Genomic DNA, 144,179 nt, shown 5'->3' on the forward strand with positions numbered 1-144,179 from the left:
TAACATCGGGGAGAGACTACAACCCTGTCTCACTCCCTTCCCAACCACTGCTTCCCTTTCATGTCCCTCGACTCTCATTACTGCCATCTGGTTTCTGTACAAATTGTAAATAGCCTTTTGCTCCCTGTATTTTACCCCTGACACCTTCAGAATTTGAAAGAGAGAATTCCAGTCAACATTGTCAAAAGCTTTCTCTAAGTCTACAAATGCTAGAAACGTAGGTTTGCCCTTCCTTAATCTAGCTTCTAAGATATGTTGTAGCGTCAGTATTGCCTGACGTGTTCCAACATTTCTACGGAATCCAAACTGGTCTTCCCCGAGGTCGGCTTCTACTAGTTTTTCCATTCGTCTGTAAAGAATTCGCATTAGTATTTTGCAGCTGTTACTTATTACACTGATAGTTATATAATTTTCACATCTGTCAACACCTGCTTTCTTTGGGATTGGAATTATTATATTCTTCTTGTAGTCTGTCTCATACATCATGCTCACCAGATGGTAGAGTTTTGTCAGGACTGGCTCTCCCAAGGCCGTCGGTAGTTCCAATGGAATGTTGTCTACTCCAGGAGCCTTGTTTCGACTCAGGTCTTTCAGTGCTCTGTCAAACATTTCACGCAGTATCGTATCTACCACTTCATCTTCATCTACATCCCCTTCCATTTCCATAATATTGTCCTCAAGTACATCGCGCTTGTATAGACCTTCTATATACTCCTTCCACCTTTCTGCTTTCTCTTCTTTGCTTAGAACTGGGTTTCCATCTGAGCTCTTGATGTTCGTACAAGTGGTTCTCTTATCTCCAAAGGTCTCTTTAATTTTCCTGTAGGCAGTATCTATCTTACCCCTAGTGAGATAAGCCTCTACATCCTTACATTTGTCCGCTAGCCATCATAGCTTAGCCATTTTGCACTTCCTGTCGATCTCATTTTTGAGACGTCTGTATTCCTTTTTGCCTGATTCATTTACTGCATTTTTATATTTTATCCTTTCATCAATTAAATTTAATATTTCTTCTGTTACCCAAGGATTTCTACTAGCCCTCGTCTTTTTACCTACTTGATCCTCTGCTGCCTTCACTACTTCATCCGTCAAAGCTACCCATTCTTCTTCCACTGTATTTCTTTCCCTCATTCCTGTCAATTGTTCCCTTATGCTCTCCCTGAAACTCTGTACAACCTCTGGTTCTTTTAGTTTATCCAGGTCCCATTTCCTTAAAATCCCACCTTTTTGCAGTTTCTTCAGTTTTAATCCACAGCTCATATCCAATAGATTGTGGTCAGAGTCCACACCTGCCCCTGGAAATGTCTTACAATTTAAAACCTGGTTCCTAAATCTCTGTCTTACCATTATATAATCTATCTGAAACCTGTCGGTATCTCCAGGCTTCTTCCATGTGTGAAACCTTCTTTTATGATTCTTGAACCAAGTGTTAGCTATGATTAAGTTGTGCTCTGTGCAAAATTCTACCAAGCGGCTTCCTCTTTCATTTCTTAGCCCCAGTCCATATTCACCTACTACGTTTCCTTCTCTCCCTTTTCCTACTATCGAATTCCAGTCACCCATGACTATTAAATTTTCGTCACTCTTCACTATCTGAATAATTTCTTTTATTTCATCATACATTTCTTCACTTTCTTCGTCATCTGTAGAGCTAGTTGGCATATAAACTTGTACTACTGTAGTAGGTGTGGGCTTCGTATCTATCTTGGCCACAATAATGCGTTCACTATGCTGTTGGTAGTAGCTTACCGGCATCCTATTTTCCTATTCATTATTAAACCTACTTCTGCATTACCCCTATTTGATTTTGTGTTTATAACCCTGTAGTCACCTGACCAGAAGTCTTGTTCCTCCTGCCACCGAACTTCACTAATTCCCACTATATGTAAATTTAACCTATCCATTTCCCTTTTTAAATTTTCTAACCTACCTGCCCGATTCAGGGCAGATTAATTTTATAAGATTGAACCTTAAATTGCTGGTGCACCCATGTGCCTCTACAATAAAACAAAAACAGTGAATAGTGGAGGGAGTATAAATGAGAACATTGACATACTTAAGTTTACAGAATAATGAAAAGTTTTATTAATCCTTTTACAACTACAACTCGATGATAAATCTGACCAAAAAAGACAAACACAAATCACAGAAGGAATGGAGTTTGATTGGCAAAGCATAATTTGGGGTGGAAGGTATATAAATTCGTCCCTGACTCAATCCCTTTTGCCACGCAATTTGCCTTTGTTTATATGGATCCATTGTGAGGCCCAACTGTATCCAAATGGAATCAAGTATGACCAAGTATACCGTAGACTATGGTTCACCTGATTAGGGAGCTGTGAATATCATTTAACTGCCCTAGCAGTATTTTACCCTTTCACCTAGAATCAGGCGCCAGCAGAAAACGGCGCGCTCTGAGTGAGAAGCAGTACACTGTGGCAGCTGTAAGGTTTCTACGTCCATAAAAACTGCAGACTACTCGGTCTGACGTTCTGATTGTCAGAACGGGAAATCTTCCCTATCAGAGCCCTGAAATCCCTCAAGATTTCAGTGTGAGGAGCACCTGTTCGCTGGTCTGGCGAAACCAATTTGAGTCAAAGGCACGACGGTGCATGCTGGGATTGTCAAACGTCAGGCAGCCGACACAGGACGAATAAGTTCACCCTAGTGACACATGTTACGTCCGAGATGATATGCAGTTCCACTGTCCATACAGTTGGAAACTGCCACTGGCTCTTATTCCACCACAAGAAACAGACCACAATGTCATCCACTAGGGAAAGACCTGAAGCTCTCCACAAGGGGAGGACCAGGAAACGTAAGAGGCAAAGAGTCACCACCACTTTACACCAAGCCTTAGTACGGGAGCCAAATCAGCAAAAACTAAACCACCCTCACATTGCACAAACCAATTGAACTATACTCTAGCTGGTAGCTAGTACAGACTTAGGAGCAGAGTTCTCACGCTGGGGTTGCAGGCCTCCACTTCGCATATCCTGAGCGGAGCCAGTTAGCGACTGTAAATCTCTCTTGCCTGGAAAAAGAAGATTTTAGACTAGGGAGGCGTCGTTCTCACTGTAAGCACGGTCATGTTTTGGCAACAAACATCTGTCTAGATGGGACCAAAGTCCCTCATGTATGGAGGCCGAGAATTTTCAAAAAAATGGTTCAAATGGCTCTGAGCACTATCGGACTTAACTTCTGTGGACATCAGTCCCCTAGAACTTAGAACTACTTAAACCTAACTAACCTAAGGACTTCACAAACATCCATGCCTGAGGCAGGATTCGAACCTGCGACCGTAGCAGTCCCACGGTCGAGAATTTTCAGTTTCTGAAAGGAAGCTGTTACACTTCTCAGACAATTGTACCCTTGAAATACTGCAACCTGGCGACTTACTGGCGTGAGGGGTGGAGGGAGGGGGGGGGGGGGGGGGGGGGAGGGAGGGCTTACAGTCTGCCTCCACTTAACACATACAGCAGACGCTCCGTCCTTATCATCCCAGCTCCTAATATGAGAAGGCACGAAGTTTTATGATCTTTTCACCTTTTGCACAAAGGCTTAGTTTACAGCAGTCTCTCTTAAATGGCTTCCTCTAACCACTTTCCGGCAACTGGCCACTTTTGATATGGACTGCCGCCTGGCCTAGGTAAAATGTTTTGTGAACTGACATCCTTCTTCTGACGCTAAACGGGAAGGAGAAGAGGGCTTTGGTCAGATGTCCATTTGCAGCTATGATCCACTGAGCGCTACTTCTCAGAATCACTCACACAGCCACGTCACTGCACACGCTATTTATAGCCCCCAGTTCATTTCGCTCCTCTGTCTCCTTCAGTGACGCCCCTCAAGTACAAGTTCTCCACAGGCTTCACATACAGTTATAAGAACATTCCGTGCACAGTTTTCTCATGTAAAAATGTCATAAACCATACATATCGAATGTAGTACTGGGGAACACCGGGGTCATGACCTAAAATATTAATGTTAATCTGACTGACAATGTTGTTAAAGTAAGAGAGTGGCATTCCACCTTTCAACATCAATGGCAATCTCGGATTATAAACAATAAATGACATCTCATCAGACCTTAAGCGCGTGATTGGAGTTATGGAGCCGCGTGGGATTAGCCAAGCGGTCTAGGGTGCTGCAGTTATGGACTGAGCGGCTGGTCCCGGCGGAGGTTCGAGTCCTCCCTCGGGCATGGATCTGTGTGTTTGTCCTTAGGATAATTTAGGTTAAGTAGTGTGTAAGCCTAGGGACTGATGACCTTAGCAGTTAAGTCCCATAAGATTTCACACACATTTGAACATTTTTGGAGTTCTGGAGTGTGTATCTTTGTACCTACCCCCCCCCCCCCCCCCCCCCCCGACTCATGAGCACTATTTGACGAACAACATCAGGTCGACTATGGATGTCTCTACCAGGGCAGCCATTGACGACCCCACACGGACTGCCATAATAAAGAAGGCGAAAGCAAGAGAACAACAAAAGTGATGCAGCCACATTTTAACTTTGAAGCCACCCAGCCTTCAAGATACGAAGATACAATGGAAAAGAGCCCGATGATGTTTGATCTTGTTCCGACAATATTTGAAAGAATTCTATTCAAGAGAATTAGCCTGAGTCAACATAAGGTTATCCACACTGAACAACTTGGTTTCCACAGTCGCTCGTTAGCAGAACTCCCAACTCATACGCATTTATGGAGCCATGCAGGACAACTTTAATAATCGCAAGGTGATAATTGTGGAGTTTTTTAGATATGGAAAAAGCGTGTAATAAAATATGACGAGACCATATCCTCAAACTTCTCCAGGACACGCCGATACGGATTCTTATGTTACAACAATTGACAGTTTTGTCCAAGAGCTGCAGCTCTACTTTCGATATGCAGGTAAAAGCTCTGAGAAGAAATTGTTGGCGACTGGGATACGCCAGGGTTCCGTTATCTACCAGCTCTGTCCAGCATCTATATAAATGATATCCTGACTGTGTCTCATGTGTCAGTTAGTCTGTACGCCCACAACACGGTCTTCTTCTCTGTTCTGGCGTAACAACAAGCGCTGGAACAAAGATGCGGAATGCAAGAGCAGAGAAGGCGGTGAGGAAACGGCGGCAATGGTGCGCGGTATTGGACCGCGCCGCGCCAAGAGCAACACCTAGAAGAAGCGAATATAAGCGAAGCTCCTGCTTGCCTCGGCCGCGCAGGTCGGCACCGGATCCCAGACCTTAGTTACCAGTGATGTGTGTAAACTTGCCTGAACATTTCACATATCAAGGGCTCTAAATTATATTGCAAGTCGCCGCTAGTTTGCGACTACGACTTGTAAATCTCCAAAGTTAAGTACTGTCAATTTGATTTTTAGAAATGAAACCACTAATGTTATTGGTTTGAAAATGTTGTATATCATTCCGAGAACGGTGCATCTCGTAGGCACCCTATTAGCGACGAATGGGCAAGACCCCATATTCTACATTGGGGGAAATGTGGACCAACTCATCACACGGATGCAGTGTCAGATCGACCTGATGGAGCAGTGAGCCATGATGAATGAAATCACTATCAACCCGACGAAGGTGGTGTCTGTACTTTTCACAAAATAGAGGCCAATCTTGAATATCAGGTTCCCAGTCAACTCTCAACCTATCCCATGGTGCCAAGAGTGAAATACTTGGGGGTCTAATTGAATAAGAAACATCTCTTCACACATCTCAGGGCATAGAAAAGAAAGCAGGACTACGCGGGCTTAAACCACTGCTACCGGACACTGGCATGAAGATACCACTTCACAAGGCCCTTATACTTACAGTAATGTCACACAGATTATCACATGCAGACCCCTAACACTCGTCCGCGACTACCGGCAGCAAACGCTTCTCGCGACACGTGAGTATTACACCGTTCATCGCTCTATGTTGACAGGAAATGGCCGCAATGCACTAAATTTCTAGCGCTTCAACGGCCACAAAATTGTTAAAAATCTTCGTTATATATATATATATATCGGGACTCGAACCCTGGACATCGCAATGTTCAAAGTGTGGTACATTACGGGTTTAAAATGCTGTGGGCTGTCTCTCAAGGGATATACCAGTCATTCCGGATATAGCATGCAGAAAACAAGCTAACACGAACAGCAAAGCCAAGGTCTTTACCGCATTCCCAAACAAGAATGAACTAGAAAGAAGTAAGACTGTTCATTACAATTGTACAACTTTTCGGAAGCAATATTTCTATTTTCCACCAAACAGTGTAACGACTAGACCACGAGTTGTTTCTGGATGGGGAAAACCAAAGTCAATGGACAACTGATAAACATCAATATTTCACTAACTTTTAGCGGTATCCTCTCGAGACTGGCTCGCACATCAAATTTTAGTGCTAGCCAATCAGGGGTAAGTATCTCCTTCCACGCTATTATAGCATTCAGTATTATATTATAGAAACGGTGGTCGTCGAGATGACTTGGTTGGACACACTCTCTCTTTGCCTATATGTGTTCATTTTAGGAAGCATATTTTTTTACATTATACGAGACACAAACAGTTTAAACATAGGGCTCAGCTATTTTATTTTTTATTTTTTATTTTTGGTGCGCTTGGGGTCGGCTGTACTATTGACTCATACCCCAGGTCGATAAACGTTTTCATCTGGCGCTGTCCTGCCGGCGAAATCCGTTGGGTCACGTTTCACGTACCCATTCGGAAACGGCCTTTGTGTCTCTTGAAAGTGTGGCCGCCTTCCCATTCCTGCACCTGCCAACAAACTTGTTGTTTCCTTAGATATGTTCTCTTTTCCTATATGAAACTAAAGTTGAAAGGCTACACCCTATACTCGGTGCATCAAAAAGTTTTAGTGAAATCAGCTGTGTGATGTTTTTAGTACAATGTCTGTTCTCAAAAGCCATTCAATAATCAGAGGAGTAGGCAGTGTTTGCTTTTTCATTATACTTACGGCCAACAGAAAAGGACCTTGCACAACATTCCTTGCTAATATTATTTCTTCCATAAAGTTACATGCGCTGTTTCTTTTGCGTTGGTTATTCAGTTTGCGTCCTGAACACAAAGATATTAGATCGTTTCAGAATTGCTATAAGCTGTTTTGCAGTAGTAAATTCATTGCTTTATTGTTATTCTGTCCTATCTGAAGAGACACTTAACAAATTTCTGTCGCTGTTTCAGAGACAGCCACTGTGAATGTGTTGGCTGGGCCACCCTCTCCCCAAGGGAGTGGCGGGTTCAGCGGCGTTCGCGGCGCACGAGGCGGAGGGTAAATGTGGAGGCTGGCCGTGTGGCATCGCCCGCTCTGCCTGTGAGTGGACATGTGGCTGCTCCTTCAGCAAGGTCCGAGCAGGCACACGGGGGGAGGGGTTTATTAGTTATTGGGAGCTCCAGCGTTAGGCGGGTGATGGAGCCCCTTGGGGAAATAGTGGAAAGGTCGGGGAAGAAGGCTAGTGTTCACTCTGTCTGCTTGCCGGGGGGTCTCATCCGAGATGTGGAGGAGGCCCTACCGGCGGCGATAGAGAGCACTGGGTGCACCCGACTGCAAATTGTTGCTCATGTCGGCACCAATGACTCCTGCCTTCTGGGTTCAGAGGTCATCCTCAGTTCGTACAGGCGGTTGGCGGAATTGGTGAAGGCGGAAAGCCTCGCTCGCGGGGTGGAATCAGAGCTAACTGTTTGTAGTATCGTTCCCGGAACCGATCGCGGTCCTCTGGTTTGGAGCCGAGTGGAAGGCTTAAACCAGAGGCTCAGACGATTTTGCGGAGATCTGGGGTGCAAATGTCTTGACCTCCGCTATCGGGTGGAGAAATGTAGGGTCCCCTTGAATACGTCAGGCGTGCACTACAAGCCGGAAGCGGCTACAAGGGTAGCGGAGTACGTGTGGAGTGCACATGGGGTTTTTTTAGGTTAGAGAATTCCCTCCCTAGGCCCAACAAGACGCCTCCTAAGTTGCAGCAAGGTAGGAGTAGGCAAAATGCAACAGGGAATAACGATATTAATGTGCTAATAGTAAACTGCAGGAGCGTCTACAGAAAGGTCCTAGAACTGCTCTCATTAATAAACGGTCACAACGCCCATATAGTACTAGGGACAGAAAGTTGGCTGAAACCAGACGTAAACAGTAATGGAATCCTAAACTCAGACTGGAATGTATACCGCAGATACAGGCTGGACAGTGAAGGGGGAGGCGTGTTTATAGCGATAAGAAGTGCTATAGTATCGAAGGAAATTGACGGAGATCCGAAATGTGAAATGATTTGGGTGAAGGTCACGGTTAAAGCAGGCTCAGACATGGTAATTGGATGTCTCTATAGGCCCCTGGCTTAGCAGCTGTTGTGGCTGAGCACCTGAAGGATAATTTGGAAAATATTTCGAGTAGATTTCCCCACCATGTTATAGACAGGGAGACTCAAATGTTCATAACGGGTGGCAGGGACAAAGAATCTAGTGAAATTTTTTAAAGTGCTTTATCTGAAAACTACCTTGAGCAGTTAAACAGAGAACCGACTCGTGGCGATAACATATTATACCTTCTGGTGACAAACATACCCGAACTATTTGAAACAGTTAACGCAGAACAGGGAATCAGCGATCATAAAGCGGTTACTGCATCGATGATTTCAGCCGTGAATAGAAATATTAAAAAAGGTAGGAAGATTTTTCTGTTTAGCAAAAGTGACAAAAAGCAGATTACAGAGTACCTGACGGCTCAACACAAAAGTTTTGTCTCAAGTACAGATAGTGTTGAGGATCAGTGGACAAAGTTAAAAACCATGCGTTAGATGAGGATGTGCCAAGAAAGATCGTAAGAGATGGAAAAGAGTCACCGTGGTACAACAACCGAGTTAGAAAACTGCTGCGGAAGCAAAGGGAACTTCACAGCAAACATAAACATAGCCAAAGCCTTGCAGACAAACAAAAATTACGTGAATCGAAATGTAGTGTGAGGAGGGCTATGCGAGAGGCGTTCAATGAATTCGAAAGTAAAGTTCTATGTACTGATTAGGCAGAAAATCCTAAGAAATTTTGGTCTTATGTCAAAGCGGTAGGTGGATCAAAACAAAATGTCCAGACACTCTGTGACCAAAATGGTACTGAAACAGAGGATGACAGACTAAAGGCCGAAATACTAAATGTATTTTTTCAAAGCTGTTTCACAGAGGAAAACTGCACTGTAGTTCCTTCTCTAGACTGTCGCACAGATGACAAAATAGTAGATATCGAAATAGACGACAGAGGGATAGAGAAACAATTAAATACGCTCAGAAGAGGAAAGGCCGCTGGACCTGATGGGATACCAGTTCGATTTTACACAGAGTACGCGAAGGAATTTTCCCCCCTTCTTGCAGCGGTGTACCGTAGGTCTTTAGAAGAGCGTAGCGTTCCAAAGAATTGGAAAAGGACACAGGTCATCCCCGTTTTCAAGAAAGGACGTCGAACAGATGTGCAGAACTATAGACCTATATCTCTAACGTCGATCAGTTGTAGAATTTTGGAACACGTATTATGTTCGAGTATAATGACTTTTCTGGAGCCTAACAATCTACTCTGTAGGAATCAGCATGGGTTTCGAAAAAGACGGTCGTGTGAAACCCAGCTCGCGCTATTTGTCCATGAGACTCAGAGGGCCACAGACACGGGTTCACAGGTGATGCCGTGTTTCTTGACTTCCGCAAGGCGTTCGATACAGTTTCCCACAATCGTTTAATGAACAAAGTAAGAGCATATGGACTATCAGACCAATTGTGTGATTGGATTGAGGAGTTCCTAGATAACAGAACGCAGCATGTCATTCTCAATGGAGAGAAGTAAGAGTGATTTCAGGTGTGCCGCAGGGGAGTGTCATAGGACCGTTGCTATTCACAAGATATATAAATGACCTTGTGGACGACATCGCAAGTTAACTGAGGCTTTTTGCAGATGATGCTGTGGTGTATCGAGAGGTTGTAACAATGGAAAATTGTACTGAAATGTAGTAGGATCTGCAGCGAATTGACGCATGGTGCAGGGAATGGCGATTGAATCTCAATGTAGACAAGTGTAATGTGCTGCGAATACATAGAAAGATAGATCCCTTATCATTTAGCTACAAAATAGTAGGTCAGCAACTGGAAGCAGTTGCTGTTGTTGTTGTGGTCTTCAGTCCTGAGACTGGTTTGATGCAGCTCTCCATGCTACTCTATCCTGTGCAAGCTTCTTCATCTCCCAGTACCTACTGCAACCTACATCCTTCTGAATCTGCTTAGTGTATTCATCTCTTGGTCTCCCTCTACGATTTTTACCCTCCACGCTGCCCTCCAATACTAAATGGGTGATCCCTTGATGCCTCAGAACATGTCCTACCAACCGATCCCTTCTTCTGGTCAAGTTGTGCTACAAACTTCTCTTCTCCCCAATCCTATTCAATACTTCCTCATTAGTTATGTGATCTACCCATCTAATCTTCAGATTTCTTCTGTAGCACCACATTTCTCTTCTTGTCCAAACTATTTATCGTCCATGTTTCGCTTCCATACATGGCTACACTCCATACAGAAACTTTCAGAAATGACTTCCTGACATTTAAATCTATACTCAATGTTAACAAATTTCTCTTCTTCAGAAACGCTTTCCTTGTCATTGCCAGTCTACATTTTATATCCTCTCTACTTCGACCATCATCAGCTATTTTGCTCCCCAAATAGCAAAACTCCTTTACTACTTTAAGTGTCTCATTTCCTAATCTTATTCCCTCAGCATCACCCGACTTAATTCGCATTAGGAGTGATTTAAAATGTAATGATCATATAAAGTTGATCGTCGGTAAAGCAGATGCCAGACTGAGATTCATTGGAATAATCCTAACGAGGTGCAATCCGAAAACAAAGGAAGTAGGTTACAGTACGCTTGTTCGCCCACTGCTTGAATACTGCTCAACAGTGTGGGATCCGTACCAGATAGGGTTGATAGAAGAGGTAGATAAGATCCAACGGAGAGCAGCGCGCTTCGTTACAGGATCATTTAGTAATCTCGAAAGCGTTACGGAGATGATAGATAAACTCCAGTGGAAGACTCTGCAGGAGAGACGCTCAGTAGCTCGGTACGGGCTTTTGTTGAAGTTTCGAGAACATACCTTCACCGAAGAGTTAAGCAGTATATTGCTCCCTCCTACGTATATCTAGCGAAGAGACCATGAGGATAAAATCAGAGAGATTAGAGACCACACAGAAGCATACCGACAATTCTTCTTTCCACGAACAATACGAGACTGGAATAGAAGGGAGAACCGATAGAGGTACTGAGTGTACCCGCCGCCACACACCGTCAGGTGGCTTGCGGAGTATGGATGCAGATGTAGATGTAGAATCACTATTAGATAATCTTTAATAAAAATAGAAGAATATGCTGTTTTCAAATCCAATTAATTCGGCCTACATATCACTCTACATAAATTGCATGTCAGATATCGAAAATGTAAGAGACGACGAAATCATCAGTTTAGCCGTTTTCCAGAGCAACACTACATAACTGTTGCCTTTCCCCTGATAACGTTGAGTCGTTACAGACTTAGAAAAGGTACTTCAGAAGGCCATTGACTACCAAGTTTTGTGGCTCACAATCCTGTAACAGTCCTCTTTCGCAAAAGGTGACACATTGGCTCATGTCATTCACTATTGGTGAAAAAGTTCATGGGACCACATTCTTAACTGAACCGTCACCTGAATGATAGAAAAAAAAAAAAAAAAAAAAAAAAAAAACACGTCACCCTATGCTCGCAACACACTTTCGAAGAACGCGACCACATGAAAAACGGAATTTAAATTGTTATAAATCTTACGGAGGAGTAATGAATACTTAGTTGGTCCCGGTTCGTTCGATATTTGGCTTTTCCCAACTGCCACGTTTTCGACGTTCTCTCGGCGTACCGTTTAAAAATGTTCCTCACATTAGCGGAAAATGAAATTATTTTTCACCACCTCCACAGCCGTTCCTTTCGCTTTCTATTATCTGCCTTCTTTGGCTTGATTTCAGTGTTTGTGGAAGGGTGAAACATGTAACTCTTCTTGTAAGTTAGCTATAAGTATAGTTCTCTCCTAAAACAGTGTTGAGCCTTAGCCAATAAAAAAAATCTGTGCAATGCGATATTTGTGGCAAGGCAGTGAATAACGACAAAATTTTTGTTTCAAGTAGCAAATTTCTAGCGTTTAATAATTTGTGTTTTCCATCCACCAGAGATGTTGTTGCAGCAATTTCGTTATTTCTTACTAAATTATGTATCGTGTGAAAATCTGCTGTTACAACCAGCAGTGGATGTTCACAGCAAACTGATTACGTTTTGGTTTAGGCGGATGATGTTTGGTCTTGGAGTAGTGGCAAGTGGTGAAAATATGTTCATGGAATTGGGAGCAGGAGACAATTGTGAGCGAGTGAGACAGAAACAGAATTAATGTTTACCTGTCAGAGATCCTGGTATGTCTGTGAACGTGTAATGCAGTAGTGAGTGTTGTCTCGATTCGTTCCAGTGTTGTTTAATACTAATATTGTGCGTGATTTTGCTACAACATATTTTGATATTCATGTTATTGGTTAGGATAAATTTCTGTCTGTGTTATTTTCTATTTTGTTGTGTAGGTGAGAGGTGCTTGTGTGACCATTTATGATTGTGAAATGTGAAGATTACAGTACTAGGTTAAAGTGACGTAACATTAGTGCCTACAAATATTCGTGGACATGAGTTGAGTATTACTGTTATAACTGATAAGGATTATTGCAGATGCACAAATATTCTATACTCTTGTTTTTCTGTCTTTGGGTGTTTGACTTCGGCCTTGCCAATTTTGAAGAATGGAATATAACAGAACAAATGGTTGTTAATAGACAGAGCACAAAGAATTAAATAAATGTAAGTACAGAGACGTCTTTGAACTCTACATACATACACGAAGACTTACTATTGGTAACATATGAACCATCGTCCGAAGGGTCTCATTAGGTGAATAATTTTGGCTCTCGGTGTTGTATATTAACGTGGTTCTCCAGCGTCTGTAACATTTCTTTGCTTGGAACTGTTCATGGAAAATCTGACCTAGAATGCTAATGAAGTTCATTCGTTTTACTTCTCTAAAGAGTCTTAATTATAAATCGAAAACAGGATCAGTAATGGTTTGCTGAGGGGTTTGTTGTGAGGGTGACCCTCGTGCAATATGTTGTTACAAAAATCATTAAGGAGAGTATGAATGGCCTATCCCAGTAATGTTTAATTTATTAATTCGTGAGCGAATTTTCACAGTAACTGCTTCATACAACTTAATGAAACTTTTGTAAATTACTTGTACATGCTTCACCCAGCTAGGTGGAGCAGTTGTTAGCACACTGGGCTCACATTCGGGAGTACGACGTTTTCGTGATTTCCCTAAATCGTTTCAAGAAAATGCCAGGATGGTTCCTTTGAAAGAGCACTGCCGACTTCCTTCCCCGTCCTTCCCCTATCCGATGAGGCTGATGACCTCGCTGTTTGTTCCCTTCCCCTAAATCAACCATCCAACCAACAATGCTTCGTATACTTACTTCTCTAGTTTGGCTGAAGTATTTATTCTAGGAGTTAGAATAGAATTTTTTTCTATCGTATTTTTTATTACATATTCCTTAAATTTTTGTGCATTTTACTGAAAAGACACAAGCCATGTCTGCCATTATAGAGGCTGTTGTCATTAGGGTACTATGAATCAACTGTAAAAGCAAAGAGTCAATCTTCTGTCATTTCTCTGAGAATTTTGTTTTTAAAAATTGCAATTACATGTTAATTTAAAGTAAAACTCATATTTTAATAGAAACAACAGGTAAAACGCGTCAACACTGTAGTTTTTCTCTCTTCCACATTGTCTGAATGTGTGCTCATACTCCTTTTAACAGATTTTGCCTCCTTGGACACTTTTTGGGCTTGTAGGTCAGCCTTGTCGACTCTTCCTTGGCCAGTCCCTCCTGTATGGCTCACGTATTCGAACCAGTCTTCACTCCCAGCTCTTCCAAGTCTTTCAGTCTAGTAGTATTAGCATAATTAAAAGTGATAACATCATCACAAACATGAAGCTGCAATGTATGGAACCCCACAAACACGAGTGGCGTTCAGTAAGTAATACAACACTCCAGGACTTGTATGTCGGCATGATACCACTCTACCGGTCGACGTCGGAGCCAACGTCTTTCTGTATCAATAACTTCCCCACCGTCCACCCCCGGTAGCTGAGTGGTGCCGGCACGATAGCTCAGCGTGTTCGGTCAGAGGGTTAGCTTCCCTCTGTAATAAAAAAAAAAAACTGGGTTAATCGATCAACAACGAACTTAACCGGATGTCTTACGACGTCCGCCCCGAGCAGATGAAACGAACACAAGCAAACAAAATGAGATTTTCAAAAAAAGTGGTCAGCGCGACAGAATGTCAATCCTAATGGCCCGGGTTCGATTCCCGGCTGGGTCGGAGATTTTCTCCGCTCAGGGACTGGGTGTTGTGTTGTCCTAATCATCATCATTTCATCCCCATCCACGCGCAAGTCGCCGAAGTGGCGTCAACTCGAAAGACTTGCACCAGGTGAACGGTCTACCCGACGGGAGGCCGTCGTCACACGACATTATTATTATTATTACCTCCCCACCATCCTCGTATTGCGTCCCGTGGAGTGTATCCTTCACTGGGACAAACAGACGGAAATCAGTAGGTGCGAGTCTTGAAATATAAACCATTAATTGTGAGACTGGAAGACAGAAAGGAGAATGTCACGTATCAGTGAGATAACGCTAGCATGACTGAAGCACTTTTATGTTCATTCCGTGGCACGACATGTGCGGGACGTACATTGGGGCCTGGCCACCTTTACACCGTTCTCATCATCAAGCGTCAGACAAATGCTGCGTTTTTCAGAAAAGAGAACAGACGCAATTCTTCCAGGTTCCTTCCATCTTCTTCGCGGTGCCCAGTGATGAGGATGTTTTATCGTTCAAAATGGACACCTAGATATTGTTTATTAGCATAGTGCACGGGCTGAATAGCTGCAGCCTTCCGACGTTTCTACACAGCGTTCCAGTTTTGATGATGCATTCTGTTCGGGATACCTATAAGCCATAATTTGTAGGTAGAGACCATCCATAAACATTGTACATGTGGGTGCCACCACTGTTACACGCTTGAGTGTAGAAAGTTTATACTTTTCTTCTCCTTCAGTTGAATATTAAACTTACATTGCCACTGACTATCTTTAAAATAATGATATAACTGATTGATGTCGTTGAGTCTACCAGCAATTAAGAACTAAGTATGTTCGACATATGGTCGATATTCACGTTAGTTAAAATTGCAACAGAATCCTGAACGGTCATCATAAAGACGATTTTACCGAATATTATGACAGAGGGTTTTTTCTTATACTGACTTAATTTGAATGGAACGATACATCCTTATTCGACATTGCATTACTTGGAAACAGAATCCTAGGCGGTCAAACGATACTATCTCATGAAAATATTTATTTTTTGTGTACATTATAGTGAAGCTTACAGCGTAAACATTTCATCTCATGTCTCAGGAAGTTGTTAATACTCCCTATATTTTTCTAGGCGTCTGCAGGGTAAGGTTGAAGCGGAACGTTCTGGTGCCAGAAATCCATCCGCTCTGCGTCTTTGTTGTGAGCGAGGGAGAAGTTGGACTGCATCAGCATGTAGCTGCGAGTCACATTGTCGTACGGCTCCCAGATCACAGGATCCGCCTCCGGGGTTGGATTTCTGCGGAAACACAAGGGTGCTGTGAATATGCTGATCATTAGTAAGGTGTTAATCACAGCAAAAAATAAAAACTTATTTCTTCACTACTTTTAAGTTTGCGACAATGATCCACCAAGTAAAGATTTTGCATGTGCATTTACGTGGAGGTATTGAACAGAAAGAACAAACTTACGCACGGTCGCAGTGTGTGGTAACAAAAACATTCGTAAACAGGTAGCGAACTCAGTAATGCCACAATATATATAGAGAGGAGGATAACAATGTACGTAATTATGATGTTGTTAAAAGTACTTGCCTCTTTCTTGTTAGAACTAATGCTATAGGAGACGACGAAATAACTATGTAGGTGACGAGAACGTGGCATAACTGTGGTGTTCCATCATTTCTCGGCGTCTTAAATATTGCATAATCACACAAATACAGCGATGTCCGTAATACGACAATGTCATGGCGTTTGATCGGTACCTTTAGGTGTTTGTTAATGTTTCGTCTGCTAAGTTAGTGTCATTGCAATAGGTATTTCACTAAGATACTCTCAAGTTTTGCAACTTCCCAAAGAGTTAATTTGGAAATAGGCTGTGAAAGGTTAGCGTTTACTTATTTTATCTAACATTGTCAGAAAGGAGGAAGTGAACAAATATTGATATCTCAACATTTCTACAACTAAAAGAATTTTGTTTTTATGATTATCTGCCTTGCGTACATTATAAAATATTAAATCATAACAGTTGAATAAACAAGTATCTTCACATCACTCATGGTAAAATATATGTTAGCATTTAGCATACTGAAAATCCATAATCGTCGATATAGCTCCGTCTCTGACAGCAACCCCACTGAGCATGGCACTGAACTACTTGATTTTGCCTTATTGTTTTATTTAGTATTTTGCTGAAAGTGTTACTCATACGGACATGCTACCAGTTATGTAGACGACGCCGTCATCACACTTTTATTGAATTACGATGTACGTTGAATTACTTACAATTATAAAGAAAGTTAAGAAGTTGACATGTATGACAAACAGTAATTGCTGCAATTTTTAGCAAAGAGCCGGAGCAGTATTTAATGACCTACTGCACTTTGCTCAGCTAAAAAAAAGAGTGAAAAAATCTGAGAAATAATTATTTTAATCTGGTGATAGAAAAAGAGAGGACTAATTGTATAGCGACGTACCCATACTTAGCGAAGTTGGTCCAGTACCGAACCATATTCCTGCGCACTTGATCCTCCTCTGACTCTGGATCCAGGTTACATACGGTATCGTCTCTCACAAAGAGCACGAATATATCACCGGCGTGATTCACCCCTGAAAGACGGGAATTATGTAAAAACAGTCTTAGTATATTGTTAATTTCATGTTAAACATATGTGGGAAATTGTTGATCTGCTTCTGAGATGGTTTACGAGTTTAGATATTTTAATAAAGAAGTAAAATTATCATGGCATATTTCCATCTCTGATATAATCTTCTGTTACTGTAGCTCGGTAAACACGAATGTCCCTACTCGATGCCATTTGTACGGTAATTCATACAGAGTATTTACTGTTATCACTGTTGTCTTTTTTAAAGTAAGACAGCATACATTTGTGTTCATAATCATGATTAATACCAAAGAATAGTTCTCGATGCCAACAGGTCTTACGTTTTCCCTTTGAGGGTGAATTACTAGTCTAAGAGTTCTCAGGAAATACGTGAGAAATGGGCCCTAGGTTTTCAATTCACTTATTAATTTTTTATTGCTGTTTTTGACCAACGTGTAATTCTGGAATCTTCCTTAAGAATGATTAATTTATCGAAAAATGCCTGTTAATAGAGATCCATGAAAATATGCGAGTCTTAACGATAATGTATTCTCCAACAGATGCCTTGTGAAAAATACAATAGGTGACGCAGTGACACAGATAGAAGGTATATCGGGTAACGGACTTAGCAGTGTACTGTGTCCTTTGACCCTTCAAATAGAATGTAGCTCTCAAGTCGCATCAAGAATTACAGCATGGCTGGCCATAATGGTTCCCAATGCTTGACACATGCCCTGCAGACTATTCTGTAGTGTTTAGGGCAGTAGTTCTTCTGTCTAGATGACCCTGAAAAGTTTCTATCAGGTTTGGGTAGCGAAGCTGTTGATTCTTGAAGGTGTCGCACCTTCACGATGTAGGCACTTCTTCACCAGGTCAGCATTGTCGGATCTTTCCATCCACTGGACTGAAATATAGTACCAATAGCAGCACATACTGCTGTAGTATTTTGATCCTATGGACTTCAACCATGACTTTTTTACAGGAAGAACGTAATATGAGTATATATTCCTAAAATGATTACATACAAACTGAAACACTGATGGAGCCATATTTGTACCTATCCGCAGTACTGTCAAGATTCACGTGTCTCAGGGTCTGTCTGCTCAACAGATGGCTAGTCCAATCTTTAGTCTTAACACAGACGCATCAGTAAATAGAATTTTATTTCAGTGTTGCTAGGTTCACTCAAAGCTGACAAGATACCACATTCGCTCTCTCTGCGGGGCTGAAATGTATCAGACGGGTCGCCGACATATTAGAGCAATTGCCGAAATCAATGGTTGACAGTTCAGTGGCAGATATGCATTCAGGCTGCTGTTAGGTCTGCTGGTTGGGCTTCTTCCGACACGAAAAAAAAAAAAAAAAAAACAAAACTAACAATTCTGGTGTTGGAGTGTAGCACGCACACTTCCTCTGGGTATTTTTTCCTTGTTGAAATCTTCACCTCAGCCGTCTGCATTCAGCTCTCGGATCATCTCGCATTGACCAAGGAGACATATAATCAAAATAGTATAATACCGTATACCACTAACTGCTTCTCACTTTAAATTTCTGTGTCGATACTCGCAAAGTTCTCCCTCGATATTAACTCAACCGACATGAAACTACTATCTACTGACTTTGCATGCTTGATACACGATGCCCCAGGCACCAGAAAAGACAAGTAACAAAAATATAAAAAGAGTGGTAGAGGTCAATGCACACCGGCTGGCGCATGCTAAGCTCCAGAGTTAAAGTGTCAAAGACGCTATGCTGTCACAACTATCAAAGAATGAGAACCATCACTAACTGCGTCCGGGATTTGACTACTGTTGAATTCATCAAAACTAGACGACAAACAAACATTAAACTTAATTAGCCCCATTAGACATAGATGTGTATGTCCAATCAACCATCGCCGTTTCAAGTTGTTTCTTTCTTGAGCGTCTCTGGAGGATGGATATAAAACAGCACGTTGAATGTTGGGAATGTATTTCACCCCTCCTACGGAACAAAAGCCTGCAATTTTTTTTCTTAAAATGGCCAGGCAACGCACTAGGAAGAATATTCTGCAAGCTGACTACGATCTTGGGCGTTTGCTCCATGTATTGCCAAATACTTGGTTTATCTACAACGTTAGTAAATTAAAAAAAAAAAATAAGTTGTTACCAGATTTTTTAAAAAAGAAAGCAATGTATGAAGCTCTCTATCTAGTATGAGACTAGTGTATGAACATTGTGATTCAGAATTGTTTTGATAGTGCCATTAAGAGTTCTCTTAAATGAAATAAAATACATCATCTGCAACATACTCCGCAAGCCACCTAATGGTATGTGGCAGGGTACTTTCAGTACCACTATCTGATCCCTCCAACCCTGTTCCACTCGCGAATAGTGCGTGGGAAGAATGATTGTTGGTAAGCCTCTGTACTGGCTCTAATTTCTCGAATTTTCTCCTCGTGGTCAATAAGCGAGATGTATGTGGGGGGAGGTAATATGCTCTCCGATTCCTCCTGAAAATGCTGTCCCGAAATTTCAATAGCAAATCTCTCCGTGATGCACAACACCTCTCTTGCAACGTCTGCCAGTGGAGTTCGTTTAGCGTCTCCGTAACGCTCTCGTGTCAGCTAAACTATCCCGTGACGAAACGCACAGCTCTTCGTTGGATCAGTCCTACCTGATAGGGATCCCAGATAGGTGAATAGATGAACAATACTCAAGAATCGGGCGAACAAGCTCCTTATAAGCTACTTCTTTCGTGGATGAGTTCCGTTTCCTTGTTCCGATGAATCTGGTATCTGCTTTTCCCACTGTCTGTTTTATACGGTCATTCCACTTAAGGTCGCTCTGGACAGTTACGCGTAGATATTTTACGGCAGACGTTGTCTTCAGCTGTTTGTCTTCAATAGTGTAGTAGTGGATTTATTTTTCTATGTATGCACAGAATGTTACATTTATTAACGGTCAGGGTCAACTGCCAGAGCCTGCGTCATTCACCAGATCTGTGCAGGTCGTTCTGCAAATTCTTACTATTTTCTGGCGTTACTACTTTGGTATAGACATCATCTGCGAATAGTCTTAAAGAGCATCCGATGTTTTCTACTAGATCGTTTATATACATTGTAAACAGCAACGGTCCTTTCACACTTCCCTGAGGTACTCCGGATATTACCTTTACATCTGTCGATTTTGTTTTGTTAAGAGAGACGTGTTGAGTTCTATCTGCAAGAAAGTCTTGAATCCAATCGCAAGTATGCTCCGATACTCCGTAAGCTCGTATTTTTTTTTCACTAAACGACAGTTCGGGACGGTGTCAAACGCCTTACTGAAATCAAGGAACCCGGCATCAACCTGAGCGCCGTTGTCTACTGCGCTGTGGATCTCATGGAGGAAAAGAGAGAGCTGAGCTTCGCTGGATCTCTGTTTGCGGAAACCATGTCGATTTCTATGGAAGACATGTTCATTTTCCAAAACCCTTATAATTCTTGAGCATAAAACATGTTCCAAATTCTACAACAGATTGACGTTAACGATATACACTACGTGATCAAATGCATCCGGACACCCGCAAACATACGTTTTTCATATCAGGTGCTGCCACCTACTGCCAGGTACTCCATATCAGCGACCTCAGTAATCATTAGACATCGTGAGAGAGCAAAATGGGGCGCTCCGCGGTACTCACGCAGTAATCATTAGACATCGTGAGAGAGCAGAATGGGGCGCTCCGCGCTACTCACGGACTTCGAACGTGGTCAGGTTGTTGAATGCCACTTGCGCCATACGTCTGTACACGTAGATTTCCACACTCCTAAACATCCCTAGGTCCACTGTTGCCGATGTGGTATTGATGTAGAACGTGAAGGGACAGCACCTCGTCTGTTGACTGACAGAGACCGCCGACAGTTGAAGAGGGTCGTCATGTGTAATAGGCAGACATGTATACAGACCATCACACAGGGATTCCGAACTGCTTCAGGATCCACTGCAGGCACTATGACAGTAATGCGGGAGGTGAGAAAATTTGGGATTTTATGGTCAAGCGGCTGCTCATAAGCCACACATCACGCCGGTAAATGCCAAACGACACCTCGCTTGGTGTAAGGAGCGAGAACACTGGACGACTGAACAGTGGAGAAACGTTGTGTGGAGTGACGAATCACGGTACATAATGCAGCTATCCGATGGGTATGGCGAATGCCCGGTGAACGTCATCGGTCAGTGTGTGTAGTGCCAACAGTAAAATTGGGAGGCGATGGTGTTAAGGTGTGGTCGTGTTTTTCGTGGAGGGGGCTTGCATCCTTGATGCAAAGCCCTACATTGATGTTTAAAGCATCTTCTTGCTTCCCACTGTTGAAGAGCAATTCGGGGATGATCTTTCAACACGATCGAGCACCTGTTCATAATGTACAGCCTGTGGCGGAGTGGCTACACGACAATGACATCGCTTTAATGGACTGGCCTGCACAGAGTCTTGATCTGAATATTGTAGAACACGTTTGGGGGTATTTTGGAACGTCGACTTCGTGCCAGGCCTCACCGACAGACATCGATACGTCTCCTTAGTGCAGCACTCCGTGAAGAATGGATTGCCATTCCCCAAGAAACCTTCCAGTACGTGATTGAATATATGCCTGCGAGAGTAGAAGCTGTCATCATGGCTAAAGGTGGACCAACACTTGTAAGTCATTTTCAGCCAGGTGTTCAAATGGCTCTGAGCACTATGTGATTTAACTTCTGAGGTCATCAGTCCCCTAGAACTGAGAACTACTTAAATCTAACTAACATAAGGACATCACACACATCCATGCCCGAGGCAGGATTCGAACCTGCGACCGTAGCGGTCGCGCGGTTCCAGACTGTAGCGCCTAGAACCGCTCGGCCAACACGGCCGGCCAGCCAGGTGTCCGGATACTTTTGATCACATAGTGCAGGTCTGTAATTGTGTGGATGTGTCTTATGGCCTTTCTTAGAAACGGGAATGACCTGCTGTTTTTCCCAATCGTTAATTACCTTTCGTTGCTCAAGCGATCTACGATAAATTACTGATAGAGAGGGAGCAAATTGTTTTTCATAATCTTCATAGATTCTTACAGGTATTTCATCTGGTCCCGACTCCTTTCCACTACTAAGCGACTGTAGCTGCTTTTCAATATCACGATCGGTTATCTCAATATCTGCCATTTCGACGTTCGTACGACGATTGAAAGGAGAGACAGTGTTACGATCGTCCGCGGTGAAAAAACTTCGGAAGATCGAATTCAGTATTTCGGCCTTCTCTCTGTTATCTTCCGTTTCGGTGCCGTTGTGGTCACTGAGAGAATGAATAGGTGATTTTGACCCACTTACTTATTTTACATACAACCAAAATCTCTGGAACCTGGTTCCGTAGTACAGAGCAGATTAGGTTGTGGAAAGGGGCCCAAATCAGTTGCTGTTAGTTGCACAAACATACCGATTTTATTTTGCTAAAACACATAATCACACATGGCCTTTAGAATTCAGAAACAATACGGCTGAAGGCCGCAAAAATCCTTAAAATTGCCTTAAGGAATACACACGGCTGAAGGCCTTAGTTGCAAGATAGAAGAACTGAGGTCTTAAGGCCTGGATAAGAAGAATTTCAGTAAGAAAGTTTCAAATTTTAATTTAAGACGGCTGAAGGCCTTATCTTGAAACATTTCACGTAGAAGTTCGGCTGAAGGTCACATACTGAACATTAAAACAAACTAAATTAATACACGGGTGAAGGCCTCGCACAGTACTTGAGTGTAAAAGAAAATCACAATCCAAAACAACAGAACAGTGGTGCTCAGAAGTGTTCCAAGGGTCGGCCTGGGAAGGTAACTCTACGGTAAGCTTAGGTGAGACAGGCAGCCAAGCGTAATACTAAATAATCGGATGACAACCGGATTCAGGTAGGCTGAAGGACCGACCAACAATCTAATGAGCACGACATCGATAAATATCAGCCGAGGACGAAGATACCAGCGTCACTACGTCTTCAATATTGGCGTCTAAAAAGAACCAAGGTACAATAACCACTTAGAAATATGAACGACACCAAAGGCTGTCGAACTACAAGCGGTACGGACAGCATCAACACGGCGAGGGAAAACACACCGCAGAACACAACGCTAATGACCTCGTCGCGGAAGCTTCCCAACTGACCGACTGCCTACTCCAGTACGCAGACAGCATTAACATAACTGCTCAGTCGAAATTACACAAGCTAGACACAGTTCCACGAAAACACTTCCACAATAACTCGAACAATCTGTTAAAGCAATCACTGTGGAACAACAGGGCGAATAACACGTCGGCACATACAGAGAACCCAGAAGCGGTCGGCGACCAAATATACCAACCGAACGACCAACCAAGGCCGTCCCCATGGAAGTCATGTGTGCCGGAGACGGTCGGGCGAGTCACGGCTGTCCGGACCTCACTGCTGCTCCCGTCCCCACTCAACTCGATGTCCTTTCGGAACTCGGAGACACGATGACCTGGCCACACTGGCTCGGACCCAACCATCCAGAGAGAACAATTGCCCATTGGATACCCGACATCTCTGCCCAGGGAAGGAACCGACCCACGTCCGGCAAGATGACCAACTGACGAAGCCCAGAAACGGTCAAAAGACCAAATAAACGTCGCCCGATGAGACGACCGACCGAACGACCAACATATTATGTGTTGTGTGATTTGCGGCATCCTCGGTGCATTTCGCTTTCCTGAAACCGTTCTGCAGAGCATTCATACTAATTATCTGTCTGTGACCCCTCAGGCGGCGACACAGAGGCTTTCCAAATACTCTGTCTAGAGCTATCAAACAAATCGACCCTTAACATTCAGGTCTTCTTGGGTCTCAGTGTTCCCACATTTACGATATAGTGGTATTCGAGTTCTGGGTAACTATCCATGGAAAAGAGGTTCGTTTAATAACACTGTTATACAGGGTGTTCGGTAATTCTAGTTACAGACTTCTAAGACCTTTATAGGGGATTCCATGACCGGAAACGTACCGTTTCCGTGCTGCAACAATTTGCAAACATGTTGATAACGTGACTACTTTCTCAAGTGATTGATTAGGCGTGACCCAGTGCATCACTTGTTTTGCATTTACACTCATTAGTAAGCAAAAAAATTGCTCGTCTACTCGTTGACAGGTTGTCTTCAACGTGAGGCAGTACAGCCTCTTCCAATTCGGACGTGTGGCGTCTGCTTGGAACACCCCAGCCTGCTAACGTGACCCAGTACATCACTTGTTTTGCATTTACACTCATTAGTAAGCAAAAAAAGTGCTCGTCTACTCGTTGACAGGTTGTCTTCAATGTGAGGCGGTGCAGCCTCTTCCAATTCGGACGTGTGGCGTCTGCTTGGAACACCCCAGCCTGCTAACGGTGAAGGTAACCTTTCTCGAAGCCGTTGTCTAATTGTGGCGAAAAGAGTATGCGATGGAGCCGAACGTTGTGGAGAACGGTTTTGATAAAGGCGATGAGCAGCTCTTCCATTACAGTGAGCTTCGCGATTCAGAGGGATAAGTCGATGTACTCCGCAAACGTATACTCAATCGTGTTTCTCTGACACTCAAAGACACGTGAATGAAGCTCGAACGAGGCCAGAGAGGTAGGATAGATGTCAAATGACATTAGCTGCGCCAACATAACCATGTATAGGCACAATAAGTAAAATTTCGTTTGATGCTCGGCTTGGTTTTGTAATTGCCAGCAGAGTAGCGGTGTAACTAGGCCCAGTATGTATCTGAGGGTTTGAAATTGGCCAGTATGTATCAGAGGGTTTGAAACTAACAACTGAAACTACTTTGTCGACTTATAGTGTATCTAATGATCAGCCAGAACATTATGATTACCGATCTACTATCGATATAAATCCGTCCAGGCGATACCAGTCTCAGCTGGCGAGGAATGACTGATAGTCAGTGCATGCACTATCAGTAAGCGTGTTGGCCGTGCATAGAACGGGGAAGGCTCGCGATCTATCTGAGTTTGACCGAGGGCAGAGTGTGGAAGTCCGGAGGCTCGACACGAGCATTTCGGAAACTGAACGACTTCTCGGGTGTTCGAGGAATGCTGTGGTGAGTGTCTTCAACACGTGGCGAAACCTAGCTGAAAACACGTCCAACGTCATGGGATTGGGCAGCCACCCCTCGTTACAGATGTCGAAGGTCCCAGGCTGGGCAGACTGGTAAAACAAGACAGGCGGCGAACTGTGGCGAAACTAACATCAGACTTTAATGCTGAGCAGAGTGCGAGTGTGTCTGAACATAGTTCAGCGAACACTTGTAATAACGATGGAACTCCACAGTCGATGACCCATGCAGATGCAAATATTAACAGCACAACATAGGCAACTACGATTGAAATGTGCTCGTGGCCATCGGCACTGGACGTTGGCGCAGTGGCAGAGCGTTACATGGTCTAATGAATCCCGATATCTTCTTCATCATGCCGATGGGAGGGCGCGAATCCGTCGTCCTCCAGGGGAACAGCTCCTTGACGACTGTACTATGGGAAGGACCAACCCTCAATTACAAATCCATGAAGATACCCACGACAGCCAAGGAAACCGACTCCGCTCTAGGCATCCTCTACTGAAGACCGCACAGGTTCTGCACCAATCCAACTTTAAAATAAATGACCGATGGAAAGAGGAATGGGAGAGAAGGACAGCAGTAAACTGCCACAGTATGCCATGCATTTTTAGTAAACCAAAAGAATGTGATTTCCCTCGCACAGTTTGGTCAACTCTTAATCGCATCAGAACCAACTGTGGGAGATGCACCGACTCCTTACACAGATGGGGTAAACTTCCTTCGGCCGCTTGCGACTGTGGCGCTGAGAGACAGATAGTCAAACACATCGTGCAAGAATGCCCACTAAGGGCATATGAGGGTGACCTACAGGATTTCCTAATGGCGGCCCATGAGGCAATCGACTATATATTATCTAAGCTGGACGTCTGCTTGTGATTGCTCTTCTGTGAGTGTAAATTTACAATTGGTGGTGTCCTTATATACAAACTGTTCTTTATTGTTCTGTTTATACATATGTGATTTTTTTAAGTCGTATTGTTCCTGTAATTTTCACTGTGATGTTATGAGCCATACACTAAATAAATAAATAAATGTGGGAAGGAGACAAGCTGGCGGTGGCTCGAGGAACGTTTACCTGGGTATCTGTGGGTCCAGTGGAGCTCGTGCAAGGCACCATGACGGACAAGGAGTATCGTACACTGGTTGCAGTCCACGTACACCCCTTCGTGACCATCATGAGTTGGTTGGTTGTTTCGGGGAAGGAGACCAGACAGCGAGGTCATCGGTGTCATCGGATTAGGGAAGGACGGGGAAGGAAGTCGGCCGTGCCCTTTGAAAGGAACTATCCCGGCATTTGCCTGGAGCGATTTAGGGAAATCACGGAAAACCTAAATCAGGATGGCCGGACGCGGGATTGAACCGTCGTCCTGCCGAATGAGAGTCCAGTGTCTAACCACTGCGCCACCTCGCTCGGTACCATCATGAGTCCCGAAGGCAGTGGCATCTTTCAACCAACGCCAGGAGTTTGATGGTGTGGTTCAAGGAACACAGTGTGAGTTTCAATTGATGTTCTGGCCCCATAACTGACCTGATGTGAACACGATCGAACACATCTGGGATGTGGTTGAGTGTGCGTCTGAGCCCATCGCCCCCTCTCCCCGGAATTAGCGCGATTTAGGTGACTTGTGTGCAGATGTGCGAGCTCCCTTCAGCGACCTACCAAGGCCTCATTGCTTCCACGCCACGACACGTCGCCGTTGTTATGCGTGCCAAAGGTGGGCATGTCAGCTATTAGGCAGATGATCGCAATATTCCAGCTGATCAGTGTTGTTCCTTCTTGTGCGACTAAATAAATCAACACGCCCGTTAATGTGTATTCCCTACTGACTAGTAATATGTCGACTTCGGAATATTGTCGCGGCATCAGCTGCAGGCAGGACGTTGCAACCAACCAAGGGATGTGCGTGATTGCCACAGACGAGATGCTGGAGCTGGGTGCTAATGCAGTACTGGAGGAGAACTCTGGGACATAGCCGTCTACCGCGATTGTGGCCTGAATTATTCTATGCCGTGGCGCGACGCCGCATCTCCTCAGTTGCCATCTACGTGATGGGAAGCAGACTCCTGTCACAAGACACACAGGACCGCCACATACATGTGTCCCTCCCGCTCAGCCATTAGCAGCACTCGTTTTTGGGCTTTCGAATTGCACCATCGTCATGATAATCTTCACAACAGCGCTCAGTCCAACGTTTGGCGAAGCCTCTAAGATCTCACTGAGAAGTGTAATCAACTATGCAAAGTCGATGGTATTCGGGCTGCCAGCGAGACTTCGGATCTCGAACTGATGCCCTGATAAGAGGCCTTTCCGTGAGTGTCGTTTCATAGTCTGGCCGAGTGCAACGGCCTTGGGTACATCACGGAGTATCTGCACGGCCCTGTATGTCCCCCCAAGCCGCATGCAGTGAACGCCACTCAGCTGTCTCTCTACACCGCTACAAAACAGACAGCTGTCCAGCGTCAGCAAGGTCACTCACACTGTCAGTCATTTCATGCTGAGGCAGCACGCCGCCTGGTTCCTTGGCGCCAACATCGATTTATCTTTATGGAATGCGCTTAATAAACATTATTGTTACTGAGTGAGGGTTTCTCACTCCGCTCTCGCTGCGGTAGTGAAAGACCGCTACCCACAGATCCTACACAAGTCACTCAGGGGCAGAAATGACCATCCTGGCTGGTAATGGTGTTGGTGTTTACTGCCACTCTGCAGCGCTGTTATACTATGTAAGAAAACTGCTACTAGCCTTTGGACGGAATTCAAAGATGAGTGTGACTGCTCTCACTTTTAGCAAACATTAATTCTATGACACTGCTTTGACAGCATAGAGATACATTTATGTTAAGTGCGTTATTTTCTTTGTACTCACCCCACTGCGTAGATTCGACGATATCCCCACGGTAGTCAAATACATAATAGAACACTGGTGTGTCACTCAGATCGGCCACTGTCCTCACCAGCGTGTCTGTTGGCTCGAAAGACCTCATGTCGTTGTCGAACTATAAGAAAAAATATGATTTGGATATTGATTGTTACTGATGCTGCTGTAGTCTCATAATATATGGATCGAGCTGTGATATATCACACTAGTTTCAAAGACGACTGTACCAATCATTATATGAATCAAAAAGTAAGAAAAAATTACTATTATAAAGTATGGTTCTTTTTTGGGAAATTATGCAGTCCTATTCTTTCGGCACAATTTATCAATTTGATTTGTTCTGTAACAGCTTCCTGTACTGCTTCTTAGGTAACGATCCTCGCTTTGCTCTTCCAAAACGTAAATGGATAAACATATTTACCACTAACAGACTCCACCTCTTGCCAAGTTTATCGATCAAACATTTATTCAAGAACTGACTTCAATAATTATTTCCTACATTACCTTTTCACTCAGTCAATACATGTTTCTCCAGTGCTAGATATACCTTTCCCATTTTTTCCTCGTTTCATCGTAGCATTAATCTAAACATACTGTTACCCACACAACTTTAATCATAAAAATTTACATCAGTGAAGCTCCCATCATCAAACATTATGTGTGTAGGCCTTTAAAGTTTTGTTTGTTATCCTCTAAAGGAGATTGCTACACACAACTGCTTCCTTCTTTCTATGTTAAGCTTAACTTCCTTTTTTACATTTATTATTGATATTTAAATTATGTAAACCTTGTGTTAAAGATCTCTCCTATTGTATTCTCACACGATACTACAACGCAAACAAATTGCAGTTTCACTGTCAAGGGTTCTTCTAAATAACATTCAGATTGATTTTCCCAATTGTTTCTTCAGTAAGAGACAAAATTTGAATTCCGTCACGAGTGGTTTACTGTTTCGAAACATAATTGTCAAGCAATAATTTTATAACTTTTCTTTATTCTCTTTGATGTATTAAGGCTGCGAACATGTTCGGCAAAGAAGGTATTGAACAATAGTTCTCTCATTTAGTTCATCGGCCATAATATTATCTTTGGAATTTGACACAGTCTGAAAAGCCTTTGAAGTATTTTCCATGATATGAAAACCCTGACACCAGACTGAAATTCTTTCTAAAGAATTCTTCCTTAGACTACCACTTCATTCTATTGCGTCTCTGTTCCTGTATTTTTTATTTTAGTTTCCTATGTAACTTTATTTGGCTAACATCCAAATGTGTAACTGTGCTGGACATGGTTTATGGTGGCATAAGTGACCGTTTACGCACAGTACGTTAATTCGAATCTTCACATGTAGCTAAGTGTACCTTGGTCTGTTCAGAAGATAAGTTCTTGCAAGTTTAGAGGGATGTGTTTATTTCACTGTCTGAAATCCATGAAATTCATTGTAGTATTGTTGTTGTTGTGGTCTTCAGTCCTGAGACTGGTTTGATGCAGCTCTCCATGCTACTCTATCCTGTGCAAGCTTCTTCATCACCCAGTACCTACTGCAACCTACATCCTTCTGAATCTGCTTAGTGTATTCATCTCTTGGACTCCCTCTATGATTTTTACCCTCCACACTGCCCTCCAATGCTAAATTGGTGATCCCTTGATGCCTCAGAACATATCCTACCTACCGATCCCTTCTTCTAGTCAAGTTGTGCCACAAGCTCCTCTTCTCCTCAATCCTATTCAATACCTCCTCATTAGTTATGTGATCTACCCATCTAATCTTCAGCATTCTTCTGTAGCACCACATTTCGAAAGTTTCTATTCTCTTCTTGTCCAAACTATTTATCGTCCATGTTTCACTTCCATACATGGCTACACTCCATACAAATACTTTCAGAAATGACTTCCTGACACTTAAATCTATACTCGATGTTAACAAATTTCTCTTCTTCAGAAACGCTTTCCTTCCCATTGCTAGTCTACATTTTATATCCTCTTTACTTCGACCATCATCAGTTATTTTGTTCCCCAAATAGCAAAACTCTTTTCCTACTTTAAGTGTCTCATTTCCTAATCTAATTCCCACAGCATCACCCGACTTAATTCGACTACATTCCATTATCCTCGTTTTGCTTTTGTTAATGTTCATCTTATATCCTCCTTTCAATACACTATCCATTCCATTCAACTGCTCTTCCAAGTCCTTAGCTGTCTGTGACAGAATTACAATGTCATCGGCGAACCTCAAAGTTTTTATTTCTTCTCCATGGACTTTGATACCTACTGCGAAATTTTCTTTTGTTTCCTTTACTGCTTGCTCAATATACAGATTGAATAACATCGGGGAGAGGTTACAACCCTGTCTCACTCCCTTCCCAACCACTTCCTCTCTTTCATGTCCCTCGACTCTTATAACTGCCATCTGCTTTCTGTACAAATTGTAAATAGCCTTTCGCTCCTTGTATTTTACCCCTGCCACCTTTAGAATTTGAAAGAGAGTATTCCAGTCAACATTGTCAAAAGCTTTCTCTAAGTCTACAAATGCTAGAAACGTAGGTTTGCCTTTCCTTAATCTTTCTTCCAAGATAAGTCGTAAGGTCAGTATTGCCTCACGTGCTCCAGTGGATCTACGGAATCCAAACTGATCTTCCCCGAGGTCGGCTTCTACTAGTTTTTCCATTCGTCTGTAAAGAATTCACGTTAGTATATTGCAGCTGTGACTTATTAAACTGATTGTTCGGTAATTTTCACATCTGTCAACACCTGCATTCTTTGGGATTGGAATTATTATATTCTTGTTGAAGTCTGAGGGTATTTCGCCTGTTTCATGCTTCTTGCTCACCAGATGGTAGAGTTTTGTCAGGACTGGCTCTCCCAAGGCCGTCAGTAGTTCTAATGGAATGTTGTCTACTCCCGGGGCCTTGTTTCGACTCAGATCTCCCATTTCATCTCCATCTACATCCTCTTCCATTTCCATAATATTGTCCTCAAGTACATCGCCCTTGTATAGACCCTCTATACCTTTTCCTTCTTTGCTTAGAACTGGGTTTCCATCTGAGCTCTTGATGTTCATACAAGTGGTTCTCTTATCTCCAAAGGTCTCTTTAATTTTCCTGTAGGCAGTATCTATCTTACCCCTAGTGAGATAAGCCTCTATATCCTTACATTTGTCCTCTAGCCATCCCTGCTTAGCCATTTTGCACTTCCTGTCGATCTCATTTTTGAGACGTCTGTATTCGTTTTTGCGTGCTTCATTTACTGCATTTTTATATTTTCTCCTTTCATCAATTAAATTCAGTATTTCTTCTGTAACCCAAGGATTTCTACTACGTACTTGATCCTCTGCTGCCTTCACTACTTCATCCCTGAAAGCTACCCATTCTTCTTCTAATGTATTTCTTTCCCCCATTCCTGTCAATTGTTCCCTTATGCTCTCCCTGAAACTCTGTACAACCTCTGGTTCTTTCAGTTTAACCAGGTCCCATCTCCTTAATTTCCCACATTTTTGCAGTTTCTTCAGTTTTAATCTACAGGTCATAACCAATAGATTGTGGTCAGAGTCCACATCTGCCCCCGGGAATGTCTTACAATTTAAAACCTGGTTCCTAAATCTCTGTCTTAGCATTATATAATCTATCTGGTACCTTTTAATATCTCCAGGTTTCTTCCATGTATACAACCTTCTTTCATGATTCTTAAACCAAGTGTTAGCTATGATTAAGTTGTGCTCTCTGCAAAATTCTACCAGGCGGCTTCCTCTTTCATTTCTTAGTCCCAGTCCATATTCACCTACTCTGTTTCCTTCTCTCCCTTTTCCTACACTCGAATTCCAGTCACCCATTACTATTAAATTTTCGTCTCCCTTCACAATCTGAATAATTTCTTTTATTTTATCATACATTTCTTCAATTTCTTCGTCATCTGCAGAGCCAGTTGGCATATAAACTTGTACTGCTGTAGTAGGTGTGGGCTTCGTATATATCTTGGCCACAATAATGCGTTCTCTTTGCTGTTTGTAGTAGCTTACCCGCATTCCTATTTTTTCTATTCATTATTAAACCTACTCCTGCATTACCCCTATTTGATTTTGTGTTTATAACCCTGTAGTCACCTGACCAGAAGTCTTGTTCCTCCTGCCACCGAACTTCACTAATTCCCACTAAATTTAGCTTTAACCTATCCATTTCCCTTTTTAAATTTTCTAACCTACCTGCCCGATTAAGGGATCTGACATTCCACGCCCCGATCCGTAGAACGCCAGTTTTCTTTCTCCTGATAACGACATCCTCTTGAGTAGTCCCCGCCCGGAGATCCGAATGGGGGACTATTTTAGCTCCGGAATATTTTATCCAAGAGGACGCCATTATCATTTAATCATACAGTAAAGCTGCATGCCCTCGGGAAAAATTACGGCCGTAGTTTCCCCTTGCCTTCAGCCGTTCGCAGTACCAGCACAGCTAGGCCGTTTTGGTTATTGTTACAAGGCCAGATCAGTCAATCATTCAGACTGTTGCCCTTGGAACTACTGAAAAGGCTGCTGCCCATCTTCAGGAACCACACGTTTGTCTGGCCTCTCAACAGATATCCCTCCGTTGTGGTTGTACATACGGTACGGCTATCTGCATCGCTGAGGCACGCAAGCCTCCCCACCAACGGCAAGGTCCATGGTTCATGGGGGGGATTGTAGTATTATCCTTTTTAATTCTTCGCAATTCCAGTCTCGTCCCTAACTAAGTTTGATATCTGCGTCTTGGTATTAACCGGAGGGTTAAATAACAGACATGACACTTCGTCATCTCTGTTTGTACTGAGACTTGAGTTATCAATCATGATGCTGTAACAATAAATTTGTTCAAGAGACATCCAGGCAACGGATAAATGCTGAAAAAGTGAAGAGAACTAGTAAACTGCAGAAACACTGTGTACTGCGTACTACGTTTCAAAGATTGTGTGTATTGTGTATTAAACCGGGATCTAGAAACGACGGAGACGCTTTGTCCTACCATAGCCCTCAGTTGATCACAACACCACAACGGGCCACACCAGTCCATCTACCCCATCGCCGTCCCTCACCGAACCCAAGGTTATTGTGTGGTTCCGCCCTTAGTGCCCTCTCCCCCCCCCCCCCCCCCCCACCCACCACCCCCCGCCACGGGAATACCAGATGAGTGTAACCCCAGATGATTGCGTGGTAGAGTAATTATGGTGTACGTGTACGTGGAGACAGCGTTCGCGCAGCAATCGCCGAATCGCTGACGCAGCGTAACTGAGGCGGAGTATGGGGGAACCGGCCCGCATTCGCCGAGGTAGATGGAAAACCGCCTTAAAAACCATCCACAGGCTGGCCAGCAAGCCGGACTTCGACACTAATCCGCCGGGTGGATTCGTGTTGGCGATCAGCATGCCTTCACGCTCGGGAAATTGTTGTTGGAGCACCTAGTATGAGGAACACTGACAGAGGAATGGTCCAATGCGAAATGTCGAGAGCTACTAGGAAATTTTTCACTCAGGAGGAGTAGACTGAAAGAAAAGCACCGTCAAAATTTTAGCTACAATTATTTAAGAAATGTTAAAGATACTCACTTTTGTCTCACGAAGAACTATTCACAATGGCGATTTGTACGGCCCTACCTACCCAGCGCGCGGTCGCCGAATAAGCAGAGGCAGCCGTGACATGTGAACGTAGCGCCTTGTAGTGCGAAGTGCAAGCACGCAAATCGCAGATCGAAGCATTTAAACCCCACCGAACATGTCTCAAATCACTAATTTTTTGAATAACTTGCAGTTCATATCGACAGCTCGACTGTTGCAGAACGGAAAGAAGACCGAGGCAGTGTATAACGTAAAATTGCAGACGTCTTGCGGGACTTCAGTTTGTTGACGTTATTTTATAACTGTTCCTGTAGCACAGTTATTATAATTTTTGAATAATTTATCTTTTACTGACAGTGAAACGCTTTCTTTCTTATTCCCTGTAATCTTCGCAAAAATGTGACGTGTCTATTGGATGACAAAACAAACATTTTCCTACACTAGGCACCTCTGAAAAAACATTAATGCAGTCAGAGACTTCACAGTAATTACTAGCTTTATTTATACAGGACTGGAATGGGGTAAGAAATCGTCATGGCCGTTGTTCTGCAGATTGTGCTGCGTACAAAACAGACTTTATCAAATTCGACAAATGCGGTGATGCAAACTGACAATGCAGAAAGGACTAAAGTTTAACAATACTGTTCCTCTTATAAACGTGAAATGACAAAGGGCTATCGGAAATTATATTGTCTTAAAATTTTCTGAAAAATGCTTTATAATGTCGAAAAATTAATTTATTGGGAAACTGAATCTCTTCACCATCCATCTAAAGACCGATGTGATATTATGTCCAGGCCAAGAGCCAAACAAAAGCAATGCGCTACTTTCTGCAAATGGTAAGAAGACGTTCCGGATGTAACACTATTCTCTCCTTTTTTTCCAGATTTTTCCACGTACATTTTTGCAAGTAAACAGTCTTTTTCTCCATTTTTCTCCTAATTAACCTTGATGTTCCTGAAGATAGATATAAAACTACGAAACAGTAATCCATCGATACCACTGGCATTGTTGTATACGAATGTGTCATAGCATTCATGGACTGCACAGGCGACTGACCAATTTTTTTTTTCCTCTGCTCGAAATGATGAAGTGCTGTCTGTTCTCAGTTCTTGTGCGCAACGTGACTCATTGGTTTTGCACACAGCACTTTTGGGGATAAGAAGCTGCTTCGTTTTCCAAATAGCTACGAATTTTTCTGTAGTATTACCTATTAATGACATATCTTCATGCTTACTTATGGTAACAATCGTAATTTGGAATTTCCTTTTCGTATAATTTCCTGAATCTGTTTAACAAGGTCGAACTGGCCTGAAATGTTCATATCAACTGTGATTCAGAGCGCCCACTCTCGTAGATCTCCTTTGTAACAGTGCACTGGTGCTCACGAGCAGTTCTGTATCTTTCGAAAAGTTTTTCTTTCGTACGCTTGCGAGTTTCATTTTGTTGGATATTTGTAGTTTTTGTAAATATTTCTTCCATTTATAGAATTCATGTTCAGTTTTTACGAAATGTAGCTGGCTGTGGAAACTGGTTACGTTTAAACATTTCCTCCCCGCTCTGTTCAACAAAAGAATTACCTCCTTTATTTCGTCACTGGAAACTATTACTGCAAGTGCTTACTTTCGGCTTGCAAGGTAGTCTATTTTTGTTCTGGACTTCCATTGGCGCAGCAATCATAGTTCGGGCTACAATTAACAGAATCGTCTGAGTTATTTCCGTTTTTTCTAATATTCGTATTTCCACAATATCTATCGAAATATCGACAACATTCGAGAGTATGTTCAAGAAATTAACTAATAAATAACCAATATTTAGATCTTCAGGAGAAGCAGCAGATTTCGATTGCACACAAAGGTTTTCCTATTTCATCTTTGCAAGATTGGAAACATTAATTGGATTCCACGTTACTGCGAAGATCTGGAACCTCCTCAAAGACTGATGCTATTAGCGACCACTGCTAATTATTATGAATATTTAAATGAGTTATGATTTCTAGAGAATAGTAACTGTGTACAATTGTGCCAAACTATGAACAAAAACTGAAATTCGGTTTACAAATTACAATTGCGTTCACCGAGTGTGATGGTGCACTGGTTAACACACTGGACTCGCATTTGAGAGGACGATGATTCAAACCTGCGTCAGGCCATCCTGATTTAGGTTTTCCGTGATTTCCCTAAATCGCTTCAGGCGAATGCCGGTATGGTTCCTTTGAAAGGGCACTGTCAATTCCTTCTCCATCCTTCCCTAATCCTAGGGACCGATGGACCCGCTGTTTGGTCCCCTCCCCAAATCAACCAACCAACTAACGCTCCATCAATCAAATGTACGAGTTTGCCCACCGTGTTGCGCATGCGCTGTAAAACGAGGGTATACATTTCTCTAACTTGTAACAAATACTTGCAATGTCTCTTAGCTCCCAACATTTTGACAGTGTGTTTCTATTGGTGTATTCACCCTGTATATAAAATTTTAGGGCACGTTTCGACATGCCAGATAGGACCGTTTCCTTGTGAGTCATATGCGACTGATAAGACTAAAGGCATGACTATAGTATACACACGATTGACAACCAACACTCCAGTTTTGAACGAACCAGATAGAAACCAACAGTCCAGTTTTGAACGAATCTTAAAGAAAAGGACGATTCATTTGACGTCTGATCCTTCGAAATGCGTTTTCCTATATAAAATCCAAATCTTGACTTACATCTAATATATAAATATTAATACTCGTTTGTTTCTTTATTCGTCTTTCGTGCGCTCCGATACCATTCATTCGATAAGAAACTCTGATGAGTTGTAGTGCACATGCCTGCGGAAGTTTATGTAGGGGTAAGAACCACCTAGCCCCTGTACATATGAGGGTGAATAGATGTCATAGAAAATTAACTCAGAAACGTCTGGAACAAACGCAAAAAAGTATATAATCCTATTGTTTGTAAAATTATCTGTATAAAAATATTTTTGGGGACAATATACCGTAAGCAAGCTCAGAGGTGAGGTGGTAGTGAGAAGAGATGCTGATGGATACTGGTTTCAAATCCGCTAGACTTAGTGGTAAAATTCAAGATACCTCTAGCAGCCTGAAGCGTTTGGAATGGAAAGGTGTGACATAAAAGCGTAACTCAGAAACGACGGGAACAAAATTTGGTATACACATGTGGGAGTTAGATACCCCTCCTACTGCAAGGGATGCAGTTGACTATGAGATGGAGTGACATGCAGAAACGTCCGGAAACGGTCTTTCCTTTAACAAGCATGGTTAGAAGGAAATCCGCAACTGAGCTTATGCTCAGTCTCTAATGACATCCATGTCGACAGGGTGTTAAGCCCAGTCTTCCTTCCTTTTTTCCTTCAATATGGGCGTGTAACTGGCTAACTTCAATGCTAATTAACTCACATATGGAGCAACATATCGAATTTTTTTCTTGACGATTATCCCTCTGCACAAACTACCCTGCAACGCCCTTACAACCTTTTCAAGCTGTTCCTGACCATCCTGTATATAAGTGTGAAATGTATGTGACGTATGAATGCGCAAGCGAAGCCACGGATAAATAGCTAGTCATCAATGCATGCAATCTTGAAATTTACGCTATATGTAGAAGAATGTTTATAGATCATTAGTGTCCTCCCATTAACCCAACGTGAATTTACGTGACATCTCAATACAGAAACAGAAGTGAATGAATGTTATACCTTTCGACGACCTAAAACCGAAATGTGGATTGGAGAGCGATATCAATCGCGAAATTCATTGTAATTGCCTCTTTCTAAAACTGTTCCAGGTCATAACTTTTTATAACTGTTTAGTATTAGCTTTAACTTGTGGACACGGTATTAAAATGTCTCTCAAGAAATAGAACCTTACACAAAATCAAACAAATCGAGACAGCGTACTTGTAGAAGGAACCTTAACGCACTACGTAGAAAGTAGGCAAGGCACCCTTTATCAATGAACTAGTATTCGACTTGGGAGACTTCCATACAAACTGAGAAAATAGGTTCTGGATTACTTACGTTCACAAGAAATTCACCATCGTCCGCAGAGATAGTATCGTTGCCGAAGTAGAATTCCCTCAGCTTGAGAGCTGCTTCCTGTTGCTGCTCTACAGTCGAAAGATGCAAACAGGGTGCCACCGACTCGACGAATTGGCTGTTGAGTATCTCGATTTTGTCTGTGCTGTTTAGTATTTGGAAACCTGTCGGACAACGATAGATAAGTGTTACCAGTAAGACAACGGTACAGATTTAACTATACTAAAATTCTCCTTATGCATCCAAGTTGCTGAGAAGAACAATATATAGGAGAATGGAAAGGACAATTGAGGATGTTTTAGATGACGATCAGTTTGGCTTTAGGAAAGGTAAAGGCACGAGAGATGCAATTCTGACGTTGCTGTTGTCAATGGAAGAAAGAATAAAGAAAAATGAAGAACGTTCATAGGATTTTTCGACCTGGAAAAAGCGTTCCTTAATAGGCAAAGGAGACAGATGTTTAAAATTCTGAGAAAAATAGAGGAACGTCGTAACGAAAGAAGGGTGATACACAATAAGTACAAGTGCCAAGAGGGAAAAATAAGAGTGGAAGACAAAGAACGAAACGCTCGAATTGAGAAGCGGGTAAGACAGGGATGTAGTCTGGCCTGGGCAGCAGTCGAACATTTCCTGTATCCAGAAAGGCCCGTACAGGACCTGCAACATGCGGTCGTGCATTATCCTGCTGAAATGTAGGGTTGCACAGGGATCGAATGAAGGGTAGAGCCACGGGTTGTAACACATCTGAACTGTAACGTCCACTGTTCAAAGTGCTGTCAATGCGAACAAGAGGTGACCGAGACGTGTAACCAATGGCGCTCCATACCATCAAGCCGGGTGATACGCCAGTATGACGATGACGAATACACGCTTCCAACGTGCGTTCACCGTGATGTCGCCAAACACGGATGCGACCATCATGATGCTGTAAACAGAATCTGGATTCATCTGAAAAAAACGATGTTTTGCCATTAGTGTGACCAGGTTCGTCGTTGAGTACACCATCGCAGGCGCTCCTGTCAGTGATGCAGCGTCAAGGGTAACCGCAGCCATGGTCTCTGAGCTGATAGTCCATGCAGCCGCAAACGTCGTCGAACTGTTCGCGCAGATGGTTGTTGTCTTGCAAACGTCCCCATCTGTTGACTCAGGGATCGATACATGGCTGCTCGATCCGTTACAGCCATGTGGATAAGATGCCTGCCATCTCGACTGCTAGTGATTCGAGGCCTTTGGGATCCAGTACGGCGTTCCATATTATCCTCCTGAACCCACCGATTCCATATTCTGCTAACAGTCATTGGATCTCGACCAACGCGAGCAGCAATATGGCGATACGATAAACCGCAATCGCGATAGGCTACCAAAAAAAAAAAAAAAAATGGTTCAAATGACTCTGAGCACTATGGGACTCAACATCTGTGGTCATAAGTCCCATAGAACTTAGAACTACTTAAACCTAACTAACCTAAGGACATCACACACATCCATGCCCGAGGCAGGATTCGAACCTGCGACCGTAGCGGTAGCGCGGTTCCGGACTGAGCGCCTAGAACCGCTAGGCCACCGCGGCCGGCGATAGGCTACAGTTCGACCTTAATCAAAGTGGGAAACGTGATGGTACGCATTTCTCCTCCTTACACGAGGCATCACAACAACGTTTCGCCAGGCAACACCGGTCAACTGCTGTTTGTGTATGAGAAATCGGTAGAAACTTCCCTCAAATTAGCATGCTGTAGGTGTCGCCACCAGCGTCAACCTGGTGTGAATGCTCTGAAAAGCTAATCATTTGCATATCACAACATCTTCTTCTTGTCGGCTAAATTTCGCGTCTGTAGCACGTCATCTTCGTGGTGTAGCAATTTTAATGGCCATGGTGTATTAGAGACATCTCCTAAAAATTGTGGAAACAATTTGGTCAAATCAGAAAACCTTAGACCTCTCACCACGTCCGTTGGATCTTTAGTTAAAATAGAGGGCAGATCTGTGAGCAAATTTGCCGTTGCCCGCTGATCGTAAAGTATAACAATGTCAAATAAAATGTGGGGCATCGTGACGTGTAGCCACAAGCACCCCACCTAGGAGGGTCCTCTCATCGGAACAAGAAGCCATGCCTCGTTGGGATGTGGCCTACGAGAAGACAAGTAAGGAGAACGTCGTGCCACCTACGTGGCTGGAAGCGGGTACACAAAGGTAGCATTGTGGGCTTTACTGGACGGAGCTTGTCTGTCATTTCCAGCCACTCATCTTCCCATCGACGCATGATGACCCTGTACCTCAACAGCGAGACGAGAGCATGTAGGGGGATGGCACACTGAAGTAACCGAGAAACAGGAGACGCCCCCTTCACTGATACTGCTTTCGTTGGCACGTGCTTCCTTCCGAGGCACATGTAGCCGGAGGAGAGGTCCTCAATGTACCGGTCTACTTTTTCAGGTGGATACAAGCGTTGCAGAGTCTGAAGAGCATTTAGGAAGTCGGAACAGACGAGGAATATAGCAGGAATGGAACATCTGACCTGCTCCAGCGCCCTCTAGATAGCGGATAGCTCGGCATGGAATGCAGTGAACTCCAGAGCAATCGTATCTTGAGTGTACCATACATAAGGAACTGGTTGAATTGCCTGAGGAGCTCATCACATAATTTGGCACATACGCGGACTTTTCCATGACGTGATCAGTAGCTTTGTGAACGGATAAGAGCATTGTGGCACGTATGGTAAATACGATAGTGATCTTGTTTCGACGTGCCTTAAAGCGCTTCCGCAATGATTGTGTAGTGACTTATTTCCATCTGACAATCTGTCCCCCCATGAACCATGGACCTTGCCGTTGGTGGAGAGGCTTGCGTGCCTCAGCGATACAGATAGCCGTACCGTAGGTGCAACCACAACGGAGGGGTATCTGTTGAGAGGCCAGACAAACGTATGGTTCCTGAAGAGGGGCAGCAGCTTTTTCAGTAGTTGCAGGGGCAACGGTCTGGATGATTGACTGATCTGGCCTTCTAACAATAACCAAAACGGCCTTGCTGTGCTGGGACTGCGAACGGCTGAAAGCAAGGGGAAACTACGGCCGTAATTTTTCCCGAGGGCATGCAGCTTTACTGTATGATTAAATGATGATGGCGTCCTCTTGGGTAAAATATTCCGGAGGTAAAATAGTCCCCCATTCGGATCTCCGGGTGGGAACTACGCAAGAGGATGTCGTTATCAGGAGAAAGAAAACTGGCGTTCTACGGATCGGAGCGTGGAATGTCAGATCCCTTAATCGGGCAGGTAGGTTAGAAAATTTAAAAAGGGAAATGGATGGGTTAAAGTTAGATATAGTGGGAATTAGTGAAGTTCGGTGGCAGGAGGTACAAGATTTCTGATCAGGTGACTACAGGGTTATAAACAAAAAAACAAATAGGGGTAACGCAGGAGTAGGTTTAATAATGAATAGGAAAATAGGAACGCGGATAAGCTACTACAAACAGCATAGTGAACGCATTATTGTGGCCAAGATATATACGAAGCCCACACCTACTACAGTAGTACAAGTTTATATGCCAACTAGCTCTGCAGATGACGAAGAAATTGAAGAAATGTATGATGAATAAAGGAAATTATTCAGATAGTGAAGGGAGATGAAAATTTAATAGTCATGGGTGACTGGAATTCGAGTGTAGGAAAAGGGAGAGAAGGAAACGTAGTAGGTGGATATGGATTGGGGCTAAGAAATGAAAGAGGAAGCCGCCTGTTACAATTTTGCGCAGAACATGACTTAATCATAGCTAACACTTGGTTTAAGAATCATGAAAGAAGGTTGTATACATGGAAGAACCCTGGAGATACTAAAAGGTATCAGATAGATTATATAATGGTAAGACAGAGATTTAGGAACCAGGTTTTAAATTGTAAGACATTTCCAGGGGCAGATGTGGACTCTGACCACAATCTATTGGTTATGAACCGCAGATTAAAACTGAAGAAACTGCAAAAAGGTGGGAATTTAAGGAGATGGGACCTGGATAAACTGAAAGAACCAGAGATTGTACAGAGTTTCAGGGATACCATAAGGAAATAATTGACAGGAGTGGGGGAAAGAAATACAGTAGAAAAAGAATGGGTAGCTTTGAGGGATGAAGTAGTGAAGGCAGCAGAGGATCAAGTAGGTAAAAAGACGAGGGCTAGTAGAAATCCTTGGGTAACAGAAGAAATATTGAATTTAATTGATGAAAGGAGAAAATATAAAAATGCAATAAATTGTAGGGATGTAGATGCGTATATCACTAGGGGTAAGATAGATACTGCCTACAGGAAAATTATAGAGACCTTTGGAGAAAAGAGAACCACTTGTATGAGTATCAAGAGCTCAGATGGAAACCCAGTTCCAAGCAAAGAAGGGAAAGCAGAAAAGTGGGAGGAGTATATAGAGGGCCTATGCAAGGGCGATGTACTCGAGGACAATATTATAGAAATGGAAGAGGATGTAGATGAAGATGAAATGGGAGATACGATACTGGATGAAGAGTTTGACAGATCACTGAAAGACATGAGTCGAAACAAGGCCCCGGGAGTAGACAACATTCCATTAGAACTACTGACGGCCTTGGGAGAGACATTCCTGACAAAACTCTGCCATCTGGTGACAAGATGTATGAGACAGGCGAAATACCCTCAGACTTCAACAAGAATATAATAATTCCAATCCCAAAGAAAGCACGTGTTGACAGATGTGAAAATTACCGAACAATCAGTTTAATAAGCCACAGCTGCAAAATACTAACACGAATTCCTTACAGACGAGTGGAAAAACTGGTAGAAGCCGACCTCGGGGAAGATCAGTTTGGATTCCGTAGACATATTGGAACACGTGAGACAATACTGACCCTAAGACGTATCTTAGGAAACTGATTAAGGAAAGGCAAACCTTCGTTTCTAGCATTTGTACTTAGAGAAAGTTTTTGACAATGTTGACTTGAATACTCTCTTTCAAATTCTGAAGGTGGCACGGGTAAAATACAGGGAGCGAAAGGCTATTTACAATTTGTACAGAAAGCAGATGGCAGTTATAAGAGTCAAGGGACATGAAAGGAAAGCAGTGGTTGGGAAGGGAGTCAGACAGGATTGTAGCCTCTCCCCGATGTTATTCAATCTGTATATTAACCAAGCAGTGAAGGAAACGAAAAAAAAAAGTTCGTAGTAGGTATTAAAATCCATGGAAAAGAAATAAAAACTTTGAGGTCCGCCGATGACATTGTAATTTTGTCAGAGACAGCAAAGGACTTGGAAGAGCAGTTGAACGGAATGGACAGTGTCTTGAGAGGAGTATATAAGATGAACATCAACAAAAGCAAAACGAGGAATGGAATGTAGTCGAATTAAATCGCGTGATGCTGAGGGAATTACATTAGGAAATGAGATACTGAAAGTAGTAAATGAGTTTTGCTCTTTGGGGAGCAAAATAACGGATGATGGTCGAAGTAGAGAGGATATAAAATGTAGACTGGCAATGGGAAGGAAAGCGTTTCTGAAGAAGAGAAATTTGTTAACATCGAGTATAGATTTAAGTGTCAGGAAGTCATTTCTGAAAGTTTTTGTATGGAGTGTAGCCATGTATGGAAGTGAAACATAGACGATAAATAGTTTGGACAAGAAGAGAATAGAACCTTTAGAAATGTGGTGCTACAGAAGAATGCTGAAGATTAGATGGGTAGATCACATAACTATTGAGGAGGTATTGAACAGAATTGGGGAGGAGTTTGTGGTACAACTTGACTAGAAGAAGGGATCGGTTGGTAGGACATGTTGTGAGATATAAGGACCGACCAATTTAGTATTGGAGGGCAGCGTGGAGGGTGAAAAATCGTAGAGGTAGACGAAGAGATGAATACAGTTAGCAGATTCATAAGGATGTAGGTTGCAGTAGGTTCTAGGTGATGAAGAAGCTTGCACAGGATAGAGTAACATGAAGAGCTGCATCAAACCAGTCCCAGAACTGAAGACCACAACAACAACATCTTGATATGCGTTCATCTAAGTCACAATCCACTTCCCTTGTCTAGGTTTGCCAAGGCATTAGCTTAGTGTAATAAATCGTTTTTAATACATTCGTGTAATAAACTAAGTTAATTGATATACCACTGTAATTCTGAAATAGAATAAACTATTTTGTCATTGCTTTGGTGGGTAGTGATTTAATTATTTCAATACAGAGCTACGTTAATATATTCCATCAAACATTCAATATAAAAGCAGATCCCACTTCGAATCACAGACTGACACAGTGGGGGCTCAGTCATCTCATCAGGTATCTAGAACTTCCAATAAAATAAGGCAGAGGTTATGGTATCGCAGTTACAACTGTGAAAGCATCTGTATAACTCCGTGAAAGTTACAACATTTCACACTAAAAATAAAGAATTTGAGCATGTTTTAAAACACAGAAAAATTTCACACTGGGTGAAGGTGCAGTTAGTCTGATACAGGCAGTGAATATGAGGCATGTCCTGCTGAACGGCGACTGTTCATCGACGCATCGAAGAGAAATCTTCGAACACAAGTTTAATACCAGTACTTTTACATAACGGAAACGAGCTTCCTTCTATTCCTGTGAAGTAACACGAACAAATGTGAGAAACATAATGATAGGAGTAGACTACATACGATACAGTGTGGTCCACTAGGTCAGAATCATTTTGTGTAACTGTAGCTTCAATTTAACTACGATAAAGAGAAGCTATGGCACCTGGGAGATTGTTGTCATATTCATCGATAGGATTGTACTAAGTGACATATCTTTCGTTCTCTTGGAGGAATCTAACAGAACCCGAGTCATACATTTCAAACTTGCTGGCTCTTATGTATTTCTGCAATCTCAAACACAAGACAGATAAACTACCTTTAACTGTAGCACACTCGCTACCAATGTAAAACTCTATTGCACAATGTGGCTAAAAAGCTATCGAGTTATCAACTACTTCAGAAAATTCGGTCAAGAAAAATTAACTTTAACTGGTAAATATCCTCAGCAAATTTAAATAAGAAAAATGACCATAGAATTTATTAACAGTGCTTAAGCTCAAGGGCAGCTTTCAACTTCGTATTCTTACGCCTTTTACGACGGCAAGCTTTTGCCGTAATCGTGAAATTCTGAACATAACTACGTCTACATTATTTTACTGATCTAAAACTGTTACATCAGTCAGTTTCTTTTAAAAAATGAGGATTAATGATCAACTTAAATCTATTAACATTCATTGCATTACATGTCTTCATTAAGGTACGCTGCTTGATGTCGTTTCCCAGGTGTTGTGGCTTCTCCCGATATTAGAATACTGTTGGTATGAGATTTTTCTCACACAAGTCTTTTTCTATAAACTTTGAAAAATTCTGGACATAAATTTGGGTTCTTTCATGAAGTCTATTGTTACTGCATTTACTGCTGCGGCTTTGCGAAATCGTAGGTCATCTAAAGTTGTTGATCCATCGTTGTGGCTGTAAAGTAAACAAAAAACGCTTAGCACGTATCTGTTTGAATTGCAGCTGTTGAAACAGATTGCGCAAGACGGCTTTTCTTTGTTTGTTTTCGGCACCTTGTACGGTCGCACACTGTCTAATGAGCACGCTAACTGTACCAGAGCGAACACCAAAGAAAATAACATGGACCGGCCGTTTACACCTGGCACCGACGGAAATTTTTAGTTTCGCCCCAAGTTTCTATCTTCATTCGGTGTAGAAGGTGTAGTCTTGCGGAATCGACTAAAGCTTCCCAAACTGTTCTTTATTTAGTAAGCAGACAATCACTAAGTCAGCTTCGTTCTCCTGAGTCAGATCCCGTATACGTTTTTCGGCTGAGTCCAAGAATACGTATGTAGTAAACTAGCCATTCATTGCATCCATTGCCACAGGGTTCACTGGGATTAAATACCTAACAGCGTGAAGTTCGAAAAGCAATAGCTCGTTGATTCAAGATGGCCTATAGTTCCTTGGCAACACGACCAGACTTGTTGGTTTTCTTTCAGACACTGTATGGGCAGCGACCGTTCTAGCCGCACAATTAATTCTACAGCAACATATATGCATTAGATCCGCAACATGTAAAACCAATCCATTGTTCAATAATTCAGATAGGGGAGGTGGGTGAATGGCCGTCGTTTAAGCTGCTAGATACTAGTAGAGAAACCGATTCAATAACCTGTGCAGTTGTCTCACACTGAAGTAACGTAGTTTGACGTTGTAACATTGAAGTACGAACCAATCTCTCCAGAAGTAACTCCAGTCATGACGGGCACTCTATGGAAACGGCCGTCGATGAGCGTCTGGACTGAAGACTCTGTGAGGAAGGCGCCTTCGAGGTTTGGTTCGACGTGTGGTGACCATACTCCGTAGCTAAATAAAACTTTCAGCTGTAACCAAAAGTAGCCATTAACATAAAGTATTTTTTAATATCAGTATAAAAGTAAGTTTTGTTAGTTACGAGAAATACGTTTTATTTATAGGAAAGATGTTGTGGTCCGAAACATGTTTATTAACAAGGAACTTACATTGGCAGATTAACTTTCGAAAGGGACATGGGCTGTTACAACCTCACAATGAACAACTTTACTTTCATTTTGTTACGGTTTGGTGAAGATGTATTAAATGACATGAGAAAACAATAAGTCGCACGGCCTTTTTGACTCCGATATTCCAGGGATAGGGTCAGTCTGTAAGTGGGACGGTTTGTTATTCCACGTTGGCACACTTCCTTCACAAACTGTGAATATTATTTCAAGGATAACTATCTAATAAATGTCCTAGTGTATTTTCTTGGTACACTCGCCACGTTAATGCTGTGATAAAATCAGACCTTTAGAGAGTACCCACCACTCTCATTGTCAGGTAAGCAACTGAGAAGTAAGGGAACCATATAGGTGTAGCTGTACTGCCACGTCAATGTGGTTCACTTAGTTGTTCGACAGTTGTTTAAGTGATAATGACAATGTCGGCAAGAAGTGCACCCAGAACATTTAACAAAGGAAATCGGTCGCGAAAGACTTCGTAGCTAAATTATCTAACAAGTTTTGCTGATTAACCAACTATGTAATATGGCGTTGGTCACTAGATGTCACTGGAAGCAGATACGGTAGTATAGAAAGAGGGGGGAAGTATTGTAAAGACATAGCAGTTACAGCGGAGTAGGTCGGTCAGAAGATCTCAGTGACTTCGAACGTGGACTACCCATTGGATGTTACCTTAGTAACAAATCCATCAGGCACATCTGAAATATTCTAAAGCTGTCGAAGATGACTTGAGGTGATGTAACTGTAAAGTGGAAACGCAAAGGGACAACCACAGCTAAACCAAGGTAGGGGACACCTCATTTGAATAGGGACCGTCGAGCATTGAGGAGTGTGGTTGTAAAACGGTATGAAATCAGCGGAAGGAATCACTCTTGAGTTCTAAAGTGCAACCAGTAGCCCAGCTGGGAAGTTAAAAAGAATGGGGTGCACAGGTGGAGCAGTTCCACATAACCCAACATTTCTGTTGTCAATACTAAGTGACGTTCTAGGCGGTGTAGAGAGCGAGGCCAGTGGACAGTGGATGAGTTTAAACGAGTGATATGGATTATGTATCACGCTATACCCTGTTGTAGTCCGATGGCTAGGGATTGTCGAATATCTGGAGAACGTTACCTGTCATCGTGTGTAGTGTTAACAGCGAAGTCCAGAAGTGGTGTTACAGTTCTGGGATGTTTTCCGTGGTTATGGTGTGGCTGAGCGGTTGAGATACCGCTAAATTTGGAAGGGTATGAACGTATTTTGTAGCGTTACGTACTGTGAGCAGTAGAGGTACAGTTATGAGATGATGATTATATTAGCATGACAATGTACCGTCTCACAAAGCAGTGTCTGTGACGCAGTGGTTTGTGGACAGTACATTACCGAAGCAGATAAGTCGTCCCAGATTCCAGACGTGAATCCACTGGCACATCTTTGCGTTGAGTTAGAACCTCGACTTCGCTCTCGACCCCTGTGTCGAACATAAATAGTTCCTCTGGTTTCGTCTCCATAGGAAAAATGGGGTGCCACCCGTCCACAGACAGACATCTCATTGAAGTTGTCCCTATTAGAATTCAAGCAATCTTAAAGGCGAATGTTGGACACACCCCATATTGGCTCAACTGGCTCTGAGCACTATGCGACTTAACTGCTGAGGTCATCAGTCGCCTAGAACTTAGAACTAATTAAACCTAACCACCCTAAGGACATCACATACATCCTGGCACGAGGCAGGATTCAAACCTGCGACCGTAGCGGTCGCTCGGTTCCAGACTGTAGCGCCTAGAACCGCACGGCCACTCCGGCCAGCCACACCCCATATTAATGTCCACTAATGAGTGTCTGGATACTTTTGATCACAATATTTGTGTAGTGGATCTTTGTGCTGTTGTTGTTACCTTAGCTACCCAATCCCGTGTATGGACCACTATATATAATCTGAAGTGTCCTCACTTCGGCCGGCCGGGGTGGCCGAGCGGTTCTAGGCGCTTCACTCCGGAACCGTGCTGCTGCTACGGTCGCAGGTTTGAATCCTGCCTCGGGCATGGATGTGTGTAATGTCCTTAGGTTAGGTTTAAGTAGTTATAAGTTCTAGGGGACCGATGACCTCAGAAATTAAGTCGCATACTGCTCAGAACCATTTGTCCTGACTTCGACGCGGCACCGCGGAAGTGTTTAGGTTTCGAAAAACAGTATATCAGCTGGTAAAGAAATTTATTTGTCACCTGTACTCCATTTATAAGTGAAATAACGATGATTATAACATTTTTACCATTAGCATTCGAATCTGTTATCTTGAATCGAATGACCTCGTTGTCGGCGGGACGTTAAACACTAACCACCGCCACCACCGTCTTGAATCGAGTGCCAGTGTAGCACATGTGTGCAAAGATTATGTTAGCTACGAATGTGGATTAGGATATCACATTTTTGTTTTAGCCGATATGATTTTGATATAATTGCGTGATGCACTGAAAGAATGTGTAGATGGAGCCACGCATCGACAAGAAGTTTTCTTGCCATAGCAGTAATAATAGTCGTAATTATAATAGTAGTAATTTTATTGACTTGACCTTGGATCACTGATGCTGAACATGTCATGCTATTACAGAATGAGCAGAAAGAAAAACGTAATTCATACGTACAGGTGTTTAGATTCTCACACTTCAGTTTGACAAGTATGGGACAGGTAGCTGGCCGTGGCATTATGTTAGGAACTGTTTTGAAATCTGTCAGAGTTCATTTAAAGAAACTCTGGAAAACCAAAATGAGGATGGTAGGATGAAGATTGGATCTCCATCCTCCCTAATAAAAGGCCAGTTTGTTTAAAATAGCATATTTATTTACTGTCTGCCTGAGAAACGTGTGTATAACGGGGGACACACATGGCATCAGCGCATTTGATGACAGGAAAATGTTGGGTTGGCACCGTTTGGGACATGATATCTAAGAGACTGTGCAAACGTGAGGATCTACACATGCTGCTGTGACGAGAGGCTATCGTCGGGAACAATGTGCTGCTGACACATGTCGCCATTGACAAGTGTGGGTTTCAACAGTAGATAAGCAGGCTACAGTGAAACATATTACCATTCCATTCAATACTGAACAACAACAATCCACCGAGTAGCCGTACAATCCTCTTTCTACGATGCGGAAGCTGTTGTCATACAAGTGTATAATATTTCAGTATAATACATGTATCAGTTTTTTAACAATCTCCTCCCGGATTATAGGTATATAATTAAAACAAAGGGCATACAGAAAACTACGCCAGTCGACGAACTGCAGGCTTCACCCTTGAAACCTTTAATAGAGAATGTTTAAAGTCTGCTCATCGCATTGGTTCTGTTAAGTATTACCGATCTCAATACAGAATTTCAACTACATGTTGTGTCACTTTACATTGAGAAAAATTATCTTTCCTCCAGCTTTAACACAGTAGTTACGTATAATATGTGCGTCGTCTTTGTTAAGATCGTCTACCCTTCGCCTGCCATCCCCTCTCTTTTTAGTACAGTATTCTCCCAGTTCCATTATGTACAACTGTCAGTCACTCTCCTTTTTAGTTGAGCGCTTCTATGTGTGATACCAAATAGTCCTTTAAACCTACAGCCTTATACAGCATGTTCATCTCAAGTTTGAGCATCGTGATTATAAAATGTAATTCACTTATGATAAATGATCAGTACTGAAACACAGCAATGGAACCGGATTTATAATACAGATTTACACGTACTTTACAGGCAAATAATGAAAACTATAGACAAACAAAGCATAGTTTACAACCTTAGTTCAGTCCTGATTGTCTGGAAGGTATAGTGCTGTACAGGTCAACCTTTTTGTATTCTTATTGGCCCAGTAGACAAACTGCAGAATGATATATATATATATATATATATATATATATATATATATATATATATATATATATATATATATATATATATAATGCGTAAAAGGAGCTAACCCAGTTGGGTTAGATCCAAATTTTTGACAGCATTGTTCCTGGCAGTAGATCCACTACAACGTCCATTCGTCCCGTTCCAGTTTGTTGCAAGAGTGTATTTGCTTGTTTAAATAATGAACTGCAGTAACCGTCAAACTTTAAACCCTAGGACGCCAACGGGCACTCTCTGGCTGTTAGATGGCGTGTGCTGATTTGGAGAGCGGACATAGGAAGCCTGATATAGTTCACACTCATATAGCAACTGAAATAAAAGTCTTATTATGAAGAGATACGTTTCGATTATTTTAAACCATCTTCGGTGGTCAGATTTTGTTGTTGTTTATTTGAGTCTTCTTTGTCTTCCACGTGTATTAGTTGAGTATTTGCACACAGCACTTTCACTGCACTTTTAACACATGTACATTTCTTTGTGAGGAAGTAACACTGCCCTCTCGCCACTTTGTGTAGTTTGTTTTGTTTGTTTTGCTACAAAACAAAACACAAGGTGAAAGTGCTATGTGCACATGCTCAGCTGATACACATGGAAGACGAAACAAACAACAAAAATACTTGACCACTTAATATGCTTTAAAATAAAGCGAAACGCCTCTGGCAATAATAAGACTTTTATTGTAGTTGCTGAAGACGTCAGTTAACCTATGTTACTTGTATATGTGGAACTGCGGAATTGTTTGAAGATGAACAAATTAAGTTAAAAGAAGTAATTTTTATTTCAATGGAACATCACCACCTTCTATGATTAATGTGGTAGTAAGTAATTGCAACCACGCCAGGTACACTTTGGCAGTAGTTGAATGTTTTATGTAATTATGGCTGAAGTAAGTCTTCAACCCGTAGGCCGACAGCCAACCACTAGGATCACGGTCATCTCACCTACATTTACTAGATGAGAACTTACAAGTGGCATACCGTGACACGATGCAGTTTTCGGATTTAGTAATCTCGGAAAGGAACTGTACTGAACCATGCAAGGCAAGAACGTGGTACCTACCAAGTGCGGGAAATACAACGGGTTCAGATGCGAAACAGCGTACAGAATCAACGAGCAGGAAACAAAACGAATTCAGTTGTATGACACACCACAACACCTCGATGATGCCCACGTGGGATTAGCCGAACGGTCAGGGGCGCTGCAGTTATGCACTGTGTGGCTGGTCGCGGCGGAAGTTCGAGTCCTCTCTCGGGCATGAGTGTGTGTGTTTGTGCTTAAGACAATTTAGGTTAAGTAGTGTGTAAGCTTAGGGACTGATGACCTCAGCAGCTAAGTCCCATAAGATTTCACACACATGTTTGGTTCAAATGGTTCAAATGGCTCTGAGCTCTATGGGACTCAACTGCTGTGGTCATTAGTCCCCTAGAACTTAGAACGACTTAAACCTAACTAACCTAAGGACATCACACACATCCATTCCCGAGGCAGGATTCGAATCTGCGACCGTAGCAACACACGTGTTTCACACACACACCTCGACGATGGAGTGCAGCGAGCTACGTTGTCAAGCTGAAACGAGTGTAAGAGTTGCAAAAAGACTGATTGATCTAGAGGGTTGCATGCGAAATACTTGCTTTAGGTATGGCTGAGTAAAAGCGTATTTTTCGCGTATGTTTTGGCTAAACTAATGCGTTATTTCACAAAGTGAGAATCAGTGTAACGACGCTAAAGTAATGAAAATCATGGAGGAACACGCCGAAAAGGTTAGCGAACAGAATTTTCAGTTATACAAACTGGGAACACAAATAAAAAAGGCAGACACAGATTCAGAAGTCGCAGAAACGTGAGGAACTAATATAACAGCGACTTGTCTAGCGAACGTAACAGTTGATGTGGAATATAATAAGGCAGAACAGGCACTTACGCAGAAAATACTGGAGGCCAGTTGCGTTTAGAATATCTTAGCAACAATAATGGGGAAGATGGGGGAGACCTCGTTCTACTTGCAGGAAACAGAGAAAGGAGAAGAAAATCAAGCAGAAATGAGACAAGCAAAAACTGTGCAAGATGAATTCGTCACTGAGTGGAATCAGCGGATCGAAACATACGAGAAATGGAGTCCCAATCATGAACTAAGAATCCTGCAGGCTGAAGCAGCTGCGACGGGGTACGCAGAGAACTGCAGCTAGCTCAGCACACAGCTAATTATTGTAAAAGACGTGGCGGGAAACGTAGCAAAAAAGGTAACCGAAACTCGTGGTAGAACTGAGGTAGAAATCACCAGGTCAAGACGATATCGGCAAGGTCTGCTGGCACTGTGGCGACTAGCGGCAATAACTAGGATACCTTCTTGACGGCGAAAGAAGCGCCGAACCTCAATGAGCTGTGTCGGCTTAAGTCGAATCTTTGGGCCGTTCATTTTTCTGACTTACTGACATCGCGATAGGTGATGTGATTGCAGTGAGTGTCTCTGGAGCTATCGTTACCGCGGCCGTGAGGAAAACAAATCCTGCCCGCCCGACGGGACTCATTAAGGGACGAGTCCAGGACTACGATGCCGTCTGGCGGTGAGCTCTTTGAAAAACGTGGCCTGCACGCCGAAGTAGCCAGTGTGCGTCTTTGAGGAATCGTTGCAGTTACTGGTCGTCTCCGGTTGTAATTGCGGATTTGGCTGTCCGATCGCTGACAGAAATTTTAAGTGTTTGGTCTGCATAGCACTTCCCGTGTAATGATCGGTATTACGCACCTGTCTGCTCACTCGGTTCCTGCCTTGCATGGCTCTCCTAGATTTGTTGCAGTTTAATTTGATGGAACAGTTACCATACGGTTTATTCAGACTACGTTGGAGAATATTCAGTTTAACTTATGTGATTTTGGAAGTTATTGTTTTTTTTTGGGCCAAGTTGTAGCGTAAAATTGAAAGATTAATTAGTACTTAGCGATAGTTTCAAATTTTTTGCATCTCATTGATTATTTTCTAGAGTCATGTGTTTTTCTCAAAATGAAATTTTGTGATTTTAAAGGCGATTGTTAACATGTGTTTGAACTGTTTTACATTCTACTGTGCCAGATTAAGACTTTAATGTATTTCTTATTGACTAAAAGGTTCTTCTAAATACAATCAATTACAGAGGTAAGGCTTATGAATCCTTTATGACACCGATTGTGTTAACGGTCCTTTGCCGGCCCTGTATTGGTAGGGCATTACACTTAGTGTATGTTTTCTGGACTTTAATTAGCTCACTTCGCGTTGTCTGGTTCGAGTTAGCCTTGGTCTCTGAGATACATTGGCATGTGGTGCTGTAAATTTATCTTGCTTTAAACTTCCTATTATGTTAAAACGTTTAAAGGCATTTCTAGATTCTTAGGCGACTCAATAATTTTCTGGCTTCTTAGCATTAGATTCCAAACGCTCTCTTTGATGAGTAAAGTTAGAGGAGGCTTTAGTTATCTTGACCTGATTTATTTGTGCTTAGGGTAAGGTGTACCCGTGATCTAGGGGACAGCGGTATTCCCGGTTGGGGCGGAGAATTTCTCCTCTCAGGGACTGGGTGTTGTGTTGTCCTAATCATCATCATATCATCCCCATCGACGCGCAAGTCGCCGAAGTGGCGTCAAATCGAAAGACTTGCACCAGGCGAACGGTCTACCCGACGGGAGGCCCTCGTCACACGACATTTCATCAATACTTGCCGGCACGGTAGCTCAGCGTGTTCGGTCAGAGGGTTAGCAGCCCTCTGTAATAAAAAAACTGAGTTAACCAATCAAAGACGAAATTAACGGATGTCGTACGACGTCCGCCCCGAGCACATATAACGAACGACAACGAACAAAATGAGAAATAATAATAAAAAAAGGGGTAGCGTCTTTGATTCATAATCAAAACGTTTTCGGTCCCGGGTTCGATCCCCGCCACTGCCTAAATTTTGATAAATAATCAGCATTGACGGCCGAAGACTTCCGGCATAAGAAGTCAGCCTCATTCTGCCAACGGCCTTGTCAAAGAGGGCGGAGGAGCGGGTAAAGGTTCAGGGCTCTCTCTTGTCCTTGGGGTGGGAAATTGCCCCTAAAGGCGGAAGAATCAGCAATGATCAACGACATGAGGATGCAGAAAGCAATGGAAACCACTGCATTAAAGACACGTAACGTGTATCCACAGGACATGTGGCCTGTAGTTGAAGAAGTGTCATGATGATCTCTCCATTGGCAAAAGATTCCGGAATAGTCCCCCATTCGGATCTCCGGGAGGGGACTGCCAAGGGGGAGGTTACCATGAGAAAAAGATTGAATAATCAACGAAAGGATAATGTTCTACGAGTCGGGGCGTGGAATGTCAGAAGCTTGAACGTGGTAGGGAAACTAGAAAATCTGAAAAGGGAAATGCAAAGGCTCAATCTAGATATAGTAGGGGTCAGTGAAGTGAAGTGGAAGGAAGACAAGGATTTCTGGTCAGATGAGTATCGGGTAATATCAACACGAGCAGAAAATGGTATAACAGGTGTAGGATTCGTTATGAATAGGAAGATAGGGCAAAGGGTGTGTTACTGTGAACAGTTCAGTGACCGGGTTGTTCTTATCAGAATCGACAGCAGACCAACACCGACAACGATAGTTCAGGTATACATGCCGACGTCGCAAGCTGAAGATGAACAGATAGAGAAAGTGTATGAGGATATTGAAACGGTAATGCAGTATGTAAAGGGGGACGAAAATCTAATAGTCATGGGCGACTGGTATGCAGTTGTAGGGGAAGGAGTAGAAGAAAAGGTTACAGGAGAATATGGGCTTGGGACCAGGAATGAAAGAGGAGAAAGAGTAATTGAGTTCTGCAACAAGTTTCAGCTAGTAATAGCGAATACCCTGTTCAAGAATCACAAGAGGAGGAAGTATACTTGAAAAAGGCCGGGAGATACGGGAAGATTTCAATTAGATTACCTCATGGTCAGACAGAGATTCCGAAATCAGATACTGGATTGTAAGGTGTACCCAGGAGCAGATATAGACTCAGATCACAGTATAGTAGTGATGAAGAGTAGGCTGAAGTTCAAGACATTAGCCAGGAAGGATCAATATGCTAAGAAGTGGGATACGGAAGTTCTAAGGAATGACGAGATACGTTTGAAGTTCTCTAACGCTATAGATACAGCAATAAGGAATAGCGCAGTAGGCAGCACAGTTGAAGAGGAATGGACAACACTAAAAAGGGCCATCACAGAAGTTGGGAAGGAAAACATAGGTACAAAGAAGGTAGCTGCAAAGAAACCATGGCTAACAGAAGAAATACTTCAGTTGATTGATGAAAGGAGGAAGTACAAACATGTTCCGAGAAAATCAGGAATACAGAAATACAAGTCGCTGAGGAATGAAATAAATAGGAAGTGCAGGGAAGCTAAGACGGAGTGGCTGCAGGAAAAATGTGAAGACATCGAAAAAGATATGATTGTTGGAAGGACAGACTCAGCATACAGGAAAGTCAAAACAACCTTTCGTGACATTAGAAGCAACGGGGGTAACATTAAGAGTGCAACGGGAATTCCACTGTTAAATGCAGAGGAGAGAGCAGATAGGTGGAAAGAATACATTGAAAGCCTCTATGAGGGTGAAGATTTGTCTGATGTCATAGAAGAAGAAACAGGAGTCGATTTAGAAGAGATAGGGGATCCAGTATTAGAATCGGAATTTAAAAGAGCTTTGGAGGACTTACGGTCAAATAAGGCAGAAGGGATAGATAACATTCCATCAGAATTTCTAAAAATCATTAGGGGAAGTGGCAACAAAACGACTATTCACGTTGGTGTGTAGAATATATGAGTCTGGCGACATACCATCTGACTTTCGGAAAAGCATCATCCACACAATTCCGAAGACGGCAAGAGCTGACAAGTGCGAGAATTATCGCACAATCAGCTTAACAGCTCATGGATCGAAGCTGCTTACAAGAATAATATACACAAGAATGGAAAAGAAAATTGAGAATGCGCTAGGTGACGATCAGTTTGGCTTTAGGAAAAGTAAAGGCACGAGAGAGGCAATTCTGACGTTACGGCTAATAGTGGAAGCAAGGCTAAAGAAAAATCAAGACACGTTCATAGGATTTGTCAACCTGCAAAAAGCGTTCGACAATATAAAATGTTGCAAGCTGTTCGAGATTCTAAAAAAAGTAGGGATAAGCTATAGGGAGAGACGGGTCATATACAATATGTGCAACAACCAGGAGGGAATAATAATAGTGGACGATCCAGAACGAAGTGCTCGTATTAAGAAGGGCGTAATACAAGGCTGTAGCCTTTCGCTCCTACTCTTCAATCTGTACGTCGAGGAAGCAATGATGGAAATAAACGAAAGGTTCAGGAGTGGAATTAAAATACAAGGTAAAAGGATATCAAAGATACGATTCGCTGATGACATTGCTATACTGAGTGAAAGTGAAGAAGAATTAAACGATCTGCTGAACGGAATGAACAGTCTAATGAGTACACAGCATGGTTTGAGAGTAAATCGGAGAAAGACGAAGATAATGAGAAATAGTAGAAATGAGAACAGCGGGAAACTTAACATCAGGATTGATGGTCACGAAGTCAATGAAGTTAAGGAATTCTGCTACCTAGGCAGTAAAATAACCAATGACGGACGGAGGAAGGGGGACATCAAAAGCAGACTCGCTATGGCAAAAAAGGCATTTCTGGCCAAGAGAAGTCTACTAATATCAAATACTGGCCTTAACTTGAGGAAGAAATTTCTGAGGATGAACGTCTGGAGTACAGCATTGTATGGTAGAGAAACATGGACTGTGGGAAAACCGGAACAGAAGAGAATCGAAGCATTTGAGATGTTGAATATTAGGTGGACTGATAAGGTAAGGAATGAGGAGGTTCTACGCAGAATCGGAGAGGAAAGGAATATGTGGAAAACACTGATAAGGAGAAGGGACAGGATGATAGGACATCTGCTAAGACATGAGGGAATGACTTCCAAGGTACTAGAGGGAGCTGTAGAGGGCAAAAACTGTAGAGGAAGACAGAGATTGGACTACGTCAAACAAATAATTGAGGCATTCATTCTGACACCTTTTTCTGTTTGTGTTCGAGAAGTCTGGGCCCTCGCTTGGTAGTAGACGTGCTTGCAGCGACCGGGAGGCCTGCTGTTGTGGTACCGTGGTATTCGCGGTATCGGCTGGTATTTGTGACGGCATCGCACCGTGCTGCTCAAGTTTGTTTATGTCGGTTGTCTGCAGATTAAGTTGAGTTTTATCAGCCTTTCTCTTTACCACTTAAAGGTTATTGTTCAACGTCTTGGTAGGACATATTCTGAGCGATCAAGGGTCACCAGTTTAGTATTGGAGGGCAGCGCGGAGGGTAAAAATCGTAGAGGGAGACCAAGAGATGAATACACTAAACAGATTCAGAAGGATGTAGGTTGCAGTAGGTACTGGGAGATGAAGAAGCTTGCACATGATAGAGTAGCATGGAGAGCTGCAACAAACCAGTCTCAGGACTGAAGACCACAACAACAACAATACTTATTTCACTTCGATTGCTAGTGAGCCTTATTGTATAAGTCTCCTATGGCAGCGGTTTGCATACAAAACTTTACCTTATCTGAAAGTTACTTTGTGTTTAATATAACATCACTATGTGTCATGTTAATATTGTTTCAATTTTGAAGAAAATTTTTCTATTTCTGAACAAAATTTTTCTATTGTTCCACTTTTACAGATTTAGATCGTCTGTTAAGGCTATTTGTGTCTACCTATCTTAATGCCAAGATTGTCTATTGATAACATGGAGAATGTGTTTTACAGAAATCTTTCATTTAATGTAATTAAATATTAAATGTAAAGTTACAGACTAGGTCATAATCGTTTGATATTTTCTTTTTAAATTTTCAAAAAAAATTATTTTTTAAATTCCATTATGCAGCCACTAATTTTGATTATTGGTTAATCTTAAGCGGTGAATTCCAGAGCATATTTATATTGGCACGTATTGTTAATGCTCTTTGTTACAGTATTATGTTTACCAAAAATAGGTATGAATCTGTAAATACAAATGATAACAATTGTGGGACTGTCCTTCGAGTTCTTGTTTTCCTATCTCGTCCTACTTCCAACTGTTGAAACAAGTCCGTCGTAGTAGTGCCAAGTTGGCACTTTAAAGTTTTGCAGCGTTCAATGTATTTGAGTAATGAGGGAGTGTGCACATCTGTACATGTGTGTGTGTGTGTTATCGCTTGTGCTAATATGATACGTACCTCGTCCGTCAAGAGGACGGAGTTGTCAACGACCAGGTCCGTTGCGTCGCGAGAACGCAGAAATTCAACCAGCTCCTGTGAGTCATTCGTATCCAAGCCAAGTATGGAGCCCAGTCGGAAAGCGTTCCAGCGGGCCTGGTCCAAGCGATTTGGACGTCCGATGAAGTTGCCGCTCTGAATAATGATCCTTGAGAAGAGTCCTGTGCAAATTCAGATATATGTCAAACAACGTTCATGAAAATCTTAACATGAGACGTAGGAGATAACTAAAAAGTAAATGATTATTTTGGAAACTACACTGTCCGCACCTCATCATCATCATCGTCACCGTCATAATCATCATCATCACAACCGTCATTTAGGATTAGGCCTTTTGGGCTGTTGCGCGTCAGAAACGTTGACGCCACGTCTCTAAGGGACTGTTGCCCTTATAGTTCTATAGCTTTACTTATCCTGTTAATAGACATACTTCAAGCATGGTCTTTCCAAATCAATATATATGTTTCAACTGAAGTTGGAAAGGGTTCGACATTTAGTTCTTATCTGGCCCAGTAACGAGTAGCACACTCTGCAGCGCAGGAACTTCATCTCTAATGAAACGACTCCTCGTCATTGACCAGCTGTTAGAGCCCAACATTCGCTACCATACAGTAGCAAAGGTAAAGCTATTACTTCGTAAAGTTCAATTAATATTGTTTCAGTGCAATATGTTTGAATGCAAGTAGTGTGGTTAAAAATGTCTGACCAATTTTAGCTCTCCGAATTCTTACTTGGGACATTTAAAATTCCCTCTTAGTTATTTAAACTCTATTACCTGTTCAATTGTTTGTTCATCTATAATAATTTTAGCTCTAATGAGTTCCAGTCCTTGAAATTCCATCACCTTTGTCACATGTTTTTTATCTGTCAATATTCTCATTCCTTATTTAGCGTCTATTTCATTCAAATTATGCACTGTAATTTGAACCTTTTCTTCAGATTCTCCTATTATGAGTTGATCATAAGCAAGTAGCAGCATAAATTAAAATTATCACCTCTTAATGCGCCTCTTAAAATAATCAACCATTTACGAGTGATATTACCAATGCAAACATTGGAAAGGGTGTGGGCAGTTAGCGGCCTTTTGTAATTACTTAATTACCACTGGCAGATTCTGCCCTTGTCCTTACAGTAAGGACCCTCATTTTGGTATTCTTTTTATGGCTGTATTGCTGTAATCAGACGTGCGGAATTTCTAGTTGCCTTTAGCGACTCCGGTATCATTTAGACTTTAACCTTCTCAGACTCCTTTTTAGAATCGATAAAAACATAGTAAGTTGGTAACCTAATTCTCTTCTTTCTGCAGTTACTTGTGTCAAAGTGCATATACGGTACATGATCCTCCTTTCCTAAAACCGTGTTGTATCTCCAACATACGTGCTTCCGAGAAGGGTATTAATCTTTTTTTTATATAATTTCATCATACAGATTGTAACAGAAATTTAGCAAATTTATTCCTCGGTAAATGGCGGATTGTGATTTATCGCCTTTCTTATAAGTAGCGCATAATAAAGCTTCAGTTCTTTCATCTATGAGAAATTCGCTCTGCCAGCATAAAACTTTAAAGTCATTCCTTTAGTTGATCAGACGCATCTTCAATAGGTTTCATGTTTGTACTACCTGTGCAGAGCGATTTTTTGTTTTTTCAAGCACTTTTTGCAGTTATTCTATCGTTAACAGATCTAAACAGTCATTGGTATTGGCGTTTCTTTCTGTAACTTCTTCAGTATCAGTCCATAAGCATTTGATGAACTGCAAACACTCCTTTTTGGATATTATATTTAAGAAATCTCGTTCTTTTTTATTAAAGTTCTTCATAATGATGTATGCATTGTTTTGTCTTCCATGAATATCATGTTATACTTTACTCCCCTATCTGTTCCAAGTTCCCTGTTTAATTTTTCGTATTTCTTTCCTTTCTGAAATAGATATGTTTTTATAACTCTCTCTGCAGCTCATATTATTACATAATGACTAGGTTTTTTTATATACGCTTCTTTATTAATTAATTTCCTAACATGGTATTTCCAAAGCAATCATCTGCTTTTAGAATATTTATTTTTCCTCGTTCCTAATGCGTCAGCGGTTGGTTGTGTTATAATTTCTTTAATAGTGTCGCATTCTACATTTCTGCTGTTAGTTTCTGGTTTAATTGGACAGTTCTCGTTCAGTATCTTATCAATACCTACTATTTTAAGTACAGGATGCAGAATACAATGACAAGCGTTTGTTTAAATTGATTTTGTCTTGATTTTGAGATATGATATGTCTACAGTTTGCTTAATACAGCAACAAAGCTACCATAAAAGGTGGACAGATAGCCTATGTCTTTCACACTCACTAGGTGATAAATACGCTGTATATTCAATACAAGATAAAGATTATTATGTCATTGTGATGCATGCTTATGAGGATTTTGACCGAAAGCCGATAGTTCTTAATTCATGCCTTATTTATTTATCATACGATATAAATAAGATAATTATGACAGCACTTCTCCATAACTAATAATGTTTAGCAATTTCCGCTTCATATAACGGAGGTCTGAAGGAGGACGTGCGTAACTGCGATCAAAACTTCACTTTTCGATTTTGTTTGTAATTTACTGAGAAAAAAATCTACGTTGTTTGATGTTTTCTGGCCACTCTCTTTCGCAACTGTTTGTGGACTAAGAGTTTCTGACAGGCAAAAAATGGCTTCCTGAATGTGTAATGAATGCAATCAAACCCACATTTAGGTTCCTGATAAATCCTGGCCTTCTAAGGTAGTGTGTACAAGGCAAAACTCAAAATCCAAATGAATTTGTGAATGCATTTATCTTGCCCCTAGAAAACATTTTCATGATCTTAAGTTGTGATAATTGAAATATGTGACGCAGTAATTGTATTTAATCACGGAAACAGTGTTACAGCTTTTGAGTTTCAGGGCTGGCGCGTTCATTCACTGTTACAGTTCTTGAGAGAATTGACCTACGTCGTTTGTCTAGAGCTGAAATGTCTGTTCAGGATCTAGCAAAGGAAAGAAGTTACAAGTCAGATCTTGAGGACAAAGGAGATCCTGATCACAGTTATGGAGCATTATGAGAAGGTGTAATTGAATGAAATATAAGTTTAAGCTATAAATTAATTTCTCGGAAACTACGTTTTCTGACCTTTGTGTACCTTTTCCTCAGAACACCTATGATGTAACGCTTTAATATATGGCCCACGCGCCTCTCAATGGGCAACAAACAAAGTTGCAGATATAAATTTTCTAATGTTTTGTTTAAGAGAGATGTGTAAATAAACGTGATGAAATTCCTATACCGATTCCTACCAAAAACATGAACCACTTTATAAAATCTTTTTTCATCAAAGGTATTCAAAACTCCTTACGTATAATAGTTTATATCGATGTAGGCACAGTACAGATCAACTTTGTCAATTATTGGTTTAATAGGTTATGAGGAAAACTATTATTAATAAGCATAGATGTATAAAAATTGATATTTATATACCAGTTTTTAAAGTCAAAGGAAAATTTTGAAAACTGGATTTGAAGTTGCATATTACTGTTAACAAAAACCACATAAAATTTTAGTTGTTCATCTGTAATATCTTAGGCACACTGTTTGATAACAAGGGAGAATGAATTTAATGCATGTCCCCGTCTCAACCTCTCCGTACATTTGAAACGTTTCTCGGAGCTTGGAACGCCTCTTGCGAAGCCGCACTTGGTCGCGGATACTTCACGCACTCGCTGTGCGGCGCGCGAAACAAATTAGGCACCGATTCCAACAGAATCGTTTGTTGGTGGATCCTGTATAGTATCATCTCAATCTACATAGGGCCTCGCTAGACCTGCGTCATATAATTAAAATTATCACTACTCCTGTACCGCTAATACTTGTTCTGTACCATTTTAACTACGCTTAGAAAGACTCATAGGCTCTACAAAAACGCCCACAGGTGGTTTATAGTAACTCGCAATATTTCCTTGTGAGCAAAAAGTTTTCATTGGTTGAATTACAGCTCCCAAAAGCTGTTAATTTCATCATCCAACGCCACCTCCACTCTCCAATATCTCCTCACGATGGTACTAGACTTCCATGCACCGACTCGTGGCGATAACATATTAGACCTTCTGGTGACAAACATGCCCGAACTATTTGAAACAGTTAACGCAGAACAGGGAATCAACGATCATAAAGCGGTTACTGGATCGTTTATTTCAGCGGTAAACAGAAATATTAAAAAAGGTAGGAAGATTTTTCTGTTTGGCAAAAGTGACAAAAAGCATATCACAGAGTACCTGACGGCTCAACACAAAAGTTTTGTCCTAAGTACAGATAGTGTTGAGGATCAGTGGACAAAGTTCAAAACCATCGTACAATATGCGTTAGATGAGTATGTGCCAAGCAAGATCGTAAGAGGTGGAAAAGAGCCGCCGTGGTACAAGAACCGAGTTAGAAAACTGCTGCGGAAGCAAAGGGAACTTCACAGCAAACATAAACATAGCCAAAGCCTTGCAGACAAACAAAAATTACGCGAAGAGAAATGTACTGTGAGGAGGGCTATGCGAGAGGCGTTCAATGATTTCGAAAGTAAAGTTCTATGTACTGACCTGGCAGAAAATCCTAAGAAATTTTGGTCTTACGTCAAAGCGGTAGGTGGATCAAAACGAAATATGCAGACACTTTTTCTAAAGCTGTTTCACAGGGGAAGACTGCACTGTAGTTCCTTCTCTAGATTGTCGCACAGATGACAAAATGGTAGATATCGGAATAGACGACAGAGGGATAGAGAAACAATTAAAATCGCTCAAAAGACGAAAGGCCGCTGGACCTGATGGGATACCAGTTCGATTTTAGAGTACGCGAAGAAACTTCCCCCCCCCCCCCCCCCCTTCTTGCAGCGATGTACCGTTGGTCTCTAAAAGAGGGTAGCGTTCCAAAGGATTGGAAAAGGGCACAGGTCATCCTCGTTTTCAAGAAGGGACGTCGAACAGATGTGCAGAACTATAGACCTATAGCTCTAACGTCGATCAGTTGTAGAATTTTGGAACACGCACTATGTTCGAGTATAATGACTTTTCTGGAGACTAGAAATCTACTCTGTAGGAATCAGCATGGGTTTCGAAAAAGACGGTCCTGTGCAACTCAGCTCGCGCTATTCGTCCACGAGACTCAGAGGGCCATAGACACGGGTTCCCAGGTAGATGCCGTGTTTCTTGACTTCCGCAAGGCGTTCGACACAGTTCCCCACAGTCGTTTAATGAACAAAGTAAAAGCATATGGACTATCAGACCAATTGTGTGATTGGATTGAGGAGATCCTAGATAACAGAACGCAGCATGTCATTCTCAATGGAGAGAAGTCTTCCGAAGTAAGAGTGATTTCAGGTGTGCTGCAGGGGAGTGTCGTAGGACCGTTGCTATTCACAATATACATAAATGACCTGGTGGATGACATCGGAAGTTCACTGAGGCTTTTTGTGGATGATGCTGTGGTATATCGAGATGTTGTAACAATGGAAAATTGTACTGAAATGCCACAGGATCTGCAACGAATTGACGCATGGTGTAGGGAATGGCAATTGAATCTCAATGTACACAAGTGTAATGTGCTGTGAATACATAGAAAGATAGATCCATTATCATTTAGCTACAAAAAAGCAGGTCAGCAACTGGAAGCAGTTAATTCCATAAATTATCTGGGAGTAGGCTTTAGGAGTGATTCAAAATGGAATGATCATATAAAGTTGATCGTTAGTAAAGCAAATGCCAGACTGAGATTCATTGGAAGAATCATAAGGAAATGCAATCCGAAAACAAAGGAAATAGGTTACAGTACGCTTGTTCGCCCACTGCTTGAATACTGCTCAGCAGCGAGGGATCCGTACCAGATAGGGTTGCTAGAAGAGATAGAGAAGATCCAACGGAGAGCAGCGCGCCTCGTTACAGGATCATTTAGTAATCGCTAAAGCGTTACGGAGCTGATGGATAAACTCCAGTGGAAGACTCTGCAGAAGAGACGCTCAGTAGCTCGGTACGGGCTTTTATTAAAGTTTCGAGAACATACCTTCACCGAAGAGTCAAGCAGTATATTGCTGCCTCCTACGTGTATCTCGCGAAGAGACCATGAGGAGAAAATCAAAGAGATTAGAACCCACACAGAAGCATACCGACAATCCTTCTTTGCACGAACAATACGAGACTGGAATAGAAGGAAGAACCGATAGAGGTACTCAAGGTACCCTCCGCCACACACCTTCAGGTGGCTTGCGCAGTATGGACGTAGATGTAGATGTAGAGGCTTTAAAGTAATGCAACATATTTTTCCCTTAGTCAGTTTCGGTTAAAAAACAAAGTTGTTGTGGAATGTGGTGGAATATTCCAGCTTCAACATCATATATAGATTCATGGAATGCTGACGGGTGCTGGCGCTATAAGTAGCTTTCAAAACTGCGCCGGTAGCGGATGTTCGTTCCAAGCAGAGACCTGTCATTGAATTTATTTTGACCGGAAACCAGAACGTCGCAGACGTTCATAGGTACCTCCAGAATACCTACGGAGACCTGACAATGAACAAACCACGGTGAGTCGTTGGGTGAGACGACCGTTTTCATTGCAACAAGATCGCGGCAACCTGTCCTATCTCCTGCCGGCCAGCTGACCACACATAGCTGCGACTCCTGCAGTTTTGGAACGTGTGGCCATTCTTATTCGAGGATATCTACGGATCACAGACAAACATCTCGCTGCTCAGCTAGACGTCTCCGTTGGTAGTGCTGACACGCAAGACCACCACTTGAGTACTCAAAACTATGTGCCCGCTGTGATCCTCGCCGCCTAACGGAAGGCCAGGAAGAGCAAAGAGCAGTGAAGGCCATCTGTGCGGAGTTGCTTAAGCTTTACGAGCCGATCGCGACAATTGTTTGTGGACAATCGTCATAAGCGATGAAAGATGGGTTCATCATTTTGAACCAAACGACCGTCCATAGAGTGGCGCCATACCACCTCTCCTCCGAGGGAAAAGTTCAAAGCCCCACCTGCAGCCGGTAAAGTCATCAGGAAGATCATCTGGAACTCTCTACGGTCTATTCTGTTTGATGTCCTCCCTCATGAACAACTCTGGAATGTCCTGCCGTCCTTAGAAAAGTGAAGAAACGTTTTGTGGGTGTTGGTCGCCACAAAAACGCAAACGAGTATCTCATTCTGCATGACAACGCCTCACACAATTCTACACACCTAAGAGGAGCTCACAAAACTTCATTGGACTTGTCTTTTCTATCCACATTACAGCCCGAATCGCGTACCTTCCGATTTCGATCTGTTTGGCCAAATAAAGGATGCATTCTATGGGAAGCAGTACGTCTGTGATGCGGATGTTATTAATGCAGCAAGGCTTCGGCTCCGTCGTCGATCAGTGGAGTGGTACCATGTGGAGATACGGGCCGTCCCAATAACGTGGCGCAAGACTATCGCATTTAACGGAGATTTTGTTGAAAAGGAGTAGGGAGTAATATGGAGTATTCTAATCCCAAATAAAACCAAATTGCTTTAAGAAAAAAGTGTGTTGCATTGCTTATCGAACGCCCCTCGTAGCTAGCATATGTTCGCTCACTAAACCGTAACCCTCGCAGAGAACAGTGAAAATGACTTAAGCCGAAGTCCTCGTTCGTGCACGGGAACGTACGTTCGAAGTCCTGAAACCTTCTGTATCAACACATTAACTTTACGATTCACTGAAGGCCATTCACTCCCTACTTAATACATGCAATACTCAAAATGTCATCTCTCCTCCATAGTGCCCACTTCTTGGTACCTACAATCCCGAGAGTTTTCGATCGATTCCTGATACCTATAGCACTTTAAAACACGACCTCCTCATTAGAGAGAACGCAAATTATCTCTAACAATTGCGAGAGTAGCTGGGCACTTCCAGATTTTGCATGGTCCCAGCCAGCACACGAAATCATTTCAACCGTCATGCCATCGAAGCAACGACCTCAGGAGCTGTATGCAGGTGTTTTCGTTGGCCACGTCAAGGTTCCGCTTGTAGTCCTCAGCAAAGTACTTCAACCCGGAAGATGTTTATTTCCATCAGATTCTGGAAAACAGTTGCTATCAGGGAGAAGTTACTAGCCCTCAAGCCAAAATAGTAGTCTTCTACCACAACCCATTTATAAGGATTACAAAAGGACTATCTCATACTTTCCAGGTGGATAAAAGAATCCCATCCATGGAAGAATAACCAGTAGTCCAGCAGCGACTGAGTAGCGCTGCTTCATGGCGGAAGCAGACAGCGCACAGCAGGGCGGAGCACGAGTCAACGCTGGAGTAGTGCTTATTGTTAGTTTTTCGCTGCCCCTCTTAACTCAGATCGATAAAACGAATATCGCACTGGACTAATTTGGGACAGCTCTGTTGAATGAGCATGGGAAATTCCACTTGAATATGCTTCTGTTCGTAGCGTATCTGCGTTTCTGTCTGACACAGGGTGTGGCATAAGACAAGTAATCAATAGTATTTGTTTTGGCTGATTTGTTTTGGCCGGCCCCAGCAATGCATGGCAAAAACGAAACTGAGAATACCTTCCTAAACACTAGAGAAAATTAACCTGACGATTCTGCTCATATGAGAGCCACCCAGTATGTACACAGTGTTTTGGGGTGATCCAGAAAAGAGTGTAATAATAATATGTTGTCGTAATGTGGAAATTGAGCAATTTATCTTACGTCCAAAAGGACACAACCATTGGCATTTGAGGCAAGAATGAAAGCATTTACGAAATGGCTAACTTTATAAGCTTTCGCTTGCTGGCGTGATTAAAGTATAGCGTGCATGACAAAATGGTGCAATCCAAAGCTGGCAGCGAGGTAACGGTAGTGCACCATACATCATAGATGACAGGAGTGAATGACAGCTGTGGGGATGTGTTTGGGTCATTAGACGTGCAACTGTTGAGCAGCTTACCAGCCAGATGAACCAAGGGCCTACCAGCAGTATCTCCTCAATGTCCGTTCAACGAATGTGTGTGATTGGGTTACTGCAGCAAGCAGCTGGTTCAGCAACATTGCAGTTCACTGGAGATGAAGGCTGAGATTCACAAGCCAGTACTGCAGCTAGACGCCCACTGAGTGGCGACAGGTGGCCTTTTTAGATGAATCTTGCTTTATGCTCCACTGGACAAATGGCCACTAGCATGTACTGTGTGAAACATCTGGAAGCAAACACCTTGCTACAATCGCCATTCTGGAAGCCACAATGGATCAACACAAGTATGTATCTATCACTGAGGACTACGCCCATTCCTTTTTTTAGCATCTACCAGCAGGGAAATGCAATGTGTCACACAGCTCGCAGTGTTCATGCATGGCTCAAAGAGCCCCAATATGAGTCTCCCGTTTTGTACTGACCAGATATAAATACTATCGAGAAAATGTAGGACCACCTCGATGGGATTTTCCGCGCTGTGGGTCCGCAACAGGGGATGACTCCACATCCCTGTTTGTAACTTCCAGAAACTCACTGACTTTCTCCCTGGATGTTCTGCAGGGGACAGTGCTGTAAAATGTGGTTTTCCTGGATTTTGACAGGTGGTCTCATTAATGTGACTGGACAGAATATAAAAAACATGAATATGCACTGCTGGAAAGGAAATGCTACACTCTCAAGTGTTCAGTGTTCAGTGGCACCAGTCTAGAATATGTGCATACTCAGGGTTTTTAGCATTAGTGATATGTTTGTCACTGTCATCAGCAATCAGATGGCACTCCTGAGGCCTTGTCTGTACTTTCTGTTTTTACATTGCAGCCAGTAACTTCATTGAGTTTAGAGTGCCTGCAATATTCATTCTAGGGTAGAACCATGCCCCATGTATTGTACACATTCAGTAATTTGAATGGGGTCGCATTTTAGGCGTCTGGGAAGCTGGATAGAGATATTGACAGAATGCTGCACATGCTGGACATAACGTATCAGTAGTGATTAGCTGATCTGAACGGTGGACTGTGGTACATTTCCACATATGTAGACCATGCTACTGCTATTTATTCGATAGTAAGGTGATATAGCTTTTCAGCAGGACAATGCAGTTTCCCACATGGCTGTAACGTGTTTTTTGCGCTGTAAAATTACTACCATAGCTAGCAAGAGCACCAGATTTCTCTCCAGTTGAGGACGTTTGGGGCATGACGAAATGGGAATGTATTTGTTCTCTAGGTCTGCAAGAACCATTGCCGAATCACAACCAAAGGTGCACGATGCTTGGGACAATCTACCGCAGGCTTCTATTCAGCACCTTTATGTGCATGTGAGAACGCACACCAGCTTTGCCGTGTGATTGGTGTACACTTAGTAAGGATGCGACTACCTGGGACCCTATATTGTGACTTGTGTCTTTCATTTGCCTGAAATCGAATTAGTTCATGCCTTAAGATCGACAACCTACTGACAGGACTACGAAGGCTTTCCTGGCGTAATAATTGATAATATTCTTCTCGGGAATGCAGCCGGATCATAACGTCTTCATGAGACAATATTTCCGCGGTCCAACTGGCCGCCATCTTCAGGTGAGAGTGCTGGTGCATGATCTCGCCGGAGCTGACTTCCCAGCGCAAGCGGCGGCCCCTATATAGGCCGCAGAAGACCCACAACACGTGCGCGAGAAGGTGCCGTAACTGCCCTCTTGCGCAGTAAACATAGCGCGCCGCCAGTGGTGGAAATGAGATATCGCTGTCAAAAATTAAAAAAAATTAATTTATGCGCTACAGTAGCTAGAAGGGCAATTTCGTTTCCATTGCCAGTCGCTCCCGTTGTACGTCGACGTTTTGTGGGAGCCCAGCTTCCTGTTTCCGTGAGTGTCTTGTAGATGTTGCCAACTGTTCGATGTGACGGACACCGCCGATCTGGCTGGCATTTAGCATACAGCGTCACAGCTGCAGTTGCATTTCTGCGACATCCGTCATAAATTAAAGTAATATCTAGTTTTTCTTCATTACTGAAGGCCGGCATATCGACTAGATGACGGCAACATATATGTGAATTACGTTACAGTATGAGAGCAGTTCAGCAGACCATTGTACATTGAAGGTAGAGCGGGCCGTGGTGATACTGTTATGTTTACAGCAGGATACAGGTGCCAATCCAGGCACCCCCTGCTCTGAGCCGAGTAATACATGCGATGCATTATGTCAGAAACTGTGACACTGTTGCTATTCTTTACAAGCTACATATTTCAGAACTTGATCAGGTAGTCTATCAGGGTCAAGTCACAAGTTCAGCTTTTTCAAATAGTACGTTTATGCTGGTGAAAACCGTTTTTGAATATCTATTGTTATTCCAGGGATATTTGAGGTGGCAGAGTTAGGTGAGACAACCTGTATATGGTCATTTAGTATTATGAGAAGTAAGCTATAGATATTTGGTAAATAATTAAAGAATCGAACTCTCTATTTTACACACATTTGATATTCCTGTTGTGAAAAAATTATTGAATATTTAATGAACAAAAGCGACATAAAAGGAGAAGGTGGACTTTTTAACATTATTAGTAGCATTAGCACATCTAGAAACTGTTGGTTCAGTTGCTGGTGGATCTACAGCAATTGGAAATGCAGTTGTAAAGAATAAAACAGCTCATAAAGAATATGAAGAACAAGGAAAAACATAATAAAGCAAAGGTAAAGAAAGGAATTGGATGTAAATAACAAATTTCCAGAAAATAACAAAAAAATTAAATTCTTTACCTAGTTTTGATATAGAAGAATTAGTTGATCAATTAAAATTTTAGAATTTTCATCACGTTTTTATGATTGATGAATTACCTGATAAGCCAAATAATGTAGACTGTGGAATAGTAGTTGTAGATATATCTGAATATTTTGGTTTCAAAGCTACATTATACGATAAAGCAATAATTGAATTTATATTTCAGATTAGAAGCAAACAAAAAACATTTGGCTTTAAGCCAAAGATAATTATTTTCATAAGTAATCTTCAACACATTTTTATCGTCATATTTAAGTTTTTTATTTTTTAGACCTAAAAATGAATATTTATATATAATAACTACTTGAAAAAGCTAAACTTGTGACTTGACTCTGATAAACCACCTGATTAAAAAATCCAGAAGGGGAGCATGAAATGCAAAGATACTTCATGTTCTGAGGGGACATTTGATATTATTTCAGTGCTTTTCGAATCGAGTCGAATTTACAAAGCACTTAGCAGTATGAGACCACTTACCACGGTGACATTGCACCCAATCTGGCCGGAATCCCTGTACTGCCTCGGATGTGACAATTGTCGAAAAGTTATCGCATTCTCTCCAAAGGCAAGCTGGCTCACAACTGTTGTAACTGGTTCGTGATACCCTAGAGACTGGCACTGGGATAGAGTTGACACTGGAGCTGCTCCTACGCATATTCTATTGGGAACAGATCTGAGGCTTACTGAGCATAGGAAAGTCTCAAGATCACATACATTTCATAGATACATGTGCCACGGTGGTCAGTCATTATCCTTTTGAATATGGCAGCCTGATACCGTCGTATAAGGGGTAGCTCACTAGGATGAACGGTCTGTGATGTACTGTTTGCTGTCACAGTTCTCTCATTCGCTGCCAGCCTTGATGTGAGGTAATATCATATGGCTTCTCACACCATAAGGCCAAGAGTAACACCACTCTGCTTCTCCAAAACATTGTAACAATTGGACTCCTCACTAGGTTACCACCATTTTCGCTGAAAGAGGTTATCTGGTGTAATGCACAACTGTGATTCATCACTGAACACAACCCAACACCACATATAGACGATCTGTGGTTCTATAACATGGCACCACTCCAAATGTACTTGTTTGTATTGTGCTGTTAACGCCAGCCTATGGATAGTGTGGTAATTCGGTAGGCCTTCTGTTGATACTCTCCGATCAATGGTGAGGGATGACACAATAGTTGCAGGGAGTCCATTATTCTCCAATGGCACGCAGATTTGAAGGGGTTAAAATGTACTTGATGCATAGAAAATATTGATGGTTAGACATCATTGACGAAATATTTCTGCCCTCAGATTCCAATGCAGTTTAACATCGGGGGCTAGTTCCATCGAATGTCCCACAGATTTAGATATTATACGATTTGACAAACTATCCCAGTGAAGACCGACAATGAGCGCCCACTAAATTTTTTCAGGATCTGGAAACACTGTCTCAGCGAGTTACCGACATCGCTGTGGCCTTCACAGCGATCACGCAATTTGTGATGCTGTCCACACCCATTGTATAGCTAATCGGGTCTGGTAACAACACTAAAAATAAACAACACTAATTAAGTCTGGTGGCCATTCTGTCACACACAGCTGCAACTCTATGACCTCTATACCTGTCGATGGTGTGTATGGTAGGAAGTTACTGTGATATCTAACCTTATCTTCTGGGTTTTTGGCTTTTTTAAGGCAGTATATTTCTCCGGTGGTTTTTTAAACAATGCTGTCATCTGTCTGCGATCAATTTTGTATTGTTCAAACTTCCACTTGGTGAGCAAGTGGAAGTATGAACAATATAAAATGATCTAGTTCTTGTGCTCCTTTTGATCTGTTTGAAACATACATACTACTTTTCCACATAATATTCTGCTATATTCCCACTTTCGTTAGATGTGGTCCACGCCAATTAAAAGGTTTTGTTACAATTTAATAATATTTGTAGATTTACAAAGAGAATTTGTTTCCCTCGTTAATAACAACTGCTGCCTTAATTTTACTATCTGAGATTAATGGACCACTAAGAGCAGTCCCCATTTAATGTGTCTATCCCACACAACCACTCTGTTACTCCTTGGAAGTAAAGTACCTGCTGCTTTGGTAGCAGATGTCCTACATAGAGCAGGTCAGAGACATATTATCAGACTTGACTGAGCTTACAGTGGCTGAAAGGCGATATGCCACAGTCATTAACAGCCATTATTATTTATTATTATTATTATTGTGCTTTTACGGCCTCATTGGACCACTTCAGTCAATTTCTTTCCGGTCTTCCTAAGATTTCTCATTGTTTTTTCCTTCTTGGCTTTCCAGTATTTCTTCATTCTATCCGATCTTTGTTTTCGTTCCTCTTCTGAAAATACCCTTTTAGTTGTTTCTCTTTTATCAATTTTTGGCAAGAATCTAGTATTTCTATTTTTTAATTTATTTACTTGTTTTGATTTGGTTTTCAAGTCCTCCAGCGTTATGTCTAGTTCTTTCATGTCTTCTTTTATTTCCTTTACCCAGGCAGGTTGTTGTTTTTGTTTCCAGAGTTTCTCTAAAATTTTGCGTATTAATCTGTCTCCAGGTGTTCTAAATAGATGGCCAAAAATGATATTCTCTTCTTTCTCATGGTAACCGTTACTGGTTCTATCTCCTGATATACTACTGCATTTGGGACAATACGCCATTCTCCTGCATTTTGGTACTTTTTATTGATGCATGTCCTTATTATTTTTCTTTCTATTTTTAGAATTTTGTCTGTGTTGTTCCTTTGATTTAGCTTAAACAGGGTTTCACTTCCATAGGTTATTTCTGGTTGGACAACAGTCTTGTAATGTTTTAATTTTGTATTTATTGAAAAACAGTTTTTGTTGTATGTGTTTCTGGATACTTTTTGGGCTCTTGATAATTTATTAGTTCTCTCTGTCCAGGACATTTTTTCATTTAAGTTATAGGTTATATTTTCTCCGAGGTACTTAAATAGTTTTACAATTTCTATATCAGTCCCACACATCTGTACACTATTTATTACAAGGGGGACTGTTGCCATTATTTTTGTTTTTTCAAATGAAATTGTTAATCCTACTTTTCCTGCAATATTTTGGAGATTTGTGAGTTGATCCTTAGCCTCTTCAATGTTGTTGGCTAGTAGTGCCAGATCATCTGCAAATCCCAAACAATTTAGGCTAATTTTGTCTTTATTCTACCCAATTTTTATATTTTTTTTCTTTATACCATTCTCTCATTAAATATTCCAGAGTACAGTTAACAGAAGGGGTGATAATACATCACCTTGTCTTAGTCCTGTTTTAACTGTGAAGGGTTCAGACATTTCACTTCTGAACTTCACCTTTAATTTAGTATTTGTTAATTATTTTTATATTTAAACAACACTATTTTATTCATTATAGGACTACTTTGTATTATGTTTTAGTTATTACAGAAGACTTTCATTGCATTTGGGAGGACGACAGCTCAACTTCCTATCTGGCCATGCAGATTTAAGCTTGTCACGATTTCCCTAAATTGCTACAGGCAAATGCTAGGATGTTCCCTTTGAATTTTCATGACCGGTTTTTCCCCATCCTTGACACAGTCGTAGCTTGTGCTCTGTTCTCTAATAATATCTTACGACGGAAGTACACTTACCTGGAGACTTATTGAGTCTAAACTTTATCTCCGCTAGGAATAGAAGCTAAAGCTTAGAATTAAAATTCGTGCTAAGGCCGGGACTAGAATCCCTCGTCTCCTGTTTACTATGCCGATGTGCATCCAGTACGCCACCCTGGCACTGTGGCTGACATATCTACATGGACTAATGTAGCCCTCCGCCTCCATGAGGTGTTAATTGAAATTTATGCTATGGAGGGCGTTGGTTCATGAGCTGTGTCAGACCAAATGCCAGGGTGGTGTACTGGATACCCATCAACCTAGTAACCAGGAAACCTGGGTTCAAGTCCTGACTTTGCCGCAAATATTAATTTATTGACTCAGTTTCTATTCTTGTATAGTGGTAAATGAGACGTTAGGCCCTAATCTTCATTCCTTCCTTACCCCAGAAGAATTTTGGTGACTGAAAACATACCGTCATTTTATTTCATTCGACATTTTTTCATACTTTTGAGGGAAAATAACGCAAAAAATGTAGATGTAAAAAGTAAAATGCAAATTAAGAATGCATCATTAAAACAGATAATGAAAAACCAGCTGTAGGTGTTCAAAGCTCAATAGGCATCAACCTGGGTTGGATTAAAAGAAATTTTGTTCGATTTAATGCTTCAAACGAATAAATGTTCTTAGAGCAAACCTCTTTTTCTGTAGTCAGTGTCTTTTGTCCCCTGCGTATCCCTGTAGACATTTCATCATCCTGCTATGTTCGAATCGTCGTACATAACCTCTTATCTTTTTAGATAATAACGAATAAATGCTTCAGTTTCAATAAACTGATTTTCCTTACAGAATAGTTCCAAAAGAAACCTAGGACTACTTTCTATAGTAGCAGAATTGTAATTATTATTTTTCATGGCGTGTTAAAAACCCATGTAGAAACATGATTTACCAGTTTAAGGCACTTTCTTTAATTTCAATGACCATTATAATACGTGCAGTCAGTGGTGTAAGAGGCACAGCTGAGTGATAGTAATTGTGTACTGACCTGCAGACAGCGGCGACATCAAGTGGAAGGACGCACAAATGGCACCAGCACTCTCCCCAAACAGTGTGACCAGCTGAGGGTCGCCGCCGAAGCTGGCGATGTTCCTCTGCACCCAGGTTAGCGCTAGCTGCTGATCCTTGTTGCCTGCATTACCAGGAACCACTTCATCACCCGTACTCAGGAACCCTGTGAAACATACAGCTTTATGGCATGTCTTCTACTCGAACCTCTTGACAGACTGTAGTAGCTCGCGTGTGCACTATGTGGTAGTCGGGCGAACACGAGCACAGATGGGTAGGGGTGAACAGACAGCTGACATGCTGTCACTCCTGTCGCAGGGCTGTAACATTTGCGATCCTACAACGATTATCGAGCTTATGCGGGCAGGGGTGGCGAAGCAGCTAGTGCATAAGGCAGATCGCATGCAACAGAGCTATTTATCAGATAGCCTACTTCGCATGTGATCAATGAGAGGGGCAGGCAGGGCGCCACTGTTCCATAAGGTAGCATTGTAACAACCTACACATGTCGTCCACTTTAGAGATTGTAGTTCCTTGTTCTTACTCTGTAAAATATTACGAAGTCTTCAAGAAACAAGGAAATGACACACGTGAGCCATAAATTGTGTCTCCTTTCTTCATCGTCCCCTTTCTGCTGTAGGGACTCAAACTAAATTATTTTTGACTGCAACAAAATTTATATTTCCTCGGTATTCACCATACTTAGGAACAGGGGGGGGGGGCGGCGGTGGTTTACGCTCACCATTTGAAAATAGTGTAACATTATCAGTTACTTTATATTTGAAAATTCTGAAGAATATTTATTGTTTCTAATGAGTTCTTCTACCAAACTGGACAACTGTTTAAAATTTTCTGTTAAACTTAAACAAAAAATTCAAGTTCTCTAGTAGATCTTACTTTTTCCAATGAACGTCATATTCAGTATTTTCAGGTTCACAGCACTGGTTATGCTTCAGTGTCTCTTTAAAAAGTATTTTGCGATTAAACAACAACTGACGAGATGTGAATTTTTATAACTTTTTATGGTGGGCATTAAAGTGCCCTCCCAAATTCCTGGTACTACACGTTACAGAGAAGGTGTTGATATTGCTAAGACTATGTTAAATGACATTTTCAGATTCTGGACACTAACTACATATCAGTATCTCTTCTTAAAAGTATGTTGTTCACATAAGTCAACAACAATTAATTAATTTTAACTTTGATTCTTCTTTAACTTTTTAGGGCGGGAATGAAATATCCCCGCCCATCTGGCAATGCGTGTTATGGAAAATGCATTATTTTTGGTAGGGATGAAACAAAACCAAATTATCGAAAGTGAAAGAGTGCAGGATGTATCTTTCAGACTGGCAGAAAATTCCTAAACATGTGATTAACTTCTCATGGCTGGGCTGACAGTCAAGTAGAATTTCTTTGCCATCTCTGCCAGAGTTAGAATGTCATGGACAGACCTCAATTTTTTTTTATTTTTTCTCCTGAATTTTATTTCCTTTCCTAAATTTTAACTATATTTCCTTTGCTACTTGATCTTTCACAAACTGAGCAACATGAGGGACAGGCTACAACACTCACTATCTTCTCATTCATTGCCTTATTTCATTTCCTTCGGGTTTCGTGACATTCATACAAGAAATAACTATAATTCTGATTTGTGTCAAAAACGGTGAGTTGCAGAATTCAACGACAGTAACATATACGAGTACACACACATTTTTGTGGACATGGACTATTTCCAAGTTAAATATTTTATATTTTTCAAACTTTGATAAAGTAATCTGATCTCTTGTATGTGTTGTAGGTTCTGCTCTACCTCCTCCAGAAGTACATCTGGGCTTGATATGACTTACTACAGAGCCGCCGCGAGTGTCTCAAGCGTTTCTTCGTCCGGCACTACACTTTAGTGTGATTCCTCCCGTTGACTGCATGCGATTTTTTACAGCCAACCTTTGGAATGCTTGACGGCCCCAGTTTGTCAGTACATGAGGTCTGCCGCGCCTGCATTTAACAGTGGCTGTTTCTTCCCATTTACATTTCACAATCACTTCATCAACAGCGGACTTGGACAGCGTCCAAGGGTTGAGACGTCCTTGTTGCACTTGTTACCCAGGAGAAACCCAATGATTAGTAGACGTCAGTGAGCTCCCCTGGCCTCCCACATCTTCTATTACTGCTTCACAACTCAGACAAAATACACCCAGCCTGCTTTTACACTGCTGGTCTCCCTCCCTTGAAATGCAGCGGTCGATTCTGCGTTAAATAGGGGTTTACAGTTATTTTTGGTCAGATAATGTGATGATATATTCTATCACGATATGGTTGCGACTACATATGTATATCGTTAAGACTGAGACAAGGCACTGAAAATGTGACCTACCATCAGGACAACAGTACCTACCAAAAGCTCCCAGCCGGTAGTTTATGGTGACGAGTATGACACCGTAGGAGACGAGGAAGTCTGGTCCGTACTCTCGGTCCGAGCCCCCACCACGTACAAACCCCCCACCATGCACCCAGAACATGACGGGCAGGTTGGCGCCCTCTTCTGGCACTCCCGGCACGTACACGTTCAGGTAGAGGCAGTCCTCCGAGCCGCTGCCGTCCTCTTGGACGCAGTCGCTGCCGTACTGGGTGGCGTTCCGCACTCCATCCCAGCCTGCTGCCGGCTGCGGAGCCTGTGACAAAGGAATCAAAAATCGTACCGCGATAAACTATTGTACTAGGCGATTATGGAATCTGCGTTATAATCTTAGAGATTTCTTTGAAATAGGAAGAATTGTGAATATTTTGTGGAACTATATCAGATGATAATGATTTCTTAAACAGACATATCTTCGTTTTTTGAAATAAAATCATTTCATCTCACAGCATTATAAAAATAAAATCATTATCATGTTATGGCTTTTTCTTCAAGAAACCGTAAAACAACAGATATCTTGAGATTGACGAAAGACCAACCAGAATCACTACAAACTGTAGCAGTAAATAAATTAGGGGCCAGTATTACATGGGAGGCTGGTCGTGCAGTTAAAAGACGTTTAAAACAGCATCAACGACGTGTACTCCTCAATAACACAACAACCTCAATAACACAACAGTTAGCCTTAAAGGAATGTAGTGAAGTACCCAGTCAAGATACGGAGTTCGTTAATTTTCGCATTTCGGTTAAAGCATCGTATCAGTGGAAAGAGAAATTAGAGCGCTAGCAGAAACAGTTAGACGTGCGAATCGTTTCGGGTGTGACTACGTCTTTTGGTTCCTGGTGACTTGCCTGTCTGTCCTCAGTGCTACGACGACGCACGATATGTCCTCCTGCCTGTAGTGCACCGGTAAACTCTTCAGCCAGTCACAGCAATGTTGATAATTAGCCACTGATGAACGTTCGCGTGGTTAAACTTGGAAACAGTCTCCTTAAAAATCGAAAGATTGACAGTGCGCGGCAGCTAGAAGCCTGTTCCCGGAAGAAAGACTCAGCAAGAGGGCAAAAACGTCTGTCCTGTAGATTCTGCATATGACGGACCCGTACCAAGGCCCAAGGACTTTGATTATCATCTGATGTACTGCTTGTGTTCTATTATCTAACATGAGATACCTCTATTACTAGTTTAAGGGAGAGAAATTAACAGAAAAAAACTCTGAAATTTGGTGGATAAACGCATATGGAATGCAAAAATAACGGCTTTTCATCACAAAAATTAACAGAGAGGAATATTTTCAGAAGTGATCTGTCGATTAAACTATTGATCCAGTTGCATTGGTTGACTGTTCCGTAGACTCTTGCTAGAATATTTTATGCGTTAGGAATGAAACACACATGGCAATGATGTAATACTCTACAATATTTATTCAAAATATTGTTCAACATTTATTATCAATATTGTGGAATATTACACCAGAGTTATGTGAGCTTCATTCATAATGTATTGATACATACTACTGGTCATTAAAATAGCTACACCACGAAGATGACGTGCTACAGACGCGAAATTTAACCGACAGGAAGAAGATGCTGTGATATGCAAATGATTAGCTTTTCAGAGCATTCACATAAGGCTGGCGTCGGTGGCGACACCTACAACTTAATGACATGAGGAAAGTTTCCAATCGATTTCTCATACACAAACAGCAGTTGACCAGCGTTGCCTGGTGAAACGTTGTTGTGCTGCCTCGTGTGAGGAGGAGAAATGCGTACCATCACGATTCCGACTTTGATAAAGGTCGGATTGTAGGCTATCGCGATTGCGGTTTATCGTATCGCGACATTGCTGCTCGCGTTGGTCGAGATCCAATGACTGTTAGCAGAATATGGAATCAGTGGATTCAGGAGGGTAATACGGAACGCCGTGCTGGATCCCAACGGCCTCGTATCACTAGCAGTCGAGATGACAGGCATCTTATCCGCATGGCTGTAACGGATCGTGCAGCCACGTCTCGGTCCCTGAGTTAACAGATGGGGACGTTTGCAAGACAACAACCATCTACACGAACAGTTCGACGACGTTTGCAGCAGCGTGGACATCAGCTCGGAGATCATGGCTGCGGTTACCCTTCACGCTGCGTCACAGGCAGGAGCGCCTGCGTTGGTGTACTCAACGACAAACCTGAGTGCACGAATGGCAAGACGTCATTTTTTCGGATGAATCCAGGTTCTGTTTACAGGATCGTGATGGTCGCATCCGTGTTTGCCGACATCGCGGTGAACGCACATTGGAAGCGTGTATTCGTCATCGCCATACTGGCATATCAGCCGGCGTGATGGTATGGGGTACCATTGGTTACACGTTTCGGTCACCTGTTGTTCGCATTGACGGCACTTTGAACAGCGGACGTTACATTTCAGATATGTTACGACCCGTGGCTTTATCCTTCATTCGATCCCTGCGAAACCCTACATTTCAGCAGGAGAATCCACGACCGCATGTTGCAGGTCCTGTACAGGCCTTTCTGGATACAGAAAATGTTCGACTGCTGCCCTTGCCAGCACATTCTCCAGATCTCTCACCAATTGGAAACGTCTGGTCAATGGTGGCCGAGCAAATGGCTCGTCACAATAGGCAAGTCACTATTCTTGATGAACTGTGGTATCTTGTTGAAGCTGCATGGGCAGCTGTATCTGTACACGCCATCCAATCTCTGACTCAGTGCCCAGGCGTATCAAGGCCGTTATTATGGCCAGAGGTGGTTGTTCTAGGTACTCATTTCTCAGGATCTATGCACCCTAATTTCGTCAAAATGCAATCACATGTCAGTTCCAGTATAATATATTTGTATAATGAATACCCGTTTATCATCTGCATTTCTTCTTGGTGTAGCAATTTTAATGGCCAGCAGTGTAATATTAGAAATGACTGTTTTATTTATCACAAACAATGTTTGTTTTACTTTTAATCTCTTATTCGTACATCATATAACACGTAATAAGTAAACAGTGAGACACTGCATCAAAAATTTCGTTGAAAGAAAAATTGAGCGAAGAAACATTAATGTACGAAACATCGTCGAGAATATTTTATGCAAAGATGTCGTCACTCTTAAGGCAGATTAGTGTTTAACACTTTCTCGAAGTCGACGTCATTAGAGAGAGAGAGCACAAGTTCATGTTGGGGATGGGTGAGAAAGAAACTGGTCGTGCTTTTCAAAGGGAGCGTTTCAGTATTCGCCAGTATTTAGGAACAGCACAGGAAATCTCAATCTGGATGACGGGACGGGGTTTGAGCTGCCGTTCTCCAGAATACGAGTGCAGTATTTTACCTCTGCGCCACATCGCTCTGTGCTGAGAGGAAGGCAGCTCGAGTATTCTTACTTGCGCAGTGAAGTACGGTTATACTGTAACACGTTTTCTTGGTAAAAGTAAACACTCTCCAGGTTCAGCATAGTCATTTTTGACACACTCTATCCGTCCAACATCGCTATCGCAGATTAACAGCTTGGAGGTAGGAAGTTAGAAAAAATTTAAAGTTTTATTTTCGGTGTATGCTGGCCAGGAAGCGAGAAGAAGGGCTGAAGTACAATTTTTGATCATTAAGCTGTAAGGATCTCATTATTCTCTTCAATGTAATGTGAGCATACGACGTGGCTGGCTGTGATCGATTCTTCGGCTGGAGACATTCATCACGGAGGCTGCAGTGGTGGATTTCGAAGTGGTGATTGAACACAGTTGTTAATCAATGCTTCGGTTTCATTATTACAGTTATCCATACCGAAATGAATACACAAGCGCACCGTAAACGCTCTCATAACGATTATTTACCCAATACTAATATTTCTCATTCGTACCGTCACAGATATTCACAGACCCTACCACAGATATGCTGTATGCCCCAAAAACCATGAGAATAAGTCACAACGTTGGGTTGGAACAAATAACTAAGCAGATCATGTAAAAACTGAAATATGTTTACTTCCCTGCATTGGCCAGCACGATGAATTACGAACAGTATTGTAATAACTTCTTTTATGAAGATTGTCAAAGTGTGAAAATATTTCTTGGCTTACTATAATAAAAATGCAGCCCCCGCTGCAAAAATGGTTTACTGCCTCGATAAATTCAGATTTAATTTCCTCATAGGATATTATAACTAGCTGAAAGATCGCATATAGCGCCTACATTCATGTTGTAATTTTAGACCTGTCTAACTACGATAACAAATTTACAAATTGCTGGAAAGACTTACCCCTTACTTATAACACGCAATCAGGATTTGGACCTGGTAGAAGGTGTAAAGACAGCTACTAAACACCACATAGTTTATAGAACACGGAATTGAACCTCTTAAAGTGACAGGAGCAGTATGTGTCGATTTATCAGCAGTGTATAGCGCTGTCAGTCACCACCTACTACTAGCCGTGTCCTACATCCTGACCAAGAATTTTAGCCTCACTAATCTCATCACCACTCTTTTAAAGAATCTAAAGTTCTTCTTCGACATCCAAAAACAGTGTAGCGGACGGAAACTACCGAAAAACTATCTTCTGCAGTGAAAACTGTGCTGGCTCCAGTTCAGATTAATATACGCACGAATGAGCAACTCATAGCACCCAAAAGGAGGAGGTACTTGGAAGCTTCCGACCTTTCTCTAGCCACCCAGAGCACAGATTTTGAATTAGTGGAGAACACCCTCAAGTATGGCATTATAAAACTTTCCAGATGCTGCAGCACAAACCAACTTAATCCAAAACCCACGAAGACCTAAGTCCAACGTTTTTTTTTTTTTTTTTTTTTTTTTTTTTTTTTTTTTTTTTTTTAGGATCAGGGAATCTCGTCACAAATTAAAGATAGAATGTCAGGTGTCGAACTGGAAGACTGACAGACCCCAAAATACCAACTGTATGAACTGCAAGTAAATATTTCCCCTAGAAGCAATCTCCTACAGAGTCTCGCCGGATCAAACTGGTTAGTCAATCTGAAACTCTATGAACCTCTGCAGTAACAATATGCCATACTGTGGCAGAGTGCGAATGCCTTTTTTGTTATTCAACAGATAATAAATAGACTGACATGTCCATTACACCAGCGTAATCGTAACAGATTGCTTGAAGTCCACTGAAATCGAATGACTTTACCACCTCGCAGGAATAGCACAACATCCTGTTTAAAGCGAAATAGCTGCAAATTAAGAAAGGAAGGAACTGAAGCAGGAGAGGACGCATACTTGGTATGGGCACGAACTGCCTCCTCAACGCCTGGAGTCAAGGAGTTTCCTTAGAACATCGGCGGCACTTAGAACGACTGCTGTAAAAGCGAGATTGCAACTATGGAGAGCTTCGACCTACCGCCCCCCTGGTTGGAAAAAAGTTTCTGAAACGCTGCTGCCTGGCTATCGGATGGTCATGAACAGACTGAAGTCTGGAGTTGGCAGACAGAGGGTTAATATGACATTCAGTATGACTGTGGAGAAGACCAGAATGTTCATCACACGCTTCAATGCCTACTGCATCCAGCCTCCAACAAGAAGATGAACTTGATCAATGAACAGAAAATGCATTGGAAGTGGCCAAGTTTTGGCCAATAATAATACAGTCGTAAATGTGTGTAATATGCAAGATTTTGGTGCGAGAATAAACAGTTCGTGTTGTGAAGGGTTTCCAATTCAGCCTGTTCTCAGATAAATTTGGTTACGCGTCCACCATAACAAATTTCGTAAAGTATATTTTCACTGTCCACGGAGCACCTCTCAGTTTGTGAATGGTTTCTCAATAAAAGGTTAACGTGCTGGGTCTCAGCGAGGTGGATTAAAGGAAGAAATGAAGCAGTGTAGTGCTGCACTGCTAGATGTATTAGCGGTTGTTCGATCAATACGAGAGTGTTACGGAATTGCTTTGTGAATTCAAATAGGAATCCATGGAGAAACGAGGACGTTCTTTTCACCCAAATGCTGTCGAAATAGTTTAGAGAAATAGCATTTGCGATAGACTGCAGAACGATTCCACTGCCAATAATGGATATCTCGCGTAACGACAGCAAGGACAAAAGAAGATATTTTTTTCCTTGCTCCATCTACGAGTGGAATAGGAACAGGAAAGGTAACGTCTTACAGTGGTACAAGATACCTTTAGCCAAGCACCATACGGTGGCCTGCGTCATATGTACATAGATGTAGGTTTTCCGTTTTTCTCCCGAATTCATTTAGATGCTCCTTTGAAAACAAAGCGCCATATCTCCTTATAATTCTTATCTTACCGAGCCTGTGCTCCATAACTAATGACTCACACGAAGCCCCTTGTGTATGAGGTCGCAAGTTCAACTTTTAGTAAGGCCCATTTGAAAGTGGTGTGTTAACAATTATGACAGGAAAATTATTAGCTGCTAATGACTCACCATGTGCATCAGGATGGCGACAGAAAATGAGTGTCTGGGAGGTGCAGAGATCAACTTTCTATAGGATGTATGTATTACACTTTACAGCATGAACATCGTCGATATTCAAAAAATGTTCATAGGAAACCATTAACTTGCATCATGAATAACGAATGAACAAACAAAGGTCCGTATAATCAAGATCGGAGGCATAGTTACAAACTATGCAGGACATTGAGCTAGTTATCCACTCTTAGAGAATGCATATACAAGCATATTGGTGTAACATGGCGTTGAGAACTGAATGTGATGGCGTGCAACAGAATGCGAAACAGTCTATTGTGGATCTTGTCGTGAAGCTGGAAATTCTATAAGGTATAGTGTAAATAGTATGACAATATGTATTACAGGTACGGAAAAAACAAACATCCAGGGGCTGAATTTGTCCAGTGGTTTCAGATGTTACGAACACGCACTTTCTGGGAGGGTTTATTTGCTCTAAAGGAGTATGAGTTTTACACTCAGACAAGGAATGGAGAACAATCAAGTCAATAATATCAGGCATGGACGGTGGAAACCTACTTCAAAGATTTATTCCAGGAAAAATGGTCTAAATTTTCACATAAATGAGAGGTGAGGATGCAACCGGATGAATTATGGCGTTTGGATATAAAAGTTTCTCAACATGACGTGAGGAGCTGGAAGATAAAGAAGGCACCAGGCTATGGATCAGTATGTCCAGAACTGGTAAAGTTTGGTCCGCCTAAATTATTTGAGATGCTAAGGAGGTTATTTAAAACAGTATTTAATGGAGAAGGTGTTCCATGGAATGGAAAAAAAAGTTACACAAGACCGGTGAATAATATAGAGTCAGTACTGACCCGAATAATTATAGGGGATTGGCAGTGATCTCTTTCGTTGGAACACTGCACTCGAAGATACTGAAAGATCTGGTAGAGAAAGAAACAAGTCACAAGCAGCAAGTAGGATTCCGAGCTGGAAGATAGGTGATGGACAACATCGTCACAATGAAATTAATACATATGTGAAAAAACGTGCAAAGGCTGGACTGGAGACACATGTTGCACTGAGTGATCTATGATAGTGTACCCACTAACAAACTGTGGGAAAAGATGAAAGAGATAGCTCAAAGGATGCAAAAGGGTGTTGAGAAATTGCATGAAAATAACACAGTGAGAGTAAGGATTGGGAATAGTTGGACAGGGATGTGGGCTGTCATCGACTGTGTTTAAGCTGCATTTAAGAGCAATCCCGCACCGCAGACTTGGTATAGAGAATGCCAGGTTACGCGTATGACAGTAGAGGACAGCAAGATGTTTAGTCTTTATTTTTCACGTGTACTAGTAGAAGATAAGGATGACCTGAGGTGTATGATAAGAAAGCTTTAACATGAATACTGTAAGACTGGTCTGAGTATGAACGCGAAGAAGTGTGAATACTTGGCTCTTAGAACGGAAAAAATAAATAATTTCGAGGTAGATGCAGAAGTAATTGCATGTGTGTAAAAGGCAAAGTAATTTAGAGTATTATTTAATAAACAGGGCCCAAGCAATGATGATATCACCAGTATTATTAATAAAGGACGAGCTGTAACAAGGGCAATAAACACTGTTCAGTGGAACCAAAAGATAGAGCTCTGTTCTGTGGAACAAAAAGATAAGAAGAACATTAAAGAATAGAACGTATACGACTACAGTCTAGATTCTAGACTCCAGAGTGTAGTATTGTACGGATCAGAAGCCTCGGACGTTAGGAAAAAAAATGTCCTAGCCGTTGAGACGTATCTCAAGCTGTGCTATGATGGATAGGATGAGAAATTACGTAATCCGACAAAAGATGAAAGTGGTAGTGATATCTGTGACAACATTGGACATAAACAGCTGATGTGGTTTGGCCATGTGAATAGGATGAATTAAAATAGGATACCAAATAGGATATTCCTGTGGATAACACCCCAGCGGAAGAAAAGGTGTCACCCATGACGCAACTGGCAATGATGTGAACGAGGCAATGCACGCAACGAATATGAGCTTTGAGGAAAATCAACACAGAAGAAAATGGCGACTAGGTGTGCAGAAGTGGCGCCAACTGTAGATAATGCTCAAGAAGAAGAAGAAAAACAGAAATCAAGCAAAAGCAAGTTATTTTGACCAGATATTGGCCAAAAGCAGTGCTCATACAACAGTTGTTCTTTTACGCCCATTTTACCACTCTTGCTTCTTGCGGTGTAAACATTCCTCCTGTCACTTGCAAGAACACATACATGAGAAAGAATAGAAGGGCGCAGAACACCTCCAGTTTCTCTCAACGCAATAAATAACCTTCCAGTTAATTTATTATCCAGATTAACTGTTGGCATAATTGTATACGAATACATTGAGGCAGTGATGTTATTTGATCTTGATACAAATCTCTTGATACCTCTAAATGCCAGGGTTAATTTTATATATGTTTCCGTTTCAAATCCCGGTTGGTCCTTACTGAAGGCTGAGAGAAGTTTCGCTGCGTTTCGGGCCAATTCCGCAGTTTGCTGTACATCGTCAAGTTGACGCTTTGTTTGAAATTTCGTTACCTTACGTCTTCCAGTTCTGCGAGATTGTCTGAAGTTGTGCAACCATCCACTGCTTCCCTTTAAATCGCCCTAATCTATGTGCCGCGAAATCTGATGTGCACAACGTCGTAGGTCGCTACCACGCACATTCTGCAAACTGTATTTAGCATCTTTGAAATGTGCAAACACCAGTTTTTGTAACAAGTGAGCCTTGTCCTCCCTCGAATATTAGTAGTTTTTCTTATGCACTATACCGTCATATTGCTGCAGACTTATTCGAAATCTGTTCGTATTTGCATTTTTGAAAATGCTACGGATGATCTTTCATGTTTGTAATTACGTGTACTACCCGCTTGTTGGACAACGATTACCCTTCACTACATTTCGCTCAAGACGGGGTTTGTGACTGACTACTTGTCCGACAAGGACAACTATGCACTACACGGTTCGACACCTGTTTTAGGATCACTTTCACTTGTGAAGCATGTATAGTCATCATTGTAATCCACACGTACACTGCCCGTACAGTGGAGGATATAAGAAACCAACCAGTTCACTGATCATCTTGCAGAGACGCTAATATTTCATCTGCCACTTCTTCCTCAGTCTGCGACATTACTTAGATTCCTGTTTGACGAAATGTCACCTTCGGCAGCTATTGTAGATACAATTCAAAGTTTGCTTTCTTGATCGTAGACATTGCTCTGCTTTGTATGAACACCAGTAGCACTGTAGCACTGTTGTGAGGTACTAGTGGACTGAACAACTTCACTCTGCAGTTTCGTGCTGTAGTCATACTTGGGTTCCTCTAGCCCAGGGGTCGGCAAGTAGTTTTCAGTGGAGTCCGGATTCGGTAGAAAATTTTTTATGGAGGTCCAGAAAAAAATAATAATTAAATGGTACTGTTTTTTATTTTATTTTCGAGTTAGTTTCCAAACAAGGGTAAACCAAGTAAGACAAGTAGTTCTCAGTTAATATTGTAATATATTCAATGTGAGAAATTACATCGACGGTCTTGAGCCAGTTTTTTAAAGTTCGGTGTGCGAGGAATACAGCAAATGGATGTATTTCTATGAGGTGGGCATCCGTCAACCTTGACCGATATGTGTTCTTCGAAAAATTCATTTTCGAGAACGACTATTCGCATATATATGTCGAACCAAACATAGTGGCCAGATTGATAGCTACTTTCTTACAAACTTCATATTTTTCTGAAACATGTTTACCCCAAAATTCTTCAGTGGATACAATTTTATACATTTGCAAAGAAATATCTTCTTGCAAGTCGATTATCTCCACTTGAAGTTTAGGCTTTGAAACGCTGAACAACTTAGCAGCCACATCAGTCAATTCTGTCAATGCATCAACTTCATAATGAAATTTTAGGAATTGAGACAGCTTTCCAGTTCCTGCAAAGTCTTGAAATCTTGTAGCAAATTCGTCGCTTAGATCGGACAGAAGTCTTACAAATACTGCAATGTCTGCTTCAGAGTTCTCTTTTTTAAACTCAAGAATTGTTGGGAAATGAATAAATTCGTGCCTTGCAATATCTTTTTCAAAAATATGCAGCTTACGACGAAAAGCTGACACGCTTTGTATCAGATCACATATTAATTTCCCATTTCCTTGTAACTCTATGTTGAGCGCATTTAAAAATTTCAGAATATCCATCAGAAAAGCTACTGCTAGCATATTGCGCTCGTTTATTATGAACTCTAAGTGCTTCTTTGCTCCCTGCGTATCCAAGATTTCCAAGAAGGAGGCCACTTCTTCCTTTATTAGCCAGAAACGTTCAACAACTTGACCTTTACGTAACCAACGACCATTGTTGTATCGGAATAAGTCAGAATATGCTGCATCACATTCTGAAAAAAACTTCTTGAACTTTCGGTGCTGAAGAAAAGATCTCATAAAACTAATCAACTGCACCAAGCTGTCCATTACTTCTTTCAGTGCAGCACTGAGTTTTCCACAAAGGGCAGACTGATACGCTATTAGACCTGGACTGTGATCCCTGATTTTTTTACTACACCTTTTTCTTTGCCAATCATCGCTTGGGCGCCGTCAGTTGAAAGCGACACTATTTTATCATAACGAATGTTGGAATTATTAATAAACTCGTCAATAGCTTTGATTAAATCTTCTCCTCGAGTGTTACCCTTGAAAAGCAATATTGCGAGCAATTCTTCCCTGAATATCTTATTTTCAATGTCGAAAAATCTCACGAAAATAGACATTTGTCCATCATCAACAATGTCACAAGATTCGTCAAGTGTAATAGCGTAGCATGGTGCCTTTTCCAAAAGTTCAAGCAGAGTGCTTTTAATATCAGAAGCTAAAATTTCCGTTCTTCTTGTATTACTTCTTGCCGCCATTGGAATACTTTGAATTGCAGCGACAACAACCTTTTTTTCTTCAAAAAGTGCCGAGGCTACTTCCAACATGTATTCTTTCATTGTTTCAGGCTCTGTAAATGGATTTTGGTGTTTACTAAGTGTCCAGTACACACGTAACGCTGCTTCTGCCGATTTTTCTTGCTCACTCATGCAGCGAATCAGCAATTTCGTGCTTTTTTCGTAAGAAGTGAGATATTCCTGTAATTTAAATTTAAATTTTATCGTGATAAGTTTAAAAAGCAGTTATACATATCACATTTATACATTATCTAATAGAATTATATAACCTGTAGTTTTTCTTTACGAGCCTCATTGGCAAGAGGAAAGTTTCTGTGGAATTGCTGATGAGTTGTTTCATAGTGTCGCTTTAAATTGCCGCTTTTAATAACAGCGACAGTTTTGTTACATATTAAAGAAACTGGAACCGCTTGAGGTCTATCAGGCAGCGTAAAACAATATTGTTCAGTCCATTCAATCAAAAATCTCCTATTTTCAGTGTCCAATTTTCGCTTTTTAGGACCCATTATTAATGTAGGTATGTATGTACGAAAAGGTTTTTCACACGACAAATTGTAAAAGGAATGAATAATTGCTCTGCGGCCTGCGTGCGATTGACGAAACGAAGACCGCCCGCCCACTGTGCTCTCTTTGACTAAAACGACAGGTTCGGACTCGTTTAACAAATGAACGAGTGAGCAGTGACTCGTGGTGTGAGGCGCTACTTGCCAAGAAAAATGATTTGCTTATCTACTCAAGTAAATTTTTGTTTTTCAGACACATTTAGTTACTAAATTGCTCAGTACTCGACTAAATTAGTTGCCCCGGGATACTCAGTTGGACGTCGGACTGTATTTAAGAATATTTGGCGGTCCGAGGTTCGACCTTCCACGGTCCATACACGGACCTCGGTTCGCCTGTTGCCGATCTCTGCTCTGGCCCGACCCTGCTGCCACTAGCAGCCAATATTATATGGTACACAGTAAGTAGGACGTCGGCGCCATTGACCATTTGCGACCACACACTCAATGGCTTCCTCTCGACTGTACGTAGAAACATTAGCTTCCTTCATTTCTCATTCATTCACATAGTACGTGCCTAGTGACCACCTTCATCATGATCTAAGCTGCAATCGCTCACCGACTGTCAGTCAGCACCAGGTTGTTACTTATCACTGTCTGCTGGCAGTAAACTCACAGCGAAACGCAGCGCTCCAAGCGGCGGCTCAGCGTACGGGATGCCGAGGAAGGCCGTGTACGTCGTGTTGTAGAGGCTGGTTTTTGTGGTTCCCAGGAGCGTGCCCTCGTCCACGGTCACAAGTATGTCATCAGCCTGTACAGAAATTACATATTTACTACAACTTATAAAGGTGATGTACCAACAGCATCATCATCTTCCCTCAATGATGTAATTTTGATATCTAAAAATAGGTTCTTCAGTATTATGTTCTCTGTACCTCTGCACCACTGCCTTCAGTTTTGTGTAGAAACTGCTACAGATCTCTATTATCAACAATAATCAAATAATATCTGTTGGGAGTACAAGGAATGACAAGCTCACTAACCCTGTAATATATAAGGTGACAATGATTTAAACCGACTTGCTTTTCGAGGCGCACAGGACACTGACACAAATATATTTCTCTAATGCCATATTTGCCTGTGACGACGTTTCAAGCCAGTATATGGTGTTCCCTTTTGATGAAAATTAATCAAACCAATCAATTCTGGGATGTTGCATGGCACATTGAAAACATTTTTTCTGATGTGTTATCTTGCCAGCCACCATTTAAGAGGACATGAGATCTTACTTGTAGTATAGTGCACTCTAGAGTGAGTATGAGACTGGTATCTACACTAGAGTGCGCGCTATGAATATTTAGTGCAAAAGTTTTGGTTACAGAATAAAGTTATATGTTAATTAGTATGAACTAGTGCGGATACATGTGAAGCACACACTAGCTGGAGTATGCAAAGGTGTGATCTTAGTGAAGCTCGCATTATTTAGACTATACACAATTGTACGTACGAATATGTCAGAAAAAGAATAGTGACTGGATTTTAGAGTCTACGATAATGTGATTACACTAAAGTGCATGTGTTAGCGTAAGTACAGAACTAGTATCTACATTAGAATGTGCACTCTGGCGTAAGTACGAGACAGTGACTTCTTCAATGTGAGCGTTCTAACGTGAGTGCGAGACTAGTTTCTACATTAGAGTACGCACACTCTAGCAAGTGCCAACGTTTAGTGCAGAAGTTTTGGTTATAGAAAAAAGATACAAAACTTGTTGCAATAATTTTGGTTACAGGAAAATCGTTAACATTTTACATGAAAATTAAAAGCCGCCCTCCACATCTGGCATTCAACATTTAGTGCAAAACTTTTATTACAGAAAAAGATGCCAATATTTAGTGCAAAAATTGTGGTTACACTGTAGTGACTGCTTTTTTGTGCGGATATAAGACAGCAACTACCTTAACACGCACTTGCTAGCGTGACTAACATAGCGTGAGGGTACATTATGGTGCGCCCTCTAGAGTTGACACGAAACTAGTAGCACATTCTAGTGACGACAAGAGAGTGCGTGCTCTAGTGTAGTTACTATACTACTTTAACGTACATACTCTAACGTAAGTACAAAGTAGCAACCACTTTAACGTGCGCACTTTAGCGTGACTACATTAGAGTGCTCCTCTAGTCCGAGTACATTAGTGATCACTCTAGAGTGCTGACGCTATTGTGAGTACAGAATAGTAAGTAGCGTTGTGTGACCACATTTGTCTGCTCACCCTAGTGTAGTTACGCTAGTGTGAGTGCAAAACTAATGACTACACTAGGTTATGCATGCTACTGTGAGTACTCTAGTGCAAGCACAGAATAATAACTACTTTAACGTGCGTACGCTAAAGCGAGTGCTCTAGTGCGAGTACAAAATAGTAACTACTCTAACGTGCAAGTACAGAATAGTAACTACTTTAATGTGTATACGCTAGCGTGAATACAAGACTAGTATACGCTAAAGTGCGCACACTAGAGTAACTACTTTACCGTGTGCACAATAGCCTAAAAAAGTTGTTGGCACGCACTTTTTTGTGGCTACTTTTTTGTGAATGCAGAAGAGTGTCCAAAAAGTAAAAGCTTTGTTATGATTGCTATAAATTTTATCACAAAGAGACTTGACTCTTCGTGACTATAATGGCGTTAAAAATAAAGCATTAGTGCAAGTACAGAATAGTAACTACTTTACCGTGTGCACAATAGCCTAAAAAAGTTGTTGGCACGCACTTTTTTGTGGCTACTTTTTTGTGAATGCAGAAGAGTGTCCAAAAAGTAAAAGCTTTGTTATGATTGCTATAAATTTTATCACAAAGAGGCTTGACTCTTCGTGACTATAATGGCGTTAAAAATAAAGCATTAGTGCAAGTACAGAATAGTAACTACTTTACCGTGTGCACAATAGCCTAAAAAAGTTGTTGGCACGCACGTTTTTGTGGCTACTTTTTTGTGAATGCAGAAGAGTGTCCAAAAAGTAAAAGCTTTGTTATGATTGCTATAAATTTTATCACAAAGAGACTTGACTCTTCGTGACTATATTGGTGTTAAAAATAAAGCATTAGTGCAAGTACAGAATAGTAACTACTTTACCGTGTGTACAATAGTGCGAGCACGAGACTAGGAATTACTTTAGCGTGGGTACACTTGTGCAAGTAAATAATAGTAACTATTTTACTGTATGTACACTAGCGTGATAACATTAGAGTGCACACATTAACGTGAGTATAAAATTATAGTAATTAGTGCACACTAGTGCGAGTACAAGATTGGTGTTCACTATAGCGTGTGCACACTAATGTGAGTGCAGAATAATAAGTACTTTGCCGTGCACACACGGAGTAGTGGAAAGTCTAGTGAGAGTGTAGTAACAACTCGTACATTAGAGAGATTACTCTATTGCGAGTATGAGACTATATTGATTACAAGTGTGCGTACGAGACTATAGTAATAGTCTAATACTAATAATCTGATAGTAATAGACTATATTAATAGTAAAAGTGCGGGCACTCTCATGTCTCATGTTTTACATTTATGTCTCATGTCTCACATTTTATGTTTCTGTCTCACGTTTTACATTTACATCTCACTTCTCACATTTTATGTTTATGTTTTACATACCACATTCATCATTTACGTCCTACATATCATGTTTTATGCTTACGTTTTTTGTCCTTCTTCTCACGTTTATGTCTTAGGTCTCATATTTTACATTTACATTTCACATATCGGGTCTCACGTCACAAGTCTCACGTCTCACTGACCATGCAAACATGTACCCACTATCTTACCACGTTTTACTTTTACGTATTATGTCTCACTGAGCATGCAAACATCTACCCACTATCTTACGGATATTTTGAGACCCGTCTGCCAGACGGGTCTCAAGGTTTACTTTTACGTATTTGTCTTACTGAGCATGCAAACATGTAGCAACTGTTGAGCCACTACGTATCACATCTCACATTTACTGTGATTTTTATGGTTGATAAACAAAAAAAAGTGAAAGGAATTCGATATCGTGAACGTTATAGCCATTGACAATCTTGTAGCCTTTATATACTATAAGCATGCCTATCAGCGTTGCACATTCCTCGTAATTCAGCACTTCGTTATATCTATCTGGTAAAAGAAACTTACGCTCTCCATTGAGCACTAGAGATGTTTTATATCCATTCTTATATTTACGCTGCTGGAGTTTGTAATTGTGTATAAATGTCCTTCTTCTAAGTTGCGACCGATGCCCTCAGCAGTTTGGTTCCACAGAACTTACCATGAATTTCCAAATTTCCTGTCACTAAGCTTTTATGACACATTGGCGCGTTCAAGTTATTGAGTGGCGGCCAAAACGTTGTTGCAGAAAAAGTGGCTGCAGAAAAATTAGTTCCAGAAAAAGCGACCACCAAAAAGTGCTCCTCAAAAAGTGGCCACCATCTTTTGCACAAAATGTTGACTATTTGTCGTCAACCACCCCTTTACTTAAAATCGCCAAGATTTCGTAAAAAAGTGCCCGCCAAAAAGCGGTCGCGATCTTTTGCTTAGAAAGATGCGGGTTCGGGAGGGTGACCACTTATGCTGTAAATTCGCCAAGATTTCTCAAAAAAGTTACAGCAAAAAAGGGCACGCACCCTACTAAGTAGTCTACTAACACCCAGTTGGTTAGAAGTGCCTCCCCCTTACCAAGGTCACACAATAATACACTATTAAATATCTTGCCTTGCTGTGTCTGCCACATCATATATTGTCTAAGACTCTATTTTTTAGCCTTATGTTACAGTGTTTTGCTCTCTAACACAGCGTGTCTCCTTATTAGGAACATCTTAATCCTTTGACCGTTTCTCTACCATTCGCACAGGGAGAGGTCTTTTATAAGTTCAGAAAGGTTGTTTCCATATGTGGGTCGCCCCAGAGCTGCAAACCATGCTAGATGTTTACCCTTTTGTAAATAGTAAGCCACACACTGTTAGTGAGAAGGTGGGGCGTGGCCTGCACCGCAAGCCAAAGTGGCTCACTGTAACCCAGGCAGGGTAAAGTTGGCTGGCTTGGCTGGCTCATGTAAATGCCAAGACTGCCGCTCAAGATGTTGGTAAGGCCTTTGTGCTACGTGCAAACTGTTTATGAAAGGCTTGAGGCATCCTAGAGACATGCATTGACTTTTTAACCTTATATTGGCTGGTTCAAACCTTCTCTGTTTCTGTGGTACTTATTATCATAAGAATAGTAAGGCTGTTAATTTATCTCATGAGAAAGTTGTTTTTTTATATATGTGCTTGAAATTGTAGTGTTTTACTTTGTAAACAGTCGACCACTGGTTTCTGCACAAGTGATTCCAGATAAAATGAACTTTCCACCTCTTTTAAACTTCTGCCCTTCATGTAAATTAAATATTATTTACGTCCATATGTCGTGTTTCAGTTACTCATGTGCAATTCACAGACAGAAAAATTCTTGTTGGACTTAAACTCAATATTGTGGGATTTCCTCCTCAACGATCTCACATCAGAAATGGTTATTACAAATATAGCAGAGGGGAGACTTTTATATTGTTTTAACGCCTTTTATGTGTGCTTTGATTGCATATGTGTCTTTGGCTACTCCTGAGAGCAGCATTTTTCTACATCATGCTTACAATATTTTTTTCGCATACTTCACTGAGGATTGGAATTGTTTCCTCCACTTCAGTCATTTCATTTTGCACAGACGGAAAAAGAATATATTTTCAAGGGAAATCACTAAATCTTGTATGTAATTTGAACCAATTTTGTACTAATAAGTAGTTGGAGACAAAGAATTTTCAGCATGATGATTTATAACGAAGATGTTAACCTTTGGCCATAAATGAAAATTGCATTTATCACAGTGCAGCACATAATTTGTTGTGGTACTTCTGTTTACCTTTTATTTCAATTTCTTGTATTGCGAATATTGTATTAGTGTTTGCTTTACTGACCACCATTTACATCAGCATCCCTCTTTATACATTCATTGTAGTGGAGTTCTGTGTTGAACAGCAATGTGATGTGCTCCTGCTGTTCATCTGGTCGCATGTCCCCTTAGTTGATAACTCTGCTAATGGCAGTCGTTCGGCTTGCATACAAGCAAATATATTAGAGACACTCTTGTATCTCCCTCCATTATGTTGATTTCCACGTTCAACAGCCTTAAAGATAGCTTACGTTACTTTCTCAGATGGAATAAGATTCGTTATATTTTTGCCCCTACAGTGTACATCACATTTTCTATATAAAAGTTTGTATCTGACTGACTTAGGTGCAATAGAAATCTGCTTCAAAAACCAGTACTTATCGTCGATAGAGACTGGATAACGGCTTCATATGGAAATAACTGGAAACACCGGAACTACATAGTGACTGTAGAGCTGTCCAACTCTGCTTCTTCTCTCCTATTCTTGCTTCCAATATGGGTACTGTAAGTGAAGTTGTGACTACAGGTCTACATGAATTCAAGTTAATGGAAACCACCACCCTTAAAAATTAAAAATATAATCATGTAGCAAGTATTTTTTTTCTTGTGGAATCTTGTGAAGAGAGGTAACCGGAATTTCAAAGCTTGCTCGTACAGTGCAATTGAAATATATCAGCTCTTCGTGTGCTATGTGGATAGACATTACCTGACATTTCATACCTCCCATGAGATATTGTATTTCCTGTGTAAGGTACTATGATAAAGGCTGTTTAATTGGTTTCTGAAATACCTTTTTATGGCGTTTAGACGCCTCTGCAAGACACTAACATATGTGTACTACTGACCAAGTTGAATGAAATAACCGACCTGATGACCTAGCCGCAAGAGTCAAGTACGTATCTGTTCATTAGTATATACACTGTTGCCAGCTCCATCATGCTTACTGTGTAGTGCCAATGTGGCCATTCTACACCATGTAACCAGGCACTGTACTAACATCAACGGACGTTCGTCATAGGCATGGAGTACAGGGATCAATTTGGACAGTGTGAGAAACTTACTATAAACTGCATGTAAATATACAATAATCTGTTAATTGGCTTAAATACAGTGAATTCTTGTAGGCTCTTTTGAGTAAAGTCTCGATTCTAATCGTCTCTGCAACACCACTTTTATGTCACCTGTTTCTTCCTCACCACACAATGTATTTCAACATTCGCACTTCACCATGCAACAATCAACTATGCATGAACATTCGGCAGCCATCTTGCCTCACGTACTTCACGAAGATAGTGCGACAACTGGTAAACTGAGACGTTCAGGTGACGCTCAGCTCAAACTACCACTCTTCGACGCCAAGAATCTGAGCTTGTGGTTCACGATCATCGAGTGTATTTTTTAGCAAATGGAATTTTCAATTACTAGTTGAAGTATATGCATCTGGTCAGCCACCTGGTGGGAAACTCAGAACTAGTTGCCTCATGTGAGAACAATAACATCAAGAGGTCAAGTTCGAGATGAAACTGAATGATAATTCACTGTCACAATTCTGGCTGTTCCTCCACACCTCAGCGGGTCCAGTTTTTGCATCACATGCTATGCTGTGAGCTCTGTTCTTAATCAGCCTACCAACAGATCTACAGCTCGGCATGATTACGAATGAGACAGGGCCAGACAGGTGGTGCTTGGTTATGGCTGATAGAATGTTCAGTGTCATTCGCCATAGGCAAAAAGTAACAGCATCTCAAGACTCGATTCAGTGTTACACACGGCGGGCTCCCCTCCCCGTGTTGCACAACTACAACCAACTGGACACAGAGGGCCATGATTACAGCAGAAAGACTCCTCATTACCTGCACAGCACACACACCAGTGCCCTAAGTTACAGATGGGAACAGTGTCATCCATCTCAACTGGCTTCAGGTACTAATTCTTGCTGGTGTCATATACAGTTTGGTGCTGCTGCACGCAAGTATTGCTACTCTGGGCTGGGACCTAAACTCCATGACTATATCGCAATAGGCGCTCCAGTCCGTGATGCTTCACCATGTCACCTCTAACCCATCAGAATATCTGACATACAAACGCTCACCTCTGCAGTTGCTTACGGATGTCTCTTATAGTGGACAAAGCGTCAAATCGATATCTGCTAATCGACTCAACTTCAGCATTAGTGTACATGGCACCATCGCAACAACATGCACTTGTCGGACACTCTCCAGTGTCCATGGACCGTCCCAGTTACTGATATGTTAGAACCAGAAATTGGAATCTACTTTTTACGACGTCACCAGCTCTCCACCAACATCTTACGGACCACGCTCATTTACCACCTCTCAGCTGAAGAAGTGCAAACTATCTCCAACTCTTCTATGCCACCAGAACCTGTGCCTGTTGTGCTGCCCCTCAATCGCACCATCCAGAACATTCTCCGTGCATGTTCCAAACTTTCAGATGATATTTTCCACGCCTATTGACAGTACACCACTTACAATGAAACAACCACTACGCACGAAAAACGGCGAGCTGTGACATCATATTACTAACACTGTAGAGGCCATAGCAGCAGCACATGAGCAGCTCTGTATGGCAAAAGAAAACAGATGGGTACGGCCGCAGCCCCACCTGCCTCACAGGGGCACATCCCACCTCCAGCGCACTCCATGCCCACTCAGTCCCTGATGGGCGCCAAAAGGCACAGCACAAAGGCAGTAATCGCAGTGAGCAGAGTGTGTTAGCAGTGCTCCCGACCCCTGTGCACATGTGCCTGTGCTGCTCTTCACGAAATCATGCATCACATAATAGCTATGGATGGACCCCAAGTTTTATATATACCTCTACAGTTAGCCGCAGCAGGTCTATAACTAGCTAAGGCCGCAGTTAATTAACTCTTTTAAAGCAGGAATTATTCGCTCTTCAGATAGCCCCTGGGCCTTGGGCTCCCACAATCAAGCTTTTTTTCTAAGAAAGATGGCTCTACCAGATAACGGAGCGATTACAGGTTCACCAGTTCTCGAACAGCACATTACACCTACCCTATTCCTAATATTTATGACTTTATGCATTTCTTCACAGGCACAACGATTTTCAGGATAACCGATTGCATGTGTACCTACCTGCAATCACCAACGCACCTTGTAGACATCCAAAGGACTGCAACTAAAACTTCTGATGGACTTTTTGAATATCTCTTTATGCTGTAGCGGTCTGATATTCCACTTCGCCTTCTGCTATACGTATCTTGGAAACATATTTATCGTCTCGCATTTCGTGGATGAACACTCATGACACCTTCAACAAGCTCTAGCCATGTTGCAGGAGGATGGAGTGGCCATTAACGATGGAAAATCAAAACTTCAGGAGATGAAAGTTGGTAATTATACACTACTGGCCATTAAAACTGCTACACCACGAAGATGACGTGCTACGGACTCGAAATTTAACCGACAGGAAGAAGATGCTGTGATATGGAAATGATTAGCTTTTCAGAGCATTCACACAAGGTTGGCGCCGGTGGTGACACCTACAACGTGCTGACATGAGGAAAGTTTCCAACCGATTTCTCATACACAAACAGCAGTTGACCGGCGTCGCCTGGTGAAACGTTGTTGTGATGCCTCGAGTAAGGAGGAGAAATGCGTACCATAACGTTTCCGACTTTGATATAGGTCGGATTGTAGCCTATCGCGATTGCGGTTTATCGTATCGCGACATTGCTGCTCGCGTTGGTCGAGATCCAATGACTGTTAGTAGGATATGGAATCGGTAGATTCAGGAGGGTAATACGGAACGCTGTGTTGGATCTCAACGGCCTCATATCACTAGCAGTCGAGATGACAGGCATCTTATCCACATGGCTGTAACGGATCGTGCAGCCACTTCTCGATCCCTGAGTCAAGAGATGTGGACGTTTGGAATACCACAACCATCTGCACGAACAGTTCGATGACGTTTGCAGCAGCATGGACTATCAGCTCGGAGACCATGGCAACAGTTACCCTTGACGCTGCATCACAGACAGGTGCGCCTGCGATGGCGTACTCAACGACGATCCTTGGTGCACGAATGGTAAAACGTCATTTTTTTCGCATGCATCCAGGTTCTCTTTACAGCATCATGATGGAGGCATCCGTGTTTGGCGACGTCGCGGTGAACGCACATTGGAAGCGTGCAATCGTCATCGCCATACTGGCGTATCACCCGGCGTGATGGTATGGGGTGCCATTGGCTACACGTCTCTGTCATCTCTTGTTCAAATTGACGGCACTTTGAACAGTGGACGTTACATTTCAGATGTGTTACGACTCGTGGCTCTACCCTTCATTCGATCCCTGCGAAAACCTAAATTTAAGCAGGATAATGCACGACTGCATGTTTCCGGTCCTGTACGGGTCTTTCTGGATACAGAAAATGTTCGACTGGTGCCCTGGCCAGCACATTCTCCAGATCTCTCACCAACTGAAAACGTCTGGTCAATGGTGGCCGAGCAACTGGCTCGTCACAATACGCCAGTCACTACTCTTGATGAACTGTGGTATCGTGTTGAAGCTGCACGCCATCCAAGCTCTGTTTTGCTCAATGCCCAGGCGTATCAAGGCCGTTATTACGGTCAGAGGTGGTTGTTCTGGGTACTGATTACTCAGGATATATGCACCCAAATTGCGTGATAATGTAATGATATGTCAGTTGTAGTATAGTATATTTGTCCAATGAATACCCGTTTATCATTTGCATTTCCTCTTGGTGTAGCAATTTTAATGGCCAGTAGTGTACATATGCTGCTGGTGCAAGAGCTTCCTCGCCCGTGCTCCGCAAGAAACTGTACAGTCAGGTCCTCTGCAGACGATTAACACGGGTGTGTACCTGTGCCACTGTAAACAGCGAGGGTGCCTGGCGTCCCGTGCCTGTCGACGCAGACTGGTCGTCACACCTCACAGTTCGCTACAATCCTGGTGTGAGCTCCGTGGAGAAATGCATCCTAGAGGGACTGAAAATCATTGGTGTGAGCGGTGTAGAAGTCCTATGGGACAGTGCAAAGCGACTTCAGCGATAGACGAGATTCTCTATACTAATGCTCAGTTTAATAAAGAGTATCCTCGTGAAATGGATGTGTCGTCTCTCTTGGTGACATACTACCACTGTAATATCCCGCTTCCCGCGATTAAACTAGCCAATGTAATATACTATTACGGCTTTTTCAGAGAATTGTGTGTACTATTAGCAGAGACATCGGGAAAAGTTTGCCTTTTTTTTACGATTCTCGATGGTACACTCTACATACAAAAGATTGTGCCGGTATAAAAGCGAAATGTAGGTGTTAGTGCCTACTTGGCAGTAACTATGTACCTGTGATACACTTAATGACGTTTATATGATAGTGAATTGTCTTTTACTGGTGCAGTATCTATCTCTTATGTAAAGGTGTCTACTTATAAATGTTTAAGGTGAGTTTTTCCTAATAAAAGTAATAAGATTGCGTACCATAGGCACTTTTTGGTCAGTGAAGAGTTTAACTCAGTCTTCATGTTACACATGTTAATTTACCCACAGATATAAATTTGCTAGTGAGTTACAGTTAAAGGGTTTCAAACAATGAATACTGTTGTTCAGTCACTACTGCCTATTATCACTATGCTTACACTTTATGGTTGAGACATATGCTATCTGACAGTGTCTACACTCTGTCTACATTACATGCAGTAACAAAAGTCCAATCTGTGATGGTATATCAAAAATACTCTTTATAGTTTTAGAAGCCTTAAGATGGGAACTAGGAATCTCGAGCAAAAGAAAAATAGAGCATTTCAAATCTACTTATTTACAATCTGGGCGCTAACTGAAGACTTCAGCGCTAATGAACCTGTTTCGTTTGTCTTATCAGGAATTTCGTGCAAAATGTGTAGATGTGTAAGGGAATTAGTTCAGCAATTTTGCTGCGTAGTAAACACTTTAACACAGACACTTATTTTGAGATGAGGCCTTGAAACATGAGTAGTAAACGTGGTGCTCTGCTCCACTTTCATTCTGTGCTGATTATGTAATTGTAATGTTTTATTGTTGAGTAAGTTAAGTTCTTCTTACAAAATACCTGAGCATGATAATGAATAATTTTGCTTAACTGTTCAGGTTTGATGATGATGTTCTTATCACAATATGCCTGACTGACTACTATTTTGTTGAACCCTATTACCTCCTGATTAATAGTTTAGTTTTTATTACGACAGTAATTCACCTCAGCTGTCTGACCAGTTTTTTAACACTGCTTGATGACTGTATGTCGGAATTTAAGACCCTTCTGGATAAATTAATATTTTAAAATTTTAAATCAGAGTCTTCAATTATTAATGAAACAGCAAACTTCAAAATTATACGTCTCTGATTGTATGATGCAACACCATGACACCCTCTAATACCTTCCAGCCGGAGTGCGCCAATTTGGTAGCCTTGATCCTAGAGGCAAGTGCTTTCAGGCAGGCGACGCCTCCCTCCATCGCCAGCACAGTCAACTTGTATCCAGACTACTTCACCTAAAGCATTGCCTCATTATCATTGGAAAATACCTATGCTGTGTGTCCACTCCCTTGACTTACTCCATTACTGGCATAATGTGAAGCCCATAGTTTCTGACTTAGGTGTGTTGTATGCAAATGTCACACTCGGGAGTACTATATCTCAATTTTTCTGATGAGTATCACTGTACATAGCGAACATATCTTCCAACACCGTCTTAAAGCATTCTGTACATTCATCTGTGGGTAGTAGACACTTGTCATGCTTCGGCTGATGTCGCATTATGAAGTTGGGCCTGGTATTATCCTCATCTGCAAAACTTTTCTATGATCAGCAGTCCATACATAGGGTGCTCCGTACTTCTTCAAGGAACCTTGAAATTTCTGGAGCTTCAGCAATTAGTACTACTTTGGCGATGGTGTAGTTGGTGAGGTAGTCAGTGCAGACGACTGTCCATCGTTCCCTTTTATTGACTTCGGGAATCTCCCCAAGAGATTGAATAGAATTTGATGGAGTGGAACTGCTGTAGGTTAAATTAAAACCAGATGCTCCCCCAAAGGAACTACAGCGTTTGCTTCTGTCGCAGGCATTTCTTACAGCGGCTCACATAGTGTAAGGGATTCGTAGAGATCTGCACAGTGGCAGCTGTATATCGCTCTGTCAAGAGGCTTTGCAGTAACCAAACGTTCAAACATCGTGAAAATATTTCAGGACAGATAGCTACAGATGAGCAATCACTTCCGTCCCACTGAATCACAGTTCTCCTTGTATAAAGTTAAGTGCATTAACTGGAATTCTCCTTTGATCGATCCCTCTTTCTTCAAGGTTTCTATGTTTTTCAGCAATTCTGGGACTTCCATCTGCTCAGCAGCAACATCATTTACCTCAGCTATGACTGAGGTTTGTCCATACTGCTGTGATCAGCCACAGAATTGACTGAAAGTTAGTTGGCACGGTAGTGGTTGCGTTCCGTTTTCTATACTACTGCGACGTTGTATTCCCAAAGCGTTAGAGCCCATGTCGGCAGGCATCACAGTTGTTTATAAAATAAATGTGGTAGGAGCTTGTTGATGACCAAACCAACTGCAAGACACTCTTCAGTTGTAAAGTGATAATAGTATAGTAATGTTTTCTTTGGTCCACTTTGGAATGCAAAAAATATAATCACATAACCTCTTAATCGAAGATGGCGACAACCACGCCACGTTACATATCATGTGACAGGCCATCCCCCTCTTCTCGATCTCCCTCTCCCCACCATCATTCCTCCGTCCTCTCCCATCTTCCTATCCAGTCACAGTGTAGTATTAAAAATGAGAGAGGCAATCAAATATTCAAGAGAGTGTAAGTATTCCAGTTATGCTAGTGGGAAATTTAGAACCACCTTGCCTCTCTGGCCAGTCAGGGCAAGTATTAAAGCGACATGTAAAAATGGTGGCAGATACGCAATAAAAGGTGACAAGTCAAATATACGGTTTATTTCTGTGAAAGTAAAAGATATTCTTTATTTTTGTGAAAGTCAAAGGTAGTATGTACCTAGCGTATAACAATAAAATAACGTGTAAAAATTACACCAAGGTCAAATATATGCACATTTCTGTGATATTTAGATAAAATTACGTAAAAATACATACCTATGGAGTAACATTAAAATGATATACAGAAGGGACACCAAAGTCGAAGATATGGATAATTTCGGTAAAAATACATACAGTCTCGTATATCTCGCATAATGTTAAAGTGTTGCCTAAAATGGTGACAAGTTTAAAGGTATACAGTATTTTTTTTTTAAAAAAAAGACTCTATCTTGAATATACATGTATCTCTGCATTTTATGAGTCGAATACTGTTGTCCTTATACGAATCTTGAATGTGATCTCTCTGATACAAATTAATCATTTCTACGTCATCTCTCTCTCTCTCTCTCTCTCTCTCTCTCTCTCTCTCTCTCTCTCTCTCTCTCTCACACACACACACACACACACACACACACACACACACACACGCGGACACAAACAGTAAACAATAAACGGTAAATGGTGAAATTATGAAACAATATCAAAACAGTGTAGAAGCAAAGGTGAAGCAGTGGCAAAACGGTAAGGCATAGGTGTTACCCATTTCATGTAATCTGGTACTCATTATAGCTGTAACTAATTTTCGCAAAACTATAATAAGCAGTCCAGCGATATTATAACAAATGGTTTTCTGTACTGCCTCGTCATCAAGTGTCATCTCACAGCTTAAAAAATACCTCACCTTCATGCTTCATATTCAGAAAAAATATAAAGACTTTACCTCTCAAATTCTTGCATCAGTAACACACATACAATACACACGCTTTGACAGACAGAGAGCCCAGAGCAATGTGTAGAGTTATCTCTGCACCTCTCAGACGTTCTCATAAGAAACACAGGTCATGATAGCTCGATTAAAAGGATGAGACACACTAACAGTATACTGCATGAAGCAAAAAAAACTACAGAGGGAATGAGAAAGGGGAAAAAACTGAAACAAAACATACCTTAGATATAAAATGATTGATAAATTGATATTTTAACCATGTTTTTATGTACGAAGTTTTTGATGTACTTACACTATTTACATTTTTATAGGTATTTACAGTATTCAGATTACAAATTTCTATGAATAAAAATCTCTCGGTGTACATGCCGCGTCAATTCAGGATAAAACTCCAAGCTATCGACCACTACCTCCATGGTCGTCGTCAGGGCTAAAACTGACTGTCGTGAACTAGCGAGGTTCCCACTTTTATATGCAAAGGATGGCTTCTGATTGGCTGGAATACGTCATAGCAACAGCGATACGAAGCGTAGTGAAGTGGTGCCCTCTACTTCCATACCTTGACGACCATTTACTTTTTATACAGTGGATATTATTATGAAATGACAGATGTACAGCCATGGGTTCGCCACTGTCACCAGCAGTACCGAATGTTGTCATGGAGGACTTTGAAGAACGAGCGTTGAGCAGTGCTCACCTCCGCCCATCATGCTTCTACAGAGACGTCTACGATACTTTTTTAATCTGGCCACACGGCAGCGACACGCTGCAGCAGTTCGTCGAACATTTAAATGGTGTACATCCAAACATAAAATGTGCATTGGAGGTAGAGAAGGAAGGGAAGTTACCTTTTTTTAGATGCGTTGGTGGAGCGAAAGCCGGATGGATGACTGGGTCATTCTGTTTTCAGGAAGCCAACCCATACAGACTTATATCTGCATAGCCATAGCTTCCATGATCCGTATCAGAAGAGAGCTATGCTGAATACTTTAGTACACAGAGCCAGGACTATTTCCGACAAGGACCACCTCGGTCCCGAGATTAACCATTTGACGACTGTTTTCAAGAGGAATGGTTATTCTGCCGGCGAAATTAAATCAGTATTGCCCAAGAAAGTAAGACACGATGCCGGCCATATACAAGAAGAGGACCAACACATAGCGCGGCTTCCTTTTTGCGGGGCTACAACGAGCAAGATAGCCAGAGTCCTGAAGAGGCAAGGAATAAAACCAGTTTTCCGACCACCTAGAAAAATTAAGGAAATGTTGAGATCAGTCAAAGATAGTCTCGGCTTAAGAGTGCCGGGAATTTATACTCTTCCTTGCGAATGCGGCAAGAATTACGTGAGGCAGTCTGCAAGAACCGTTGCCGACCGCTGCATCGAGCACCAGCGCCACCTGAAATACAGGTATTTGGAAAAATCAGCCGTGGCTAAGCACAACCTGCTTAACAGGCATAATATTTTATTTGAAGAAACCAAAGTAATAGCCCACGCATCGAATTACTGGGACTGTGATCCGGGAAGCAGTCGAAATTAGCGATAATAACTTTAACAGAGACAACGGCTACGCACTTAGCAACACTTGGAAGAGTGCACTAGATACAGAAAAATCCCAGAGAAAAACTTCCCGCACTTTACCTCCTGATTCAAGGGATGGCGATGCAAAAAACGCGGGATAGAAACTACATTTATGGAAGTAGAGGGCACCACTTCACAACGCTTCATATCGCTGTTGCTATGACGTATTCCAGCCAATCAGAAGCCATCCTTTGCATATAAAAGTGGGAACCTCGCTAGCTCACGACAGTTTTAGCCCTGACGACGGCCATGGAGGTAGTCGTCGAAAGATTGGAGTTTTATCCTGAATTGACGCGGCATGTACACCGAGAGATTTTTATTCAAGCAATACGTCCTGAAAGACTTCGTAGCCATACAAATTTCTATACTTTTTATACTTTCTTTTTACAGATATTAACTTTTTCTGCAATCAACATTTTTTGTAGGGTAGTGACCTAAGGACACTGTATGCACATTGCTAGGAAGAATATTTTGTGGAGGTGAGACAAGTTTATATAGTTTGATGATCAAAAGAGTATGGTACTTAGATCAAGAGTGTACTGGACTACGGTTTCTACTTCCGAATTCAGGATGCACTGCCTGTGGTCATTAGTGGTTAACCTACAGTACTGGCAAAACAATCGCAGCACCAAGAAGAAGTTGCTCAACATAAGCGAGACTCAGCAGGCGTGGTTTTCTATATCTGACACGTGATGTCTGTACAGTTTTCGCGTCACTTGCATAAGGGCAACGCTGGTAGCGCCACTATATGAAAATCAGGGTTGCTTTAAACACACGCTGTAACAGTCATGAGCGTTAGTCAGCTTTGAGACTGGACGAGGTTAGTTGGCGATAATCGAGAAAGCCTTTAAGGCTACAAAGACGCCATTATCAACACTTCACGGTGTCTGAACGAGGGCTTGTAATGGGGCTGCGAGAAGCTGAATGTTTCTCTGCTATATTGCGTAAATACTTGACAGGAATGCAGCCACCATACATGACTGCTGGCAGCGGTGATCACGAGAGTTTAGAGTCGCAAGAAGACAGGGCTCCGCACTACCAAGACTGAAGGCCATCATGTTTGAGTTGTGGTTCCGGCGGATCGTGCTGCATCTGCAGCAGTAATTTCGGCAGCAAGGTAACACAATGAACCGTTACAAATCGGTTAATTCAAGGACAGCTTCGAGCCGGACGCCCCTGTAGCTTGCATTACACTGGCCCCAAACCACCGCCTTTTCTGACTTCACTAGTCTCAAACGAGAGATCATTGAATGGCATGGTGGAGGTCTGTTGTGTTTTCGATCTGACTTCTAATCAAATACCAGTTAAAAGGAAACCTTATATTGCCACGTTTTTCATCTATCACTGAATTTTAATTGGCTCAGCTCTGCATATTCCAAGTGCCAACCGATCAAACTGCTCCTTACGAGACACTTGTCTCCTTCTTATGACTGACTATACAATAACTCGCGCCGTATCATACTCTACCAAAAAAGGCAGTGTTTCTCTCTCTCTCTTTCCCCAGACAATGAGGTGATCTGCCTTGTCACTGTCTAGAGTCTCCAACTTAGAATTTATTTATATTATACATTACTGGCAGGTTTCACTTTGAGTAAATGTTGTTTTTTAAAAAGTCAAAGCTTTGTGCAATCTCTCACATTTTCAAAGGCTTTGGGCTGAATGCAGCCTGTTCATCACTTATAAGTTTATCTTTAATTTTCTGTGCCTTTCTGGGGAAACGGCCAGCTTTCTACACCTTGAGTACAAAGGTGCCTGCCCTCTAAATAGGCGAGTCTGCTCACTCCATTTCACATTCGTATAACCTTTTTCCAGGCGTTTCCTCTATGTGAGATGCTACCTGTGTGTCTCTACAGTGGCCTGATGTCCCACTGTTGTTCGGAACTGTAAAAGCTGTTGGCCAGACGCCGGTACCCACCGGCTCTCCTCCTCTTCCTTTCCAAAAATCTGTCGCTGAAGGTGGCTACCTCCTACTCAATTTTATACTAGAGATATGTGTGTGTACATAATTATCTTTAACTTTCAAGTGAAGTACTGCAAGTTGGTGACAGGGGTGTGTATTTGCACAAAATGTTTCGTACATACCATGGAAATAATGCGTATATCATATCTTGCTGTCAATAACATATATCATTTTAGTATTAAACAGTTCTATGTAAATTCATGGAAATAATGCATATCTTTGACTTTTGCATCATTTTAATATTATGTACTGATTAGCAGGAGAGAAACGGTAAGAGGCGGGGGGTGTGGAGCGCAGTTCGACTACTTAGATATTTTAAATTTATTTTGTTTATAGGATGCGTCATTTTAATACTTCGCTGTGACTGAGTGGAAAGAAGTGGAGGAGGTGGAGCATAATTCACAACTGGGCTATGTACTTTGCTAATGTTCGATTCTTCATTGGGTTTTCATTTTTATTACTGCTCTACAATTAGTCGGAAACAGTTGAGGGTAGGGGAAAGTGGGTGGGGCTAGTGAGAGAGGTGGGGAAAGAGGAGGAGGGAGGGCATGTCAAGTGACAGGTCAGTGTGAAGGAGTGTGGTTTCCGCCATATTGGATACTGAGGTCGAATGGCTCCATTGCTTGACATGGATCAAAGAGAATGTAAGTTACTTATGGTTATTCATTTCGTATTGGAGAATACCGTGGAAGCATAACCTATGTCCTTTTCAGCACCTTCCTGAATTCGCACTAGAGCTTCAGCCATCCTATAACCGCTATCGTCAACTTGAATTGCTTTCTTCGCACTCTAGTCATACAATACTTGAACTAAAGTATATGTTAGCGCTCCTTTAAGGAGAATGAAGGATCTTTCTTGCGCCTCGTTCCCAGAAATTTTGGTGCCTCCCTGCACTAATACTTGCAACGGATGTGCCTTAATACATAATTCGTCTATGAATTGCCGGTAGTGTGAGAAAATTCCAGGATAACTTCTCAAATCGCTATTGTGCCAAGGAGTCAAAAATTCTGTTAATGATCTTATTTTCTCTGGATAGGGGAGCATTATGGCCGTTCACTAGCTGCCCCAAGATTATTATTGACTTTTTGGATTCAAATAGAGACCTCCAGTCTGAACTTACTTCATCACAGCTTTCAGGCAGCTAATATCTTCTTAAAATGTTTCCGAAAAAAAAAGACCATTTCATCCAGATTGCAAAGACACTTTGTCCGTTTAATGTGTCCAAGGAGGCTGTCCATCGTAAGATCGAAGGTGTCTCGAGTGTTACATAGTACAAAAAGCATAATTGGGAACTCAGAAGGGTCTTCAGGAGTTATGAAGGCAGTCTTTTCTTTGTCAGTGTCGTCAACCTGTTTGCGTGTCCGCTGTTGATAAATATTTTGCTTTTTTCAGTGAGGCTAGATTATTGTCAATATGTGATAATAGTTATACGTCCTTTTTCGTGGTTTCGTTGCGTAGTTGGTACTCGATGCAGAAATACCATGTGCCATCCTTTTTGTTCTGAGAGTACTGAGAACCCTCTGAGGAGGTTTCAATAGTGTCATCTTGCAGCATTTTCTCCACTTCGTTCCTAATTATACGTAGTTCAACTGGTGACACGCTGTTTCAGCACTGGATTATTGGCGTATGACCACCAACACTTAACCGTGGGCCATTGGTCTGTCTAACGGATTGAGGGTGTCGATGTCAGTAAGCAAAACAAATCCCTCAAAATGAAGCCCACTACATGCAATCGGAAAATGCTATAGCTTGCCTTTGATCAATATGAAGTCGCCCTAAAGATACTGACGAAACACCAGTTTCTATAAAAGTGCAGCTGCACAAATACGGAAGTTACCCACGGAATAAAATGTTCAGTTAATAATCGATATACAAAACTTAGTGTACACAAAGCGAAAAGATTTGATGTCTAAATGTTGCAGGAGACAGACTTCAAAAAACAGGTACCATCAGAGATAACAGGAACACATTGTCCAATTGTAGTGCTTGCGACGCGATATGAATAGTATAGAGACGAATGATATTTCCACTTGCCAAAACAAACCCTACATGAACGACAATATCAGCTTCAATGATTCAGTACCTTAATTCCTAAATGCATCTTGAATACCGTTAACAAGACCCGTGAATTCTTCTGAAGGCATTCTTAGGTTTTGAAGTAGCGTCTGGATTCTTGCACTACAGTTTCTTCCATTTGAAAGCATTCGAAAATTGGTGCAGAATGGTTGACTAACTCCCTCGTTGTTCGTTGGCCAGGCCAGTCTCTCTTGGCAGTTCGACATTAGCGTCCTCTTCTCCATTGTCTCGAGTGGCAGTGGAGCACTGTTCTTCGTCGACGTCGTCAATCTGCCATTCTCGGGCTGGATCAGTTGTCCCTAGGATCGTACCTTGAGGGAGTCGTTGCTGCTAGTTATAATTTGTCTCTGTGCGATGCTCGTAATAATCACACTGGCATGTAGGTATTTTTTATGGGACTGAGTAGCTCTTTGCAATCGATAAAACTCTTGTAGTTAAACTAACCATCCAGAGGGACCACTGGGACTCGTTTCGTTGATGATTGAAAAATCGATAACCACCAGTGTTGCGTTAGATTGCTGGAATAGCTTCGTTAATGTAGAGTTATGTTCTGCCAAAGCGTATGATTGCATAAGATGCCTGAATCTGAGAGTAGCATTATGATCACAGTTTGTTAAAACCACGAATTCGGAGGACTTGTTTCGTCTTTGATAGTTATTCTTGTAGTACATCTTCTGGTCATTTGGGTGTATTTCTCATTTTCGACTTTCACTACAAGCACTTTAGTATCACGAAACATATACATGTTTTTCTAGCAACATCAAGCGTTACTGGAAAAGAAGTCGTAGAGTCAACCAGGGCCCAGACACGTTGACCGTCGATGATGACGTCAGTGCGATTTCGTCACATCCTGGAACCAAGGTGGCACTGGACTCACACTCGGGAGAACGTCGGTTCAGATACGTGCGGCTATCCTGATTTAGGTTCTGCGTAATTTTCCTAAATCGTTTAACGTAAATGGCGGAATGGCTCCTTTGACCGGACGCGGCCGACTTCCTTCCACATCCTTCTCTACTCTGAGCTTGTGCTCCCCCTCTGACGACCTCGTTGTTGACAGAATGATAAAGACCAATCGTCCTCTGTTTTTTGGTATCTTTGTGACTATCGTCCATGGAGGATTTTCATCTCTGGCTGCCCCAGCTGCAAGTACGGTCGTCTCGCTTAATCTAGTTTTCTCGAATTCGGCGGCTAGACGAGATGCTCGTATCTCTGTACGACGACAGGGAACAGCTGCAACATGTTTGAGAGCGACCTTGTTCAGAGTACGGCAACTACTTTCGTACCGCAGGCACAGCATTAATCGTCTGCAGTTGACTGGCTTGACTAAAATTGTTGTTATGACTGACGTCTGACGGCGTAGTAATGGTCGAACACTAGTCATCTTTCTCTGCAATAGCGTATAACGTGTCCAGGTCATCCTCAGTAGAAACATAACGGTGCGTATTCCTGTGTTCCCAAAATATCTGTTCTTCTGTTGGGTGTTACTCTTGGCAAAGGAGTTGCTCGTACCTGTGTTTGCAGGGTGGGTTGTCCTGCAGTATAAGTTCTAGTTGGTAAAGTCCATTCTCCCTTGTGCACTGGACTGGTGACGAAGATTTGTGCTATAGATCGATACATCTCTATTTCAGCACTGTCTATTACCTCCTGACGATGGTATCGACGTTCAGGGCTGCTATCTTTTGCTAACGCTGTCTGAAAATTCTAGCTGATAAAAAACACTCTATCTCTTCTCTTATTAATGCCATGTAAGAGGAACGAGGTCGTGGAAATCTTTAATAATATCCGTAGGGCCTCATTTTGAAGTCGGACACACTTTTCTCATCAGACTCTTTTCTGTTGCAATTCCTCGTTGAGCTGGTGCTACTAAATGAATTCCTCTGTAATTATGACATCCTTGACCCGAGAAGAGTACATACGTTTGCAAACTTCTGTCATGAAGTGCGAAAATTTCCAAGCTTCTGTCATATTCAGGTTCATAACGTGACACAGTGCCAAAAAAAGAATTCTTTGGGACTGCGTCGCTTTCCAATGTCGTTGGCTCCGGTTCTTCGATTGTTCTTCCGATAAGCGGACTTGTCTGCTGCTAGTTCTCACTAAATGTTTTCTTCTGTTAGACCCGAAATTAATTCCAGCTACTGAGCTTATCTTCATTGCTCTCGAATCGCTGCAGGACTGTGCCATAGAAGTACAAATTCGCCAAAAACATCATGTTACCCCACCTGTTGTATCTGGCGTCTCGGTCGGGTACTTTCAGCCATTTCGACTAGTCATGACCAGCATTTCTGGAAAACAATGATGCATACCTTGTACAGAGCTGACTTACTGCCGTTTTTAGAAACCATTGTTCTTTTCCATTCTTCTGTATATTACTCTTGTCAGCAGCTTGGATCCATCATGGTTTTCCAGAAATGCTGGTAATGACTGGTCGAAATGGCTGAAAGTACTTCGACCGAGTCGCCAGATACAACAGGTGGGATAATATGATATTCGAACAGAAGCATACATTTAGTGACAACCAGCAACAAACAAGTCCACTTATCGGAAGAACTATTGAAGAACTAGACCCAGCGACATGGGGAAGCGATGCATTTCCAATCTTTTTACCCCTATGCCACAAAAGCTGGTAAAATCTCGCATTTCATAGAAGGAGTCGCAAACGCTTGTACCACATATAGGTGTTTGTTTGTTTGTTTGTTCTGCTGAAATGCTTCTAATTTTAATTCTACTAATATAATATACACATTTTCAACTTCTCGCAGCGTAATGGTTAGTCCATTAAATTTCGGACATGCAGCCGCGCAAATGAAATTTCCTCCACAGATATTTAGGCCGCATATCGCCCGGCCATCCTCAGAGTGAGTCACAAGACTGATGACAAGATCCCAAGCGCGGCCTTTTATGCTCCACCGCAGCGGTGCCGCCGCCGCGGGGGATTAGCCGAGCGGTCTCAGGCGCTGCAGTCATGGACTGTCCCAGCAGAGGTTCGAGTCCTCCCTTGGACATCGGTGTGTGTGTTTGTCCTTAGGATAATTTAGGTTAAGTAGTGTGTAATCTTAGGGACTGATGGCCTTAGCAGTTAAGTCCCATAAGGTTTCACACACATTTGAACATTTGAACCGCGGCGGTACTACGCATGCGGGTCAGAGATGGTGGTCGGCGGCAAAGAAATACGTTTACACATGCACCGCCTGTGGCGAAGGCGTACACACATTCGATTCGCTTATCGATGTATGATCGGCGGCGGTGACTCCATATTTTCATGCCAGTAGCTGCCATCACCCTTCACACGCCATAGGTGTCCTTAAGACCTTAGTGCATAGGGCGCACTGTATATCCGATAAAGACAATTTGCAAGAAGAACTCATATACCTGAAAAGCATTTTTAAATCGAATTGATTTTCTCCGCAACAAATTCGTAGAGCATTCAGTGCAAAACCTAGAAAGTATGTATGTGGTGGGGAATAAGATAGTAATTCGTTCAGATCTAGTGCGTTTTTGCACTATATAGGTGCTCTTTCCTCGAAGATAGGCCGTAATCTTGAGAAAGACTGTGTTAAGGTGATCTTACAGCCCCCCACGAAGATTGCAACTTTACTCGGCTCTGTGAAGGACGATTTACAGCTTCATAAAGCGGGTGTGTATCAGATTCCTTGTGGAAATTGTGAGAAATCGTACATATCACAAACAACACCCACCGTTCATGAGAGATGTGTGGGGCATCGAAGATACACACGCTTATTACAGCCAGACAAGTCAGCTGTGACCGAACATTGTATCATTACAGTGATGTGAAGATTTTAACATCTCTTTGTTTTGGGAATCTGTCTTCAAGGAAGCTATAGAGATTAGATCAGCTAATAATTTAATAAACTGAGGTAATGGTTTTAATTTGGACAAAGCATGGACCCTGCTCTTGGGGTAATTAAACTGCCGCCTGTCACACATCGATAAGCGAATCGAATGTCCGTACGCCTTCGTCACAGGCAGCGCATGTGCGTTTCTTTGCCGTGACCAGGACCTGCGACCCGCATGCGCAGTACCGCTGCAGTGGACCATGTAAGGCCGCGCTTGGCATCTTGTCGTCAGCCTTGTAACTCACTCTGAGGATGGCCGGACGATACACGGCCGAAACATCAGTGGAGGAAATTTTATTTGCACGGTTGCACGCCCGAAATTTAATGGATTATACACAGTCATGCAATACAGTAACACAACTGTGGTGTTCAGTAAATTAAACAACCAAATTTTAGGAATTGCATTATACTGAAGATAAATGTAGACGCACCTTTCATGTGTAAAAAGTGGAGGCACAGGGTAACGCATCATACAGTATATAACTAAAGGCACATGCAACTGTAAGAAGTGTGCGGTGTCTCTCTGCTCCTCCTTTCCTTCAAAAACCGAATTGGAACCTATTTTTCCATTGACGTGGCGCAATGAGGAAACCATTATGCTCACCACTAACACCAGGAATGTAAGTGTGTAACTTTTCTCCTGAATGGTGTGAACCATTGAAATGTTTAGTGGTCTAATAAATAAGAGACGGACTCAGAACACAGTTTCATTTGTATTTGAGTGTGACTTATAACCCCCTCGACACCATGATTTTCTGATGAAATAATGAAGATGTTGTGTTATATATAAGGACCCTATGGAATAAAGATTCTGTACTCCACACCTAGTTGTTTATCTCAATTCATTCAAAAACATTTTGCTTTTAGTTACTCAAATGCATATTCTCGTGAATGCGTATTTTTCAACTTCTTTTGGACAAGCCTTTCAGAACCGTGCTGTAATTAAATGCTCTTTACGGCGTCTGTCTATATAACAGGTTACCTTTCGGCAATGCTAACATCCCAACAATCATCCAGAAAAGTTTAGAAGAAACTAATAAAAATATTCCAGAATGCTTCAGTTCTCTGGAAGATATCCCACCTTGATGATGGAAACTCACAATTGCAACAAATTGCTCGACTTTACCCGAAATCACGAAAGAGCCAAAGAAATTGGTACTACTGTCTAAAATCGCTTAGGGCCTCCGTGAGCACGCAGAAGTGCCGCAACACGACGTGGCATGCACTCGACTAATGTCTGAAGTAGTGGTTAAGGGAACTGACATCATGAATCCTGCAGGGCAGTCCATAAATCCGTAAGAGGACGAAGGAGTGGAGATATCTTCTGAAAAGCGTGTTGCATGGCATCCCAGATTGCTCAATAATGCTCATGTCTGAAGAGTTTAGTGACCAGCGGAAGCGTTTAAACTCAAAAGAGTGTTCCTGGAGCCACTCTGTAGCATTTCTGGACTTCTGGTATGTTGCATTGTCCTGCTGGATATGCCCAAGTCCGTCTCAATTCATAATGGACATGAATGGATGCAGGTGATCGGACGGGTTGCTTACGTACTTGTCATCTGCCAGAGGCGTATCTAGACGTATCAGGGGTTCCATATCACTCCAAGTGCACACACCCTACCCCATTGCAGGGCCTCCATCACCTTGAACAGTCCCCTGCTGACATGCAGGGTCCATGGATTCATGAGGTTGTCTTCGTACCCGTACACGTCTATCCGCTCGATACAATTTGGAACGAGACTCGTCCGACCAGGTAACATGCTTCCAGTCATTAACAGTCCAATGTCGGTGTTGATGCCCCCACTCGTGGCGTAAAGCTTTGTGTCGTGCAGTCATCAAGGGTACAGGAGTGGGCCTTCGGCTCCGGAAACTCATGTCGATGATGTTTCTTTGAATGGTTCGCACCCTGACGCTTGTTGATGGCCCAGAAATTTATGGAAGGGTTGTACTTCTGTCTCGCTGAACGATTCTCTTCAGTCGTCATTGGTCCCGTTCGTACAGGATCTTTTTCCGGCCGCAGCGATATAGGAGATTTGATGTTTTGCCAGATTGCTGATATTGACGGTACACTCGTGAAATGGTGGTATGGAAAAATCCCCACTTCTTCCCTATGTTGGAGATACTGTCCCACCGCTCATGTGCCGTCTGTAACACCACGTTCAAATTCACTTAAATCTTGATAACCTGCCCCTGTAGCACCACTAAACTATGTAACAACTGCGTCAGACCCTCGTTGTCTTACCGGTATATAGGCGTTACCAACTGCAGCGTCGTATTCTGCCTGTTTACACATCTCTGTATTTGAATACGCATGCCTATACCAGTTTTCTTTTGGCTCTTTGTGTATTTCCTAAATTCTATTTTACAGCGCTAGAACTATTATTTTAGGTCTCTGAAACTACAGTACTAATCATAATGAATTAGTATCATCTAAGTACACAAAGATGACGCCACTGTTTCCTTAAGTTTACGATTAACTAAAGCAGTCAAAATGTTGGTTGCGTCTAAACGTTACCTTGCTATAGGTGATGAACTGAAGAAGGAGAATTCCAAACAATATTCTGACGTTCAGCAGCATGGCAGTAGGTTCGTCGGTTCCACGAGCAGATTTTGAGTGACGCTTTTTAATAGTATGGCTGATCCTTTAAATATGTTTCAGCCTTCGCTCAAGGATTGCAGGCTCCTGAAATTTCTTGGTAGCCTGTTGTCAATACAGCTGCTGCGTTTAAATATGCCCCGTCCTCGCTCAAGGTTCGCAAGCTGCTTAAATTTCTTGGTAGCCTGTTGTTGTTACAGCTGCAGCGCAGGTGTGTTTCATTTTCAATGAGTAAAGTACAATCACGTGAACTCGATTCATTATCTCTTGGCTGTGTTTGTGTGTTAGTGGCTGAATACAACTCGTAAACAAAGTTGTGAACGCTGGGGACCGTGCTCGCTTGTTTCTCGTAAAGTAATTGAAAGTTGACGTCTTTTCCATTGTTAACTAAAAGATGTTTCAGTATAAGATTAAACAGCCAACCGGTTGCACATAAACGCTAGGTACATTGACTTAGGTTTCGACCTACTAGGGGTGTCTTCATCAGAATCAACAGTTGGTAAATCGTAAAATTAAATTGGTAAAAATCAACAGTCAGAATTTTGAGCTACAATGTTCAAAACTGTATGACTAAAAGAAGTTCTTGCGACACGACAGAACCACAACCATTTCGTTTCTTACAGATCCATCACTGGAAAAACATTCAGGCACAACATGATCGTGTCTTAATTCTACATCTACATGATGTAGAATTAAGACACGATCATGTTGTGCCTGAATGTTTTTCCAGTGATGGATCTGTAAGAAACGAAATGGTGTGAGATCAGGACAGATTTCGTGACCATCTGCTGCTTCGGTGGAAGTCTTGAAGCTGATTGTTCCATTCTACTGTTGATGTCCGTGACTGGTGTGGATTCAGGAGATGGTGCAAAATAAAATCATTTCTTAAGAACTGAAATCGCATCCACATTTAGAAGTTTGGCCGTGAGACTGACGACAATTTTGCAAGAAGCGCCAGAAGGTTGGATTTTGATATCTGCCGACTGATGTCCTTTCTTTGCACCGAGTTTGCTGTGGCCCAGGTGACACCATCAATCCAGTCCCACTTACAGGGACTGAACTGGTTGGTCGGCTGTGGATGTAATTAGAAAAAGCTTTGTTAGTCTATTCCAGGCACCAGCGAATAAAGCATTCTCTCTGCCGTGCCAAGGCAAGGATGGCACATTTCATGATTCTTCTGGCTGTTGCTGGATCGATGTGATGCATTACCTTTGCGAATTTTGCATTCATATGTTCTTGCCCTCATAAGTAAAATGCAACTGCACTTAACAAACGCCTCCGCCAGTGGGACAGCTTGTCAACTCATTTCCAGCATAACGAGAGCAATGGAATGTGAGAAGTCTGAACGTGGTAAGGAACATAGAAAACGTGAAAAAGGAAATTTGAGAGCTCAGTCTAGACGTAGTAGGAATCAATGATTTGAAAAATATTGCTCGACAGTAATGAGAAATGGAAAGAACATAAGGATTTCTGGTCATAAGAAGGTAGGATAATATAAACAGCATCAGAACATGGTATAATATGGGCAGGATTCGTTATTAATCAGAAAATAGGGTAGAATGAGTACTGCGAACAGGTTAGTGGTAGGGTTTTTCTATCAGAATCGACGGTAAACTATCGTCAACAGAAAAAGTTCATACTGACGTCAGTAACGAAAGACGAATAAGTAGGTAAAGTATGTGAGGATACTGAATGGGTAATTCAGTAAGTAAAATGAGATGATAATCTAATTATCATAGGTGTTTGGAACGCGGTAGCAGGGGAAAGAATAGATGAAAGAGTTACCGGAGAATGTGGGCTAGGCAACAGGAATGAGAGAAGAAAGAAATTGAGTTATGCAATAAATTTGTTGCATACCACCCTTATTCACCTTCGTATGTTGTCCACAGGGGTAAGAAATAATTATGTGTGTCTTCAACTTCTGCCTGCATACATCACGACGAAATGTTCACAGGTGAACGGCCGGATGTCAGTATCCAACGGGCACAATGCTCTGACAGGCGACCACATTGGTAGCGTCTGTTGCGATGATAAATCGACCACTTTGAGGGGACGCGGTGCTGTTAACTCTGATCTGGTCACTGGTCTCCGTTGTCAGCGCCCAGCATCACCTTCCCCATTTCGAGCCAAAATAGGCGTTTGTCGAAATATTAGCCCACTGAACAGTGACATCGGGCCTTTCATCCGTGAACTGTTTTGTCATGAAGAACGCTGAGAGGAGCTGAAGAATAACATCAGACGCCTCAATGGGAAAGAGACGTATCACAGCTGGAAATGAGTTGACAAGCTGTCCCACTGGCGGAGGCGTTTGTTAAGTGCAGTTGCATTTTACTTATGAGGGCAAGAACATATGAATGCAAAATTCGCAAAGGTGATGCATCACATCGATCCAGCAACTGCCAGAAGAATCATGAAATGTGCCATCCTTGCCTTGGCACGGCAGAGAGAATGCTTTATTCGCTGGTGCCTGGAATAGACTAACAAAGCTTTTTTTAATTACATCCACAGCCGACCAACCAGTTCAGTCCCTGTAAGTGGGACTGGATTGATGGTGTCACCTGGGCCACAGCAAACTCGGTACAAAGAAAGGACATCAGTCGGCAGATATCAAAATCCAACCTTCTGGCGCTTCTTGCAAAATTGTCGTCAGTCTCACGGCCAAACTTCTAAATGTGGATGCGATTTCAGTTCTTAAGAAATAATTTTATTTTGCACCATCTCCTGAATCCACACCAGTCACGGACATCAACAGTAGAATGGAACAATCAGCTTCACGACTTCCACCGAAGCAGCAGATGGTCACGAAATCTGTCCTGATCTCACACAAACAGGACCTGTGAAACTGAATATCTCTGGCATGGAGAGGGCAGCCGTACAAGAACTAAGAGAAGATACAGGTATCATGGTCTCGCTAGCTGACGCGGGCAACGAAAATGTGGTCCTGTCTCACCAGGATTACAATGAGAAAAAGCGGGGAGTACATATCTAAAGACTGATTCTGATATTACCAAGGGGCTGGAGGGAAAGACCATGGAGCTTCTGAAAGACTCCGTTTTCCAGATGAGGTTAAGAAACTTCCACACAGGTCATCGATTACATCGATTTTATAGACTGCTGAAAGGTCCCAAAGCTGGGATGCCATTAGGCACCATTTTTAGCAAAATTGGTGACCCACTTTCTCACTCATTAAGACCTGGAAACTGCTTAGCTCTTACATCGGGAGGTGTTTACATCACATTCACAGCTCAGTGCATTTTGTTGTGGATGTCTTAAGAGCTTTAAGGATAAGGATACCGACGTTGTCATTACAATAACCCTTCGAACCTCTTAGAAATTTGACATAGAAACGACCAACGTTTCTAGGAATGTCGACGTTGCCGGTGCTTACCATGCGCGGATGGAAAGAATAGCCATGTCATCTAGTCAAGGGGGACGCCCTGACATCAGTCCAATGTAAACCTATCTGTTTCTTCCTGTATGCAGACAACATCTTCGCTTTATCGTCACATGGAAGAGATAGTTAAATGACTTCACCATACATCTCAGTGCCATACACTAAATGATCTATTGGAAGTCAAAATCAATGGAATCCTCCCATTTCTGGATATCCTGACAAAAAAGCACTTTGGGGCATCTCGTGCACTGGGATATAAGACACACTGTGATCTGTATGTGCAAACGGACAGCTGTCACCGCCCACCAGAGAGAACGGACGTTCTCCAGATATTGGCCTAGAGGTAAAATTAGTAAAAAACGTTATCGATTTCACAGTGATTCATTAAAACATTGACAGGTTCAGGCCTGTAGTTGTGGGCTACTTTCGGAAAATGCTTCAGCTTACTGACAAAGCGTGGAACAGTTGTGCTGACCCCAGTCGCAAAACTAATCCGTAGGGCTTGCAACCTCTCTGACTGTGAAAGTCTCCACCAGGACCTTGAAGATCTTGTGAAGGTTCGCCTAAAGCCACATTTCTGATTTACTGAAATTCTTTACTGCGCCGGTAAATAACACTATGGCTACAACTACTGTTGAGACCGTCAGTGTGGGTAAATTCCGTGAATGCTTGGGTATTGGTAAATACGTTGCAAAAGTTTCCTTGGTAGAAACAAAGTTGGCTTGACTGACCAGTGAATCGAGAAACACTCCACATAAGGCTCGATCAGAGACAGCAGATATAGAATTGGTTCACCACCATGGAGTCCCAAACAGAGTGTCGCTGAAGAAATTAATATGAAAACTTAGTTTATTGTAATCTCGTCTTTTGTTTTCGTGTTGAAGTCTGGTTAAGGATAAAGGCGCAGGACCAGTTTCATCCAGGGCCCGCAAGATGGCACATAATTCCTTAGCCAGTAATGACATTGTGGGGGCTCCTCGGGCCAAGTGTGTATCAATCTTTTTATTAATTCGCAACCTATATAAACTAGTACATCATAAGTCCTCAACAGACTAGCCGCAGTAAGTGCTCGATAGGGTGGCCGCCGGCAGTCAAGAACTGATGCTTAAGTCGACACCATTCAGTGCAGTTCATGTCGACTGTTCCTTTTTTCAGACTGCTGTCATCCTTAGCGACCTCAAACTTGTGGCGATTTTTGTTGCTCCATGAAGTGTTGGTGTATTGTCTGTGTCTGCAAAAGATTAACTGATTAATGACAGTAACTGTATTTATATTTAAACACATTATGCAACATGAGATGGGTCACAGTTGTTAAATAAATATTTTAAATGTCTTTTTTCTCCTACCAATTGCATTGTACTACAATATTCTGAATTTAATTTCACATTACATGCTACAAAAAGTATGTACGGAATCTGAAGATGGCCGTCTCTTTAATGTGCATTCGAGAAGCCACGAGACCTCCGTTTGAAGTCTATACTACACGCGCTGATCTGTACAGGGAACATGCTGGAAGACAAACAAGAACACATCCCCTTCACTCTGTATCGACAGTTCTACCTGTTCCTGCATGCACCTTCGTCTCTGAGGTGGTCGCTAACTTTTTGTGAGCTTGTTATAATTCCTGCAGTGTATTTTTGATTCGACGTGGGAATCACGTACAGATTACAGTAGCTAAGGGTAAGTATCTATTCTTTACCTGTGTCGGATATACGTAAGTTCTTCTTCTTCAGAAGATTCAATTAATGTGAAGCACATCTTAAAATATTACCGTCTCTATAATTATTTTCGTTTGTTATTGAACGCGATAAATGACACTCTTAAGAAACTCTTAACTTTAGTCGACAGTTTTAAATCCGGCTGTTTGTTATTACGTTATATTATTGTAAAATACCGTCAAGAGCTGCACCAAATCTAAAATTACTCTGGACTTCTGCAGTAACCATGGAGACGGGAGGTTAAAACCGTTTGGTATGTGCGTGCACATGTGCTAGACGAATAGAGAAAAGGCTTTCCAGAGGTGGACAAGCAGCAGTATGGTAAGCAAGTGACGTCAGAGTTACATGCCTGACGCACCACGAGAAGCTGCCGCCGGATGGTAGGTGGCAGTTCCCAAGGGCTATTTCATTTGGGGACTGTGGAATAGCATATCTGTTCTTATTTAGTATATATTTGTTGTGTATTCTTGTTTTCTGACACGTTCCACATCCCAGAGGACCTCCTCATTATGGATCAATTGGACCGAAAAGTCACAGAATGAGTATATAATTAGTGGAACTGAACAGTTGAAATTTGTAGGTGTTCAGATAGACACTAAACTCTCGAGGAAAGCCTACATTCAGGATCTTGTTCGAGCACTTAATGGTGCCATTTTCACTATTCGAACGGTATGTGCAGTAAGTGATAGTTCGGCATGAAAAGTAGTTTATTTTTCTTATTTTCATTCGCTTTTGTCCTTCTGTGTTATATTTTGAGGTAACTCTTCCCGTTCTCAAAGGATGGTTTCTGCTCGGAAACGGGCAGTTCGCGCAGTACGTGGTGTAAGTTCGTGAAACTCTTGTCGACCAATGTTGGCTAGTCTGGCTATTCTGACATTGGCCTTTCAATATATATATTCTTTACTATCGTTTCTTGTTAACAATATCAGCTTATTCCCGAGAATTAGAAGCTTTAATTCAGTTAATATTATGCAGAAATCCAATCTGGAAATTTGGATCGCACTTCCTTGACTCTTGTGCTGAAATGTGTGCAGTATACTGATGTATCCATTTCCAGTAAGCTATCACAAGAATTCAAATCTCTTAGCAGTAATCCACGTACTTTCAAAGCGAAACTCAAGAGTTACCTTGTGGGGCACTCCGTCTATTCTGTCAAGGAGTCGCTTGAAAAATTAAGCTGATTGCTATGTTATATGGTTCATTGCGTTTACTTAAACTAATGGCTTGTCTTTTTTGCTTTTATAAACAGTTTATTTTGTCTGTTATTACTTTTATGACACGTTCTATGACCTTAGAGATTAACTTCTCAATGTGGTCCTGTGGAACTAGCTGTGAAAAATAAAATAAGAAAGGGCAGCAGGGTGTAGGGTGGTCTTTGTCTTCGCTGTGAGCATGTGAACAAAATTCACTAGCTGTTAATAATCATTCGGGAAAAATAGCTGCTCAGTGCTAAGCGCTTACCTCAAACTTCTCTTTTCGCCCATCAATGTACGCATTGTATTCATCCTTGCTGTGATTTACAATAAATCTTTCTTCGTCTGACAGACAGAATCACAAATCAGCACTGCTGAATGCATCCATCACCTACCACACTTCAACTAAGAATGTATCAAACTGCGCAGAGGCAAAGACTCTGCCACAACAAGACCAAAGATTGTTTAACAGTTACATAACTTCCCTCTCTCTCTGACTTGCACGTCGGTAACTTACAAAAATCTGAATGACATACCTACCTTTACAACTTCTTTTCATGGAAAATCGTAGAAATTTTTACATAGTTTTCTTAAGATGACGTGCTTCATGAACCTTGAAACACTTTTCGCTAACACCACCAAACCGAAATCGAGAGCTGTTGCATAAGATTGTGAAGTGTCAATAGCTGTCCACTTCGCAATAAGCCTAAAGCACGCGCTCATCAAGTCAACATGCTAAATCAAGTAAGATCCCCAAAAATTACGTACAGTGGTCGCAGACACAGACGGTAAAATTCGAGTACAGGAGTAATATCCGATCTGAGGCGTATATGTCGTTTTAATTACCTGTCTCTGTGTAATGGGCACCTAAAGCCTGCACAGGCTGTCTGGACTGGGAAATTATTAGATGGTGCCACCTGGTTGAGTAAGCACCTCACAAAAGATTAGTTTGTCTTACGAAATTCCTTCAACTCACAAATCAAACATCGCATTTTTTGGTATACCTTAGGTGTATATAGTGTACAGTAGTGTCAAGTGAACTTCCGTTGCATGAGAGACATTTTGTGATAACTTTACGTTGGATCCTTGTTTGTTGTTTATAAAACTTCACTGACGTACAAAGTTAGTTTTGTACAAGCAGCACACCTTGCTGGAACAGGCAAAAGAAGGGAACCAGTTAGAATATACTTCCGCTGAAGCACAAAAATGTCGCATATGATCCCCTTTAAAAATATTCTGAGAGAAAAATGGGGAGCCTGGTGCCTCATTCCACATTCCGCTTTCTTGATCTAAAATCGCAGAGTTTATCAGGCACACTGTGACGGTGGAAGAGAGTGGATCCACTGGCAGTGGTAGAGAACGAAAGAGGAGACAGTGATGGTGGGAGAGAGAAGAAGTGGTAGTGAAAGAGAGTTGCATGAAGATGATAATAGTGCGAAGCAGAGAGAGGAGACAACGTTGGTCGGTAAGAGACAATGCCAGTAAAAGAGAAAGAGAGCTGAATAGAGATAGTAGCAGCGGAAGCAGAGACAATAGAAACGAAAAAGGTAGATGAGTGTCTAACATTCTGCGTGGTGTCTGTTTGTTCTATATCGTGCCTCCCTACCACTTTCGCACAACGACGCTCTGAGCGTGTTTTTTAGGGGATTGACTAGTTTGAACCTGGGACCTGTTGCTGGTAAGGAGACGCCAGACCACACATGACATGTAGAATTCTAAAGAGTTCAGTGAGACTAGGGATGGTATAACCAAATACTTAATGATTTCAGCGTCAACTCCACTGCACTCCCTGTAAAAGAATCTTAATACTAACTAAATTTAGTGGAAGGGATTCAGAGCTTTCCTATTTTTAGCTAGCTGGTAAAATAACGCCGAAAAAGCAGTTAAATTTACCATTGGAAATTTTATTCTACTCACAAAACATTGTCTATAAATTGCGCTATTGATAAAAGGAAATGTTTTAGTACAGGATGGTAAAAAAAAACTGCGTTCAACAAAAATGTGAACGAATATTCCCTGCATGGGTTTCCAAGTTCTACAATGGATCGAAGGATGGCCTATGCCATATCACATCTATAATATAGGTTTAAATTAAGTTTCACAAGAGAGAAAACTATCAAAATGCTCTACAGTGACCCTCAATTATCTTTAATTACTTATCTAACTTGTCGTAAATTACAGTGGCTGACATGGCTTCTCAATAAATATATAACAGAAAAATCATCGCCTTTCAGATTTTTACTTCAAGTGGCAAATGTGAACACCATGAGCTTTAATTGACGATCGACACTAGTATTACGCAAAAAGGGATGTAACACATGAGACTTCTGAAGTCCTGAGCAAACCTTTAAGCGCTGTTATGCGGCATCGCGTGCGTTCATTACCTTGTCGGTGTTCGTCAGGGGGCGGCGGACGGCACAGCTCCGCTCACCTCGCCCTCTCGGAAGAAATTCTCTCCAAACTTCTCCTTACTACAATTTACCGAAGTTGGTTTAAAAAAACTATCTGGCTGTGTTTTCATCTGACCGATCAAGGTCTCAATGTTAACCTTAAGCTCTGCCTACAAAAATTCTGTCCATCCAATGAGAAACGTTATATTTTTCAAGGTCGGGCAATATTTTTAAAGTTTGCAACGTAACAGAGACGTGAAAAAGTCTCACACTAAAACTTGCAGCTGGGGTGCTCCTAGTGGTTAGCTGGCGACGTGGGTGTCCAGTCCGTCCCTTATCGTTGGGCCTTCTAGCTTAACACTGTTCTGCTCTCAGCTTCTGTTCTCGTTTCTCCCCTCGGAACTGCGTCGGTCTCACGGTGGGAAGGTATGACATGCATTTAGGCATTCTTGTGTTAGTCTGTGGTATTCCATTTGCTCACTCGTTGCTCGCATTACTTTGGTTAATTTAATGTCACGATTTTTTCGGAGCTATGTGACATACTACTGGATTTGCTTATCATGTCAGGGTTTTCATGGAAGGTGTTGGATTTGCGTGACACCTTACAAGTGGAGACCATACGTAGGCTTGCGGAGACAGAACACATCCAGACCGGCAGACTTTAACACACAGATGTAGGGGAGAGTGTATGTTCGACCGAAATGTTAAACACCTAAAATCAGGGGAAACATAAATTGGATCCCCACAATTTTTGAACTACCGAGTTATGGTGGAGATAATTTAGGCAAAGGCAAAAGGAGTCAATCCAAGTAAGAAAAGAGGTAGTGTCAGCGGGCTAAATTGGATACAGCATATATATATATATATATATATATATATATATATATATATATATATATATATATATAGTGGCAATGGGAGGGAGTAGTACAAAGACAGGCTGAGTAGAATGACTCAGAAAGTTCTGTTTTAAAAGAGTGCCAATATGTAAACACGCGAAAATATTTAGCGAGAAGGCAGAATGAGGTTCGAGGCAGGTGCTTCTCCCCTTTCCTGTTACTGTATTTTGAAAAGAAGCATATTCCTCTTTTTTGTGGTCCGACAGGAGAATTTTTCCGCTAGTTTTTATGTGTATTTATTTTCTCTGTTCACATTGCAAGGTTTGAGTAGACAGATATTTTAAAATTTTTCATGTCGACTGTTGCTGCCTAGTCTCACTTTAGTACATTTTGCTCGTTGGCTAATTACAGTATAACAGGCATTTTCGAGGGCAGTCAACAAACAGAACAAAGATGTTGTTCTTGTTGTTGTTGTGGTCTTCAGTCCTGAGACTGGATTGATGCAGCTCTCCATGCTACTCTACCCTGTGCAAGCTTCTTCGTCTCCAAGTACCTACAGCAGCCTACATCCTTCTGAATCTGCTTAGTGTATTCATCTCTTGGTCTCCCCCTATGATTTTTAACCTCCACACTGCCCTCCAATACTAAATTGGTGATCCCTCGATGTCTCAGAACCTGTCCTACCAACCGATCCTTTCTTCTAGTCAAGTTGTGCCACAACCTCCGTTTCTCCCCAATTATACTCAATACATCCTCAATAGTTATGTGATCTACTCATCTAATCTTCAGCATTCTTCTGTAGCACTACATTTCGAAAGCTTCTATTCTCTTCTTGTCCAAACTATTTATCGTCCATGTTTCACTTTCATACATGGCTACACTCCATACAAATACTTTAAGAAACAACTTCCTGATATTTAAATCTGTACTCGATGTTAACAAATTTTTCTTCTTCAGAAACGCTTTCCTTGCCATTGCCAGTCTACATTTTATATCCTCTCTACTTCGACCATCATCAGTTATTTTGCTCCCCAAAATACAAAACTCCTTCACTACTTCAAGCGTCTCATTTCCTAATCTAATTCCCTCAGCATCACCCGACTTATTTCAACTAAATTCCATTATCCTCGTTTTGATTTTGTTGATGTTCATCGTATATCCTCCTTTCAAGACACTGTCCATTCCGTTCAACTGCTCTTCCAAGTCCCTTACTGTCTCTGACAGAATTGCAATGTCATCAGCGAACCTCAAAGTTTTTATTTCTTCTCCATGGATTTTAATACCTACTCTGAACTTTTCTTTTGTTTCCTTTATTGCTTGCTCAATATACAGATTGAATAACATCCGGGATAGGCTACAACCCTGTCTCACTCCCTTCCCAACCACTGCTTCCCTTTCAAACCCCTCGACTCTTATAACTGCCATCTGTTTCTGTACAAATTGTAAATAGCCTTTCGCTCCCTATATTTTACCCCTGCCACCTTCAGAATTTGAAAGATAGTATTCCAATCAACATTGTCAAAAGCTGCCTCTAAGTCTACGAATGCTAGAAGCGAGGGTTTACCTTTTCTTAAACTTTCTTCTAAGATAAGTCGTAGGGTCAGTATTGCCTCACGTGTTCCAACATTTCTACGGAATCCAAACTGATCTACCCAGAGGTCGGCTTCTACCAGTTTTTCCATTCGTCTGTAGAGAATTCGCGTTAGTATTGTGCATCTGTGACTTATTAAACTGATAGTTCGGTAATTTTCACATCTGTCAACACCTGTTTTCTTTGGGATTAGAATTATTATATTCTTCTTGAAGTCTGAGGGTATTTCGCCTGTCTCATACATCTTGCTCACCAGATGGTAGAGTTTTGTCAGGACTGGCTCTCCCAAGGCTGTCAGTAGTTCTACTGGACTTGTTTCGACTTAGGTCTTTCAGTGCTCTGTCAGACTCTTCACGCAGTATCATATCTCCCATTTCATCTTCATCTACATCCTCTTCAATTTCCATAATATTGTCCTCAAGTACATCGCCCTTATATAGACTCTCAATACACTCCTTCCACTTTTCTGCTTTCCCTTCTTTGCTTAGGACTGGGTTTCCATCTGAGCTCATTATATTCATACAAGTGGTACTCTTTTCTCCAAAGGTATCTTTAATTTTCCTGTAGGCAGTATCTATCTTACCTCTACATCCATTTATTTGTCCTCTAGCCATCCCTGCTTAGCCATTTTGCATTTCCTGTCGGTATCATTTTTGAGACGTTTGTATTCCTTTTTGCCTGCTTCATTCACTGCATTTTTATATTTTGTCCTTTCATGAACCAACTGGTCCTAGGGCTGGGAAAAACTACTGACCATCATTTGTTACCAAGTACAGTTTAAAACAATTTGTTAACTAACAATGCAAGGCTCAACTAAAAAAACACATACAACTTGAGTTTTCAGAGTTAATAAAGCCATTAAAGGTAAAACAACAGAAGCGAAACAATTGATACATTCTACAAAATTTACAACTCATACAAAAAATAGAGCGGCCTCATGTCAGATCGGGGAACAAAGCGGCAGACGACATGAGAGACCCTAGACGTAGACATCGGGACTCAGCCCCCGGTGACAACAAGCGGAGTGAGTATAGGGAGTGCACTACAACACATAGAGCAAAGCTCTCTTAAGCATTGAACAGGTTGGATAAAACCTGCCCCAGTTTTAAAGGAACTCCAATAACTACTGTTAAGTTCAGAGTGATGCACCATTGAATGTTAACTCGCCTCTCGATGCTAGTTACAGTTAACAGGCTCGAGTGAGAGACATAATGACGGAATTGCTACTGGTCAAGGATCAAAATTACTACCATCTCAAATGTAGAAAAATGGCATCCTAGTCTTAATAAATGGACAAGCAGCCTTCAAACTAACATCCACAACCTGAGATATACCAACAACCTACACTCCTGGAAATTGAAATAAGAACACCGTGAATTCATTGTCCCAGGAAGGGGAAACTTTATTGACACATTCCTGGGGTCAGATACATCACATGATCACACTGACAGAACCACAGGCACATAGACACAGGCAACAGAGCATGCACAATGTCGGCACTAGTACAGTGTATATCCACCTTTCGCAGCAATGCAGGCTGCTATTCTCCCATGGAGACGATCGTAGAGATGCTGGATGTAGTCCTGTGGAACGGCTTGCCATGCCATTTCCACCTGGCGCCTCAGTTGGACCAGCGTTCGTGCTGGACTTGCAGACTGCGTGAGACGACGCTTTATTCAGTCCCAAACATGCTCAATGGGGGACAGATCCGGAGATCTTGCTGGCCAGGGTAGTTGACTTACACCTTCTAGAGCACGTTGGGTGGCACGGGATACATGCGGACGTGCATTGTCCTGTTGGAACAGCAAGTTACCTTGCCGGTCTAGGAATGGTAGAACGATGGGTTCGATGACGGTTTGGATGTACCATGCACTATTCAGTGTCCCCTCGACGATCACCAGAGGTGTACGGCCAGTGTAGGAGATCGCTCCCCACACCATGATGCAGGGTGTTGGCCCTGTGTGCCCTGGTCGTATGCAGTCCTGATTGTGGCCCTCACCTGCACGGCGCCAAACACGCATACGACCATCATTGGCACCAAGGCAAAAGCGACTCTCATCGCTGAAGACGACACGTCTCCATTCGTCCCTCCATTCACGCCTGTCGCGACACCACTGGAGGCGGGCTGCACGATGTTGGGGTGTGAGCGGAAGACGGCCTAACGGTGTGCGGGACCGTAGCCCAGTTTCATGGAGACGGTTGCGAATGGTCCTCGCCGATACCCCAGGAGCAACAGTGTCCCTAATTTGCTGGGAAGTGGCGGTGCGGTCCCCTACGGCACTGCGTAGGATCCTACGGTCTTGGCGTGCATCCGTGCGTCGCTGCGGTCCGGTCCCAGGTCGACGGGCACGTGCACCTTCCGCCGACCACTGGCGACAACATCGATGTACTGTGGACACCTCACGCCCCACGTGTTGAGCAATTCGGCGGTACGTCCACCCGGCCTCCCGCATGCCCACTATACGCCCTCGCTCATAGTCCGTCAACTGCACATACGGTTCACGTCCACGCTGTCGCGGCATGCTACCAGTGTTAAAGACTGCAATGGAGCTCCGTATGCCACGACAAACTGGCTGACACTGACCGCGGCGGTGCACAAATGCTGCGCAGCTAGCGCCATTCGACGGCCAACACCGCGGTTCCTGGTGTGTCCGCTGTGCCGTGCGTGTGATCATTGCTTGTACAGCCCTCTCGCAGTGTCCGGAGCAAGTATGGTGGGTCTGACACACCGGTGTAAATGTGTTCTTTTTTCCATTTCCAGGAGTGTATTATTAGCTTAATGATCAAACCAGAGATCCTTAAGAACTTCAGTTGTCCTCACGGAATTGTTTTTATCCTAGTTTACATATAATACAATAGAGGCAAGCATGAATTAACCATGATATAGTTCCACTTATTTTTCTTAAAAGTTATTGTTGTAACTTAGGGGAGAGAAAAGCTGCAAGAAAAAAAGTTAGTGCCTCTAAATGAAGTGGATTTCTTTTCTGAAGGCCAACGTAGTAACAAGATGTGACTTGGAATTAGGCACAGGCATCTACGACCTAAAATTTTACTTCAAATTGGACTCGCAAAAATGTTTAAAAACATTCTCTCAAAATATAAGCCGATTTCCTCACAGGTTAATGTTCAGCACGTGCGGCAAACCTTTTAAAAATCACATTAAGTGAAAATGGGGCAGCGCAGCGCAACGAAAAAAGCCAAGCGAAACGCCAGCGTCAAGCTACTTCAACCGCAACCAGCAGACCAGGAAGTGAAGACAAGTTACTTGAGAAGATACAAATGAAGCTCACCATAAACATAAGGAAGCGGAACAGGGCTCTTTCCTCGACCAAGGAACTCTTAGAAGGCGTTTACTCGCTGCCTTGCAAAATCCTGCGGTGAAGACGTTCCAGTCGTCTAGTGTGGAAGGGGACACGACCAATGGCTTTCGCCGAATCGCTCTGATTTCTCCGGGAGGTACCTGGGTACTGCGCTACCAAGTGCAACCAGGGAAGCACTAGGCTGGCCCACCACGGACGTCAATAGCCGCACCGCCCGTCAAGGAGAACGCCGACCGCCAACACTCACCACGCCACAAAAACGGTGCACCGGCTATGCTGACCACTTGCTCTTCAGGAAGGCTCTACATTCCACAGGACGTACCATCCACCGTCACTCCACGTTTCGAGTGTCCCCTTCCTTCTCACAAAGCCCATTTCCTCTCTTCCACTGCCAAGGACGGCGCTCAACTAGCCGAGCTTGAGATATCGAACTCGCCCCACGACTCAACTTTACGTGCAAATATTAACGATTTCCGTGTCAAAAAAACTCCTTTTCTCACATAATGTAAGGAGCCTCATTTTTACTATGTTATTTTAGTGTCATTAAATGCACTTTTCTTATAATTGATTAATAATGAAGATGACCTACATTTATAGTTTAAACAGGCACCTCCTCATACGTTGGCTTGCTATGTTTCTTTGGTCTTCTGCACATCACCATCGTTTGAGTATATATTGTTGTTCTTGCGTTATTCACTATGACTGATGAAATTAAATGTTTATTCTTGTGTTTTATATTAGGATTCAATATACTTTTTTGGTCAAAGGCGAACACACGTGTAGAATTTTGCGAGGTGCAAGCACTGAACTTCTTATATGTCAATCTTGAGTGAATTTTATTTCTTATTATTGGTTAGTAGTGTGAATGATTAAGTCAAGTGAATCATCAGTTGGATGTGCATGTATGCAGGTTAAAAGAGCTGTAGAGAATTGTGCTAATAAATGGAGATTAAACTCACTTATATGGTAAACCTCTTGAATTTCGGTATAACTGGGTTTTTGAACACTGGTTATAGTCTTGAAAGAAATTTGTTTGGCGATAAAATTATAAAAAAAATAGCAACACGTTGTACAGAAGCTTTCAATAGCATTACTAGGAAAAGAAATCGAATGAGTTTAGATGGTTCCCACACGTGTGCTTGAAAGTCATTTTTTAGTTAGCAAAGTAACTTATTTTGATGTCCTAACATATCCTGTTTCAAGTTATATTAAATGACACACAAAACAAAAAATGGATGAAAGAGAGAGCGAAAATTCAATTGTTGAAGACACATCATATCGTTAGTGCAACATCTCCCACACAAATTTTCTTTATGTGTTGGGTGCTATGAGACGCTTCAAGCCATTCTGGATCTGACTCTGATCAGTCACGTTTAGACCAGTCAACTTCTCGTTTAATCACGTAACGAGTTTAATAACAGTTATTGTAAGGCTTCAGCCATTCTTCAATCCTTTTCTCCATGTTCCAATTGGATTTCTATGAGCAATCGTCTCAGAAAGGCTGCAGTGACACAGTGCAGGGAATTCGAGGCGAGGTGCTGTGCTGTGTTATTCTATAGGAAGCAGGGGTGGCTTGAAATCACGACGCTCGGTGGGAGGAGGTTTTAACGTAGCCGGATGCAGGGAGCAATGTCCTGGCTGTGTTGTTGCGGCCCAGGTGTCAGTTTGGCAACCATAGCAAACATTTTCTGCATGCTGCAATATCGTCTAGCAAAACGTTAAACACGGAAACCCATACAGTCTTGGCCAACCAAACAAATGGGAGTTTTACAGTTGGGCTCTTCTATCCAAGGGCTATCTGCAGAAGGCAATGTACGTTATCCAGCGATTTCTCAGAAGGCAGATGGGAAGTTAACCAGTTTAGACAGTCAGATAGTCTCTCCCGAAATCAGCCAAACAATTCTGATTGTGCTTTTTCATTGCTCGGTAAAGCAAGTCATGACATACAGACACAAAGAGCTGGTGGGATGGGAGACTTTTTTCACCTACAGACAAGAAATAAAAGCGTTGGGTTTCCTTAAAAACAGCTAGAGTGGACCGCCATGAGCCGTTTTTTGAATCTTTGTATGTGGAAAGACGATGGATTGGTGGAGTAAAGAAGTGAATGATTACTTAGAGTCGTGAGTCCGTAATGCTTGGAACATGCAAGTCAAAAAGCCAGTTACTGGAGAGTGATTGTTGCAATTTTCCATGGGTGAAAAACAGTAACGTGACATCACACCGTTGGGTAGAGCTCTACGAACTTTTATCTCATTGGGGAGCTATTTTTAGATGCGGACTAAGCACATAACAGGTACAGGATATGCTGTTCAGCTACACACAGGCATCGCCACTTTTTCATGTTGGCGAACACGTCTTGATTTGACTTCGAGGAGAAGACTCGCGAACGACACTTCTGGGCAGAGAGATGAAGGTGATACTTGTACTTAGACTTGTCGCTACTTACAAAGCAGCCTGAATTGGGAAAAGAGTGTCGATGGCATCTGAGCCGTGGTAAAAATTGCTCTTTTGAAGAGGACGTAGTGTGAAGCAGTCGCCCTCCGTTTCTGGCGGTGGCGCCGCTGTGGCAATTGCCACTTTGGTGTCTCCCTCTGGTGGGAAAGGGGAAAGGTTGCCTGTTCAGGTGCATTTAAGGGGCGCTATGAGCTCGTCAGTTGGTCACTCCGGGGTCAATCTGGGTCAGTCTCTCGTCCCCAGCTTGCGAGTCTGTCTCTCGTCCGCATTTGTTAGGCAGTTAGTGTCAATCTGTCGTTCGGAGTGCTAGTATGTCTGTCGTTCGGATCAACCTTTAAAGCCAGGAAAATGAGAGTCTTTCCAGTCCGCAAGATAGATAACTCAGCGAGTGGTCGCCCGGTCGGGGCTTAGTTCCTGCATCTGAGTCTGCGCATTAGGTCGCCAGTCTGCTCGAATTTTCTCAGGCAATAGTCAAGGCGGTTGGATCGATCGGTCGGTCGGTCGGTCGCGCACTGAGACACAAGATGACTTGTCCGTCTTCAGCATCGGCGCATGTGAGGTCGCCACGTGAGTCCAGTAGACTGCGCCGTATAGCGAGGGGGTAGTGCATTCGTGGTCGACACGACAGCAACAGGAGTCATTCCACGACATCAGTTTGGCCGGTGCGATCTGCGACGCCGTGAGACGGGAGAACGGCGCACCTACCTGCGTGCGCTGAAGCGGCTGGCAGCGGACGGTTCGGGAGAGCGATTTGGGGGTGCTGCGCCAGGTCTTCTCTAGAAATTGCAGTTTATTAGAAGTTCAGTGACTGGGTGCTTGTTAAATTCTACTTTTTTTCTTTGGTGAGGTCACCAGGCGTTTTGTTTTGGGGTCGTCCCACAATTCTTCTCTCTTTGCCCACCCGCGGGAAGGTGGTTGTTTATGAATTGGGTGGTCAGTTTTTCCTTTGTGGAGTAGGGGCGGGTTAGAGGAACCTGTTGTTCGGTAATCTCCCCATCAATCTACTGTACGTTAGTAGCTGCCTGTCATGTTTGTCGGATTTGGTGTGTTAACGAGTTTATTTCTTGGAGTGTAACCGCCCAATTCCTGAAACATGTTTTGATCTTGCCTATCATCTTGAGAGGCGGTATATGTGTAGTGTAGTGCATCTTCACTTATTTGGCCAACCCTGTAGAATTTTATATAAGATTGCATTTCATGGGCTTTTATTTAAATGATCATTTTAGTATATAAAGTTGCCACCCTTTCACCGTAAGACTTTCTTAGAAGTTAAAATCAAGTTGTACTTCGGTGGAAAAGTTAATATTTTAATTTTTAGTGTTTTGTACCATATCCATCCCTCCTACAGGGTGCATAGTTTGTGTGTTTGTGTAAACTGCAGAAAATTTTAGTTTAAAGTAACCTGGTGTGTTGCAGATTTGCACCAGTGTAGTCTTTCAGAGGCTGTTGTGAGCGGTCGTAACTACAGTCGTGTCAAAAGGGAGCGGCAAGGTTCTCAGACCGAAAGCTCATACAGTCAAAAATTTGTTTGTTTCTGTCTCTGAATAAATTGTAACTTGATGTTTAGAGGTTGCTTTCTGACTATTATTTTAAATCTGTTTCTTTTAAAAAATGTTTTTAGGCCCTAGTGAAGTGAGTAAAAATTCCATTTGTTAAAAGGAATTTGATTATGATTTCATCAGTTACTCCCTAGCAACTACTTCCACGCTTACATAGTGTGATTAAATGTGTTGATTTTTTGATGAATCGTTAGTAAATAAAATAAATTCTTAAGAATATTCTTTGAAAATAAATCACAGTTTAGCATCCATCTGCGGTGCTCTAATCGACAGACAACAATTATGGTCAGGTTATCTGCAGCATAGGCCGATTAGGACGGAATGAAGTCATGGATTTTCAATATTTCCGCAAAATCACTTAGGCTCATCCGTGATCAGGCGGACAGGCATAGACTCAGTACCAAGGCACCCATTATTATTAACAGCGTTAGTTAAAATTCGTTCCGTAACATTTATATTGAGTATCTGAGTTCTTACGGGAGCGATCTGCCTCTTAAAGAGACCAAGTGATGTATTATATCGTTATACTGTTCCTCAGGGAAAGTTTAGATCGATTGAATCTTGCAATATGTCCAAAAAATAAATTAGGATCTAGGGTGCAAATGCTACTTGGAGATGAAGCGATTGGGACAACAGACGAATTTGCAGCGAGCCACATCAAACCATTCAAAAGACTACTTACTTCAAAAATATCACTCACTTTATGTACCATAGCCAATGGGGCAATGTCACAGTTTCTCCATTTCACCTTTTATGTTCCAGAATTCTCATATTTGAACGTATCTGTTTCGTGTATAAGGTACAACCTCATTGACTTATCAGCATAGCAACTGACGTCAGCACCGGTCTTCCTAAACGTTTCTAATATTTTTCTACCTACTGGACTGCTACGTACTTTCTTCTGTTCCGTCCGTGACTTCTTCAAATGTCATTCTGCTTCTATTAGGTTTTACACTCAATTAAGTTTCTCATTATGCACTAACTGAAGATGATTCACTTAGCACGATCTTCTACTTCCATTTGATTTCTGATTTGCGTAGCATTCAGTGTTTGTTCTTGTAAACTACATTTAATGTTTTGCTTTCAGATGTAGACGCAAATAAGTTAAGTGGTTGTCCACCACGCGGACAGGCATTTTTGCGAGAAACACGGTGATTTTGAGTCCACTATCCTGCACTGAAATGTTTGTCATTGTGCTTTATTGATAGTCGTACAATATGCTACCTTAACAGAAAACTGATCCTATTAATGCTAAATGGTGAGTTAGATGAAATGAGTGGTATTCGTGGAATGATTATTTACTTGCCGTTTCCCTTTCCAATTAACATTACCGTTTCTACTATGTTGTATAGAGGTTTCCTTGCGAGGGAGTGCCGGTAAAACTGGGCAAATCTAAAAATTCTGTTGGCGATTTCACGCATTTATGTTGGTTCATCATTGTGTTAAAGGATTTCAATACTTGTTGTTCTGATGTTACATTGTACTGTATTCACTAACTGGATTGTTGTGCAACGGCCTTTTTTTCTTGCTGACACATGCATTCTTTTTTAAGTAGTTTATATGTGAGTCCGCTTTTTCGATGAATTTGTGAGGATGTTATTTCGTCACATTTTATTTACTAATATAAGAAACATTTAAGAGTATTTATCGAACTACTTTACCGCAGTGACTATGTTACAGCTACCTCTGGTTTCGCCGAGGTAGAATTTCGATGTGGTCGCTGTCCGTGGGTAATGTCTGGAATAAAATCCGATTCTTGGATCTGGCCGCGAGCGCTTCTTAGCAGTCGCCAGGCCGAGAGTGGAGTGGTGGAGTCGAGCCGGCGGTCGGCTGAAGAAAATGCGCGGGTTGGCGCTGCATCGTTGATGTAATTAATTTATTTGTAATATGATTATTTACACCCCGTCTGTGAAGCTGACAGTTTCAGTGTGCAAAGGTAATCGTCGTTCAGTGGCACACAGAATCTCACTAATTTATGCATATTTAGAAATATTTGCTGTGCGTTGTGACCTCGAAAATAAATCATACTGTTCTACTTCCACTAAACAAGAACTATTCTTCATAGTGCCCGTCATTATCCGTATTCCGAAATGGTCACTCAACGGAGTGCTTGTGTTTTAATTAACGCATTTGTGGGAGACAGTGGTATCGTCGCAATGTATCACATACTCAAAGGTCGTGTTATAAACTGTTCATATGTCTTCACTAAATTACACGAGTTGTCGGTTAAGAAGATTTGCGGGAGTGCGGATCAGTGCGCTATGTTCCAGTTCCGTATTGTACCGTAGGCGTACCATATCCCGTTAGTGTGCTCCGGCAGCCTCGGCACTTTGCGGGATCAAATGGGGCTGAGCGTGCTCATGGAGTTTGCAACTTATTCCGCATATGGCGCCATTCATCGACTGTTCCCCCGCGGACAGCCTGCTTGCTGGTATGCCAGCTGGCTATGTCCAGGTCCTCTTGGAGTGTGGAATTGTTAGTGTTAAAATCACGTGTGACTACAAATAGTGAATACGCAATATATGATTTTGTGGCTTTACTGTGTCTGAAGATCTACAGCAGTCAGCGTTTAACGAAGGTAAGCAATGCAGAAAGCATTTGATGCTGAAAATATTGCTATATTAGTTGCATTTGTACTACCATTGTGCGCGCTGTTGATAGGGTTGAAAATCTGCGATAAAAGTAAGTTGATACAATGTTCCTACGATACGTAATAGCCTGAAATATACTGTTGTTCCTTACGGATGCCTTACTGTTGTGTGCCGTTCTGTAAAAACGAGAAACGAAAACTTCGGAGAACTTCTTATCAGGGATCACTAACATTAACTTTATTGTAGATAACAGATTTCGGTAAAACTAAGAGGGGGAGGCCAAGACGGTGGGATCACGGATTTACCTCAAGCCTTGACATCTTTAGTAGGGCACTGAAACAAGAAAATGAGCAAGTAGTAAGGTGTACTACTCTGGCAATCCGAGAAAATCGCAAGAGAAGTTTTACGCGCCTATTATATAACTGATGCATCTATGCCAAGGCCCAGTGATAAGAAGTCATTGTGGTCAAACGGCAGTTCGGCTCGCTCAGCCGTGAGTCGCGGACGCCTGCTGCGCCCTGCCTGTTGTGAAGCTCGGACGCGCGTTGTCTACTTCTCTCTGCGGTTTCGTGTATTGAGTCCTTCTTAGGAATGATCCATGGTACACTCTTACGCCGGGGAACGATCAAGATCCCATTCCAAGCACAATATGCACGACCAAGACCATACGAAATGGAGAAAATTACACAGGATGATCTCCACCTGGGTCCGCAGGATGTTATTGGCATTCACTGGGAACTTAGTGTATGCCAAGATGTGCACCGAAGAACAGTGTACCAAAATTGTGAGAGGCCACGCTCGAACTTCAAGTATAAGCACCCTGACGGGGACGTAAATGATGTAGTGATGACCACGTGGGTTACGGTCTGCGTACGATCAGGATTTTTGAACTCACGTTCCACGTCCCGCCGGCCGTCGTCGTGTCGGCTTTTAAACCATATGCCAATGTACTCAGTAACCTAGTCGAAAAATGGAAAACCTTTGAGACCTATCCTGTACTCAGTGGCGATGGACAACCGCTCCCATTCCTACACAGAACAGCATGTGCGTAAACAAAAGGCCCCATGGAAGCGCCAGAAGCGGCATCGTGCACCCTTGGATGATTCTCTTCAGAGAATGGGAACACGATATGACGACAACACGTCCGATGACGCAACGGCCACTGACACGCAGATGTCGGATGGTAATGTTCCACCACTGCTTGACATCGTAGTGATGCGGCAGCGCCGAACCTTGCAGCAAGCGTCCTGCTGTACCAACTTCACCTGCAAGCACAGCGGACGACCCGTCGAGGGACACCACAACTGTACTGACAAGTCCCTAGACTGACGACTTTGAGGATGAGATTGTGCTACTGCCTGGCATATCCCAATGGAAGTGTCGGGACAGCTACGACACAGTGGCTGAAAAAGCGATAGATGCTGCGACTGGTCCGCCCCTGACGGCCGCCGCCGAAGCAGACCCCACTTTCCTGGTGGGTAGGAGACCCATCAATTCCGACTGGCGACTCTCAATATCAGTACCATCCATCCGCACCATTAACTGAAGATGGTACAAGACACGTTGAATGCAGCAGATATTGCCCATCTCCAGGAGGTGTATGTCGAGGATTTCGTCCGTCCTTTAGATAAACTGCTCACGTCTCACACGCATCTGCCATTGGCATTGGCAATCCTTCTCTGTGATGGCCTCATTGACGAAGACTTCTCTTTCCTCCCTGACACGAGAGGCATGGCGCTCACTCTTCATGACGTCAGAATCGTTAATATCCATGCGCCTTCCGGAATGGGACGCCAGGATGCCTTAATCTTCAGTGGGGATTTGAACTCCACGGAGCACCCAACGTTCAATTGCCACACTATACTCCATGTCTGGCGCTCTCCACCATCATAACAAAACTTCGACTTGTGGACATATGGGAGTATGTATATGGTGATAGGGCGGGTTTCATGCACTATCCAGCCACTGCTCCAGCTGTACATATAGCGTTGCCGGCCGGTGTGGCCAAGCGCTTCTAGCAGCTACAGTCTGCAACCGCGCGACCGCTACGGTCCCAGGTTCGAATCCTGCCTCGGGCATGGATGTGTGTGATGTCCTTAGGCTGGTTAAGCTTCTAAGTGCTCAGAGCTATTTGAACCATTTTTCCCTCACATTCCATTGTTGGGGGCACACAGGCCGCTGAAATATGGCCCACTGCTTTTTCCGACCATGTGGCAAATATATGCACAGCCACCATGCTCCATTAGATGGTATGGCATGAGTTAGGCCTCTGGAAATTAGATGTGACACATCTACCTTTGTCCGAATGCTGACAGATAGTGGAGGCAACATGGACGTCATGCACCCGTCGGCGAGGGACTTAACGGATTCCAGTCTCTTGGTGGCTGCCCCTAGGAAGGCGTTGTTTGGCCATTGCAGGGAGAGCAGGGCCATTCACTTGGTTTTTACTACCGTATTCTGCGTTATTGGTCTACAATGGCGCATTCACCTGTCTGTCAGCAAGCAGTGAACCGCGCAAAAGCGCGGATTATGGCCCTCAAGAGGCAGCACCTTTAGAGGACGACTGTTCGTGCATGCACCATGGATTGAATGAACTGTGAAAAACACGGGAGTCGGTGACGGACGCTGACACACGCTGTAACTTTAGTTGATGGTCGCTGTGTCACAACACAATGTACGATCAGAAATGTTTTCCACGCTCTCTTTAGTCAACTGTTTGTGGAGCATCTTCATCCCCCAGACGAGACTGAGGAAATCTCTCACCTTACGAATGGCACATTATCACGGGACGCGCAGATGGCACTACTTGAGGATGCGACTGAGGAGTAGTTCACTATAGCTACGCTGGATGGCGCGCCTCACAAGTCGCCAGGACCCGACGGCCTCAAGTTAAGAGTTTTGCAGCGCCTACCTGAAGTCTGCCTCGAAGGATAGGCCGTGAGCTGCTCTGTGAATGTGTCGCTCCCCTGCGAATATGCGACGTGGTACGACGTCTGGGTGTTGACTGTACAACCATCTTATGGATATCAGTGTCCCTTAACAGTTGGCGCTTATTACGCCGAATCCGAGCAGAACTCCGTGAACATCGAGTCCGAATGCTAACGTTTATGTAGCGTCGCGAATTCCGCATGTGGCCTAGACTTTTCCCATCCCGTCGTCAATGGCCCGACCCATGTTGGCTGCACTGGGTCCCTTTGTGAATCAAGGCTTGTTATTTAAAGTCAGTTATTAGTCACTCATCTTCCCCAAGGACAAAGGAAGCCCCAGTCTCTGTCACGTCCACGTCCACCTCTTTGTAAGCAGAGATGTGGCAGTTCCGTCCTAATTGCCTCACCAGCTAACTGATGAGGACCCTTACCCTGAGCTCACTCATTGCCCCAATGCAGCTGACAGACGTCCCAGCACCCTTTTCCTATTTGAGGCATTTCTTGCTCGAATATAGCTACACCAAGACCGTTATTCTTCCTCCACGTTTACCAGCGCTCAAGATATGCCTCGCTCAAGATATGCCTCGCTGCAATCGCGGCTTCCACGGAATGTGATTGAAGAAAAACATTCTCTCGTCCGGTGGAATGCCGTAGAGTGGGCAGTGCACGCCTCTAGCCTTGCATCGGACGTCCAATCCACCTGGTATGTGGTGGTTCATGGGAAGCAGGTCTGCCAATCGCGTCTTCACCGAATCCACCTGGAACCATCACCAAGATCACCATTATGTACCACGTGTGGCGTGCATGACGATGATAGCCATAGACTTGTGTGCGGTGAGTGGAGTAATGTTTGGCTCCAGGTCCGCCAGATGCTGGCGTTCATCACATTCACGACAGCATCACCCCACAAATGATGGTCTTACCGGACTCTTTCGGCGGGCAAAGACCTACTTGGTGACTTGGATTATCGGGCACATAGTTCTCTACTTGTTTGATGGTGGTGGAAAATCAGTCCTCCATTTCTGGCAGTACATTAAAGATCGACATGTGCAGTTGTCAAGAACCCGAAGTACAAACAATATTTCTCCAACTTTCTCTGGACCGCTTTCAAAACCACTTCGCAGATGGATCATACATGCAAGGAGCAGCTGACATATGTCCCTTCTTCCATTTTATAGATTCGATCCCCTCAACGGCTAATCGTTCACATTTCTGAGAGGACATGGATCGATGATCTACTGCTGCGTCGCCACCACGCGTGATTTTCTTCCCCGAAGGCGATCGCCAGTCTTTGCGAGGACGTGCTTGTGGGACGCAGATGGGTTCATTTATGATAAAATACAAAATAAATAAAAAATAAAATTAAAAATAAAGAAAATTAAAAAAACTGCCTACGTTTTAGTTTCCTGTCCCTTTTTTTTGGTAGAAGCTATTGGGGTTTCTCCTGATTGGGGCCAACGCCTGAAGAGGTGGAAATCTTTTTGGGCCCTCATCTCGTGGTCGTGCGGTAGCGCTCTCGCTTCCCACGCCCGGGTTCCCGGGTTCGATTCCCGGCGGATCAGGAATTTTCTCTGCCTCGTGATGGCTGGGGGTTGTGTGATGTCCTTAGGTTTAAGTAGTTCTAAATTCTATGGGACTGACGACCATAGATGTTAAGTCCCATAGTGCTAAGAGCCATTTGAACCATTTTTCTTTTTGGGCTTCCTCTTAAATATTTAGGACATAAGCGGTGGTAGCATTAGGTTTCCTTTTTCTGTTGTTTTAGGTACTTTCAGAAATTTGGGGAAGAAGCCCTTGGGAAGAGGGCTCTGGAGGAGGCGACTGTTCGAATCCTGCTAACACTTATTTTTTAATTTGAATTTTTTTCATCGCTGGTCACATCATTTAATTTTCATGACATTTCAAAGGTATTACAATGAAAAATAAAAACACGTGCATTTTCATGAAATTGTGCAGAATTCTATATGTTGTTTGACTATTTACTATTTGTAATTAAATTTTCAAGGACGAGGGACACGCTTGGAAAGCGCAAGTCAAACCTCGATTAATAACGATGAGAATGACGTTATTCACAGTTAATAATATAGTAAGTCACAAAGTGCCAGACCACAAAAGAAATGCATAGTTATTATATGCACAAACAAAGTTGACACTCGGCGCAGTGCTTGATGGGAGCGACTGCAGAGGCATTTTCCATTTACAGCCGCTCCCATCAGACAGCGCGCCGAGTGTTAACTTTATGCTTACAATACCCGTCAATAGTGCTCTCGACATCACACATTGCAGGATGCTATTTGTCATACAGGAATGGAATGCATAAATTGAACCTTCGTGCAAATACATAATGGAAATAAAGGTTTTTTTCATTACATTATCTTCCAAATGTCATATAAATAAAAAAATAACACAATGTTGAAAAAGACAGACTGCTAATTAAGTTTGAATGGAAGTCGAACCGTCTCCGCATACATGTTCGTCTTACGAAGCTCGAACTACGTGACGACCATGAACCCCAACGTCCGGCACTAACGCACAGATACATCAGCCACATAATAGATGCATAAAATTTGTCTTGCGATTTTCTCGGAATTGTTAGAGTAGTGCACCTTGCTAATAGCATATTATGTTATTTTAATGGCATACTAAAGGTGTACAAAATTTGAAGTAAAGCTGCGAGCCCTACGTCATGGCCTTCCCTTGTAAGTTACTTTCTTCAGATCTGTAACAATATTACAAGAAGTGCTACAAGTTGTTATACAAATAATGCAAATTAACCCATAGAAGAACCAAATGACGACATTTGTACATAAAGGTTATAACAGACGTCTTGTGCCAGCTATACACAAAATCTTTCTATTGAATTTCCAGTTACATAAAACATGAAATGAGAGATGCGTTGACATGTCAAAATTAAAATTACTATGCACATCACACTGAGCCAAAACATCGTTCCCATAACATAACACGTCATGGCTACAAGAGCGCCACAAGACTGTCAGTAGCGAATGCATGAGATGAACTGACCACAAGCGCAACAGTTTTCGCTTCAGTTCATAAATTCAATCAGTAAAAATCAAATACGGAACTTACAAACAACCATGATTCCAAGTATGCTTACATAAATAATTATGAAGTGTTTGGAAAACAATCTGATGATTTCTTCATAACAGAATAGTGCTAATAAACCCTATACACCATATTTACGATACCTGCGTTATATTATTAAAAACTGCAAGTACATTTTTTTGACGGTATCGCTATGTAAGCGACAACCATAGTTACAAAAGAAAAATAATTTTTGAGATAACTTTTTTATAAGAAAACAGAAGACAGACTGTGTGCTAGCGCACCCAATCTAAAAGTTGTACCATTATAGTGCATAACATATTTAGTGCACCAAAAAGTTAAGCGATAAGGTGGCCTACATCACGACATGAATACTACAGAGGATACCAACGGAAAACCGTCAAAATAGCTATAGTCCGCATCTTTGATTGAATTTTTGTAGCCAAAGAATACAGAACATGAGAAATAAAAACGCAGTACCGAGTCTGGGCCCGAAGATGGATCCGAACGAGAGGAAGAGTGTAGCGGTTGCCGTTCGACCTGGAGTCATGTCTTACTGGGTACTCCAACTCGAGTTTTCTACATGCGTAAGGTGAGCATTTCACAGCATCGGCACTAGGAATCTTTGTAGTGAATTTCTCTTATTCTATTGTGCAACCCATTATAATAGCAGTTTTTGTCCGATATAAGAGCACTGTGATAGTTCGTTTCGAGTTTCACTCCACAGTCACTATCAGTCGTATTAATCACAGTCAGATCGCGTTATCGATTTTTTTTAAATTACAGATAATGTCAAGTTATCACTTGTGGTTCAACTATACCAGCTGTCTACCAAAACATTTTACTGTATAAACACACAATAAACTGCAGACATTTGCTACACAGAACTGCGTTCCGTTGAATTCATGTTTTTGTGGATAAATCTCTCGCGATATTGAATTCTGTCTATTACTCAAGTAAAAAACAACTCTTGAACACCTTCAGTAATGTTGCTTACTTACTTATTATAATAAGAGGAGTCTTGTAGTAAAGAAAAAACGGTGCGTCGTCTTCAGTTTCACTCCACAGTGTCATATTGTATTCATTCGCGTTTAAATCCATTACGCATAATTTTCACAGAAGTATTACTGAAACCGTGGTTCTGTATCTTAGAATACTGAGAGGCAGAATTTCGTTACAGATATCCACAGAGACACGTGTTTCAGGCGTACCTTGCTATATCTTTTGTTTCTTCGAACACTAATACTT

General features: G+C 42.2%; 1 protein-coding gene across 1 annotated transcript; it reads right to left on the minus strand.

Annotated features, from left to right (window-relative positions):
- Window positions 1-15,489: 15,489 nt before the first annotated feature.
- LOC126355971 (cholinesterase-like) lies at window positions 15,490-115,947 on the minus strand. The gene is made up of 10 exons (XM_050006577.1): window positions 115,809-115,947; window positions 89,731-89,865; window positions 77,170-77,446; window positions 74,755-74,940; window positions 58,333-58,532; window positions 45,895-46,045; window positions 37,643-37,824; window positions 28,026-28,155; window positions 16,936-17,068; window positions 15,490-15,759 (listed from the first exon to the last, which is right to left on the minus strand). The coding sequence occupies exons 1-10, from the start codon at window positions 115,869-115,871 to the stop codon at window positions 15,591-15,593; spliced, it is 1,626 nt and encodes a 541-aa protein (XP_049862534.1). The 5' UTR covers window positions 115,872-115,947; the 3' UTR covers window positions 15,490-15,590.
- Between the last annotated feature and the right edge of the window lie 28,232 nt (window positions 115,948-144,179).

This window comes from Schistocerca gregaria, chromosome 3 (assembly GCF_023897955.1).
Source record: "Schistocerca gregaria isolate iqSchGreg1 chromosome 3, iqSchGreg1.2, whole genome shotgun sequence".
NCBI classification, from domain to species: domain Eukaryota; kingdom Metazoa; phylum Arthropoda; class Insecta; order Orthoptera; family Acrididae; genus Schistocerca; species Schistocerca gregaria.

What these genes read in the sequence shown, in the direction of transcription:
- LOC126355971 (XM_050006577.1), bottom strand. Translation starts at nt 115,871, where the DNA reads ATGCTGCTGAACGTCAGAATATTGTTTGGAATTCTCCTTCTTCAGTTC. An exon ending in CTACCGGCTGGGAGCTTTTG is followed by an intron (nt 74,941 to 77,169) that starts GTAGGTACTGTT and finishes TATGTTTCACAG; the next exon opens with GGTTCCTGAGTACGGGTGAT. An exon ending in CGTCGAATCTACGCAGTGGG is followed by an intron (nt 17,069 to 28,025) that starts GTGAGTACAAAG and finishes CCCGTCTTTCAG; the next exon opens with GGGTGAATCACGCCGGTGAT.